The 121,896-nt window shown below is 50.8% G+C and overlaps 2 protein-coding genes across 2 annotated transcripts; one reads left to right on the plus strand and one right to left on the minus strand.

Moving 5' to 3' along the window:
• Positions 1–27,948: 27,948 nt before the first annotated feature.
• On the plus strand, positions 27,949–45,899 carry IGFBP5 (insulin like growth factor binding protein 5). Its single transcript, XM_032190671.1, has 4 exons — positions 27,949–28,565; positions 44,838–45,064; positions 45,177–45,296; positions 45,645–45,899. The coding sequence occupies exons 1-4, from the start codon at positions 28,235–28,237 to the stop codon at positions 45,774–45,776; spliced, it is 810 nt and encodes a 269-aa protein (XP_032046562.1). The 5' UTR covers positions 27,949–28,234; the 3' UTR covers positions 45,777–45,899.
• A 6,450-nt stretch (positions 45,900–52,349) lies between these two features.
• IGFBP2 (insulin like growth factor binding protein 2) lies at positions 52,350–103,873 on the minus strand. The gene is made up of 4 exons (XM_032190063.1): positions 103,453–103,873; positions 57,090–57,313; positions 55,836–55,976; positions 52,350–54,434 (listed from the first exon to the last, which is right to left on the minus strand). The coding sequence occupies exons 1-4, from the start codon at positions 103,871–103,873 to the stop codon at positions 54,267–54,269; spliced, it is 954 nt and encodes a 317-aa protein (XP_032045954.1). The 3' UTR covers positions 52,350–54,266.
• Between the last annotated feature and the right edge of the window lie 18,023 nt (positions 103,874–121,896).

Consider the following 121,896-nt stretch of genomic DNA (forward strand, 5'->3'; position numbering starts at 1 on the left):
TCTCTGTGAATATCTACAAAGTTACCATGTTATCTTCCTTGAAATTCATCCTTAACAGTTCCTTTTTTTATAACGTGGAAGGCAATCTCAGCCTATGTCTCTGATACCCTGAGATATGTGATCAATACGTTTCATTGCTCCCATTCTTCAGTATCTCAGTGCACATTATTTTGTACCCTCTCTTTTTGTTTATATAGCTCATGGGGCAATCTAGTGCTGGTTTATGAGGAATAAGATGGGGAAGACCAGGTGGGGGAATGGTTACAAGTGATTATATTTTCCCTGGAAATGACCTTTAAAAGGCATTAGTGTTGGCCCTGGAGCTACAGGTCAGTGAAAGGATACCTTTGGTCGCTCACATCACTGATCTTTTTGGTAGAGCTGTGTCACACGAATAAAGTATGAAGGAAAGTGAATTCTGAAGGGAAACTCTGAACTGTCCCCCTACTGTATAACTCCAGGCCTATTCTGTCCAGACTAATCAAAACCCATTGGATCTAACTGTTTCTCAGACCCAGATTCATTGGTTCAGTAATCAGAAAATACTGAGGGCTGTTTTGTGGTATTTACAGATGTCAGTGATTTCATGAGCTGTTGTAAACATCCCAGCCACTTAAAGTGCATGTAGCGTGTTGAGAATATATTGACCGTATACTTTCACGGTCAGTACCTTTTTAGCAGAAATGAAATTGTATTTAAGACCCTTTTGCTGGCTGTGATGAATTGGCTTCCATCATAAAAAGTGAAATACTTTAATGAGAGCTTTCTTTATGAGTCTAGCTGTTAGCCATGGGGGTGTCATCACACTGTAACTTTCCAGTTCTTTCCCTCTAAGATGAATCAAAGGTGGCTGGACACCTATAATAATAATTAATTACAAAGACAGCTGCTGGAGACAGCAGAGAAGAAGCAATTAAGAAAGAATGAGAAAGCAAGCAAGCAAGCAAGCAAGATAGAGAGGCTTAACTACAAGATACAATTTGCCTGGACTACAAATTATTTGCACACCAGATGTCTGTATGGTTCAGGGTGACAACACTGCAGAGGGTGGGAAATTCAACACTGCCCAGAGCCAAATAGAAGAGAAATAAATAAAACAAAAATAAGACTGACTTTGCTGTTTATTTCCTTTCACCCCGCTTCACCAGTAAAAATTGGGTCTTTCCAATGAACATACCATACACTAACACTTTCCCTTGCAAACATGTGTTTGGAGTCCTCTTCAGAATTTGGCCAGACTAACTAAAAAAAAAAAAGATTTTAATTCAGTAGGCTGAAGGAGTTGCAAAATGCATCTCTTTAATTCATTTATCAGTTTGAGAGTGAAAGATTTGAGTAAAGAAACATAATGATGTCAGTTCTATGATATTTGAACAGGCTTATTTATATTCCTCACCTTATATTTTTTTCTTGTTCCACCCATCTTCCTTTCTTCACCTCTCCCCCTTCCCCCAACCTTCCTTGTTTCTTTCTTGTTTCTTGCCAAGTCCATCACATACCTGGGGTCAACTAGACAGTTCTGCAGATGGGTTGACGGTACTGTGAAACAGTCATCATGAGATGTTCCTGTCTGGCCTACAGATGGGAGACTCATAAACACTTGATACACCCAGTCCCCAATTACTGGTTTAACAGCTTTTGTACTGGAAAGTCAAAAACTTCCCCAGGCAATGCAAGGAGTTGCCATATGTTCATGATACTAATAGCCCCTCCAAAAACTCATTTGTTTTTAGGCTAGAAGAAAAAGTGACATTCTTTTCTTCCTTCTATGTTTTTGGTGGTTGAGAAAGGATTCAACTATATGGGTTGTTCTGTGGGTATTGGCAGGCTTTGCCAATTGGATGTGTGCGAGTGTGAATGATGCTTTTTGTCTTAAGTCATACAGATTGGTTGCATTCAGAATATTTTACGTCAGTATCTTCTGTCCCTGATGGTACCTCATTACAGCTCCTCAGAGGCACCACCACTTAATCTGCCTGAGTCAGAGCACAGTGTTTTTGAAAGAGTTGTATATACATCCCTGTAAAAACTAAGTGGAGGAAAAAGGCTGGTCCACACCTCCAAAGCTTTCCTTAGCCCAGCAGAGCAATGGATCTCTTTGAAGGCTAACTGTCTTGAAGTCAGAGATAATTAAGAAACCCCTTTTCCCAGTGCAATTCCAAGTGTGAGCTTAGGACATCCTCCCCTGCCAGAAGAGAAAATTCCAGGGCAATTCCTCCATGTGTGAGGCCTAAAAGTGTTAAACTATCCCAACGGAAGAATAAGTCTTCCTGAATTCCTTTGGCTAACCAGAAACAGAGAGGGTCAAATATCTATCAGGTGCTGCAAGGAGCCAGGAGCATGATAAAGTAGGCTTTTATCTTTATTTCTTCATTAAATGCTAGGAACCAAACATCTTGACACTGTCTGATGGCACCCTAAAGTTGGAGGGCTTAATCAAAGACTACATCAGCCTGTGATGGTGGAGGATTCCAGCTTGCATTTCACAGGAAAAAGCCCATTATCTTTGGTTTTCTGGCTGAATTACTGCAGAGAAATTTTATTCTTGTTCCAGAGTCCTTTTTGTGGTTTGAGATTGACAGAGCATCATTCCTTGCGCACAAGGAGTACTTGAGTGGTGTTGTTGCATGCCACCTTCCATCCCAGCTATAGTCATATTTTTTTGTGTATTTTGTATTTAAATCCCTGAGGAAACTATAAAAAGTTTTGCAGACCTCAGTGAAAGCAAACAAGCTTCTCAGTGAGACAGAAATGAGGTGTGCTGAGAAGAGAACACCTCTAAAGAGAAATTCAAAGAGTTATTCCCTGAGATTTGTGCCAAATTACTTTGTAGCCTCAAGGTCTTGGTGACCAACAGAGACTACATCATTCTAATAGGAAAAGGCTAGAGAAAACGACTGAAAGTGCTAAAATGCCATTGTGTTCACAGTGTCACTCCCTGACCTCAAACATGGTTTGAATCACCAGCCTTCAGAAAATATAAAATATATTAAAAAAAAAAAAAAAAAACTACAGCCAAAACATGGAAAGGTGTCCAAATAGAAAAGACATAGAAATAAGCCCTCTGATGTAGGTTATAAACAAATAAAATATTAGAGAGGAATATAAAACTGTGTTTGAATCATGGCAGTCCCCCATGACCTCATCATATTCCCAGAATGAGGGACTTCAACCTCCTTCTGAAGCACATGCCTAGTTTGAAATATGTGAGCTGTTCCTGTAACATCTTCATGGGAATTCCTTGGATTACTCATTAGGTTTAAATCTTGGCACCTGCAATAGGATGTTGCTGATTCAATACTCAGGTTTGAAGAATAGCCAGTGGACAGGACTGCCCCACTCACTGCAGCAGGGCTCTGTGGACAGCAAAGCAGCACTTAGGATTTCCAGTCCCAAATCAGCAACTGACTCATCCCACCTTCTTTCTTGGAAGCCTTAGTATCTTCATACCAGTGCCTGGTTTTCCTTCAGATTAGTTAAATCTCTATGACATTGGATCCAGTATGTATAACCTGGGGGTGTCTGTCTCTGCCCTTTCCTGAAGAGCATTCTAGGCTCATGATTAAGTTTCTATCTAGCTGTGCCATATTAAGTAATCTAAAAGCCTGCAGATGCTCCAGACCCCACTGTGATCCCCATTATTAATATGAGGAATCTTTCTACAGAGAAACTATGTACTTGTATCCAGAAGAGCTTAATACATGCCGTAGAAAGTTACATAAAAGTTGGTTTTGATGAGAACTTTCCATATGCAAACTGACTTTAAAATCTTGGTTTCATAAAAGGCTGTGTCATCTCCAAAAAAATAAAAATGCTGAAACACTTGCATTAAAAAGACAGAATTCCTGGAAATCTGTTTCTTCTTCTGCTAGTTGCAAAGGAAAGAAGAAAATAGTCTGCTTTGGTAATTCTTTTGTCTTCAGTACAAGACAAAGGCCTTGGGGTCCTCTGCAGTCTTGTCAAGTACTTCTTATTGTTACTTGCATGGGGAAAACAACTTTTGTATCTTCCAAAATGTGGTGCAGGAGAAAATTTATGTAATAAATCAGATGCTAAGGCTGGAGGGACTCACTCTTACCTGCACTGAGGTTCATCTCACCAGCTTCAGCCAATTATAAATTAGGATCCTAAATCAAGCAACCGTCTAGATCCTTCAGTTAATGAAGAAAAAAATGCATTTCCAACCTGGAATACCCTCCACTTCTGCGACAGGTTAGGATAAATATGCCACAGAGATACAAATCTTTCTCCATTGCCTAAACTGGGGTCTATACATCTTGCAAATACCTGAATATTAGACAGTTTAAAACTAGATGAGTTCAATCCAATGTTCAGACCGAATTCCTGTGTAACATTATCCATAGAACTTTCTAGATGAATTCATTCATTTAAAACAGCTCTATATTTGCAATCCTTTCCCACATTTCCAAAGACAAGAACTACACATATGTTGTGAGAGAAAGAGGAAGAGAGGGAGGAAGGACCCGCTATGGCCTCTCTTAATCCTGCTTTATCAAGTATTATATGCCTGATTATATGAGATGCACAACACTTCTGCATCCTTATTAAAGTGCTCCTTTTCTGAATAGGCAGACCTCCTTGCCAAGTGTTACCAACGTTACTACTTCTTTTTTTCATGGTCTTGCTCTTCCCACTTTGATGAGACTAAATGATGGTTTCTCCTCCTTTTGGCTTACACCTTGCAAAAAAAATACTGACCGCTAAGTCAGTCCTTCTTAACCTTGGAAATCATAGGTGACTGACCCTGAACCAGCTCCTTTCTCACCATTTTATCCTGCTTCTTAGAACTGCTTCGTCACTCCCTGTCTGGTGAGACTGTGCTAGACTCCTGCAGGACAGCACAGCAATTCTACTGTTTCCTGATGTAGTATTTTTCCCCTCACAGCTTACCACCAGGTTGGTGGATTTCCTTGCTTCACGCTGCCACAACAGCAGCCTTCTTTCCTTCCTGCATCTGTCCCTGTTGCTCCTCTTGGGAGTTCTGGGGACTTTCCCATCCTGTTTCACTTCATTTGGTCACCAAACAACAACCCCTCCAAAGCTTCATTTACTAAATGTGTTATGTAAGATTCAGCCTTGTGGGTTTCCACTGGAGCAAGAAGAAAACAGAAGTCCTCTGTGGGAGCAGAAACACCAGCTTTTTCTCTCAGGGTGCCCTAGGAGGGGGCTTTGGCCTCCTCATTTCCAAGTGACTTCAGAGTTTAACCCTGCCTGGGTTTACAGAACAGGAGGAAGGTACTTTAAAATGTCATAAATTACTGACAGCATGAAAAAGAAATCATTTTGGTACTAATTGCCCAACTAACAGCCAGGGTATAGCTGGGGGTACTACCAGCAAATATCTCCTGGCTGCCACTCACCAATAATCTGACGCATGATCCTAAGGCATATACCAGGGAGCTGCAAGATTGTAAAAGGACATGAAAGCAGCTGTGCTGAGTCTAACCTCATGACCATCTAGCCCAGCAGACTGGGGAAAGTAAGAACAAGACAAATATATATGCTGTTTCCCCCAGGACTGTTTAAACATATAACTCTCTGCATATATATTAACCCTCAGTTAATTTCTTCTTCATGAACTCATCCAGTCTCCTTCGAAAGTTTGTCCTGCACCATGCACCCCCCAGCCTCCTTTGCCTGGTCCTGGCCTTGTCTCCCTGGCTCCATTTGCTGCTCACCTCATGGGTGCCCACCTCAGTCTCCTGGCACCCCCATGGGTGGCTCTGGGTCCCCTTTCACCCTCTGCCGTGCAGCAGCTGTGACCAGCGAGCAGGGACCTCTGCAGTGAAAGAGTTAAAGCTCAGCTCCTCGGCCAGCATACTCCAGTGCTCCAGCCCCACTTTTGCAGAGCTAATGCTCCACACATGTTCTGCACCAGACAGGTATGCAAGACAAGATAGCAATCAGCTGACGCATTTCAGAGCTGCAAACAGGCCAGGAGTGCTGTTCTCTGAGACCTCCTCACACACACGGGAGAGGAGCCGCCGAGCACGAAGGAAGGAGACGGCTCAGCGTGTTGGAACACGATGCCCGGTCCTGCTTCTGCTCCACACGAGTGGGGAGGAAATGAGAAAGCTTTCTTCAGGCTTTCCTAACTGAAAGTGTGTGAATAGCTGAGGTTGAGGAAGAAGTTGCCCCCTGCCAACACACACAATTGTTTCTCCTATCCGTATCTCCCTGGGGCAACTGAATTTCTGGTTAAGCCCAGTGCTGAGTCACTCAGGTATAAATTTAAACCAATATGAAAACCTTCCTCCTTGATAGCAATCCAAAAAAGCACAAATGAGCAAAAGAGATGGAAGAAAAAGAAGTTAGGAATGTGACAGGGCTGACATCCCTGGAGAAGGTCCTGCAGGAGGTATCTCAGCACCTTCTTTCTACAACAGCCTGCCCTGGCAAAATCAGAGCTGCTCCTTTCCTGACACCCCTGACATGCAACAACAAACCCAAAACAATTCATGCTTCTTCCTGCGAGATGTCAAGCAACCCTCCACTCCCACTTACATTAGGAGATTGCAGAGTCTTGCACCTGGCAGGATTAGGTCTTTTGGGTCTTGGAGGAAAGATCCAGTTTTATGGCTGGAGATGAATGACAGCCATCTGAGCCATTGTCACATGCTGTGATGGGTGGCAAGGCTGCTCTCTGAGCTGTTCTGGCCAATTTTTACAATGGTGCCATTATCCATCAGCCATCTGGCAGGCGAAGCCTCTATTTTTTCTGCACTAGCCCTGTGTTGGCAGATGTTAGGTGGATAGGGAGGTTGGCGGGGATAATGGAGATTTGACATCTCATCCCTTCTCCCTTTTGCTAACATTCCTTTGGCGTGTAAGTCTGACTAACCAGCAATGGGAGAAGACTGTGTTATCAGAAAAGTTCTTTGCAAGGACACTGGGTCATGTGTTTTTCATCCTTTTCTTTTAAGACTTCAATGGCAAAATGCAAGTGCATTTCCCAGGAGTCAGCAAGCCTGTTCAGTAAAGCAACTAGGGGAGATTCTGGGTTTGGTTTTGTTGTTTGTAGGAAGGTGGAAATGACGCATCCTCCAAAATATCCTTGGGGTTCACAGGTATTCTTGCTTATAAAAACTCTCATGAGCATCAAGGCAATGCAGAGAGTGTCATGCAAAGGGAAAGCAGATGGGGGATGAAGGCTTTCAACAGGTTATGGTTGCACAGGTTTCATATTCATGCTGCTGGTATGGAGCTGAGCTGCCCCACAGACCCATTTCCTAGAAGAAAAGGGTGCATCCCCCCACCAAATAGGGCCCACTGGCCTCAGCTGATGATGCTGATCACTGCTATTCATTATTTTAAAACTCAAAGCAGGGATTAGGGTCCCATTGTTCTCAGCACTGGATTAACAGCACAAGGATGAAACCAGCTCTGGTAACCAAAACCAGCACGAGAGGGGCTCCCTGACAGCCAGCCCCTCCGCTGGGTGGTCTCTCCTGGGGAGACAGGGCTGGAGCAGCCAGCGTTTCTCCAAGCATCCGAGTGCTAAAAGCAAAAGGAGAAACAAGCAAGCAGAGGAGCTGCCCAAGGCACTCGCCTGCACCGTGGAGGCTCTGGGCGCTGCAGAGCCGTGTTCCTCTCCAAGCGGGCTCGGTGGCTTTTGCCAAGGGCAGACTCATCGAGAAGCTTGTCCAAAGACAGCGTGTCTCACTCTCCGAGTTTAACGTGACGCCTTTTGGTCTCTGCAATTCCCCTAGCACCTCTCAAAGGCGCATGGATTTGATTTTGGCAGCCGTTCAGTAGGCCACATGTTCGGCTGATCTGGATGATGTGATTGTTTTTGGGAGGACTTTCCAGGAACATTAAAATTGCCTGGAGGATGTGTGTAGCTGGCTGGAGCAGGCTGGTCTGAAAGCAGAAACCCATCCAACTGTGACGAGTCCCGGTCCCAGGTGCAGCCCGTTGGTCGTATCGTTTCTTCAGCAGGGTGTGCCTGTGCGTCCCGCCAGGACAGACGGACACTTGACACAAACCCACCCCGGGAATGGCAGCTGAAAGGGGACGCTCTGGCCCTGCATGAGATGCATGAGTCCTGATTTTGTTCCATATTATCTGGCAAGAGAGGAAGAAGGGGAGGGAAGCCTGCAAGAACAGCCCAGAACCTGGATTTGTGGCCTGAGGGTAGGCCTGCAGTGGCATCTGTTGGCTTGCCTGCGGTGTGAGTATGGCAGTGCGGGGATGTTGGTCCTGGTACCTGTCCTCATTGCTGCCCTCCTGGTACCTGTCTACATTGCTGTCCTCCTCCAGCAGGGTTTCAGGCCTCAGAAACACGTCCCTGCCACAGCTGCTTCGGAGAGGTGGCACAGAGAGCTGGTGAGCTGCACACCGCAGCACTCACGAGAGCCCAGGGGGAAGAAAAATGAGGATTTTTTGGAATAAGCTGGGGGTGAGGACAATTAAATGATGGTCTTTGGATTGAGGTGCAGGGCTCTGTTCCAGCAGACGGAGCTTGTGCCTGAAGCTCAGCCCAAGGAGCTGTCATGAGCAGGAATGGTTAGCTCCTGGGGACAGTGCAATGGCCAGTGTCATACAGGCTATCGGTGACCAGAGGCACCAAGCCCACTGGTCTGGCAATGGCACACTCGGATCAGACTGCTCCTTGTAGCAGGGGGTGAAGGAGATAATGAAATACAGAGATTTCCACTGTCTCGCTTTGCTGATAAAACTCAGAAATAGGACTTAGTTTTAGGATAGTTTTTCTGTCCTCAGGAATAAGGAGAAAAAAAAATGAGCAGGGAGTACAGTGACAGCTTCTCTAGCTATGATGGAAAGACAGATGTTAAAACACTTGCTGTTGACTAGCAAATTTTAAAATGACCAGCAAGATGAGGGTTTCTAAGTAGGGCCACCAGAGTAAAATGCGCACAGTCCTTGCCCTGACTGCCTGAGCCTTCATCGCAGGGTCAGGCTTTTCTTCAAGTCTTCTCCTCAGCCAGCTCCCTCCTGGCCATCTCTCAGCAACTGTGGTCCTGTTTGACTGGCCACCTCCCGAAAGCCAAAAAAACAAACCTTTCAGCAAAGACATCCTGAGCTTGGACAGGGTTACCTTTTGCAGGAGTCTTTTGTAATGCAAACCTTTGCACACAAACACTCATGGCTCGCAAAACCTCCTTGGAGGCTCATCACATTTCTTCCTTATTTGTAATGGGCTTCAGCAAAACTCATTGTCCATCAAATCCATGTGTCCAAGATCATGTAGTAGGAATCCTGGATCGTATGTGAAAGCAATTGCATTTTGCTGTTGGAATGTTAGATAAAATGCAGATTAGCTGCCGCTCTTGTAACTTATGTGGTACCAAGCTTTACCGTGCTTTCATCTTTGCCCTTGTGTTATATACAAGCATGGCCTCTCCTTCGCATCTGGGGATGCTGAGAGCTCAGCCAGGCAGCAAGATTTGTCCGGGCCCTTCTGTTTATAATAGCTTACAAATCTCATCACTTAAAAACTATGAATCACACATGCGCACTGCTAAATCACTCGGCTCCACATGTTTGGGGGAACCCAGCAAGTCTAAGCACAGCACAGAAACCCAACAGAGAAATGGACATCAGAGTGAGATATGAAAAAAGGACCAACAGTCTTGGGGGAGTTAGCCCTTGTACAGATAGAAATCTGTTCAAAATTGTCTCAGGTAGGAGCTGCAGTCCATTTCCTTACAAGTCTTCTGTAGAGAGCTGTCAGCTTCCCTTTCTCTATATTATCTTGTGCTCTTTCTGGTGCCCCAGGCTCTGGCACCACCAAAAGCCAGCAGCACTTCAAGTCTCAAACACCAGTTCCTTCTCCAAAAGGCTGTCACAGCTGAGCTGTTTGCCTCTTGTATCAAGACCTGGTGGCTGGAAATTTTTTTTGTTGTTGTTGCTGCTGGTGGTGGCGGGTTTTTTTGTATTACTACCAATTACAGCAAAGCAAAATGAATTACTTGTCACAACTTTGGATTACAATAAAGTGGTTGATGCTGGGTCTCTCAAGAAAATTAATAGCTCAGCCTGGAGAACAACCTGACTGCGAGAGGTAGCAGCCAGCTGGAAGGCTGCAAACAGCCTAGTAAAATGGCAAGGTCAGCAGTCAGTACCTTTTCCCTGTGACTTGTGTATCTCGTACTAAAGAGAGGTGACAGCCTTTGGTCATTTTATGAGCTTTAATCACAAACAGTGCACTCAACATGAGAGCCCAGCCTCCCATAGCTTGGCATATTCTGCTACAGTCTCATAGAGAACCACACAGGAAAATAAAATAAAATAAAATAAAATAAAATAAAATAAAATAAAATAAAATAAAATAAAATAAAATAAAATAAAATAAAATAAAATAAAATAAAATAAAATAAAATAAAAATACAAAATAAAAATAAAAATAATAAAAATAATAAAAATCAGCACAAGTGTTTCTGTGCACAGCAGGACATCTGTCCCCAGGTTCAGCCACTTTCAGGTAGATCCAGCCCCTGAAAAACACAAGTGGATATTTGTACCCAGGTCTGAACATGACTTTGGGCAGGAGGAGATGTGGATGCTGGAAGGAAGGTTTTGGAGCAAGCACCAAGATCAGTGCAGTACACAAGATCAGTGTGTGTGCAGGTGGCTGCAATGAGCCTGAACTCCAGGCACTACTGGAATAAAAAAAGCATCCAAACCTGGTCTTGTCTCATGCAATCACCCAGCCCTCAGTACAGGAAACCATTATTTTCTATGGCTGCTCCCTTTCTGTTCCTCTTTCAAAGCGTGCTGCTGGTTGAGGAGCTCAGCTTTGCACCATTGGGGTCAAAGCCTGAGAGATAATGCAAGACAGAAACAACACACTGTGAACTGTCTACTAGGCACATCTGGATGCAGTGTAAACCTCACCTCTTCGTCAATATAATACTATGCATTTATTTCTCCCTCTGGGAAAAGCAAAAATAGTTCAGATCTGAGCAACAATAACAACAACAAAACCAGTGATTAGTGATGCAGAAATGATGTTATAAAAGGAGACCATGCAGAATGTGGATTGGTTTGGATAAAGCAGGTGAAACATGAAACTCTGCCTCAAACAGAAATCAAAGCCTCCTTGGATGAGGTTTTTTTCCAGAGATGATTCCTAGGGGAAGGAAAAGAGAAGCACTGAACTACAGGATTAATGCTCACAATGGAGGTTACCCCTCCTGAATATAACCCCAAAAGTCACTGTCTTCAGTTTCAATGAGCTTCCCAGCCCCCAGTCTCCTATCCTGGTCACCGGGATGTGGCAGATGCGACAGCTTCTCCTGTTCTCCTGTTCTGAGCAAATATTCCCTTCCACAGTCATGATCATACCAATATACCTTCCAATTTTCCCCACCACCTCCTTCCTCACCATCTTTCCTGCTTTGCCTGGCATGGCATTACCCTGGTAATTACATCTGGCTACCCTCGTCCAGCTGTAAGCATCCCATACATTTTTCCTGCTGCCCTGCCAACCGCAGTAGGTTTCACAAGAAGCTGACACCAGCTCCTCCTCTACTCCCAAGGTCCACATCTAGTGGATTATGTGTAAGCACAGATGGCTTTGCACCTTGTGCTAATTGGGGATTGTTCCTTTTTATCTGGTCACTGGGGCTTGTCCTGCACTTCTCTTTGATTTCAGAGGTTTTTGTGTGAAGCTGCCAGGCAGAACTGAAGGGCTGGTCAACAAGACTTTCATGAATGCCCTAAAGTGCATGACCTGCCGTGCGGTCTGTAGCTGCGCAAACATGCTTGTGGCTTTTCAAGGCTCTTACCCTATCTGTACAGGGCAGCAGGGTGTACAGAAATGTGACCCAAGGAGTCTCTGATCCCCAGGACAAGGAGAAAAGTGGATGTAGAGTACGGGGGACTATGTTGCTCCTACCAGTTCACCCCCTCTGACAAGTATCTGAGTATCAAGGGTGAGTAATCCCAGCATGTGCTACAGGTCACTGCACAATGAGACGGTTTTAAACACCCATTTCTCAGACCTATGTAACACTCATGCACCATTCTGCTTTGCTCTGCTGGGGGGAAAAGCACGGGAAGGCATCTGCTCAGAGTAGCTTACACCTCCCCTAAGTGTCTCTCCAGGGAGCAGGGAGAAGAAGATATCAAAGCTACGATGAGGTGCCCCAGCTGTGCAGGAGGATCAGCAACATCAGCCCCCTCACATGTCATACTTTTAGCAAGAAGCAGGCTTCACAAGCTCCGCTGTTCACCTGGCCATGCCCCATAATGAAGCGTGGTTCATCCCACCACCTCCGCTCCCCTCATGGACTCAATCTGCCAGCGGTTTGTAGGAGGGCTGAGCTGACAGCATGATTCTTTCCTACATTAGCTTTTATAGGGAAAGTAACCCTTTGCCATGACATCCAGCACCTAATAAAAAGCTGCCTCAAAGAGACTCCTGACAGTCTTCCCCAGGACCTCACATCGCAGTCACACGTGGGCACAAACCCTTCTGGTGGCAGGGGCAATGCTCAAGCAGGTGGAGCTGTGGGTGAACATTTCCCAGTGCGGGAACATCTCTGACAGAGAAATGAACGGTCTGGCCACAAAACGTCATGCAGGCATTCCTTGGATGGCTGCGACCAAACTTCCACCTACTTGGAATGAGTGAGGCAAGCGAGCAGACCTTTGCCTCGGCTGTCGAGTAGTATCTCAGCAGGGGAGCCCTCCTTCGCCCTCCCCACAAGCATCCAGGCATCATTAGCATCGCTGGTGTGTGGAAGTCCTCATCAAGGACATGACCTCATTGTTTCTGCGGCTGCACAAATGTAGCTAAAAGATGGTCTCTGCCCCCAAGGAGCCCATAATCATGTGTAAAAAGCTGCACGGGGAACACAGTCTGATTGAAAGAGAGTGTGGAGGAATAATAAGATAATACGGTAATATGTCCTTGGCCTGTATCCCTTTCCTTAGTGTGTTACTCTCTTGACCCTGATGATGTGATGTCTCATTTACAGTCCTGGAAATGCAGGCCATATATATCCCTGTAGCTAAGAGATCGGGGACCGTGCTTTGCAGTCTGACTGGCACAAGCCAGCTCAGCTTGGCTCACAGCTGAATTCCCTTCCCTTCCCTCCTCCATGCCGCAGTAGTCACCTTCACGATCCTTACAGGGAACAGTCCCTGGCACATGCTGTGCCCCAAGCCAAGCCCAGAAAACACAGGTGTGAGCTGGCCAAGTAAAAGTCAATGTCTATTATCCCCACCATATGAGGCTAAGAAGTTGAGACGCCTCGCCTGTGGCCACGGGGAAGGTCAGTGTTAGAGACCAGGCTGTCCTTTCCAAGGGTCAGACCAGGAGGGAAAGCCAAGCACTTTTCAGGTTAGGATCAGCCTTTATTGGATATCTGTTGCTTTTTTAGCACATCATTCAGAATTTGTTATCACCTAAAGTTCAACTTTGTAAGAGAGCCGAAGCACATAAATCCTCACTTGCAGAGCTGCGTGTGCTTGTGGGTCTGGCCAAGCTGCGAGGAATGCCAGCTGTGCGTGCAGACAGCCACTGCCGCACACCGGGAAGCCTTTTCTGCAAACAAAAATGCTTTCTCAACCAGGACATGGCTGGTGCTGCATGCAGTGCCCTGGCAAACAAGTTACAGCAGCGTTCAGCAGAGGCCATTTTGGCATGGGGTGCTTTAGGAGGCTCGAGCTAGCTCCAGCTGAGCCCCAGATGTTCAGCCACAGCTCCTGATCCTGCACTAACTACTGAGCTGGACAGCACTCATACCAAATCTTCACCAGCAGTGGCTTTGGCCACCCTCGAGCTCGAGGTTAGTGGTGCTTATCCCCAGCGCTGTGACTCGCACTATAGGGAATTTGGGCCTGGGAGCCCTGGATAGCACAGGGATCCCATGGATCATTTCTCCTTTGAATTAGGAGGCAGCATTTGTCACACTGCCTTTAGGCATTATAATTAGCAACTTAAAGCTACGAGATCCCTTTGCCTAGATGTGAGGCTTTACCATGTGCGGCTGCAATGGCAGAAATGTCACGCTGCCTGCTCGCGCTTCTGTCATTTCTTGCTGCTGGGGAATATCTGTAGGGAGAGAGAGGGGAAGGGATTTATTTTTTTGGGTGATATAAAGTGAGCGGGGAACAGTGAGAAGAGAACTGCTGATTTGACCTTGAGCGCTGGGAGAAAGCATAACACACAGCCTGTATGAAGTTTCCTCTTGAAGAAAAATAATAATAATAATAAAAATCTTTTTGTTCCTTTACCAGAGAAGACTATAAAAATCTGCTCCTGCAAAGCTGAAGTGGATTTCACAGCCAAAGCGAGGTCATGCAGAAACTGCTGCCAGGTCAAGTTTTCACTTTGAACATTTTCACAGTTAAAGGAGGATCCAGGACATGTAAGAAAACACAGCCCCAGACTTTCCACTTTAAACTGCTTCTTGCTTGAACTATAAGGTGCAAAGAAGAAATCAGGATGGGGGAGAGGGAATCGAAGTGGCAGGGTTTGGGTGATTTGTTTATCTAGAAAATCTCTGCATCTGCTCTTTTCAGTGAAGTTCCCATTGCTTTTTTTTTGCCTTTTTTTTTTTTTTTCTCCATTTTCCAGCTGTGTAGCACAAAGCACAGGCAGGTCAACAGTCTTGCTGAAGATCACAGAGTGAGTCAGTGGCTCTGGAGAGATCAGAGCCAGGACCCCACTGTGTGCCAGCTCTTTGTGCTTCCCTCTGGTTTTGAAATTCGTTTCAACCCCAGGTGCTAAAACAAGGTGAAGCAGGACAAATTCCAGACAGCGGCTTTGGCGGAGGCTTCTGAAGGATAAAATGCCACCACGACCCTGTGACACTCGGGAGTTGGGGCATTTCTGCATCTGCCACTCCATGCCTTTGCAATAGCTTCACAAGACGCTGGCGCATTGCAACCAAAACTGACAACACTGCGGGGTCCTCAGAGTTGTAACATTTCCACATGTTTCATGAAAACTGGTGACGAGGTAGAGGAGAGCACCTGAAATGAAGTACCCGCTGTAGGATGGAGGGACTCTGACACCAGCAAAGCCACCTGAGAAAGGGATGCTGCAAATCAGAGGCTGTGGCTGCAGTTGCACAAGCAAAATTAAACAGGACAGGGGCTCAAGCACCAGCACGTGCCTCCCCATGCTATTTAAGTGCTTAGCTCCCCCCTCACGGCTGTCATAATGTCTTCTAGTCCTTAGCGTGGGCACCACACCAGAAGGGGACATGTCCACGCATAAGGTGGGTGACAACCCCCTGGACTGGACAGCCACACAAGCCTTTATAGGGTCAGAGATATTTTTGGGTTTGTTTGTTTGTTTTTCCTGATTGGACGCGTAGCCTGTTAAAATTGATCTCTGTCTTTTCCCCCAAAATATGACGTCTTTGTGCTAATGTTAAGCAAAGTTCTGGCTATAAGTTTTAATTGAAGAAAAGAGTGGAAAAAAAATAAATAAAAAATAAATAAATAAATAAATAAATAAATAAATAATGATTTTATTTAGCTGTTTTGATGTTTTGGAAAAAAAAAAAAAAAAAAAGTAAAAAAGTTTGTATGTATATATATTTATATATACACGTGACTATTTTGCCAGTAGTGGATCTTGGTTTGTTATTGTAGGGTCCCTTGAAAACAAGGGCTGGCAAAGGTGAAAGTAATTTGCAATCCTTGAGCTACACTGATTAATTGTGGCCAATTTGTGCAGCGATAGTGGGGTCTTTTAACGGGAGGTCACCCAAGGGTACGAGGCTGAAGAGGATAGATTATTAGTGGAGGGCTGCTGGTTAACAGCAGCCATGGAGCTGTTCATGAGCAGGGGGCTCGGCTGCTATGAACAGGATATTCATGAAGGCTGCCCTACAAAATGGTTCGTTGTTGTGGTCATGCGCTCTGGGCTGCTAATATTCGTGGGTGCACTTGTGTGGGCATGTTCAGTTTATTTAGAAAATAAGGGCATTGAAGCACTTGTTTTCTGAAGGGGGGGGAAAAAAGCACAGAGCAAGAGTGATTCCAACTGTGCAAATATTGGAGAGAAAGAAAGGAGAAGGTCTCATTCTCCATTTCACAAGTTTTTAAATGACGAAGCGAAAGATGTGAAATGCTGGGCAGAACCACGCTTGCCATTGCCTGGGGTCTCCAGCACAGCAGAAGGCTGCTAAACCAATAATCTTGCTTCCCTGACCTTGCAGCTTTCTAACAAATCCTTTCTGCTTTAGCAGGATTTGTTTCAGAGAACTCGGCTGTGTAATCTGGTACTCTGGTAATGTCCTCATTTAACAGATTCAAGGCCAAATCCTGCTCGTAGCTCCACTGGCGTGGTCCCACTGCTTTTGGTGCGGCTGCTCTGGCTGAGAGCAGAGCGTGACATTTTTCCCATTAATCTCATTCCGCCTTCCTATTGTGTTTCATTTTACAGTGCCCTGGAAACCAGGAAACCTGTATGTCTTCGGCCATTTGATGTACTGGAAATATATTCGCTTAACTAATCTGTTCCCTCCACAGAGGGCTGTGTTTGTGTTTTCTGGTTGTTGTTTTCATTTTTTTTATATATTTTTTTTTGTTTCTTGAGCCTCACAGTGCTTATGGAAGCCGGTTATGGTAGAGGGGAAAAAGATTACTGTTGGTACTCGGCAGCCACATGTATCATACTCAGTTAAAACTGTCTCCAGGACGCTCCAGGAACAGAAGTCCTCATTCCAAACTTTGTCCACGGCCACTCTCCAGCTACCCTTTCAGCTACAAGAGCAGCCTTTCTGGCTCACCCTGGAAGCCAAGCAGCCCTTGGCCAAAAGGCTCATGAGCCTGCTGAAAAAGCCATGCAGTCCAAGGCACAAAAGGCGGACTGTTTTGGAGGAAGGACTGAAGGCTCTGAGAGCACTGGAGCAGCCACTATTCAGTCAAGTGTACTGGAAAGGGCAGCATTTCTCAGCATCCAACAAAAGTCCCAGATTCCTCACACCCGTCTTCTACCACGAAGAAGCGCAACGGGTACGTTCAGCCAGACAGCCAACTTTTAGGTACCTATGGGGAGCTGGGGTGGAGTCTCCAAGCATGGTTTTTCAGGGCATATGGGCTACAACACGGACTTGGAAGAGAGTGAATAAAGTCAAGGATGAGGTGGTGGAAGGATGGAGATGGGACCCCTCTGACATCCAGCACCACTGCACTTGAAATATGTTCAGATTTAGGAGGCTTCCTGTGGGCTGCAAGACATACGGTACAAGCCTGGAAAACTCTGCCCACTCTTTGAAAACCTGAGACTTTAAGAGGCAGACAAAGGGGGCTTAAAGGAAGAGATGGGAAATCAAGCAACATGTGCTATTCATGGCGGACCTCAGGAAAACATCAAGGATTTGGCAGCAAGTAGTGGCTTTGGGCAGAGCTAGAGCAGAGAGAATAGCTACAGGAGCCAGTCACCTGGGAAAGCAGCTACAGTAAAGTTTATATTGGATCAGGCTGTCCTGAGGGATTTCTGCAGGAAGATTGAGGAGGCTGCTGAAAACTCTGGAAAAAGCATGCAAATGGGCCATAAAAATGAAGGCAAGTGGGAGGCATGATTTTTTTTTCCTTTGGCTGAAATCTATTCGTTTTGTTCATAGATTAAGTTCTTGTCCTTCTGAGGAAGAATCTGTCATGCTGGTATATGAATGTCTGCAGCGTTGATGCCATTGCCAGGATGCTCATTTGCTGTGCAGCTTCCTAATGTGACATGTCAGCACCAGGAAAGAGCTCTCCAGCTCGCTCATGCTGCTGGAAAGGAAAACCCCCGCTCCTCTTCCTAACTCTTGCAACTTGTCTGCTTCTCATGGCGCTGTGCTCTTTTATGTCTACCTTCTTATGCTGCTGCTCATTCCTCTTGAGCCTATATCCCTCCTGATGCCTTCTTTGCACATACTTGTTCATCCCCGGGCTCTCATCTGAAATGCAAGTGAGCTGCCCTAGCGGAAGCCCAATGTCTAAGGGCATCATTCACACCAGACTCGTTCCAGACAGGCGGATGGTGACCAAAGGGCCGTGCATCCCAGCAGGTCATGAGACCCACTGCTATGGAGAAGCTCTCCTGGAATTTCCTATCATAGGAGGGCTCAGTTTCCTTGCCCTGTTCCCGTTATTGTCCTCTTGCCAAGCAGCCCACAGTTGGCTGGCATTTTCCCGAAACCATTGCGAGCAGTGCCTTCAAAGACGCGACGTCACATGTGCCGGAGCATGCCTCTGGTCTGAGTGAGTTCCTGTCAGCCTGACGCACGGGGGGAATACTCAATTGATTCCTGATGCGCTGACACGCATCACAACACGGAGATGTCGCCCACTGGCACGAGCGTGTTGAGTCACCGCATTTCCCCGGGCTGCAGAAGTGCAGGAATCGTAACCATTTCCCAGCACAGCCCCATGAGGGTGCTGGCTCCGGCCAAGGCACTTGTATTCTCTGCCCCCCCATCCTGATGGCTTTTCCGAGGAGTCAGCATCAACCCAATGCACAGGCGTCTGCCTTTCCCTCTCTCTCTCAGCCTAACGTAAAATATCTGTAAAAGAAAATATATATATACTTTATATACATATATAATGCACATATATGCCTTTTATATATATATATTAGTAAATATAATTTTATATATATGTTTCAGTACCACATTTTTAGTATTTCTTTTAATACTGAGTGAAACAATGATTTATGGGTTTTTGAACAAGGTTTTATGGGCCACTCTCAACACTTCAGGCCAGTGTGTCCCAGGGACCATTTGTCGGAGGGCACGCAGAGGCTGGGGAGGTGGCAGAGACTCTTGCTGGGTCATCCGTGAGCAATGCTCAGCTCCACCAGGAGGGCCAGAAGGGCAGAAACAGGAGTGGGGATGTTTCCTAGGGAAAACAAAGCGCAAGGCAAAGGACATCTTGTTCACAGGGTGAAAATGTCACCCTTCACCAACCAGGAGAGGGAGTGAAGGTAGCAGCCTGCTTGCAGATCCCACAGCTCTTGACCTCTGTGCTTTTGCTACTAGAGCAGAAGTGGGGCAACAGTTTGGGAGCACTGCTGCAAGCCATTTGTCAGGAGTGCAGGAGAAATCTGTCCTTGGCTTACGAACACCACACATGGCTCAGCACTTTGATGACTGCAGCTGCCTGCATTAAGGGAGCCGGCAACCGGAGAGTGGAAGAGGATGCTGGAAAAGGGGAGGCGGGAAGGCTGTTGGTCCTGGATGGACAGACAGACAGATAATTACTGCCTTCAGGATCCCAGGGGACGGGTAAATTGTAGGAGAAGCTGTAATATGCCATAAAATGAATATCTCTTGTTGAGGCCGTGATTTGTCACAGCCAGGAGAGTTATGAATTTTAGTTCAAGAGTCAGTATTATTTTAGCTTACCCTTGAGGATCAGCATTCACAGGCTGGAGATGAAGTGGATGTTGTATAAAAATGTTTCCCCACTGGTAAGTGGGTGTTTGTGCTCTTCACCGAGTGGTCTGTGTGATATGCAGTTTCTGGGAAGGCACTTGGTGTAAGGGATGAAATATATCACATTCCAGGTGAGAATATGTGGGATCCAAAGCTTTTGATGGGTCTGAAGTGGGACAGCTCTGAAAACACAGATAACTGGGTCACTGTCAAAACGTGTTATTTTAATGCCTTTGAGGTTCTGCTTCTGATGAGTATTTACATCCCCACACCTCTGTCTTGGGACAAGAGAGGGGGGTTTCAAGTAGGAACTGTCAAGCAGAGGCAAGGAGAGGAGATGATAACTTGCACTGTGCTGCAAGAGAGGGACTTGTCAGGGATCCCAGCGCTGCAGGAGACTGGGGAGGATGGTGGCCAAAGAAAGTCATCAAGAGAAGGGGCTCGTTGGAGGAGAGCTCTATGCTTTTTGACATCGCTGCTCTCTTCCCTAATCACTACACCCCTCCAGATAAACCAGCAATGGTCTATCACACCAGGGCTGCTCAAAATCTCTGTGGTTGAGCATTAGACCCACCCATGCAAGGGCAAATTCCTGGGAGACTTGAATGGAGGCAACCTCAACCCATGACCAGGTGATGGTGTCCCTTAATTCTTCTTTGCCTTGGACAAGAGCTTTAGACAGTTACCCCCAGCCCTGCATCCAGCCTCTTTCATGCTTGGGAGTGTCAGGGGAATGGGCCAACAAAACATTGCACTGAAATGTGGCCTCAGAGGAGAAGGTGAACTGGCAAGCTGAGCTGGGACCCATTCAGGGGAGCAAGCTTTGCCACTGAGTAGGTGAAACCATTCACCCTCATCATCCTCTCCAGCCCACGGGGGGTGGAGGTGTCCCAGCATCAGCTGCAAGCCTTGTTCTAGAGGAAAGGCAAAGACGAGATGCGCACACAGGTTCCCCTGCAAGAGCTGATCCTCCTGCATGTCAGCAGTGTAACCATCCGGAACAGTGTAATTATTGTAAACGTAATTAATAGTGATCTGGGAAGATTATAACTTTCTCTCTCTTCCACTTTTTTTTTTAAAAAAAAAACTTTTTTTTTCCCCAAAAAACTTTCTGGTTGTGCTTTTTTTGGCAACCCCAAAATAGTAATTCGATGCAAACGCTGGCCACAAATCCAATGGAGCTTGATAGGCTTTAAACGAGGGGAGGGGGACAGGCGGGGGTGATTGCTTTAATAACTGTTCTTGGAAAAAGGCCACTGATGTGTTTTCATTACTCAGAAGAAGAAGAAAGCCAGAAAGAAAACAAGTGGCAGGACAGCCATTAGAAAATAACTCTGAATAATTATAGAGTGGGGGCAAGGGGAAGTCCAGGGAATTACTTCAGGGATATAATCATGAGCCCACATCCAGGCCAGTTACTGGCGGCTAAGAAGAGGATGTATCCAAGCAGCGTTTGTGGGCCCCTCTGGTTTGGGTCCGTCTCCATCAAGTCTTGCATGAGCCTACATCCCCGTCACAGAAGCTGCTGTCCCCACTGTCACAGCAGGACCCCAGAAGACTACACGTATTCCTGACCTCACAGCACTCTGCAGACCTTTGGGGATGAGGCTCCGGGTGCGTTTCTGGGGTGGGATGGAGACAGGATATTTTTCTTTCACAAGAGGGAGGCTGGGGGCCTAAGCCTCAGCCTGGATTAAATTAGTGAGGATCTTACCTGCCCTTTGAGTGGCACAACTTTCATAAAGGAGGCTATACACGGACATCTATCTGATCACACAGCAGGAGGTTCTGCAAGAAATCGAGGTGTGCTAACCGAAGGGAGAAGAAAGAACAAAGTTTTCCCTAGTCACAAGGAATATGAAAAGGCACAGGCAGTTCTTCCCATCCCCAAAAGCCCAAGTATTTTGGATGTCCCCAGGGAACCTCTGCAGCACCTCAGCAGAAAAGGCAGCCTGGTTTCTGAGCTCTCCTCAGAGCCAGGCTGGAAAGGTCATGTCTCCTCACCATTAGGAAGTCCCCAAACCATCCATAGCCTTTCCTCTCAATGTGCAGCTAGATATCCACCCAGGGGGCTCTCTGTGAAAATTACACTTCTTCAGGAGTGAACAGACACAGCAGGCTTGGAGGGAGCTGATGGTCACAGCCAGGAGTCATCTCCTGCAGGTAAACCACCACTTACCACCAGTTCATGGGGCCAGGCAGCAGGTACATGATCACAAAGTGCCTCCCCACATCACACTGAGCACACCTGTAAGAAATCTCTCTTTGCTTGGTCAATCCCAAGCATGTTTGCTTGCCTAAACCCTTTTCCTAATGCTCCCAGCAAAACGTGCAAGGCCTCACAGGGGACAAAAGGAAAGCCCTTCACAGGACGCTTGCTCCTTCCAGGAGACGCCCCTCTCCCACCAGGGCAACAATCTGACTTATTTATGAGCCACCCATCACCGTGGCATCAGCAAGGTTTCTAAAGCTCCTTGCTCTATGCCAGAGAGACATGGCAACCCTCTGTATTTCACTGCATCACAAAGCAAATAATTAGACAATACCTCCAGAAGACAGCAGGCTGGGGCATCTGTTCGAGTTTCCCAGAGACCATCTGAATTTATACTTTTCCTTTTATTTATGCCATTTTTTTTTCTACTGGTTATTGATGATGTTTCTCATTTGTTTTTATTAGATGCAGGTGTTTTCTGCCCTTCAGCTGGGAGCACTTTCTCTTTTCAGCCAATTCCAGCTCTACTTTGTGCCTCGGTCACCTTTTGACTGTGATACTGGAGAGGCAGAGAATGGGAGAGGGAAAAAAAAAAGGAGAGCGGGAGAGATACCGATTTTTGCTGCCTCAGCAGATGTGTGTTAAAGTGTTTTAGTGATTCAGCCAGTGCGCCTGCCTGAGGCCAAAGGAGAGGCATTGTCTGAATCTAAAACAATTAATAACAAAAAAAGAATGTGGGCAGCACGGAGCGGGGGAAGGTGGAGGTGGAAAGCGAGCGAATCGCGGGGATATTTTGAGCTTGCCGAGCACCTCAACGAGAAGATTCCCCACTGCTTTCGAAGGCAGCCGTCTGAACCCACCCGGTTCCCTCTGCTATGCAGGATCCTCACCGGCCCTGTGGCAGACAGAGGAAGATGAAGCTGCTTTTGCAACTCCTCCCCAGCCCTCCCGAGCCTCTGGAACGAGGCCAGCCTCCTCCCCAGAGCCAAACTGCGCTGCCCTGACATCCCAAGCGAGCACAACCGCGTACGCAGGTCCATGCCCATGGGGCTGGGAGGGGGAAAATGGCCCCACGTGTGTGCCCAGGGGACACCGAGACACTTGCCCACGCGTGGGGACCCTGCTCAGGCCCTTTGAGCAAGGCAAAGGCCTCAGCTCTCTGCACCGGCCGGGAAGGCGCAAAGGGAAACCTCTGCTGTCTGCTCGTGATGAAACATCTGTCTTTTCCCCGTTAGCAAAAGAAACTAATTTCGCCTGTGCTCAGGCAAGAGGAATTTGTCCCCTGAGCAAGTTCTGCCTCTATCGTTTAAACATCCAGCACGGGCTTTAAGCTCTGGCCCTTGCGAAAGGGCCTTGCGATGCGCGGGAGCTGACGTCCCCCGCACCTTGCAAGGTGACTCGGGTGGCGATGGGGGAGATGGAGGCACCCCAGTCACCAGGCATCGCTGGAAATCTTGGCAGCCGAGCCTTGATAACATGAAACGGAGCCAACCCCGGCACGCAGAACACCCAGGCGCTGATCTGGTGAGGGGAGACTCCATTCCTACATGCGGTTTAAAATTGATACCCCCATGAGGCATGTTAGAAAGCAAAACATTGATGCTGTCTTCACTGGAAGCATCGGTTGCTTTGTTTTTTTAATGACACAGAAAGCTGCCTGCAAAGAGATAATTTCATTCAGCCTAGCCCTTGCTGGATGTGGAAGGAAGTCCTTGGAGGTGACTCCAACGAATCCAGTATGCCACCTAGCCCTCGCTAGCTCTACTACACCCACCGCTGCAGCACAGGCTGCTCGCGCCTGCTGGAAAGGGGCTCCCAGCATGAAGCTGTGAACACCTCTCGGGGTTAGCATCGCAGGGATGGAAGCACCACCCGAGAGAAGGACAAACATCTTGGGAAGGAATCCGAGTTCACTCCTGACTCTCAACCCAGCCTCCATTCAAAGCGAAGTAGCGTGTTGGTATCTGCACTGCCTGCTGTTGCCCATCTTCTCTTTTTGTGCTTCTCCCCCAAGGCTTGCCCCATCAGTTCCAGTTTTGTCACTTGTCATTTTGCCCTCTGGGATTTTTTACACCAAGGATGAAATATAGGCTGTTTTCGTAACGATGCTTCAGGCACCTGATTTCACAACCTGTTGGCGTTTTTTTAATACTTGCACATGAAAAAAAAAAAAAAAATCTCCTGTATAAGCATTATTTTCCTAACAAGTTTCAGATCTACACCAACTGGACAGTGGTTTTGGAGGGAGAAGAAAAAAAAAATCTCATTCATGTATCTGTGATTCAGCCCTTAATCTTTCTAGATTGCCTGAACTTGTTTGATGTTCTGAGTGCCTCCAAAACACACAGATTAGCCCAAACTGATTAAAGCACAAGTTTCATCTTCATTATCATGCCCAGGAAAGTCAGTGCTTTTGCACATTACAGAGAGTATCATAATGAAGCGTGACGTATCTGAGATATAAAGAATGGTAACTCTTTTCCAAATGACTACTTCTCTTTTTTTTTTTTCCTTTTTCTTTTTTTTTTTTCCCAAGAAGGAGCCATATGTAACAAATAGAGCCTATAACAATGAAGTATATTAGCAGACACTAACAGAAACCTTGGTTTCCTCTTGTTTATCCCCCCAAAATATGAAAGCATGCCTTTTAAACATAAAACATCATTGTGACCTCCCCTGGAAGAGAAAAGGCCAAGAGAAATGAGATCTTCATGATCTGTGGGCTCTGCTACAGCTCGTGACCAGCTGTACACTGCCCCATTGCTGTCTTTTATTCCCAGGGCTGTGGGTTTTTTGAAGCATCAGCACAAATGTCAAGAAGCCAGTCCTTGTGAGGAGCATGATGGCACACACCAAGCAGTCATCTGCAACTCCATCCCTGCTCCAGGGCTCAGCAGGATGGATCCTCACGGTTAAGGCCACTTCAATATTTGGGCAGAAAACCTGTTACCAGGGCACGTCTCGTGGCTAAAACTTTACCTTGCCCTGGTTGAGTATCTGACAGAGTTTCCAGGTGCACCGTGATGGATGAAGGTCCCGGCACAGCCTCGCAGCTCAGCGTAGGAGGGAAGCGAGGGTGGCCTCAGGACAACTTCACACCACTTGGATGTGGCCTGCTCTGAAAGCCCGGGAGACAGCTCCCAGGCAGCCCGAAATTAGGGCAGCTTCCCTGGGGCTGCCTCGCAGGATCCCTGCCCCGTAGCGATCCAGCCGTGCCCAATTCTCCTGTGCCAGGGCTTGCAGCTGGGCTGCACGGAGGCAGCTCCCTACACGCCTCGCCGCTTCGTGTCCTGCAGGCTGGAGTGGGAGGGAAACCTCCCCACCACCCCTCTCCATACCCTTGCTGTCTCCAAAGCAGAGATTATTTGGGACTCTCTGTTTCCTACAGGGTGGCAGAGAGGAAAAGGAAAAGCCAGTTCTCTCCTGCCCTTTCACAAAATGCTCCCAAATCTCCAGGTGAGAAGTGCTCCTCTGCCCGCTGCTATTTTCTGCAAGGCACCCAGTCAGACCAGCAGCAGAGCCTCATAAAAACCAGCAGCAGGATGCAATTAATATGCTGTAAAAGTCATAAGTGTCAACTGGAGAAACCGTTTAATAATGCTTCTAGATAAAATCCAAAGGGGTTGCTTTTCTTACCTTAGGGGTGCCTATTTGGTAGCAGTTAACTGGGATCTAAGCAGAGATTCAGGTGTGATCAAATAAAACCTCTGGAAAACCTGCTGGCTGAGAGAAAGAGGAAGAAAAAAAAAAAAAAAAAGCTCAGAAATGTGGCCTTCTTTTTGAAGGGAGGGGGGTCAAAAAAGGACGGCAGGGAGCTGATCCTTACTCCAGAGCTCCCATGGGGTAGGAAGGCAGTAAAACAAGGAACACCTGAGATGTGCAAAGAAAAAAATAATAAAAAAATAATTAAAAAAAAAAATCTTAAGCAGGGAAATTTTGGGGAAGAAAGAGTTAATGCTTTTAAGCAAGCACCCGTCCTCTTACCATAGATAAGGGTGCATTCTAGTGGCAAAATCCATGCAATGCAGCTGCATAGCTGCCTGATCTAAAAAGAAACCTGGGGAATATGAGGCTCTGGAGGAGTGTGTGCATGTGTGGAAGGAGGTGGGGGGGGGGGGGGTGACTTGAATTGCCCGTGAGCCTCGCCCAGAATTGCCTGATGCCTTCCTGGTAGATAACCCTGGGCTGGTGCTGGTGAGCGATCTCCCAGCCGCTCCTCCAGGTGTAACATCCCTGCACACAGCTGCCTGGGCTGGCCACGGGGCTGCACACGAGGCAATTTTGGAGATTCCCTTTGCCACGCTTCCAGCTTCCCCACTCCTAGCAATGAATGAGCACTGAGGGAGGCAAGTGCGAAGGACCAGGGCCCGGAGAGCTGTAACGCTGAGGAATGCAGCGGTGGAACAAAAGGCAGCAAACCGCAAGCTGTCCAGGACAGAGGATGAGCATTGCAAAGCCTTTTTTTTTTTTTTTTAATTTTATTTTTAAACTTCTCCCCCCCCCCCCCGCACACACACACACACATTTGTGCAGGGCAAGAGGCAGCAGAAGAATGAGCTAAAACGTGCAAATTGGACTTCGCATGGCAAAATTCCCCTTGTTTTCTGGCATGCCCTGAGCAACAGCGAACTTTTCCAAAGAGGAATCTAACACAGTTCTTACAAGCAGCCCAGCCCTCCCTCCTGCTCCCTGTCCGGCCGCCTTAACCCTTGCTGTTTGGGGGTGTCAGGGGCACAGCCTGGCATTGGGGGAAGCCCCCCCCTGCCTTTTCACCCCTTGCCCAGGCTGGGGTGGGTGGGAGAGGAGAGCTGGGCACACCGCACGCACAAAGGCACCTCCTGGGATTAGGGTGGGCGAGAGCAGCTCCCTGGCACCCACCCAGCCATCTCCCTGCCAATCTCACCTTTGGAGCTGATGGTGGGGCGCACGCACCCGCTCCCCCCTCGCCGAGGGTCCCCAGCCACCCGGGCAAGGGGCCGGGGGTCTCCACCCCAAGCGAGGCTGAGAGCAGCAGGATCAGGCCCTATTAACACACCTCCCCCTCTTCCCTCCCCAAACTCAGCACCCTGATCTCTCCCTCCCAGGCTCCCCGCAACCCCATTGCAACCACTTCTCTCCTTCTACCCTTTTTTTTTTTTTTTTTTAAACCGTGAAGATCTCAACTTTTTTTTTTCCTTCTTTTTTTTTTTTTTTCATCTTTCTCTTCCCCTGCCTTTCCCCTCCCCATCCTCGCCTTCCCCTTCCCCCCTCCTCCTCCTCCTCCTCCTCCTCCTCCTCCCCTTGTCTCTCCTCATAATATTATCCTTGATCACTGCCCGGGGTTTGAAGCCCAGAAGTCAGAAGCTGCGCACCCCACCCCCACCGGCTCGAGTGTGCACTGATAGGGCCCTGGCTGCTGGCACCCAGTCAAGCTGAGGTGTCATTGGGATCTCAAATTGCAGCTAGGGGCTGGCAGGCAGCCAGGGGCAGTCTATTTAAAAGACAGCCTGTTCTGCCGTATTCAGTCTCTTTAGAAACTTCTCCAGGGGAAAAGTGTTGGGAGATCTACAAAGTGGATTTTTTTTTATTTTTTTTTTTACCTCTTTTCTTATTTTTTTCCCCCCTTCCTTCCCCCCCGTTTTTACCGCTCCTCTGCAGACTTTGCAACCAACCACTCTTTAATTTTGCAGAAAACTTTTTTTTTTTTTCCCTTTTTTATTTTTTTTTTGCCTTTTTGGTGCGTGGGGGGGCTTTTTTCCCACTTTTATATTATTTTTTGATTTTTTATTTTTTTTTTGCCTTTGCAAATCTTGGAAGAGGAAAGCGGGAGGTTGAACAGAGCCGATCGAAACACAACTTTGCTTCATACCAAGCTTCCCAGCAGCTCGCTGCGTCGGGAGAGACTTTTTTCTCCTCCTGCAGAAGAAAAGGGGGGAGGGAAAGGGGAGCTTTGCATCCCCTCTTCCTTCTCCTGCGGGCTTTTTTTTTTTTTTTTCCTTTTTTTTTTTTTATTCTTTTTCTCCTGACTGCTTTGATGCAGTAAGAGCAGGACACTGGTTTGCAAGGAACTTTGCTCCCTTCCCAACCTGCCTCCTCCCAGCCCTTTGGGGAGAGTGTGCGTGTGCGTGTGAGTGAGTGCGTGAAGTCTCCGGCCCCCCCCCACCCCCCTTTTTTTGCTCCCCCCGCAACCTGTGGGCTGCAGCCCCCCGTGCAGCCCCCGCACGCTTCTCTCCCTTTCCCCCCCTCCCCTCCCTTTCCCTCCCCCCTCTCTTTTTTGCGCTGAGAATCCCCCCTTTTTCGAGGCGAGAAAAAAAAAAGAAAGAAAAAAAAAAAAAAAAGCCGGCAGGAGGAGAAAAAAAAAAAAAAAGCAAGAAAGACAAAAAGCCCCAAAGCAAACCTAGCCGCCCCCCCCCCCCCGCAGCCAAAAAAAAAAGCAAAGCGGGAGCCTCCCGCACCCCAATAACCCCCAGCCTGGGGCGCCGGCAAGCGGGGGCTGCGCTTTGCGCCCTTTTTCTTTTTTGAATCCGATTTTCTCCTTTCTCCCCGCACCCCCCCGAGCCCACAACACCCCCCTCCGAGCCCCCCGGAGGGGGCCAAGCGGGAAACGAGCTCCGCCCGCCCCCCCCTCACCCCCCCCGCCGCGCTCCCCATCCCGCAGCATCCTAACCCCGGCGCGATGCTGCTGCGGCTCCTGGTGCTGCTGGGCGCCTGCCCGGGGCTGTCGCGGTGCCTGGGCTCCTTCGTGCAGTGCGAGCCTTGCGACGGCAAAGCTCTGTCCCTCTGCCCTCCTCCTCCCTTGGGCTGTGAGCTGGTGAAGGAGCCGGGCTGCGGCTGCTGCCTCACCTGCGCCCTGCCCGCCGGGCAGCCCTGCGGCGTCTACACCGAGCGCTGCGCCCGGGGGCTCCGCTGCCTCCCCCGGCAGGGCGAGGAGAAGCCGCTGCACGCCCTGCTCCACGGCACCGCCGTCTGCCTGAGCGAGAAGAGCTACCGCGAGCAAGCCAAGGCCGGTGAGTGCCCCGCAGCCGGCTCCCTTTCCTCCTTTCCGTCTCTTTTTCCCTTTTTTTTTTTTTTTATCCCAATCCCGGAGTGCGTTTCCCTGCCTGCTTTTTTTTTTTTTTTTCCCACCCCGGCTCTCCGCTTGCTTTTCAGCTCCCCCCCACCCCTCCCCCGGCTCTTTTTATTTTTTTTTTTTATTTTTTTTTCCCTGCCCCCGCTCCCGCAGCTCGCCGCCTGCGTTTTGCAGCGGTCCAGGTGCCTCTTCCGCGCCCCCGCTTGCTTTTTTTCCGCCCCGCCGGCTGCTTTTCCATCCTTCGGCCCCGCTTTTCCGTCCCCGGCTGCTCTTCCGTTTCCCCTCCCCCTGTTGGCTTTTGCTGCCTTTCCGGCTGCTCTTCCATTCCCCTCCGCCACCGCCAGCTGCCCGTCCATCTCCCCAGCTGCTTTTTCCGTCTTTCCACCTGATTTCCACCCTCGCGCACACACCCACCCCGCCTGCCTTTCCGTCCCTTCCAGCTATTTCCCCCTTCCTTCCTCTCCCTGCCCCTCCACCCGCTGCTTTGCCAAGCCCCCATCTTTCCAGCTGCTTCTCCACCGCTTCCCCTGGCTGCTCTGCCATCCCCCTGTTGCTTTCCCACTTTTCCTGCTGCCCTTCCACCTGCCCGGCTGCTCTGCCATCCCCTCAGCTGCCCCCCACCGCTTCTCCACTCCTTCTTCCCATCCATGCCCCGCTTGAACCTCCTGTTGCATCATCTCGCATCCCCCCCATCCACCCCCTCTGGGTCGTCCCATCCCCAATGGAGAGGTTTTCTTCCCCCAAACTCCCAGAAACTCGCTCTTAGTCCCAGCTGCATCCCCGTCCTTCTCCAGTTGCACCCTTTACATCCCTCCCGCATCCCCATCCTCACCCTCTCCAGGACCCCCCTTTCTCTCCACTTCGCTCTGGGGCTCTGCACTCGAGATAAAAGGCTCCTTCTGGGCAGGGCACCTTCCCCATCCCCAAAACCCTCAGGTTTATCCCCCCCTGGGTTTATCGCTCAGCCTCCCGCCTTCTCGTGGCCGCGGCAACTCCTGGCTGCCTGCTGCTGGACCTCTTTGTTGGGCAACGGGTTTGAGCGCTGGGAGGTGAGGAGAGCAGGTGCACAAGGAGCAGGGAATCCGCGGGTGCAGAAGCGAGTGGCAGTGCCGCTAGCAGGCAGACAGAAGGCATAAAAACCAGCACGAGGGCTGGCGCGGCAGCAGCAGCGCAAAGCCAAGCTGCTGAACCGCTTGCACCTTGCACGTGACAAAAGCACGGCAGAAAGCGCTCCTTCGCTTGGGCGCCCGGTTAAACTCCTGGGTCCTGTGGCTGGGACAGGGACAGGGCCCCTCATGCTCCTCCAAAAGCTTCTGCCCTTCTGCCATGGCATGCAGGGGAGGAGGGGGGCAGGCGGGGGTCTGCGAGTCCAGGGGACCTAGGAAAGCACTTTGCAAAAAAGAAGAAAAAAAAACAGAATCAAGTCCCCCCCCCTCTTTTTTTTTCTTTTTTTTTTTTTTGTTCAGGAAAATGTCATTTTAGCTTGTTAGCAAGCTCCTGCTTATACCGGCGCAATGGGAATCCGTTTCTCCTTTCCAGCACCTAATAAATCCTGGTGCTTTTATTATTTTTCCCCTTTGCTGCTTGCAGGCAGCGGTGGTGCTGTTGCGCTCCATCCTGCAGGGCAAAACCAATTTCTGTGGGCACGTATATACATTGACGTGTGACTTTCCCCCCTCCAAAGGACCAAAACTCTCCGGCCTCTGCAAAAAGTGGCCAGAACCGGCAAAACAGAGCTGGGCCTTCTGCAAGGGAGCTTGCAGAGGGGGTGAGGGCCGGGTGGAGAGGTGCGTGGGGGGCAGAGGGGGGAGCCGGGAGCTGCTGCCCTGTGTGAGAGCCCAGGAAGCCGTGCACGAAGCTGCTGACGGCCGAGCTATGTGAAATATCCCCGAGCGCGTCATCCGCTGTGTTTATTTACCCTGCGCGTGTGCGTGTGTGTTCAGGAGGCAGGCGGTGCAGCCGGGAGGGGAAACCATGCAGGCAAAAGGCGGTGGCATCCGTGAGAGTGGGGCTGAGCCTTGCACCCCTACGCAGGGTGCCTGGTGTGAACCGAGGGCACCCCAAAAAGCTTTGTGTCTTGGCTGGCAGTTGAGTCTCCTTTCCTTCCGCCTGCCTCGCTCTGCCCAAGGAGCCTGGTCCTTTAGCAGGTGCTCTGTGTGCAAACTCTGGCTGGTCCCCTCATAACGTCGCTGCTTTGGGTTAGCTTGGGATGGGGAGCACCCTTTGAGCGAACAAGGAGAGGAATAGGGAAGAGGCTGCAGGTTTGTTGCAAAAGGGACCCCCGGCACCACCTGCAGCTGCCATTTGGACTCCCTGAGCGCCGCAGGGGGCTCCTTTCGGTGGGTTTGGTTTGCAGGTGGGAGATGAGCCCTGCTGGGGAAGGCTTCTGCAGGAAGCCGCAGCAGACCAGCAGGCTTCTCCCGAGCTTTGCACGATTGAAAAAAAAAAAAAAAAGAGAGAGAGAAAGAAAAAGAAATAAAAAATAAATCAGGAATTCCTGAGGATGGGAGAGGGAAAAAACGCTCTTGGCATTCAACTGGTAGTGTGTGAGAACAAAGTATATTTTCATAGGCGTGTTACTAAGCAACAGGGCAAGGAAAGAAATGAAGTTTGACTTGAACTTTCTGGCCTCTGCCAGTTTGGCCAGCAGCGCAGGGACTGTGTGCTGGGGAAGCTGGCCTGGCCCTCCGATCTATCAATGACCAAAATTGGCCCTGAGCTGCAAACCGCTGAGAAAGAATCAGCGAAATAAACTCTGGGACAGTGGCGAGGACTAGATCAAACTGCATTTCTATCTATTTCTGCACTTGCGCTGGCTGAGCTGAAAATCACAGATGCTTTCCTCCTTATAGCCGAGGTGGAAAGGCAGCAAGAATACTGCAGGAGCCCGGCGCTGGGAGGCCGGGCTTGGCTGTGCTGCAGACCAGATGTTTCGCGTGGGGACAGGATGCTCCTGGGCACCGTGCCTCAGTTTCCTCTTCTGTAAGCTGGGCACGGCAGCGCTGAGAAACGCTAGGGCTCCTGCGCAGGATGTGCTCCTGGCTGGCAAAGAGGTCGGAAATGAAAGCAAATATAGGATTAAAGGGCTTTGGTAAGGCTCGTTTTAAGTAGGCTGATGGGTAGGTAGTGACAGGATGGTCCCTGTAGTCCTTGCTGGCACAGCAGTCAGACACCGTCCTTTGCCGAAAGCCAAACACCGCTGCTGTAATTGACATTCCTGGTTAAAAAAAAAAAAAAAAAAAAAAAAATACATGAATGAGCTTCATTTATGGCACAAGCTTCAGGATTCTGGGTTTTCTCTGTTTTGTTTAAGTTTTGTTTGAAACACACCGCGTCTTTCCATTTTCGCCGCCCCGTGCTCCCGCCAGACTTCCTCCTGCTGACACAGCAAGGTCAGGCCGAGCGCCGGGGAGCGCGGGGCACAGATCGCAGCCCGCCGCCCTGAAACAGCTCGTGGAAAAACAAAGGTTGTCAAATATTTCCTTCTCCTCTCTCATTCCTTCTCTCTTTCTAGAAAGCGAGCGAGACTTGGCAAGTTTCCCCACGAAACCGTGCGCCAACGATAACCAGGAGGGGAAGGGAGGGGGGGGGGGTTGCGCAGAATTAGCGCTAAGAAAATCGTCTTTGCTGCGTCAGCTGGAAGCAGGCGGCGGAGGAGAGCTGTGGAGCCCAGGTTTCCTGCGGCTCCTGTTGGGTGCAGTCCTTCATCCCGCCCCAACACGTTCCCCCCACCCTGCTTCTCCTTCCAGTGCACTTCCCCTCCCCGCCCAGCGATGCAGGATGCGGGCACGGGGTTTTTGGGACACGCAGCAGCAGCTGTGGGCCTGGGGAAGGAGCCGTGCGGTGCTGAGCACCGGGTCCTTTGTGCAGAGCAGCAACGGAGCTGTCAAGGCAAAAGCTAGTATCAACAGGCCTGCAAAGCCTCCTATCCGAAACAGGAAAAACCCCATTTTTCTTTTGATCTGAAGTTTCAGCAACAATAACAATATATTAAAAAAAAAAAAAAGAGAGAGAAGGTGAAATCCATCAGGTGCCAGCAAGAAAGCTGGGTTTCTGCGGTGTGCGTGTACGGGGGAGGGAGGGATGGGGTGGTTCAAACAGGAAAGGAGGGGCCTTGGCTGGAAAGACTTTTCAGCAGCCTGGTTTCTAAGGAAGGAGCAAGAATATTAAGTAGTTGATCCAAATGAAATTCCTGCCTGGTGCCAGCAGAGTTCACCGGAGCAAAGACGTGGCTTTGTGCGTGCATGCGTGCGTGCGTGCGTGCGCGAGTGATGGAGCGGCTCCAAGCTCCCGCGCACGTCTGTCAGCCTGGACCCGCTCCCAGCGAGCCCGCCTGGAGCTGTACCACCGCCTGCAGCACTGGGGCTGGCCTTACATGGCAGCCTCCGCAGATACGAGGGATGCTGGAGGGAGGCCGCCTGCCTCCTCCCATCAGTGCTCCAGCACCAGCATCCTGTGCCCGGCACACGTTTGGCACACGCGTGTTGGTAGGGCAGGGAGGAGGAGGAGAGGCAGCGAGCGGCTGTGCCTGCGAGCACAGCACGGTGCTCTGCTTCCTCCTAACGTCGGCTGCGAGCTTTGCTCGCTGCACTCTGCAGCTTCGCCTGCTCCTCGGTTTGTGAGCGCCCATCCACGAGGCAAGGAGCAGCAGCAGGAGCGGATTTAGCAGTGGTGGCTCCCAGTGCTCCTCACCCAAACTGGGAAGCCTGAGAGCACTGGGAAGGGGCAGGACAAGCTGCTGAGAACTGCCGTAGCTCATTTCACCCGTGCTAACTCATAGGGCAGATAAAATGATCCACAGCATGGCAGATCCTGCCTGTGTTTTTTTTTTTTTTCCCAGCAAAGTAGTGCAAATTCAGGGGCAGACATAAATGAAAGTGGGATTTGGCTGGAGCACACCTGCCCCTCTACGTGGGCTGCTGAGCAGCAGGGTTGGTATGTGCCGGGAAGATATCCCTGTGAGCATACACACACATGTGCCCGTGTTCACACACCCACACATGCCTGCACAAACATTTAATGTGTGGAAACACACTTACAAAGCATTTTTGTCTCTGGGGGCAGAATGGTTTCCAGGCAGCACGCATAAATCGCTCTGGTTCTGCTTACGACTGGCACATGGGGTATTTGGCCATAAAGATCAGATATTGGTGTACAGAGAGCAGCCTACCCGTTCCTCCCACCGAGGGCTGAGAGATGAGATGCTGCAGGTGAGCATATCAAACAACGGGAGGTAAGGGAGGAGATAGAGGCCAGATAGTCCCCCCAGCCAGCTGCGTGGATATGAGCTCACACACCGTGTTTGTTCTGCAAGCTTCCCTTTGCCAAGGCAGCAGCACGTGGCCTTTGGGGAAGTGGGAAACAGGACCTGAGCTGAGAAAAGGTGGCATTTTGGTGATGTGGCGAGCTGAAGACAGCAGAAATAACCTGAGAAGGAGGAAGCAGCAGGCCCTGAAGACATGGTGCATGGAGAGGTCAGAGATGATCCAGAGGGTTTGGCCTGGGTGAACTCCTTGGCAGCCTTCATAATAACCACCTAGTCATTTGTAAGGAGTTTTGTTTTTTGTTTTTTAACAGGTGAAAAGGATTGGTATCGTGCATTTATCCTCAGTATAAGTGTAGCAAAAAGCATGAGGATGCTCTGCTGCAAGGAGGGGAGGGCAGGTAACCTGGCAGGTTGGAGAAAGCCTCCCAGCTGGGTGTCCCCAGGGCTGCTGCAGGTTGCAGAGCAGGGTGGCAGCTGTGGCATGCTCCCAGGCCCTAGGATGCCACTGGAGAAGGCCAGGCATGGGTTGTGCTCCGTGTGTCAGCCCGTCTGGGAAGGGTCGTGTCGCATCTGGTGATGAAGGAGTGAAATCCCCTGTCCTCTCCCCTCCACTCCCCCACCAGACGCTCTCTTTCTATTCCTTCAGCTGTGTAGCCAAGGCAACTCTCAGCAAGATGTTGTTTTTGAAGTGGCTCTTTGATGCTAGTGATCTAAGGGGACCCCTTAGTGTTTATGTCAATCCACCGGTTCGCAGTTAATCCCAGCAGGAGCCAGCGTAATGTGTTTGCAGAAATTTGGGACTCTCTGTGGTTTGATGTGGGCAAATTTGCTCTCAAGGAAGCCATTTCTCAGCATGTTCTGGTGGATCTGTTGTCTGCCTATGATGTTTCCAGGATAAGTGTGTGAACTGCCCATCAGTCCATGTCACAGAGCAGCCAGCTTCTGGCTGGGACACCAGGACACCACACCTGCCTCATGCTACAGCCTGAAGGAAGGTCCAAGCCTCCCTCGGCTGCACATCATTCCCTATTAACCAGGCAGGGCCTGATCCTGAAAGGTGCTGAGTGCCTTTTCTCCAGGGATTGAGACCCAGAGCACCATAGGCCTTCAGGCACCTAATCCCTTCCTTGGGGGCCAGCTAATTCAGTCCTCGAAGGACTGTGAGGCGGAAAGCCCAGAGATGCTGTTGGCTTCAGTAGGATTGGAAAGCACTTAGCAGCTGCCTGCCTTGAGGGCTGTTATTGCAGAGTTTGGTTTGTTTGCTTGTTGGATGGACACAGCTGGTTCACTGATGGAGATAATTGTTATGTTGATGGAGATTGCTGGTCTGGTTGCTATTTAAGGGCAAGAAGGTAATCCTGTCAGATACTTAAGGAAATGATCCCCCAGCTAAACAAGAGAGGGAATGTATCTTAAAGGTAACTTTAGGGGCAAAGTTGACTAATAGTCATATTTCTGTTTTGCAGAAAACCAATAGAAATATTTTCTTGTTCCAAATTCAGATGGGATTTGTCCTCTGAAAACAATTAAATCAACAGACCCTTTCATTATTCATGCTTAAGAAATCAGATGTTATGCATTGGACTAATGATGAAAATCTAGTAATTAAGACAGTGAACAACCATGGGACCTGGCTTTCACTTTTTAATTTAAAAGTGATGCAGGAAAAGAGGGAAGAAGTTTTACTAGAAAGTCTCATTACGGTGTACCAGTCATTAAAGACATATCTTTGGCTGTGTCAGTCACTTTCATTTGTGGCTCCTGCTTTCCTGAAGAAATGGCAGAAATGGGTGAAACTTTACTGCATCATTTCATAAGCATTTCAGTATTCAGTTATTTTGTTTTGTAGCAACAGGGACAGCTTGAGGTTGTGGAAAAAAACAGTGAAATGCAACAGGGAATTAATTCTGGAAAGGCTCGGGACCTGTTGCAAAGAGCAATCCATTGTTTTTCTTGGAGTTTCAGACCCCAAAATGGAGGTCTGTACATTTCGCTGCATAAAGGGACTGTTGATACTTTTTACCATTTAAAAGCATCTTTACATCCGGCCTGGACCAAAGGGAATCAGGCGGTGTATGCCCCAGTGCAGTGTAGGGGGGGGAAATGGCTAGGAGAGACTAGAGCCAGTGTTTCAGATCAGGCTTGGGCAAGTTTCTGCTTAGCAATATTGTCAGAGTGTGAACATCAAACTTCTGGTACTTTTATGTGGTACTGCTTAAGTGGACTGAGGGATTAAGGAATGGCTGGGCCTACTCAGGCCTACTCTACTTTCTGACAGAAGGAGCCACTGAGAAAGCAGAAGGGAGGCCTGAGGGCAGAGGTGGAAATCTCATCACTTCGAGCTTGTAAAAGTTAGGCTGGACAGTGCATGTGACGATGTGTCATCTGGTGCTGACACAGAGATGAGCAATGGATGATCTCACAGATCTTTTCCATCTGGTTTAAGGCAGAGCTGTGAAAGTCAGGCCGAAGGCCTAGAAATTAATCCAGGCTAGGCTGGAGGTTTGCAGTCACAGCTGTATGTGTGAAATATTTGTGGTGTTTGGGCAGTTCTCGTTCAGCACCTGACACAGGTGCATCTCCAGACTCCACCTGATGTGCTTTCATCTCTTTCTAGAGAGAAGCAGGTTTGGCTTTCGTGGATCTTTCAGATATTGGTTGCTGTTGGGTCTGACAGAGCCCATCATTACCATAAGCGGGGATGGATCCTGTGATGGAGACCTCTGTTCTCCAGTGCAACCAGCCTCTCCCAGGCTCAGTTCCCAGTTGTTAAGAGCTCTGCTCAGTATGAAACAATCAAATTCAAAACCCTGAGAAGAGGTGGCCTGAAAAAAAGGCTCACTGTGTCCTTAGGAAGTAAGGAGGTGTGATGGGTTGGAAGAAAACCCTAATAGCAGATGCTTTTTCAGGTCATCTCTTCTCAGCTGGTAGCCAGATGAGCAGTTCAGACCCTTTTGTTTTCATTCAGAAGACGTGAAAGCATGTTTGTTTTCCATGAGGGGCTTCCTTTCTTTTTGCCACAGCTAAATCTCACAGAGAAACTGTCAGTAAATGATTCAATAATGTTTGTCAGGAGCTACTCCAGATTTTCCTCACTTGTATCATCAGTTAGACAGAGACAGGCAATCTTCTTCCCTGGGTTTCCTTCTTTGTTCTTTTCTGCTCTTAGTTGGCGGCATGGAAGCTTTTTTGATGCCTTTATTAGAACCAATGGAATCTGCCACTAGGGTGGATTTGTTGGAAAACACGCAAGACTAAGAAAGACTGAATGATTTCATCCTTTCCAGGAAGGAAAAATATGTCTTGGTCACTATGATATTGAAAGTTGATTTATTTACATTTCTCTGAGTTGTTCTTCAGTTCAGCTCTCAGCTTCTTCTGCAGCTTCAGCATATGGAATGGGGAACATCTGTAGTCTCCAGATGATGTGAAGGAAATATGTTTTATCTTCCTATCATCAGTGCATCAGCTACAGAAGCTTCTTGATGTAAATCTAATCCTGAAATACTTCCTTCCTCTCCACTTGCCAGTTCAGTTCCCTGGAAAATAACTTTGTTCAGGAAATGTCAGGGTGATCCAAGCAGCTATCTAGAAGCAGAGTGCCTGCAATTTTGCAAGATGGGGCACATCATCATCATTTCATTGAGACGGATGGATATTCGTTCATTTTTAATACAAGGGAGAGACTCAAAAGTTTCCTAACCCTTTTACTGGTTAGGTATCTTGGGTTCCACCTCACCAGAAATGGTTGTTGCTGGGAACCCCAAGCCTCTGGTCACACTGCCTGGATTCTCACCCTGGCTTTGTGTGCCCTGTATACACATTGCAAACTCTCAAGCCTGTGTTGAGAACTAACCTCGTACAGATTTGGGAGCTATCTGGAGAGAAACAACCAAGTCAAAGACACCACCTCTTTGTCAGCCCCAGTCCTTGCTTGTACATCCCAAGTCACAAACAGCCGAACTCACCAGTAGATGCCAAAGCCTGGCTCCTCCAGCACAGCATGGACGCTTGGAGCCTGATGAACTAACAGCTGGCAGCAATTAGGGAAGGAGATTTTGTCGTGGTGCTACCCATATCTAAACCTGATTTTCTCTTTGTTCTGGAGAGTTGCTCCGAGGTAGTTTTATTTTGCGGCTGCAGTAAGGAACGCCAGCTTAGGAAAGTATCATTTGGCACACAGCTATGCTTCCAGCTCCCATAACTTTACCTCTCCCACCTCCACAGCATTTGCTGGCAGTGCGGAGAAGTGGTGCTGACCCAGAGATTCATTCCTACAGATAGGCCATGTGCTTCCGCAGCAGACCTAAACATGAGTTGGTTCCCTTGAGAGCTCCTTCCCACATGCTGAGCTGCATTTCTCCCCCATCCAGCTTTGTGTGAAGACGCAAGGTCATCAGGACAATGATCTCCCTTTCTTATGCATCGTATGTGAACCTGGGGGCAGCCCAAGCACCTGATATTCACGCTCTGCAGGTGAGCCCTGGCTGATGCAGCAGAATCTGCATCCACAGGTTTCTGCTGAGGAGACATTAATCTCCTGAGAAAGAGCTGGTCTTCCAGACTACTTCAGCAAAGTCCAAGCTCTAACTTAAGAGACGAAGGCCTCAGCACAGAACATCCTTTTGCCATCTGTCTTCACTCTCCATGGTTCTTTGGGTGTTCCTGAGCAGCTCCTAAGCACCCTGCTAGGTTTCAGCTTGATAAAATGGTGATAAGTCTTAGCCTAGGGTTGAGCACTTCTAGCTCTTTGGCTGCTTTTCCATCTCTTCCCTGAGCTTGGTCCCATCAGTCCATGGCCTTCTCTTCAAAATTGTCTCTGTGGGACAAGAGAGTGAGGTTGCAGAAACATTGACCCTGCTGTCATAGGGATTTAAGGTACTGGGGTATCCCAGAAGTCTTTTTCCAAAAGCTCCTGTGGCTTTTGGGCTGCGGTCTGTGGATTGTTTGGACTCTTTTCTTTATCCTGAGTAGGGGACTGGGCATGGTGGGGCAGAATGAATTTTTTTTTGTGGGCACTTCACAGTGCTTTAGCTCTTAAAGACTTCTTGCAGCAGCCTGCAAATCGCAAAGGTAATTTGCTTATTGTGACAACTGTTGGGCAAATTCCCAGTGAAGGAAACAGGGTCTGGGTTTTCTTACCAGTGCACCTGTGTATGTAGGACAGTTTGGCACAGCTTCCCATGAGAGCTACCCCACAGGCTGCAGGGAGACCAGTCCAGAAGAGGTGGTGGGATTTACATTTCTTAGCTTCAGCCTATGTGAAACCATAGGAGTCACAAGAAAAGAGACTGGGGTCTCCAGAGATAAGTCCTTCCACCCTGAAATCAGTATCTAAGCCAAATGACAGGGCTGGCTGCCGTTTGGAGGGTGCAGCATCTCCACAATGACCTAGACATGGAGTTTAGCCACCCCAAATCCTCCGCGTTCGGTCCATCGTCAATGCCTGTTGCGCATGTTGGGGATTTGGGGGAGGCGAGGTGGCCATCAGCAGAGGTTGTCCCTTCCAAGCAGGGCTGCTGCTTTCCAGCCCATCTCAGTGTGTGGTGCCTCCTCCCAGTCTCTCATCGCCTGCGAGCATCGCCAGCGCACGCGCTGCCGCGCCGGCCCACCGCTGAATCCCCACCAAAGCACAAAAGTTCGTCGAAAGTCCAAGGCGCCTTGCAGCTGGCTCTCCCGTAGCCAACGCCCCGGGGCTAGCAGAGGGACCGGCTGCAGCCTGAGTCCCTGGCCTTGGCTGCTGCTCCTCCTGAGGCTGGCCGGCCGCCGCGGATGCCTGACATCAGCGCCTGACTTCACCGGGGCGGTGGTCCGCGGCACTGACCCCAGTCCCGGGCATCACGCCGCAGCCGGCTCTGTGCCCACTCCAGCAGGGCTGGGGGGGGTCATTTGCTGTCACGCTGGGGGTTTGTGCCTGCCCTGGGAATGGAAGCGAGCTTTTCTTTGTTAGGGCAGTGAACGGGCTGATCCCCGCAGCCCCTGGGGAGCTCAGGAATGCTTTTGCTCAGTCGTGCTCTCCAGCTGCCAAAGGGCGCGAGCTGAGCTGACCCTCCCGGTCCCTGCCTGCCTGGCAGGAGTGCAAACACTCTCCCCGTGTGCTGACCAGCAGGGAGGGAGTTTTACTTTCCCGACATGGTCACAGGTGCAAGTGCAGGCTGGGGAGGAACTTGCCTGCCTGTTCCAGGAGGTTTTGGTGCGGGTCAGGCATGTTCCGTCCTCTGGAGTAGGAACAAGAGGGGGAAATGCACCAAGATTTATTTATTTTTTTCCTAGGCAGAGACCTAAGCCCAGACTTGCTGAAGAAAAATAGGTACATCCCTAACATGACCTGCAAGTGCTAAAGCTGTTTTCAGGGGCAGCACTGATGTTCCTCCTCTCCCAGCCACGGGCAGCTGCTTCATGCTGCCCAGCAAGAACCAGCAGCAAAAAAGGATGGGGAGGGAAAAGAAAGGCGCTCTGGCAGGTGCAGGGCAGGAGAAGGCAGACACTGACTTCAGCAATCACTGCGTGTGCGTGCAAAGTCCAGCAGGAAGATGTAAGGCACCAACGTGGGGCTTCATCAGGTTGTGGAGGTGCAATAGGGAGGAGGCTGCAGCTGTCTGTGCCAGGGAGATGTTATGGGTGAAGCCAGCAGGGAGTGTCTGGATCTGGTCCTGATTAGTGCTTTGTGGTTCCTATCAATGGGAACTGCAGAAAAAGCCCTCCCTCTGTCCCCCAGCCTTTCCCCATGCATTTTCCCTTTTCTAGCTCCAGCATTGCCTGTGTAGATGCCCGATCCCAGAGTGCTGTCCAGAAAGAAAGGCCAGGGTGTCAAAGATCACCCAGCCAAATTCAGAAAACGCTACGTTGTTGTATGCAGTGATGGGACAGAAACCAGGATGCTCAAAAGACAGCTGCCACTAGGGACCAAAATCCCAGGAGGAAAGCAGGGTGTGGGGCCATGCATGATGAAGTCCTCCCCTTCGTGGCAACACTGGGTGGTGGCACTCCGTCCTGGGGGTAAATCCTCTGCGGTGTAAGAAGCCCTGGGTAATGCAAGCCTTAATTATTCCCATCCCACAATGAGCCCCTCAGAGGGCCCGGTCTGGAGGCAGAAGGACTGAGCGACTTCCCAAGTGACATTTGCTGTCATCCCCTTGCTAGAGGTTTAACTCAGGTCCCCGTTATGTCTTTCTCTAACACCTTCCTGCTCAAGCGGTGTATTATGTTAGCGCTCGTGCTGTAAATAATAATAATCGTGATAATCATCAAGCAGGCTGTTGAGCAAGATCAGAGGCAGTGGTTGTGCTTGTTCTCCTGAGGTGCACATGGCTTTTTTTTTTTTTTTTTTTTTTTTTTTTTTTCCCCCCGGTTTTTGAACAGGACGGCAAGTCCTGCAGCAGCGGGCTGTGGATGTAACGAGCACGGATCATTAGCAGCAGCAAATAGGTACTTTCCCTCCCTTCCTGCCAGAAAGCGATGGAAACTTGTTGCGAAAATTCGAGCCTCCCAGTCATTTTGGAAAACGCTTCCCGCAACGCGAGCGAGCGGGGAGGAGGCGGCGTTCCCACACACCCACGTGCACACGCGATCACCCTGTGCGGTGCCCAAAAGCCTCCGGAGGACGAAAGCACGTGGGCTGGCTTTGGGGCCAGGTGCAGGGAGGTGCACAGGCTGTTCTGCACCGTGCCTGTCGAGGACAGCGGGCGAGCTTTGTGGTTTCCCTGTCACGGGTGTTTTGCTTTCTACTGGCAGGGTGGAAATGGCTCCTGGAGGGAAGGAGCTGCTCAGGAGCTCATCCCAGCCAGCTCCAGCATTAAGCCCTAATCCACTGGGGCAGGGGACAGCCCGCACCCAGCTCAGGGTATTTTCTGCCTCCCAGGGCTGATGGGAGCCTGCAGAAATTAGGACAGCAGCTGGTGTTGGGGACCTGCAAGCTGGTCTCCAGGAGCTCTCCAGTCTTTCCCTGGGTCCCCCACGGACACCACGGTGCCAGGACCAGCAACAAAGTCATGGGGTGGCTCTGAATTAAATTCAATCTCCTGCCTTGGCCATAGGGTCTCCAGCCCCTTGAGATTCCTACAACCCGAGTGCCACCTCCCGGCTAGCCAGCGTCCTCAGCGTGGCCACCAATGTCACTCTTCGATGTGGCCATGGGGTCTGGGACATCTGCGGAGAAGCTGACATCTCCCCGGTGGTGGGGAGAAGGGATGGCGACGCGAGGCTCACCCACCTCCTGCTGCCCTGTGCCCGGGACTGGGATTGGGAGATTTCGGCTGCTCTGCCTCCGCAAACGGCCGCCTGCCTGAAACCCAAGCACCAGGTTGGCGAGGCGGATGGGAGTTGGCTCCGGCTGTAGGCGGGAATGGGCTGTGCATCGGGCCAGATCCTGACAGCGAGGGAGGAGATGCTCCAGCCTCCTTCCTGAGTCTCAGACAGGCACAATTAGGGCTCATTCGGGGAAATTGGGCGTTCCTCCCGCCAGTGTCTCCTTGGGAGCAGACACGCAGCGGTGCCAGTGCTGCCTGCCACAAGCCAGCCGGGGGTGGCAGATGGAGGCTGAGGGATGGGCGTGGGGGCTTTGGAGATGCTGACACGGTCCCGTTTGGTGTGGGTGAGATGGCTGGGGGAGAAGGTGAGGATTTGGGGCAGCTGGTGCTGCTGCTGTGGCTCTGCCTGGCCCCTTGCCTTGGTACCACGATGGTCTCTCACCACCTGCCCAGAGCTCGTCAGTCGTTTGTATGTCGGAGCCCTCTGCCCTTCCCTTTGTCTAAATTAGCTCGTTAGAGTCAAATTGGGGAACAGGTGCATGAGCTTTGGCCTCCTTGCTGTAGGAAATCAGGCTAAAAATCACCAGAGGGTGGAGGAAAGGGATCCACGGAGTTCTCACCAGAAGATAAAGACCTAAACCAGAGCCTGTGGCTGGCTGGGCATCGCAATACAACAGCCAGGACAAGGTTGTGTAGCCCCAACCCTTCCTCCTCCTGCACCAGCCGGCCCCTTGGCTCACCCCGAGGTGTCCCACCGCAGCCAGCCCTCCGTGCATCGCTGCTGAGCATGCCAGGGAGGGCGAAAGCAGCTCCTCCAAGCGCTCCTTCAGCTCTGCAGGAAGAGCTGGACCCGGGCAGGAGCTGGGCAGCTTTCAGCACGCACCATTCCCCGGCTCCCTCGTGCTCCTGTGCTTCCCACCTGCCCTTGCCGAAAGGGCTCCACGTTAGTCCCTGGCTCGCAGCCCGCCCCGGCTTGCTGGCAGGAAGCAGAGGAACAAGGTGTTTGCACAGGCTCGAGTTGCTGCCCATATGAGCGGACTGAGCCTGCTGCAAACACCCCCTGCACCACGAGCCCAGGAGACTGGACGCGCTGTGCTGTTTTTCTGAATCCTCGCTGCCGTGGCCCCTTGGTTTGTTGATTTTTTTTTTTTTTTAGGGCTGCCCAGGGAGCTGCGCCCCTCTCAGGTGGTGTTTCATAGGTGATGAGCTGCATGATGTTGTGTAAGGGCATGCTGTGAATCCTCCCCTCCCGTAGCTACTCGGGGGCAGCCCAGGGAGATGCCCCAGCACTCGGTGCCAGAGGGGGCTCAAAGGACAGAGGTGGCAGCAGTGTCGGGGCCGTGGAAGGACTCGTTCACTGCAGTTGTCTCTGGTCTGCTTTCAGACCTTGGAGTGCAGCAGCATCTTGTGGCAAAGCAGGAACTTCTGCACCCCCTACGTTCCCGATGTAATCAATCTCTTCCCTATCCCGTGTCCATCGTCGTCTTATAATAGAGGAGTGACTGTGAATCCAGCAGCAAGGCGAAAATACAGGCACATGAGTGTCACAGGGCAAAATGGCAAGAGGATCCCGTCCTGGAGAGACGTGCAAATCCCAGGGAGGATGGATGGAGCCATTTATGTGGCTTCTGGGTGCAGAGTCTGGGATGCTGATCCAGCTCTGCTCTCATGGAAGAAGAAAAAAAAAAAAAAAAAAGAAAAAGGGGGTCAGGGGGGTGGAGAGAGGAGAGTTTAAATCAATAATTGTCCACGGAAAACTTAGCAGCTTTTGAAAGTGGGGACCTAGTGACCAGCCTGTCCCCTGTGCTACTTCTAGGGCCACCCACTGCGTGTGCCAGGCTGGTGCTGCCATCAACCCCAAGTGGGTGTCCCCTGCTGGGTGTCTGGGTGTCCCCTTGTGCACCACTCTGTAACCTGGTGGGGCAAAGCCGTCTGCAGGGACGCTCCTGTCTGCCTTGTTTCAGCCCCCTGGTATTTGTCCTGCTGCTCTGGTGGCTTCTCCCGTGCCTGCCCTGGCAGCATCAGCACCGGTCCCCCGGGAAGCAGGGGCTGGGAGACCAGCAACCTCAGGAGCTAAACCGTATTCAAATTTAGTCCAGAAATAGCCCTTTTTCACTCCGGTGGCTGCACTAAAAGGTCACAAGTCAGCTAAGTTTAGCCTGTCACCAGCTCTCCTATATATAACCGTGCAGGGCTCCTGACTGCATCCTGCCTGGGCAGGTCACGCTGGGGCGATGCGAGGCGGTGCACGGGGCCACGGGCAGAGCCTAAATGTGCTCCTCGGTGCCACTGGTGGCAGCTATGGCCGGGCAGCACTGCTGTGAGGCGTTGCCACAGGCTTTGCCAGGGGATCAGGGCATGCGGTGGCTTTGCTGTGTGACAGTCCCGGGCCTTGGCGTCGTCTCGTCTTTGAGCGTACCTGGCTTGTGCTCTTGCATCTGCAAGGCGGGGTGGGATGGGAGTTGGTGGCTGTGTGAGGGTTGGTTTGTAGCTCTGCTAAAGCCTCTTCTTCCTGCTGGCCCCTTGAGGGTTACACCAGGAGCGAGACCTGGGGCTTTCCCAGAAGGGACCCGGAGGACAGATGCGTTTCCATGGGCCTTCTTCGGTCCTGGTGCAAAGATGTCCTCTGGGGTCAAACCAGCAATCCCCAGTCAGCCGCTGGAGACCTGATGGTCTGCTGTCCTTTCCCCTCCAGAACGGGAGTCCCGTGAACACGAGGAGCCGACCACGTCGGAGATGACAGAGGAGACCTACCCGCCCAAGGCCTACCGGCCCAAGCACGGCCGCCTCTCCGAGCTCAAAGCCGAGGCCCTGAAGAAGGACCGCAGGAAGAAGCTGACCCTGGCCAAATTTGTGGGCATGGCGGAGAACACGGCACATCCCCGCGTCGTCATCCCCGAGCTCCGGCAAGAGTTTGAGCTGGTGGGTGCCGTCCCTTTTTCTGCGGGAGGGCTTGGTGGCCGTGAGAATAGGGACCTGGGGACATTCACTGCAAGGTGCTCCCCACCTGACAAACCCCATTTTCCCCTCGCAGGGCCCTTGCCGCAGGCACATGGAGGCCTCCCTGCAGGAGCTGAAGAGCAGCCAGCGGATGGTGCCCCGCGCCGTCCACCTCCCCAACTGCGACCGAAAGGGCTTCTACAAGAGGAAGCAGGTGAGAGCCCTGTGAAGGCAGGGATGCCTCTCACCCTGGAGGTTTTGCTCAGCTGCCGTCCCGGCTGGAACAGATGGAGGATTTTCCTCCATCAGGATGGTGGGGAAGTTGCTGGGAGCCTCTCCAGGCACGGTTGGTGCTCAGTGGTCTTGTTGGAGGCTCTGAGCGTGGTCCAGCCTGAGATGAGCATCCTGAAGCAGCTGGGAGGGGAGAAGGAAAAGGAGAGCTCGGGGCTGGGGATGGAGGTGCTGGGGTAAAAGTGGCCAAGCTCAGGGCTGAGCCAGCACGAGGGAGGCAGCGGGGGCTGGTGACAAGCTCCTGATCTTTGCCCTTCGGTGTCTTCCCCAGTGCAAGCCCTCCCGAGGCCGAAAGCGTGGGCTGTGTTGGTGCGTGGACAAATACGGCATGAAGCTGCCGGGGACTGACTACCTGAGCGGAGACCTGCAGTGTCACGCGTTTGACAGCAGCAACGTGGAGTGAAGTCGCATCCCCTCCCTCCGCCCCATCACCACCCACCCAGGCTCCCTCCCACCCTCCCCTCCACACCTCCCCGCACCCCGGGACTCCGATTCCTTTCATCTCATGTAAGAAGAAAAAAAAAAAGAGAGGAAAAGAAAAAAGAAGAAAGAAAGGCACCGAAAACAAAAAAAAATATAAATAAGGGATAAGGAAAAGGAGAGTGAAAAGAAAAAAGAGAAGTTAAGAAAGGACAAGGAAAAAGAAAAGCAGAAAAAAAAAAAGAAGAAAAAGAGGAGAAAAGAAAAGAAAAGAAAAGAGGAGAAAAGAAAAGAAAAGAAAAGAAAAGAAAAGAAAAGAAAAGAAAAGAAAAGAAAAGAAAAGAAAAGAAGGAAAAGGAAAAGAAAACAAAAATGGAAAAGAAAGAAAAGGAAAAGAAAACGAAAATGGAAAAGAAAAGAAAGAAGACAAGAAAGAAGGAAAGAGAAAACCAAACCCTGAAGAAACTGAGGACTCGGAATCTACAGCAGCGTTTTGACAGCAAGGACTCAGCAAGGAAAGGACAGAGCCAGAGACAAGCCAGCTTCGGCCGCTCCGCCATCCCGCACCTCTCCCTGCACCACCCGCGCCCCCCTGCTGCCGAGCAGAGCCCACGCCAATGTAGGAAGCTCTCCGAGTTGGTGATTTTCTAATTGGGGTTGTGGGCGGGGTGAATTTTTCTGTTTTTTTTTTTGTTTTTTTTTTTTTTTGTTTTTTTTTTTTTTTTAATTCTTTCTGGATTAGCTAGTCATTTTCTAAAGGGTCTGGAGAGAAAAACCTTGCGGCCACCAGCGTCTCCACTCCTTGCTCCGTTCTTCTGGAGTTTCCTCCCTGCATCGCCGGGATGCACTCGAGTCAATCTGATCTCCGTCCCAAACGACCGCCCCGATCCAGGCAGATCTGAACCATGCTGGGAGGAAGAGGAGGAGGAGGAGGAAGAAGAGGAGGAGCGGGACTGCTGCGCACCTGGAGATGTACCGGGGAGGGACACACAAGCTCCTGCAACGGCACGAATATCCCCCGCAATATTCGTGGACTTCAAAAAGAAACACTCCAGAAGGGAGATGTCCCCTTCTCAGTGCAGTTCCTCTTGACCGGGAGGTCAGAAATCCGAGTTTTGGACGAGTGAGACTCCAAACGTCACCCAGCCGTGTGTGTGGAAGCATTTGTCGTGTGCGTGCACACAGACGTGACTTCTCCTTGCAAAAAAAAACGTGCCTGGAAACCTGCAATTTGAAGGCTTCACTGTAAGCAAGGGGAGAGCTGCTGGACCGAACAGGGAGCAGAGCTACGGAGGTGCCCCGAGGCCCCACCAACACCGAGGGCTGCGTCCAAGCTGGCTCTGCAGATGCTCCACCGCTCCCCAGCGTGAAGCAGGCATACGTGGGGACGGGGGACCGGGGACAAAAACCCTTCACCACCCTTTGCTGCCACAGCGAAGACCAACTATGGAGATTTTTTTTTTAATTATTTTTTTTTATTATTATTATTTTTGTTTTCACAGCCAAAAAAAAAAAAAAAAAATAGTTTGCTCCAGGGGGGAAAAAAAAAAGACTTTTATTTCGTCTTGGGTTTTTGTTAAGGCTGGTTTGTAGCCTTTCCCAGGGTTAGGAAAACACCAGTCTCCATCCTTTCACACTGAGGACACTGCTCATGTCTGCCACGTCTGACTCCCTCCACCACCTCCCCATCCTGCCGTGAGATCCTGCAGCAGGTCCTCACGCTTCACCCAGGAACCATGTCCTCGATCAGTGACAGAGGCCACCACGAAACGGAGACCCACTGCCTCAGGCATGCTTGGACAGCTGTCAGCTGCCTTCCTGACCTTTGTTGTGTTATTTTTGTTTTGTTTTTTGTTTTGTTTTGTTTTAATTTTCCACATTGGATTTTGGGACTCATTTCCCCACGACAAGGGTCTCCGCGACTGCTGCGCTGGGAAATCCTGCAGCAAAGGGAAGGAGGAGAAGGAGCTGTCGGGGGCTGGGCGTTGCAGCCCCGGCACTCAAAACACGCACCTGGAGCCATCCGAAGGATGCGGCCGGTCTTTGGGGGAGGATGCAGCCAATGCATCCCCCAAAGAGGGTCTGAGACTCTTGGGGCTGGACAGGGAGGAAGAAGGGGGCCCAAGCACCGGTGGGGCCAGGATGGGAGGGACTCAGCACCAGCTCTGGTGAAGGCTCCTCTCCATCACTGGTTGGGTGCCTTCGTAGCGTCCCAGGGGACGGCATCCCCCCCACCACCACAACCAGGCATCCTGCAAGGATGCTTTGCCCTCGTGGGGGCAGGACTGGATGGCCCCCAAGGGTTTTTTTTTTTTGCCAATAGACTTCCACGGAGACCCAACGGGGCACGTTTGGAGCTGGGGGTGGAATGCCTTCCTTTGCTGAAAGGAAGCGAGGAACGAGGAGGGGGTGAGGAGGGGCACCAAATGCAGATCTCTTGCCCTCCGTGAAAGAAAAAAAAAAAAAAAAACAAAAGCAGGAGTTGAGGCAACCCCCGTGGGGCTGGGGGGGAGCTGGGGCTGGGGAGGGGACCCCTTGGCTCTGTGGGGCTGATGGAGCAGGGTTGGATTGAGCAGGATGGGGGGTGAACAGGATGGTGAAGGGGGGGTGGAGGGACAGCAGGATGGAGAGGGAGCCCGTGCCAACCCCCAGGGCCACAGGCACCGTCACCGCTGTCTCCCATCTCCTCCACTTGCCTGTCCCCGTGCAAAACCTCCTGACTGTTATAGGCCAGTACCACCTTCCCCAGCGCCCCTCTCCCTCCTTTCCTCCTCCCTCTCGTTCTTGCTTTTTTTTTTGTTGTTTTTTTTTTTGTTCATTTTGTTTGTTTTGTTGTTTGATTTCCCAAAACTTGAAAGCCTTTGGCTGCAGAGAAAGGAGCCGTGCTGCCCGGGGACAGGCGGGATGGGAGCGGGCAGAGGGATGGCAGCTCCCCATGGGACGTTTATTTCGGATAACTCAGCTCCCAGGGGACACAGACCAGCCTGGTGGTGGCCTTAACGATGCAGCCACTACCTTGACACTGGGAGGGGGACATAGGAGGGACTCCCTGTCCTCCCCATACAAAGTGGGTCCCAGCTGTGGCCCCACGAGCTCCAAAACCCATCGGGCGGTGACCAAGCGCTGCCGTTCCCAGCGGGCAGGTGGAGGGACCCGCTTTGCCTTTGGGGTGGGAAAACCAGAAGGGGTGGACGCGGCACGGGGACCGAGGCGCACGGGGAGGTTGCCGGCCATTTCACGCACCAGCGGCCGCCGGGTGAGAGGAAAAGGCTGGAGCAGGGGTGAGGACAGCCCTTGGACCACATCTCCCAGGGGAGATGTTCAGCAGCTGGGTTACCCCTTGTCTGTACTGCAGTGGCCTTCGAAAACCACTAGTACAAGAGCATTTTGCACTATTTCTCTGCTCCCTCTCTCTCTTCCTCCTTCTCTTTTTCTCCCCTTTCCACGTGAAAACTTCTTTTTGTTGGTGTTGTTTTTTATTTTTTTCTTTTTTTCTTTTTTTTGTGTTGTTGTTTTTACTGATTTTTTTTTTTTCCCAAACGGAGCATTGTATATTTAACAACCGACAGCTCACCTCGCTTCCAGACCGCTGTCCTGGCCCTGGCGAGGAGCCCTGCGCACCGTGCCCTGTCCCCAGCCCCGCCAGCCGCCCGCCACTGCCACTGGGACAGACGTCACCGCGCACGTCGCCCACCGTCACCCACACTAGTTCACACACACCAGATTCCGAGTTTCCTGCCTGGTCTTTTTTTTTTTTTTTTTTTTTTTTTTTTTAAATCTTTAAGCAATACTCACTACACATTTTACGGTAGCTTTTTATAGCTTTACATACATACGGTAGCTCTGTTGTTTCGTTTCGTTTTGTTTTCGTTGATTTTTTTTTTTTTTCCAGTAAACAAGAAATACTCATAATCTTACTGGTGGGAAAAAAAAAAAAAAAAAAAAGCAGTTTGTGAAAAACTGACAATGGAAGAAGAGCTTAATGCTCTGTTTAGCATTTTGTACTTAAAAAAAAAAAAAATCTCACATTTTATTAAAAAGTGAAGATTGCTGTATACTATTTATTCAACTTATAATTTATGTTACTCTTTGATCTTTGTCTTTTCTCATGACAAAGCATTTATTTAATAAAGTTATGCATTCAGTTAGCTTGTGCCTGACCCTCGTGGAGCGTCTGTGTGCCGGCCCTGCCCTCAGCACACTGTGCCCGGGGAGGCTCAGCCAGCCCCGCAGGGTGCTGCGGGAGGACCAGGGCAGGGCTGGTGTGGTGGCAAGGTTTTAGGAGAGCTTTAGACTCCGGAGCAATCTGCTAAGGCGGCAGGAAAATTGCACGGTTGAGCTTACAGCAGGTTCTGCCAGGTTATTTGGGGAGAGAGATTGGTGCCAGTGATGCTGAGCTCCCAGCTGCTACCCCAAACAGATTCACAGTTTGGGTCACAATGTTTGAGCCTCAAAACACCACAGGCAAGGGGAAGTCCTGCCCCAACGCCCCAGGAGCATCCCCAATCCACCCCTGCAGGGCAGCCCAGCCAGGCCGTGGTCCTCAGAGACCTCAGGGTAGCTCTCAGTGCCCCTTCCCACTACCCCTGTCCTTCCCCATGCCAGATCCAGCCTCCCCTCCACCCACACCACCCTTCGTCTTCCCACACACCCACCTCCTGCCCTCCATCCACCCCAGCTGCCAGCATCACCCCGTGCACCCAGAGCAAGGCAGGACACAAAACCACCCCCTTCCTCCCCAAATGAGGACTGTAGGTCGCCAGGAGCGTGCCAAAACACGTCCCCCCATCCCCATCTACACCACGCGGGGCTGGCTCTGCCTCCCGCTCACCCCACAGCCCACTGACTGGGGGCCAAACCAGGCTGTGGGGTCACCCCACAAGGCTGGGCACCCCACAGCGCAGGAGCTGGCCGGCAGCAGGCGGCGCGCTGAGCCTGCCTGCGCTGCTCCTGCTGCCTGAGCTGCTCGTGCTGCTGGGCAGGGAGGCGCTGCTGCTGCAGCTGTCAGGCGTGCAAGGCACTGAAAGCAGGCTTTCCACCCCAAAAGCGAGGGTATTACCCCCCCAAGCTCACAGGACAGTGATTCATAGCCCTACCACCATGCTATGGCTACAGGCAGGTGTAGAGAGTAGCTGTAGCTGCACATACTGTCTCATTATGTTGTTTATATTAAATATTATTTGCATTATCCTAGTGTATAATGTATGCTGTACTAGAAGTGCAGTTTGCCAGTGCACACCAGACCCCACAGGGCTTTCCCTGATACCCAAGTGCTGCTGGCTGGGTCCCTGCACCCTGACCTCCCACCCCATCACCCAAAACACACAAAGCTGGGCAAGAAGAAAGCCCAAAGACCAGCCCCAAGCTGTGACACCCAGCAGAAACGTGCGTGCACACACGCACACCCTTGAGGACATGTCACAAGGCTGGGGCAATCTAACCAGAAGCTCTTTGCCCCCCTTGCCCTACAGTAGACCCTACTGTAACCCAGGCATGGCCAGGCTCTGGGCTCCTTTGCCACCCCCAGCCCTCTTTGGGCAGGGTGCTCTGCCTGCCCCCCACCCCATGCCTTTTCTGGGTGCCCCCCCTGAGCTGCAGAGCTAAATACAGGATTTGGGTGCCCAAATCCCTCTGGGGACAAAGCCTGGCCTTCCCTCGGCCATGCAGCCCAGGCCCAGCAGGGGCAAGGCCCAGCAGGCCCATCCACAGCACGTTCCTCACAAGGCCCTTGGTTAACCCCAGCCACACGGGGCCTTGGCCTCAAAGCCGCGATTTTAACCGAATATAGCATAGTTTGTTGTTATTCTTTGTTTTGTGGTGGTGTGTCCCAAGCGCTGTGCTTCAGCCAGTGGACTTTTCTCCAAGCAGCACTCTGCCCAGCCCAGAAACTCCTCACACAGAGGGCAGAGGAGACCAAAACCATCAAGACCTGGCTGAGCCATGGAGAACAGGTCCATCTGCTGGCTAACCAACAGCATGGTCAGGCACAAGCACCAACTAAAACACTGCGGCTGGGAAAGCTGGGAGGAGCAGAGCTCCCTCACCCTTAGTCTTTGGCCAAATATCTGCCACGACCCCAAAAAGCAGCGCCCACACCGGGCAGAGGGACCCTTCCTCGGAGCTCTGCGAGCACGAGGCTGGTCAGGGTGCTCACGCTATCCCCTCCCCACCAAACCAAGTGTGACAAAACCACCCACCCTTTTCCACCAAACCTGGCTGCCATCAGGCAGGGAAACGGTCTCCGCACACATGTGCTGGCCAGATGCTGACTTGAGAGGACTCGAAGGCACGGTTGCATTTTGCAGAACCACAAAAAAACACCGCATGCAGCATGGCCCAGAGGGGGGATGGGGGTGACACCAGCTCCTCTCCGCTCGTACAACTGGGACCAGTGAGGATGAAAGCCAAACTCCCAGTGTCACTTGTTGGGCCCGGCATTTTACAACACCCCCAGGGCAAAAGCTAAACAGGCCCAAATTTGTGTGTGATGCAGCAGGCAAGAAAACATGCTCTATTAATAGAGGGGAGTGGGGAAGGGGGGGGGGGAAGATGACAGTTTTCTGGCATCCCATTTAATTTATTCCAACTTTATGCAGCTCAGCTTTTCCAAAAGAGAAAAGAAAAACAAAAGAAAACTTCCTGACTCCTAAACAAAACAAAAAGTACAAACTGCAGCTGAGAGCCAGCATGCACAAGGTTTACATGAAAAAGCAGAACACCCTTGGCTGTTAACAGAAAACAGGTAGCATCATTTTTACAGTTACTTGGCTTTGCATGCAGGTGCGTTCCTCCCCTCATACGTTCTTGCTCCCTCTCACACATCTCCATCGCCTTCCCACCACAGCCCCGAGGTCTTTTCCTTTTCTCCTCCACTGATACTTCCAAACTCCCGCAAGGACACAAGGGGTTTAATAGACACAGACCATCCATGCTCTTTCCACTTCAGATGTGAAACATAGGGACAGGAAGGAAGAAAAAAATAGCAACAAATCCCAGTGCTCCCTTTCCTGCAAAGTCTGGGGCTTTTTGCTTTTTGCTTTTCCTTACCCAGCTTCAAGCCCCCAGATGAGGGATATCAGCAGGAGGACTCCACTGTGGTGTTTCTCCAGAAGCTCCAAGGACAGCACAGTGACAGCACCAGCCCCTCAACCCCTCTGTTAGCGATGCCCACCCCCAGCCCTGCCCAAAGTCCTGCAAAAAGCTCTAAGACAATTTGCTTGCTTTTAATGTAAGGAGAAGGATGTTTGCAATTGCTTTGCAGAGGGTAGCCATATTAAAAAGGGGAGAAAAAATAAAATAAAATCTCCTTGCTTAGGCGACGGGGAAGTTATTTATTCTCAGCGTCGGTGTGTTCTGTACAGAAAGAAATCAACAGGTGAAGTAATGGCAGAGACACATCGGTCCTCAGAGCGGCATGTCCAGTGCAAAACCTCTCAGAGTGCCTGCAATTGCTTGGCTTTAACCTATACAAACGTGCACGTGGGCAGACGGGTGCGTGTGTGTCCGGGCCTTTACAAAGCATGATATATACTGTACTTACAAAAAAAAAAAAAAAAAAAAAGTGTGTGCTGAATAGCAAATGCTCACTCCTGTCCCAAGCGAAAATGGAGGGACAAGAGCAGCTGCTGGGAGTGCAGGTTTTAGATGAGTTTTTCCTATCTAGAAAGAAAGAAAGAGAGAAAGAGAGACACTCCCTGGCTGGTTATCCTAAATCTACACAGGCATCCTTCCACCCAGCCCCGGCAAGTTCACTTTAGCTCCCTCAGCTTAAGCCGATCCTAAGAAATCCTGGGCAGCAGCCCTCCAAACCCCTCGGAAAACCAAGCGTTCAGCTCCGCAGTCACCCAGAGGCCCCATCCTCCTGGACCAGCAGGGCTGGCTGCAGCCAGGGGTGGTTTTTTGGGGGGGGGCTGTCTTGTTTCTATCCCCTGGCGATGCCCCCTTGGGGGACGCATCCCCATTGCGCTGGCATGTTCCAGCTGGGAAGGGGGGCTCTCCTCCTTCCCTCCCTCCCACACCGCATCCCGCGCCAGGACCAACAGGACACGAGAAGCAGTATTTACAGTCTTTGGTCTCGGGGGAGGGAGGGATGGAGGGGGGGAAGTGGGATATTTTTGTTGGTTTTTATTTTATTTTTTATTTTTCCCCCCTCCCCTCTCCATGGCAAAGGGTTTTTGCCTGCGGAAGGTGCCGCAAAGCAGCAGGGAGGGCAGGGCCACGGGGCGAGGAGCAAAAAAAGACCGGTTCTCTGGCTGACGTTGGGCAAAAGACTATAGGAAAGCAGTCCCTTCTCCTTGCAACCCCCCCCCCCCACCGCCCTTCCCCTCCCCTCATCCCTTCCCTCCCCAGGAGCCGGGCAGCAGGAGGGCAGAACGTGGGACCCAACCCTGGTCTCTTCCAGAGCCTAAAGAGACACGCTGAAACCCATGTACAAATCCAGCACCAGGGCCACGGCGAGCAGGATCACGTCCGTCTACTGGCTCCGCAGGGCGTGTGCTCCCCGGTCCTCCTGCTCGTGGGCTGTGTAGAAGAGGTGGCACTCGGGGTCCCCACGGATGGTGGGCGCACCCTGGATCACCTTCCCGTGGATGGGGTCCACGCACCAGCACTCGCCACGCTGCCCGTTCACCGACATCTTGCACTGCAGGGAGAGGGATGGGGCAGAGGTCAGCGGAGGAGATACGTGGAGAAGACCACCCCCGTCACACCCCTGTGTGGTTTCTCTGGAGATTCAGCGCAGATGGTTTGGATTTAAAAGCAAGATTTAGGGGTGATGTGCGAAAAGAGGGATTAAATATGCTGACAGAGGGCCTCCATAAGCTTCATTTTGCCTGCAATTGGGCTAAACGTAACAGCTAGGCCCCATGGAAGCACTCAACCGTGTTTGGGAACAGGGTCCCACCCTGTCCCCATACAGAGACAGGGACCACAGTGTGCCTGGACCTCAACTCTGTCCCCCAAAGCCTGCTCTAAGCAGAGCAGGCTTTGGTTTAGAGCAAAATTTCTTGCCCTAACTCCTATCACCCACCCCTTACAGGACTGCGGGCACCTTGTACCCAGTGCTCATCCCTCCAACCCCAAGGGACACGTCCCTGAACAAGGCACAGCAGGAACCAGCCCCCACAGCAGAGGTGAATCCAGCAGGCCAGGCTCTGCATGCGCTCTGCAAAGCTGAATTCCAGCCATTTTCTGCAGCTGGACTGAGGTCAAAACACGGCCTTGTTCACAGGGATAAAAAGCAGGAAAAGAGGTAGAAAAAGCAGCCCCAGCATGAGTGCGCACCCAGGCACCCTCCATCTCATTCTAGCCCACAGGAGGTGGGAGCAGCCAGGAATGCTTTTGTTGGCATCCAATTTCCAGCAAAGAAAGAGGAGCCAACACTCAGCTCTAGAAACTAGATGGAGAAAAAACTAGGAACAGCCTCATGCTTGCCCTGTTTGCCCTCAACCAGACCAGGAGGAGAAACAGCATTTTTGTCCCTTCTTTTTTCTGCAGCTATGGTCAATGTGTAACATCTGCATGCTGCAGAAAGAGAAGGGACAGAGAAAGATTATTTCAAAGCATCCTGCTCTTTTTTAATACTAAAAAAAAAAAAAGTGTTCCTGATCAAGGGTTGAAAGTAGTCCTTAAAAGAAAGGCTTAGCTGTGAAAGCAGCAGGCCACCTGATCCCTCCAAGGGATCAGCTCCACATAGCCAGAAGGGGTGCTTGCATACAGGTATCTTTGATGCAGGTCAGCCCTGGACCAGCTGGTGTTTTGCTGCCAAAGAGAGCTTTCTCCTGTCTGCAGACTCTCCTGCAGCACATGATGCTCTCCTAGAGTCTGTGACTGTTCCTCACACTGCAGACATCAAACACCTGGCTCCGAATCAGGCCCCCAGAGGCTTTGTGGCACCACAGCATCTTACAGAGCTGCCCCAGCCCATCTTCCAGGGCCCCTGGGACCTGCTCCCTGCCCCAGGAGCAGAGGAGGATTTCTATGCTGTGCTGAGCAGAGGGATGCCATTAGGAGCACAGCTTGGGCTCCAGCTCATCCCACTTGCCTGCTTGAGATTGTACAAGCCATGCTTGTCGCAGTTGGGGATGTGGAGGGAATAGAGGTGCTCCAGGGGACCTCGCTCATCCGGCAGCCGCATGGTGGAGATGCGTTCCAGGACCTGATCCAGCTCCTGCTGACAAGGGGTCTGAAAAGAGCCGAGAAAACAGAAAGACAAACAACCCATGTAATCCCAAATCCGTGTAACGAGACCGTTCACAGCATCATATCCCCAAATTGTCACGTGGCCAAGAGCCAACCCAACACCTGATTGCAGGCCTTGAAGGCACAATGGAAAAGCCTCGGAGATGCTTCCACTGCAGCCCTGAGCCTGGGCTCCCAGCTGAGGCAGCTCTGCCTGCTTCTGCTTTATGTTGGGTCTGCCCCTGTCCCCCCCAGCAGCAGTAACAGCATGGAGACTCTCTCAAATGATGATATCCCCATCACCACACCATGGAGCCACGTCTGTACCACAGAAATCAGCCAGTTAAGCTAAATTTGACCCAAGGGCTGCAGGAAGGAGTAAGCTCTATCTGGGGTAGCACAGGAAGTGCACACTGGGGAGACTGGGCCATGAACATGCCTTTTCCTTGGAGATAAAGGCTCTCAAAAGCTCCTGTCTGCCCCTGTACTCCCCACACATAAATGCCTTGTGTTTATAGAGAAGTATTACAGACCTTTTGGGGTGGCTTTCCAGCCCTATGCCACCTAGTTGCCTTGACCAAGCTGCCCACTAGAGGGAAACCATGGCCAAGAACCAGAGGGCAGCAGGACAGGGACAGCACACCGGGCACTGTCCTGCTGCATGACAGCCCCACAACACTCTTCAGGGCCCCCCTCAACCCACGCTGGGGCTGTCCTGCTGCAGGCAAAACCCCCCGCCATAAATCCCTGGGGGCTGCTTAGGGAAAAAGGGCGTGCAAAAGCCAGGCTGCAGGCAAAGGGCATGCTCACGCCCCTGCAGGGGCTGGTGCTGAGCCAGCAGGACCCCCCTTCTCCAGCCCTGCTGTCAGAGGGTGAAGCTGCAATGAAAATAACGCCTCCTCGCCAGCACATCAAAGTTCATCAGATGGCGTGTTCAACCCCAGCTTCAGGCCAAAACAAACGTTTGCTTTTCTTTTTTTTTTTTTTTCCCTCTCTTTTTCTCTCCCTTTCTTTAAAAGGCAGCTGCAAATGTCACTTCTGCATTCAGCATCTCCCCCTGAGAGCCCGTGAGGTCCCCGTGCCCCCACCACCCCCCTCACACGCTCCCTCCTCTCACCCTGCCCGTCGGCATCCGCGACTTCTTCGAGTCCTCGTGGTTGTGATGGGGCTTGCCCACTTTGCCCATCTGCCGCTGCTGCTCATTCACCTTCTCCCTCATAACCGCCAGCTCCTTCATGCCCGTTTTCATGGGTTTCCTGCCCCCAGCTCCGCTCAGGATCCCTGGGGTGCCATCCACGTGATTCTCAGCAAGGATGCTCTCGGACCGGTCATCGCCATTGTCTGCAAGAGAGAGGGCAGAGAAGGAAAGGGTCAAGCTCAGCCAGGCAGTCTCTCACATGTTCGTCCCATCCTGGATCGCTTTCAAGCATGGACAGCTACCAAGCCATAAAATCTTTGCATGCAAAAATTTTAAATTGCATTAGCCCTTTCATCTGGAAGGTGAGAATAGATCCTTTCATTCTGGAGTTATTACCACACGAAAAGACAGTTTAGAGATCAGGGGAAATCGCTGCTGCTGGAGAAGTTCTTTCTGGTTTTTCTTTGACCTTCTAAATTACTTCCCGAAGAATGTAATTTTCCCATCAGAAGTCCAGTTGAGTTAGTGATGCCAAGTGTGCTTCAGCTCCAAAACTTAAAAACCACAGTGATTAGTAACAATACCTTGAGTCCATCTATCATCCCCCAGAGTATCTCCAGGAATACTTGCTCAATATTAATGTGCTAAAATAAATTCTCAGGACTGCTTTCAAAAATACCTTTCCTTTTTTTTTTTTTTTTTTTTTATGGCCACCCTAATTTCCCTCAAAGATCCTGCCATTTCAGTGATTGTCCTTGCCGTATCCTCTTTCACATTGTCATATGGTGCATTACTCACCCAGCTGCGAGCACGCAGCCTACCTACTTCTGCGTTTGGCCACTTCCCACTGTGGAACAACCCCACACGTCCTGGGCCTGACTCTGCCACTGCTGCAAGCCACAAGACCCCTACCTAATTCAGCCATTTCAAATCTCTTAGCAGAAAAGCTGGATAAACGCCAGGCTTTTCCCACCTTCTCCGTTCCCTGCTTTGTGCATTTTCCCAGTTTGCTGGGCGCTGTTTCTGTAGGCCATCCTTGCCAAAGCAGGACACAACAATGGCAGTGCTGCAGTCCCTTTGGACTTCGCAGTGGAGGCAGATCTCAAATCCTCCCATTTGCTCCAGAAGGTGACAGCTCGGTCTCCTCCTTGGTGCCTGGCAGCACTCGTGGTCTGACCTGGCTGAGATACGGAGAAACCTGAGCAACCACATCTAACACTGAAGCTGGATTTAACACTTGAGCTAGCCCTGCTCTGAGCAGGGGCTGGGACCAAGACTTCCAGAGGTCCTTTCCAGCCCAAATTACGATTCAACATATGCATGTACAACACCCTTCTCATTACAACCCAAGCTAATGTGTCTACACATAGCTCTTCAGCAGCTCAATTGGTACGATGGCAGTGACAGACCAGGCCCTTCTGGTCCTACAGTGGTGACAAGCATGAAGTTTCATAGCATACCAAGGAGAACTGTAGCACCCAGCCTCCAAGCATCAGCAACACAGTCCAGACTGTCTCTGACACCTCAGACACTTGTACAAAGTCACATTAAACTGTGAATGACAGGGCACACAATACTGTAGTTCACGTAACAAGGCTTAATTTATGGTCCTGCCCTGCTTTTTGGAAGACCAAGCAGGCAGAGCACTTAAAAAGTTTAACATTTCCTTCCTTTTAGAAGCTGCATCATGTTTTGACAGGACATAACTGTACCATCTCGACACAGAGTTGAAAATCATAATAGGAAGTGTTTTATTTCTGCCACAGCTTCCCAAGCTCTTTTCTGCAGGTGTTATGACCCCAGGGTCCCACAGGGGAAATTGCAAGGAGAGTTTTGTCTGCAATTACTCAGTAAACGTGCAGCTGCCTACAGACTGATGGCAGAAGAACAGCCCAGGAAGGCTGGATGACAGACCAACCCCAACGTCCCATCCACAACAGACCACCAGAAGCTGCTTGGGGACAAGTGTCAGAAGGACTATTCCCAATCTGTGCTGGAGAGCAGCAGCAACAGCCCTTCTGTGCTGGAGCCTGCATCTGATCCACAGGATTTAAAAGCCACCAGTGGACCCATCCTCCACGGATTTGTCCAATATCCTTTTGAACTTCCTCCCAGTTTTGGCCCCAGATCTCCCAGTACTGGGATCGTCTCACTTCCCAGAAATACTAAATGTGTTTGGTTTGCAGGTTTTTAGCTGCTTAGGTAGTGACTGAAAAGCAAACATGGGGCAAAACCAATCTGGCAAAGTCCACGACTTTCCTCAATACCGGTTCCAGACAAGAATTTGGATGAGGCTTGATAGCCAGATGGGCGAGCTCAAAGTCTGGGCTGCTGCCTGGCGATTGCTGCCTTGGCTATCATCCGAGGAGCTGGGCAAGGAACATTTTGAGCAAGAATCTTCTGTTTATCCACCAGTCTCCCCATTAATTAGAAACACATAGCGAGAAGAGAAGGCCATGAGGCCGCCCTTCAGACAGGATCAAATGAAAAAGCACCGTGCAGAAGATGGGCAAGGCCTGCCAGGCGCTGACTCGCAACCAGCTGCTTAGGAGGTTTTCAGCCTCTCAATGTCTTTTGTCCTCTCCTGGGTGACCCCACAAAGTGACCAACACCACGAGGAGAGCAGCAGCAAGGCAGTGTTTTGGACACATTGCAGTCCCCTGCTCCATTCAGAAAACTGCTGGTGCACAGTGACCGAGGAGCAGCGTGCTGAACGCAGTGCCTTCCCTGATCAGCTCTCGCTCCTTCCTCCCTCCAACTAAAATATATAGACATCTGCCCAAATAAGCACTGCTCTAGTAAATCAAGGCAAGCTGGTAAGCCTCTTGTCGGCTGATTCATTCACAAAACCTGCTTCTGATAATATTTTCGCTCATTTTTCTCACTTTCCAATGCTAACAAATGTCAGCCCAAAGAAAACCCCTGATGGGAGCAGAGCGTGCAAGCCCATGTGCACGAACACACCCAGGGACGGGAGAGGTTGGTCTTGGCTCCTCGGGCACCCTCACAGGAACAAACCTGGAGCCGAGGCCAGAAAGGTCCAGCTGCTATCAACTGCAAGTTTTCCTCCACGCCGCTGAGACGGCTTGATCCACCTTGGGCAGACTCCAGAGCCCCAGCACAGCTTTTCCCCTCTCTCAAAGCCTGCGCTGCTCCTTAAGAGGAGTCCTCCTGGGCTGAGGCTTTCAGAGATGGCACTTTTTGATTTTGATTTAGCCTCCGTTTTGTCCTCCCCGTTAGTTCAACTTCACACAAGCCAACAACCAGGACATCCCCCCTTCCCAGCAGCTGGGGAAGGGGACAGGACAGGAGGCTGGGCCCACCATTACTTCATGAAACAAGACCTAGCTTGGGTAGACATTTGGTAGGCCTCATTTCAAAGCACTAAGAGGGGCCTGGCAGCCATGGCAAGAGCAGAGACACTGAGCCTCGAGGTTGGGAGAACAAAGAGCCAAACAATGCTTTTTACAGCCAAATAGCCGAGAGGAGCGAGTTGTACATGTCTGCTTATGACTATCTATGAACCAATTCAGCCACCCACCAACCCCACCGGCATGGGATGGGCAGGCATGAGATCGCCTAAGATACACAGGCCTAATCCATTTGTCATCCTGGCAGCCGCCCTTTCGCTGACCAATTTCAATTTGCGCTAAATATATCCGTGAACAGAGCGGTGCCGAACTCCAAAACAATTATGTTTTATAGCTCTTCCATTTTCCTGTGGCATGTGGAAAACATCTCCTGTGCTATTTTGGATCAAAAGGTAGAGCACGCCACGCAGGGCGGGAGCGGCGAGGCAGGAATCAAAGCAGATAGCCCAAGTTCTCCTGAACGCCGATGCGGAGCCCATGAAACACCTCTCTCCATGCCAAGGAAATGATTTCCTTATGGCCTTTTTCAAGGAAAATTCCCATTGGCTTCAATGGGGTGAGGACTTGGCTGAGGAAGTTTATCCCAAAGGCCATCAGCTAATGTCTGTAGCAAGCCACGCAGTCTCGCCAACATTTTCAGAAGCGGCTACTAATTTCCAGCACTAAAGTTTTCAGGAATCTGGTTCAAGACCTTCAGGTACCCCCACCGAGACGGTGGAGAAACAGAGGGGCTTAAAAAGGACCTGATGGCTCCTGAGAAGAAAGGAGAAAGAAGCCCCATGCACAGAGAGGCAGCTGCTTGCTTGCTCAGAAATTTCACATGCATTTGCTTATCCATCCAGGGTGTTTACACAGCATCCAAGTGCCGATTGTGGTCTCAAATCCACAAAAAGTTTTGACCAAGTGGCCTTCAACACCCTGCTCACAGCCCCCTCAGCTTCATGGCCTGGATGCTCCCCGGGCTCGCATCTCCCTGCCGCAGCCATCCCTCCTCATCTGAAGACAAAGAGGTTTACGGTCCATTAATGACCCCAGAGAGGGAAGTGTTCTTCCTGGGACACAGACAGACAGACTTTAAGGAGCTCTGCTTCCCATCCCAGCTGCCAGGAGCCCAGCCCTTGTCCTGCACAGCCTGAGAGCAGACAGAGCCTGTAAGCCTGACCCTTACCACGCACCACAGCCAGGGAATGAGTCGCAGGAAGGTGGGGAAGGAGCAGACAAACCCTGACTGCAGCCTCGGTGACCTCTGCTTCATCCCTCTGCAAAGCATTTCTAGGAGAGCTCTGGGCAAAGGTTCCTGTGCAATAGCTCTGGTGTGGGTGTTGTTGACCTGGAGCTCGGATACCTCAGGAAACGTTTGCCAGCAGGGATTATATCGGCGTTGCAATTTCCTTGCGGCAGGGGCTGCCAAGAACAAAGTCCCCCCCAGGCCTCTGGCCCACCCTAACCCAAAAAGGACCCAGGTCTGTCACTATTGCTGCCAGAATAAGAAGCGCCGCAGTGGCACAGCGTCCAGCAGGGCTCAGCTGACAGCAGAGGGGGGGACTTTGGGGGCACCGGTGCATGGCCCAGGCCCACACGTAACTGAGCCAGGTTGGACATGACTCTCCAGAGGCAGAATAAACCAAGGCAGTCACTCAAGTTTCACTCTTTGCGCTCAAAAAAAAAAAAAAATCAAAAAAAAAAAAAGGACTGGAAAATGCCACAGAGGGAGTGCAAGTAATGGGCACTGTAGGAGAAGGGAGGCAGAAGGGATGGAGGGCAGAAAAGAAGCCCTCCCACCAGACACATCCAAACCAGGTTTAACAGCCATCAGACCAAGATGGGAGGAATCCCGTTTCGGGTTTGAGGAAATTCCCACTTTGTTCTACAATAGATGGCTTTACCTCCACTATAAGCTCTCCACAAAGCACCCAGAGCTCCCCTGGGGCTCTCCAAACTGCCTTTATTTTTTTTTTTTTTTTTGCCATCCGATCTTTTCAGTCCATCTCTCGCTGAAGGGAACGCTATGTCCTGTCCAGGGCTTGCTTCACAAGCTCCTGTCCCTGCCCCAAGCCGCTGGCACCGAGGGGTGATCCAAGGGGCACCCAGTGCCTTCCTTTGGCTCAGCTGTCTCGCAGGAAATGCTTTATGCTCCTGCAAAGTGCCAGGACATTGACTCAGGGCAGCGCAGCCTCCAGCAGTCACTTAACTCTTTTCTCTGCTAGTTCTTGGTGGCTACAAGGAGCATCCTTCCCTCCTCCATCCCTCTGGGTCCAAAGCTGGAAAAAAAAACCCACACCTAGTGCAGAGTGCCCTGCAGCACTGCATCATGCCCAGACTCCTCCAGCACACCAGAGCAAGCACTGAAGCGATGCTGAGACAGAACTGATCGCAGATGAAGAAGGAAGAGGGACTGAAATGTCCCTTCCCCTGGGCTTTATTTCAAATTGCCTTTTTTTTTTTTTTAAATCATGTTTGTAGACTGATTTCCCAAGGATACAGGACTTGTGCAATAACACAGCCTGCCCCTATGTGTTTCTGCATGTGCACGCGTTTGCATGACTGCCTATTAGTCCTCCTCCACCTCCCAATATATCTACAAACACGTCAGCAAATGCCAACTAAATCTCAAACAGGAACCCGAATTCTTAAAAATAGTAAGTTTCCACCATTTCATGGAAATGTGCAGCCAGGCTGGAGAGATGAAATAGCAAGGTTTGTTTTGTTAAGCTTTCTTTCCAACTGATTCAGCTGATGGGCTACGGAGCACATCACCAGCCCACTCTGTGTGGGCCCAGCAGAGCACAAACCACCGCTGGGGAAGGTCTGCTCCGGCCCTCCTCCTGCCAAAAGCCAGCCCACAAGTGTTGTTTGTGACATCCTGCTCCCTTCCATGCCAGTCCTTTGCTTTGTGCTAAGAACGATAAGGGAAAACGCTGCTTGGGTGACTCAAAAAATGCTTTTCCAGTCCTCTCATTCACCCCACGTCCACTCGCAATCCCATTTTTCTCTCCTCCACTTCTTCCCCCGAGCATTGAACGGCAGAGCTGCAATCATCATCCTCGAAGGTGCTTACAGCAGAGATGCCCGGGACTCCTAAATGCCAAGGCTGAAGAACCAGAGGGTCTCAGGTCACGGCCAATGACAGTGGCTTTGTCCCTACCTTTGCCACACAGTGAGACACCTCGGGCGAGCTGACTTGCCCATCTCCACCTCCATCCTGCGGTACAGGGGGAATTCACTCACTGTTTTCCCAGGATGCTGCTAAGACACCAGTCCCAAAAGTGGCAAATACCACGTTTTGATGTTTTCCAAGGCTCCTGTTCAGCAGCACATGCACAATTTCAACACGTGTGAAGGCAGCTGGCTAAGGGGAAGAAACGTTAACATGTTTGAAAGGTTTTGCTGAGTGAGGCTCTCCGAGCTCCCTGCCACCATAAAAGCATTCCCCCTTGTTAACGAGCCGTATCTCAGCCCTTTCAACACACTTCTCTGATTAGCCCTCTGCAAAGCTGCAATCTTCCCAGCAGAACCGAGTGAATTAACTCAAAAACACTTTAAGCTTCAATTAATTGCACTGCAGCTTCCCTGTTTGACCTTGACCTCGCCTGTAAAATCCCTAGGGTAGCTACTTCTTAGTCATTAGGGGCTTCTGCCTGAATGAACCGAGCTGTTAACATCACCAGGCCACCTCTCTGCCTTCCATCCTCGATCACTCACAGGTATCCCTGTGGTCTTCAGTGCCTCGGCCACCCTAAAAAGCCTGCACCAACTCCTGTTATAAGCTCAGCCCCTAAATCCTCAGTTTCTATGAATTTCCAAAATGAAATAAGACCACAAAACCACCTCATTGACTTCCTACAGGCTTCACTGCTGCGTTCAAATTTCTTTTGTTTTCCCAGTTTGTTAGGAAACACAGCATCAGCTGAGCCCAGTGAGGCTTTTGCTTCACATAGTCTGGACAATGTGAGCGCTCCTCTCTGCAGCCTACATGATGGTGCCCCCAAGTTAATTATTATCTAAAGTGACCTCGGTTTGGCAGCAGGATGCTGCACCTCTCTTTACTGCAGGAGAAGAGCTGCTGGCAGTCACAGAAGCTTCAAGTCCTAACGAGGACAATTCCCAGGTATGAAGCTCTGCAGCTTGGCCAGAAGGAAGAAGAGATGCTCTGGGGATTTGGGAGGGAATGATGGAGTAATGATCTGGTGGACACACAATCGTGTACAACCCAAACTCACTCTGAACTTCTCTGTCTCCCTCACGTTTTTGGAGAAAATGTAACATACAGGACTCTGACTTGTCCCATTTCGAGATGTTGCTGCCTGAACCTGGAAAGGCAATCAAGTAGGCACCAGTTAGTTGGAGACAGGCACCAAGGAAAGGCATGCTACCAGAGCAATTGCTCAGATCTACCCACCAGGGTCTTCCAACACATGGAGCACGCCTCTTGGATAGGGTGCTTTAACCAAATACAAGGCATCCTCTTCCAAACGGAGGTGGCCAAGGGAATATTTGGGGTCCTTCTCATCGAAGTTTGGGAGATGGTCACAAAAGCACTCCCTCTGCAGGCAAGCAGTGCCCTCCACCCATTCCAGCTCCTCAGGGATGGCTCAGTTCAACAGAAAGGTGTCTTCTGACCCTGTAAACCCACCTGTGCCCTTTGGTGCCCAACTACAACCCCCACCAAGACCAATGGCTAGTGCAGAAGCAGCCGTGGACAGCGTGCAACCAGAGGAACCTACAACGGCGTTCCCCTGTGCCTCTTGGAAAGGCTACACGCAGGGGTGCCAGAAATCTGACCTTCCGCTCTGCAGAAAGGTAGAAAAGCTTGAAAATCAGGAAGAAAAACAAGTGAGAAAAAAAATACAAACCTCAAAAGGTCAGAGCAGTGCCCCACCCTGCCTGCCAGAGCCATCTCTCGTCTATCTCCGGTGTGGCTCCACTCCCTTCTCAGCCACATTGGCTTCTCTAGTTATTATGACTATTGCATGCAAATGGAATGAACTTCAGCCATTTGTATTACTAGTTTTTAAATAACATCTCACTTTTCCACAGTCAGTTTTCCAGACAGCAGCCCGGTCCAGGGCTCCCCTCACCACCCACCCAAATCTCATTGCGCATTTCCTCAAAGTCTGCCTTTTCAAAACACGCTATTATTATGGTAATTCCTTTCTACCTTCTCCTCAGAAACCCTGCCAGACCCCAGCTGCAATTACCACCAGTGTCACCTCCAGGTCTGCCGGACTTACTGTCCCCGTGCAACCCCCTGGCTGAACACACCAGCTCTCAAAGCCAACCCTCGGTCGGATTTTTCCCCAGGAACCTGCATTCCCCAGAGGCAAAGCACAACTGCCTCCAAATAAAATTGGAGCACTGAACTGTAGGTGGAAAGGCAGCATCTGTCATATTTTAGTTGCAAGTCTCCTCTGCCCACCAGCAGCTCCCAGCTGTCTCAGGCACTCTCAGACGTGATCCTCCCCTCCTCGTGGGGGCCACCACGGGCTTGTCAGACCCCACATTTAAGCCCCAGGTTGAGGTGTTCACAGATCGTGTGGCTTTTCCCTCATTTGATGACCAAACACAACAACTTTGCAATTATTTCAGGTCATGTCAAAACACTTTGTTCATCTCCGATGGAGTTCCTGGAACAATATTTCACTCTGGCAGTCACTTCGCTTGATTTCCTTAACCCTTGTTTTATCCTTCTCCCAGGTAGGAACGGAGCTAAATTTCACCCTCACGGCGAAGACCACCACAAGGAGGATTGACCCTGGTCTTGATCATGCATTTACCATTCACAGAAACCAGGCAATGAAGTCCTCGCTGATGGGGAGCCACTGTTCAAACAAACAGGAGCTCTGCCAAAATCAAGAGCCGCCGATTTGTCCCACTGCTGAACGACACCCGGCGACACGCAGGAATGTGACGAAGGGCTCAGACTCACCGATATGCTACCAGAAGGCAGCAATTTACAGCAGATCAACTGATCTGGAATAGCAGCTGATGGCATACAACAGCCACGCTTGTTGCCGTTACGCTCCTTCATTGACTTCAAAGCCTACAGCGCGCGCAGATCAATGGCATTTGGCTTTCAGAAGGGGAAGTTTCCTCCCACACAGGTGGGAGGAATAAGCACAAGGCAGCCCTGCCACATCGCTCTGCTGTGTCACTGCTCTGGTCTCCTGCCGTTGTAAGTAAGGGAAGGGGGCTGGATCTCGCTGCGTTTCCAAACGATGCCGTATTTTGGGCCACCCATGAAGCTGCCCAAGCTCCAACCTCAGGAGTACGCAGACTCCCACCGAGCAAGAGGCAGGAAGAGAGAGAGTCATAAAATTGCGGTCAAGGAAGGAAGAAAAGAAAGAGGAAGATCAGTCGGCTGCGTTCACCAGGAGGAGGGAGGCATCCCGACGCCTAAAACGCAGACCACCACAAAACAGCGATGGAGACAAATGTGATAAAGCAGCTGGACCACCGAAAGGGAAGCTCTGACGTGCAGCAGTCAGCGTGCTGCTCACAGAGCCCCGGGCGTTATCCTGCGTGCATCCAGCCAGCGTGCTCAGCACCAAGCGCCCTGGCACGTTTGCTGTGCACCTGATCCTGGCAGCACCCCTCACACCGCAATCCTGCTCAGCTCCAGCCCAGCCTTCCCATCAGGTGATGCTGAAAAGATCTGGCTACTGCCTGCAGGACAAGTATTCGTGGAAGAATTCCACAAGAAAATGCCAGGCGATCCTCTGGCTTCAAGACAGACGGGCATTCTCCATTTACCCCAGAACACCAGACAGCTTTGGCTAGCTTCTGCCACCGTGATGTTTAATGCCCTGTCCAAACCAACCTCGCACATGGTCTAAGCACAGACCAGATGAGTCGCTTCCCCCCCACACAAACACCCCAAACCCCAGAGGGCTGCTCAGCAGTGGGTGCTGCTCACTGCTTTGCCTTGCAGGAATTACACAGCACCTGAACAAGCCCTACCTGCCCCTCATTCACCTCCTTACTGCTTAAAGCACCCTCTTACTTCCTGCTCCATCCCCATCCCCACCAAGGGCTTTCAGCAGCTCCAAAAACGAAATCACCGCGCTGCTCCCCATCAGAAAGCACGGGCGCACACATCCGCCTCCACCGCACTCAGTCCATAAAGCTCCGCTTCATCGGAGCCACTGTTGCCACATCTGGGAGCGCTTGAGAGCGCGTACATCTGGTTCGACTGAGCACTTGACTTTATTGCTGCTTTATCTCCGTTTTCGGAACAGGCCTTGAGGAGAGTGCTTGGGACACTTGTTTTCTGTTCTTACTCTTTCAAATTTTTCTCCCCATAGAAATCCCACCTGAAACAGGAACAAAAAGCCCCGTTGCAGACACTCGCGTGCTTTTCGTGACGCCTCCCCCCAGCACAATGAACCCCATCCCGAATTATCCTGCTGTACATACTTCAACACCACGGAGCCTTGATGCAATCTCCCCATAGCATTCCTCTGCCCTGGAAAAAAAAAAAACAAAACCTGGCGGGAGGTGTCACGGTACAAGCCAGGGAGAAAAAGAAAGAAAAGAAAAAGGTCTCGCTGCCCCTGCCATCTCCAAAACTTTGCCTCTGCCAAGTTACAACAAACAGGAAAAGCAGAAATCAAAACACAGCCCCCACATCCCTCTCCTTCCATGCAGCTCAGGCTGCACTGCTGCCAGCTACCGCTCACAAACAATTACGCTGTGAGCCTCCTCAGGCACATCCTTCCAGGTGGCCTGAACAGCAGAAAAGCCCAGCTCAGGAAGCCTGCATCCAACACACGGGGTGCTTGAAATCCTTTCCAGGAAGCACAGAGGTCCTTCGTGCCCCTTTGCCAGCTCCTGTGCTGGAAGACGCTGGCTTCTGCCGCTGAGGAGCAGCAGCCAGGCACGCAGGGGCTGGGAACAGAGATGAGTACTGGCTGCAAAGTTGGCAATTTTCCCACTAAGCCACCCCAGATGCTTCCCAGGAGAAGAGCACGGCGGGGCCCTCCTGCAGGAAGGAATCGGGGCACCACCGCTGGGCGCTGGCATCCTCCCAGGGACCTGTGCCCAGCATCTTTCCACATTTTTCTGGCCACCGTGTGTCTGGCACGGGCAGGTACCAACCACATCTCTGAACCCTGGTTTTGACACTGCCCCTGTCATATCCCCCAGCGCATCCCTCCAACCATCATCACCCACCCACACAGAGCCCTGCTCAGCCAGCACCGCTCTGATCCCTCCTTGCAAACTCCAGCTTTCAGCTCCCCTGATGGAAGCAGGCATCCGCGTCCTCCTGCCTGCTCCCCTTCCTACCAGAGTAAGATATTAAAAGCCCTGCCAGCCTTCCCCATGCCACGTTCCAGTTTGATTTCATGCTGCGGTCCTGAGTTCAATCCTCTTTCATCCCTGCTGCCTGGTATCTTTTCTTCCATGTCTAAGCACAAAAGCCACCCCTGAAGCAAGCAAAAAGCAAAAAAGCAAGCAAAAAAGGCACACCAGCAGCAGCTGAACGAGCTCCTCTGGTCCTTCCTGCCCCAGCCCAACAAAATTTCAGGCCCAGGAGAATAAAAAACTGAACAGGAGAGGTAAAGGGGGGTCACGGTGTAATTAAGCTCTGCACTTGCTGTCCCGGTTGGGTGTTGCTGTGTGCTTGAGAGTTACTTGGATGCGCTGGAGCGTAAAACAGACCCATCTTCTGGAGTTCTTCTGGGCTCCTTGGGAGGAAGCTACAAGCAAATTACAACTTCTAAACCTCTCCCATCCCCTTCCCCGCATCCAGCAAGGCTCACGCGGACAAAGCGAGGACACCTTTCTCATCAGAAAATCCCTCTTTTCCTTTCCAAGTGAATCCTGCTGAGCACTACCCACCACGGAAAGACCAAACCAAGCCATCCCCACAAGGATACCCAGTCTTCTAAAGAAGAACGATCTTTTCCATGCCCGATCTTTTCCGTGGGATGCTCGATGAAACAAAAGCAGTGACCTCCTTGTTCCTCCCACTATTCACCGCCTCACAGCACGCTCTCGGCCCACGAGAACAAGCCAAGAGAAAGACCCAAACACCCAGGGCCAGGTCTTCACGTTGCTGAAGGGGACTCTGAAGACCCTTTAATCGGGAGGTGACCTTCAGAAAGCAACGGGCACCTGCTGCATGTCACACAGGTCTCTCTCGCACCTCCAAAATCAGCCGTAGCCCTCCCCAAGGGGCTGGGAGCCAGGACACCTCTTCTTTAAAGAGCAAGAAAAATGCCCGGCCTTTTCACAAGTACAGAAGGCTTTGGCACAAGCCAAGGGCACAGGAACAAAGCCAAAGCACATGGAAAACAGCAGCAGCAGCAGTTCTTGCCGCTGCCTAATTTGAGAGCTGGGACACCGCCCCGGAGCGAGCTCACGAGGGATTTATCGCAAGCTCCCGATGATCTCTGCAGGACAGAGCCCAACATTTCAGGACACCCTTCCAGGGCCATCCCATCACCGCCCTGACAGCCCCAACCCATCAGCACCCATCCTTGTCACGGGCTGCTCTTTCTCAAAAGCCTGCAAAGCGCCTTGGCTGGGCCCCAACGAAAGCACCTTCTAGTGGGATTTTTCAGGTTTCAAGGATATCAGTGTCTGGCACAGGCTGAAGTAATTAAGACAACATCCAACAGACGATCTGGCATTAATTAACTAGCTATTTACCACTGCGAACATTACAAATCCCACTTTCCAGCTCTGCACCAAAACACTTTTTCCCCCCAACTGCTTTCTCCCCTGCCCCATCCCTGACTTCCCCCAACGTCCCAACGCACAGCCGTGGCCTCTCTGCCAATTCTCCTCTGCCAGGGCCATGCTTTGCCTCACCAAATAAACAGCGATGATCACAGCCAGGCCGAAGCTGGAAGCTGAGGGTTAAAGGGAAAAACGTGTTGCTCTTGGCAAACAGAGAAACCCGGTTTTCACTGAACAGACCTCAAGATGGCCAGCCTCAGCCATATGCGCTTGCAAGCATCATGCTTGCGTTTTGGACCCTTCCTCTTGAGTACAGGGCAAGAAAAATCCTCAGGATGACCTCATTTTTTTACCAGCTTCACTGAGTCGGTCCCTCTGCAGGTACAGGTCTGTTCAACATCAAGTTCCTCCTACCCAGAGACACCCCAAAGCTGTGACAGCCGAGGGGGAGCTCCCTCCCTCATCGCTGTATCTCCCTCCTGCTTCGGAAACGTGCCTGGAGGAGCAGCAAGCAGGCAGCCCGAGGGAAGGTTTTGCAGCGGTCATGCAAATTCTGCTGTTGTAATGGAGCACCACTGATAAAAGCAGGATAAATTGGTCAGAGGATAGAAAGGCAACCAGGGAAGATTTTAGTTCACCTATAATTAAGTATATAAAGACTAGAAAGGAATCAATGACTCTTGCAAATACACAACTGTTACGGAGATGAAAACTATTTACTGGATGAGACATACCTGGACAATACAGCTAATTAGTCACTGGCACTGTTTTCAGGAGGGCTGTGATGCCTCTCCTGTTGTCATTGACTTCCAAGTTCTCAAGATTTTCAAGGACATCTTTCTTCAAGCCTTAAGGCTGTGGAAAATGAACCCGAGAGCACCCGAGCTGGATGCATCCACAATAAAGACCTGATGTTGTATGGGCTGAACTGAGTAACTCCATGGAAGAGAAGGACGGTGCTCAGATCAGACCTGCTACCGTGGAGCAGAGCATGGGATGGAGGTCTCCAGATGCAGATTCCTCACAAAAGTGGCCTTGATCCACTGCCACGACTGATGAGGTTAGCCTAAATCCTTAAATCAGACAGGAAACGAGGCAGTGTCAATGCAACACGACAGCCCCAGGAACAGACAAAGGAACAAACTCTTAATAGAGCATCAGGTGGTGGAAAGTGTGAGAAGTCAGAGAAGTCATGCAGACAAATTAACTGGAAAATGGCAGAAGGCTGATGAATATTTGGCTCCAAAACAGCCATCAGCTTCCCTGGGATGTTCCCAGAATGAAACTGTAGAATGAGCCATAAATAGTCTGAAGTGCATCTTGCTCCTTTACCCCAAAGGCAGAAGAGCCACACTGGGGGAGCTCAGAGGTAGGGAAAAGCAAATGCCTAAAATCCAACCCTCCCTGAGTCACAGGAATAAACCATTCCAAAGCAATCTACACGGGACTGCCATAAGCTGGGGAAGAGCCTTCAGGAGGCCTTCGAGGCATGTGACACGTCTCAATTTCTTTCCTGCCAGCTTTTATTTCATTTGCAGTTCAAGTACCAGAGATGCCAGCTATCCTTTCCCCTGCTGGGGGCTTGGGACCTCCAAGGATGTACCCAATAACTCCTCTCGAGCAACTAATTCACTATCAAGGCTTCCTAAACCTTACCATATCTAGTTATTGGCATTGTACAAGAGCTTTGCTTCAAAAAATCTTCCCTCCTTTCCCCACTGCAAATATTCGCTTTCTGAGCACTTGCAATTTCTCCATTCCCTAAGTCCCGTTTCTTTGAAAGTTTAAGGTCACAAAGGACAGATTTCCTCACTTCTATCTCCCCCAAAGCTGGAGTGATTTGGGTTTGCTACAGGGCAAACTCTAGAGCCTAGAAAAATAAACACATAGTACACTTCTGTTATCCTGAAATGCTGAGCAATAAAACCTCAGTAAATAAATACATACATGGAAACTTGCTTTAGGTCAGACTATGTCACACTGCTTGGTTTGCTAAAATTAGAAAAAAAAATCTTTTTTAAAAAAGAAAATAGGAGTCCTGCACCCAGAAAACAGCATTGACAAAGGCAGAAAAAGCCTCTGCATTTCCATTTCCTTTCAAAACTCAGTAGAGCAACTGCTTGCAAAACAGGAACATTGCTTTAGTGTAGATCCAACTGCACTTTGAACCAGACCCTAAATTCTGCGAGCGATTTTATTTTGCATTTGGTGGATAAATATTGATCTTTATCAACCCCCTGCCCCCTGACAAAAGCTCCTTTTGCCAAGCTGGAGGAGCGTTAGCATGGCAAGGTCACCGCTCCGTTTCCCTGTGCACTGCAAAACTAAGGAGAACGCAAGAGAACAAAAATAACTAGGTATTGTTTCAGGGAAAAAAAATCCTCCCTAGCACTGGTGCAGAGGTGTCCCAAGGCACTGGGGACCTGCCTGTGCCATCAGCCACATGGTACCACCCAACGTGGGAACAGGAAAGCTGCTGCCCTGCCCTTGAGGTGCCAGCTGGAGAAGATGTCCTAGAAGGAGCGCGCTCCAGCCAGCAGAAGTTTGAGATGGGATGTCATTAGGGCCGAGTTCTGGCATGCTGTCCTCATGCCAGCACTCCTCTCTAGCTTGCTGTGCTCTTTTTCTCTCCCTGTCTTTGTTTTCCTCCCATCTCACGAGGGAGCAGCCAAGCCCTCCCCATTGCACACGCTCTGGCTCCCCTGGAGCTCTTCCGTGCACCTGCGCCGGCCCTCAGCCATTCTTTTTTCAAGCTCGTGACTGCAGCCAAGGGCTCGCCAGCTGCCTTCAGAGGGGTTAACACTTCCCTCGCCCCACAGAAGGCTTCTCTACAGATTTGGGTGAGACTGGGTTTTGCAAAGCAGGACCCGAGTGAGTGTTCACCCTCACCCTGGAATCGATGAAAATGCTCTGGTCTTATCTATTGATGGATCCTACTAACGTGTGTCCTGTTCATCAGTCTCTGGTCTGGTCTTTTACTGCACCCCATGCGATTGCATTTTATCCCATTTTGGACCTTGTCACCCCTCCAGATCACTTACCCTGAGAAGTTTTCCTGAACTTTCTCTTTCCGTAACAATCCCAATTCAGTGCAATCAACCAGTGAAGCCCTTCACACCTACTGTTTGCACCAGGGCCATCACTGCAAACCCACTGCCAGCTCCACTTGAAGTCCTATCCCTGGGGTCCCCTACAGCCAGCAGCCCTGCAGCCAAACCCCACCATCCCCTCACAAGCTTCTGTCACCCCCTCACCCACCATTTCCCAAACTGACTCCCCCTGGCTCCATTTTAAGGACTATCTCATGCACGTTTGTACCTACTACTCTCCCAGAGATCACTCAGACCTGACACATGGCAATGCTTTTTTAATTTTTAAATGAAAAAAAAATCATTTACTGAAGTATTGGCTCAGCCTGGCACGATCTGCCTCTGCTTAGCTCCCAGGGCACTCCATCTGCTCAGCACTTACCTTCAAGTCCTTCATTACTCCTCCTTCCAGATCTGTTACAAGATCAGTCATCCATTAATCTGTCCGATTTACAGCTCTATATTTGTTTGACTCACTCCCCCACCTTCGGGGAGCCTAAATACTGGGTCCTTGGCTGCTATTTACACCATGACCTACAAATCCCTACTCATGACACAGCGATTTTTTGGTATCTGTCCTTTTATAAAGTTCCTGGCCTCTGCTCTCCTACCAATTTCAATTTTGATTTCTGTTTTTCCCATCAGTTTTCAAGGTTTCCATGTCCTCATCCCCTCCGACTGTACTGAAAACTGAGGCAATGGTTGGTTCGTGTTGGAGCCATACCTAGATCATCTTTAATCTCCAGTTGGTCTTCACCGCACAGCGGATTCAAGTCTTTTTATTTATATAGCTGAGAAACCTGTTGCTATTTGTTTTAATTTCCTTTGCCAGGCCTAACGCAGCTTGACTTTTGGCAATTCTCATTTCATCCCTACCCCTCCTGACCTCTAAGACATCGCTTTTTTGCCGATTAGTCTTTTTTTTCCATTCCTTGCAGAGACTCTGCTCGGTCCCAACTACCCTTTTTAAGGTGGCTACTCGCTAGCCTCAGCCTGGAGCCCTTTCCTACCAAGTTCTCCCCTTTTCCTTGGGATCCCTGGTCCAGAGAGTTTCCACACCTTTGAACTACAGGAAGGCTTTGCATCCTCCACACTCAAGTTCCCGTGCTTCCCTGCCCGGATGACTTCACCAGCCAGATTTTCATTTTTCAAAGTTTGCCCTTTCAAAGACAAGTATCCTAGCTCCAGGCCTACTTTTGTTTAGGCTTCCATTTAATTTAAAAAGGAATCCATTTTATGAGCACTAAGTCCAAGATTCCTCTGTACAACAAGGCCCTTCTGTAACATCAACACCAGTTACCAAAACAAAACCTAAAATAGCACCTCCATTTGCTGGTGCTGTTACTATTTAATGAAAAAATCCAGGCTATTCCATCCAGGAATATCTGTTTTACCTTATTAATACAATGCGTTTGCCAATGTGTATTCCTAGATATAAAGATACATACCTAAGCTCCCACAGCAGTATTATTTTGGAAACATTTATCTTTCTAGTAACGTTACAGAGGTCTATCCATACCAACTCTGCTACGCCTCATTTCACAGGCTGCAGCTCTTTATCTGTCCTCCCATGGCTATTTCCCAAGGTGCTTAAATGATCTGCCACCTCCCTAGGTATTTCGTGAATACCTCCAAGCGGTCCTATCACCAGGATGTTCCTCCAAAAAGTCAGGCTGTCATGGCCCTTCGCTGAAAATCGTTAGATAATTTATACCTTCACTACTTTTGCTCGAACAGATTGAAGACAGGGACACAAGTCAGGCAAATTGTGAGGGGCTGTGAATGGATTTGTCATGGAAGTCACAAGCTTTGGCGTGTTTCTTCATCAAAACTAGCGTTACACAAAAAAAGGCAAAATGCAAATGAAAGGATGAATTAGACTAAGACAAAAATGAATTCTGGTAGACAAGAGATTCCCAGTGCCCACTTTGTTACTGATGACAAGACCAAAGAGATTTGCTTTCAGTACTGCCTTTGTTTCTGCTCCCATTCCATTTTTTTTTTGTGTGTGTGCTGTGTTTCACAGTAAAGTCCTTGGAAGCAGCTAACACGGCTCCAGCCACAGTCTGCTTAAGGTAGTTTACACTGATGCAATATAGCTGACTTCAGGGGAGTCAATCCTGACATCATGAAGGTCCCATAAATAGTTTTGGGGCCAAGTTCACAAGCTGGGAGTCAAGAGAACTGGATTCAAGCCCTCCTATCTTGTTCCCCCCCTCCCCCCGAAATGAGACCTTGAGGAAGTCACTTTATCCCACAGTATAAAAAACGATCATAAAGTTCCCATCCTTGACAGAATGGCTGCTAAGATCAAGCCAGCAGATACAAGGAAGTCCTTGTAACTCTGGCAAGGACAGCCACATAGCCACACCAGATATTTCGCTTCAAGTCCCTTGCTCTGATACTGTGCTTTTTAGTACCACATAAATAATTCCTTTTTTTTCTTTGGCCTCTTATCTCCAAGCATACAGGTTGGATAAAAAGGAGAAAAAAAAAAAAAGAAAAAAAAAAAGGTTTCTTTCTCTCATCAGCCTCCTGCAAAGGCTGGAGCTGCTTTGTGAAACCTGAGAGGAAAAGATCTGTGGCAATTACCTCACATGCCTCACTCTGAGGATTGCCTCTTCACAAGAAGCCTCACGCACTGCAGCTGCCCAAACCGAGACAACCCCAGGCAGTAACACTGAGCTGCGTGTCTGACTTGCTTTTTATCTCAGGCGATGCATATTAAGCAAAGCTGACCCCATGCAAAACCCCAGGAGAGGCAGCTGCCTCTGCCCACCTGCAGCACCAAACACACCTCACGGTATCGCCTCATTACCCGCTGAAAAAATTGTTCTTGCTTGGCACCAGGCGCTGTGATTATTGAAGGTGGCTGAGGTTAGACACTCCTCAAACTCAGGACTTTCAGGAAAAATTTGGGTGCGCCTCTTCCTCCCATGCAAGAAGATTCAGCAATTTTGCAAAAAAGTCATTTGCATTTTCCCAACCCAGTCGTTTCTCATATCAAAGAGGTGTACGTGCCAAAATGTACGTGAGCCTAGGCACATTAACAGGTAACAGTAGTCTCCGGCTTGCCCTTAAGAAAAGTCAGGCAATAATCAGCTCTTTACTCTCATGGGGAGAAAGTTGCTCCCAGGTGGTGAGCAGCTTCAGAGACTGAGGTTTGGTCCTGCAGGAACCTTTAAGACCCTAGGAGTGAAGGCCAGACTCCACCTCCTAGAAGCAATAAATCTCATTCTACCTCTGAGTCAGGTGAGCCAGTCAAATGCTGTTATCATCACTGAAGATGACCACTTTGACCTGAGGTCCCCTCAGGACAACGGGGTCCCAGCGTATAATTTGCTGAACAAACCCATTTAGAGATAATCTTGTCTCCCAAAGCCTTCTTCATCAAAGAAGAAAAACAGCCAGGCCTCTAGGGATACACAGCTCTTATCTCATTGCCTCGTGGCTGGATTAGCTAATAAGGATCTTCAGGTTCAGGTCCTGAAACCGGCCTCCTCGAGTCCACCTGCTCCTGCCAAACCCCCAGGGGCCCGGCTGACTGCAGGGCCGCGTTATGGAGAAGGCCTCCACGCAGCCCAGAGCCTTCGCTCTCCTCGAATGCACCAAGATTTCAAAGCACTCGGGGAAAACAACAACTCTGCTGTCTCGGTGCTTACAATAGAGCAGACAGGCAAGCTGGATCAACCGAGGGTCATCTGTTCAAGATCATGCAGGCGTCGGTGGCTGCGCGAGGAATCGAGCCCCGTGCTCCCGACTCCAGCCCTTGTTTTTTCCACAATGGATAGCGTAATCCCAGGGTGAGGCAACTCCACTTGCACAAGCCCCGACTGGCTGCTCCTCTCACCATAAGGAATGCTCTTGCCTGCTCTCCATTGTACGGTCTCGATGGCCACGGGTTTGGAAGGAGGACAAGGCAGAGGCGAAGGAACAATACAGCGGTATAGAAAGGCAGCCTGACTGCTCGTGTTGCCCTATCTCCTCAGCTGGTTACAATCTCTTCCACAAAATGGAATAACAAGATGACTAATGACTGGAAGACGAGTGCCTTGCTGAAGCAATGCAGCAGGGCCAAGGAGTCTCGCCAAGGGCCATGGAGAACCTTATTTCATTGCTTCCATGAAGATAGCAGCCATCCACCTACCTCACTAGCTCCATCATGCCTTCGAGAGGCCACTGCAATGAAAAATAACCCTTCGCTTCCACTGAAGGCACTGATTAATGCCCCCAGATCACCTCAGTTGCTCTGAACTCCTTTAATGAGCTCGGCTAGGTCTATGCTATTCCACCACAGCTGTTCACAAGCACCTATCAGAGATCTCAAGCGCCCAGGGAAAAGAGCATGAGCAGGATCAGCCAGGAAATCCCCAGATGGCCTACGGGGAGGGAAAAAAAAGGTTGCAACCACATGATGCAATCCCTTGAACTTAAGTAAACCTGTCCTAACCAGTTCTCATCCAGCCTAATTTCTTCCCAGGGCAAATGAATTTCTTCCTGGGACAGCTGTTTGTTCACGTACAGATGTCCAGAGGTGGCTACCTCTATGTTTCTGTTGCCTTGTCTCCACCACTTCAGCTGCAACTTCAATTATATCTAAAACTTATTTCACTCCCTGGTTTGAGCAACAGCAGCTCTCATTTCGGAGAAGGACACTCTTTCCCCCCTCTTCCCTGTTTTCTTTGATTTTCCCCACGTTTCCACATCTGGGAGCAAGCCTTCACGTTCCCTTTCCCTGGAACAAGGTTAATTCGTGACCCTGTCCTTCCTTCTGCTCTTGTGGCAAATAAGCACCAGCCCAAACCCACTGCATGCTGATGATTCCCACCTGGAAGACCCTCCAGGAGCTGGAGAAGTTTCTTTCACACCTTACTCTGAAGATGAGGGTTTTGCTGAGCTGCACGATCAACAAGTGCCTAAAGAAAGGGAACCGGACTCAGGCAGCAGCAGCAGCTCTCAGTAGAGGAGAGAAAAGGTTTGAGGAGGCAGAAAGGCACAATTGCATTAAAATGCCCAAATCTTTCCCAGAATACTCACAGGGGGGTAAAAAAAGAAAAAAAAAGAAAAAAACAAAGCCAGTTTTGGCAGCTCCCAAGCCCAAAATGACAATGTACTGGTGTGTCCTCCAGAGAGCAGAACCAAGGAGGCCAGCAGTCCAGGGGGCTGGCACAGAGGAATGCTTCCCATGCAGCCCTTTGACGTCAAATTCAAAGTATTAAAAGGGTCTCCTCTCTGCCAATTTTCACAAAATGAACAACAAATAGTTCAACTGGCTTCAAAGATTATTACACCGGGCATGCAATGGAATGACTGAAACATGGGGAATGTCACCACTTGTTTGTTTAAAGACCAGGCTGAAAAAACACAGCTATTTTTGTTTTTTTTTTTTAGGAGACCTGACTCCCACAGTCGGTCTAGAAAGACCGATAAGGAACTATACATCAACTTACCATCAAATCTTTCATTACTGAGCATTATCCAACCTGGCACAGAGCAGCTCAGAGCCAAGGTGGGGCTGGAAAAACTCCTGTTCCTGAGCTGCATCCATGTGCCACCGTGGCTGGCCAAGGCAGAGAAATCAAAACCATTTTCCAGGTCCCACCGAGTGTGAGACAAGCCAGTGAGTCTCCAACGAAGGTCTCCCATCTAAGAGACCTAACACCCACAGGAAATGGGATTGGTGTTATCCCATTTGTGTTACTTGTGGTCCACACAACACCACTTCCAATCCCCCGCTTCGGCTCCTCACTCTCACCGCTGAGAGGGTGACCTTCAGGAGGGGAGCAGAGATGGTGCTCACCCAGGAACGAGCTCCAGAGAGCCCTGAAGGCAGACGGCCCTGCAACAGGAGCCTCAGCAAGTCATCTCTCACAGTTAGAAACGCTGACTAATTAGAAACATCTTTAAATCCCCAACTGGGGAGATGCCTGAAAAAAGCCAAAACATAATAATAATACTGATGATATTTGTAACTGCTGTTACTTGTTATCTTCCCAAGATGTTGACAGCAGCTCTTAGCAAGCATACACCAGTGAATAGCTTACATGCACTAATTCTCTCTTAAAAAGCACATATTTAACCCTCAAAGAGCACTTTTCCATCCCACGTGAGACCTTAGCAATTGCCAAAATGATTTAAAATCTCAGCAAACAAGAGCTCTTGGAGGTGATAATCAAACCCCTCTTGCCCACATGTGACTCATAAGGTCTATGTTTCTCATGCTCTACAGTTTCCAGCTGGGACCCATCAGCAAGCTATCGATGGCCCCTTATATACAGATGAACAGGTAATTAGTAAAAATGACCTAATTAATATTAATGCACCAGAGTGACAGATCTAACAGAGCTTGACTTTTTAGGGTTTTCTGATTTGTTTTTCCTCGTGTAGCTCTTTCCTGAGACTGTGCTCAGGGGACTGTTGGTTCTCCGATATCTGATACCGGAGAAGTTTTGGCTACAACCCATCAGGAGACACGTACGAGGTGCAGTCCCACCACCCACCAACTGTTTTCACAAAAGCTGTAGGAAACCAGCACCTTAGAGCTCGATCCCCCCCAGTGAATGTTCTGGTTCAAAAGTTTTCAGGGTAGCCATAGAGACAAGGATAATCCACACGTGCCCGCACACAAGGCTCGTTTGGAAGAGAGCCAGGCTCGAAATGGGACAGCCAGTACACGGCTTTAAAACAAGAAATAGAAGTCTCTGCTGAGCACAAGAGCCAAACAATGATCACGTTTGCACTTCATTGCTCAGATGCCCTCCTTATAGATTTAAAATGGCATGGCAGAGCAGAGACATTCAGAGGGGAGGATTTGTAATCAGACACTGAGTGCTCAGGATGCACGCAGCGTGCGCGCACGTGACGGCGAGCAGAGAGCAGGGGATCAGAAAAACATGAAACCTGGGGATTTTAAGGGGTGGGGGAGAGGCAAAGAACAGGCACGGTGCACCCAGCTCTGCAAAACTCATGCACACACAAGCAGGGCAACTGCAAGCACTGCCCTGGGGAAGCAGAAAGGCAGCTGCTCACCTCACAAAGCCTGGGGACAAGGCTTGCTCACAGCCACAGCGATAGCAAGATGTTGCCCCAGCACAGGCAAAAGTGATGGGGCAGCATCCTGGGGAAGGGGCAGAGATCAACAGCCCAGCAGCACACAGGATTTTTATTTTTTTTTTTTTTTTTTACCCCAAACACGATCCAGGGGCTGTTCCCACCTCTCACGTGCGGGAAGTCCAGGGACAAGGCTGGCTCGAGCAAGTTGAATTAAGGTTGAACTGACTTTAGGACCCAAATTAAATACAGCAGGTCAGTGAGACCCTGCCACTGGCTGGGGTATGGGCTAGCTCAGCACAAAGGAGGAATTCAGGTGCACCTTCTGCAGGTGAGACACCGCCTGACTCCAACTAACCTTGTTTGCCAGGAGCAGTATTTGCCCCCGTGATGTGTCACCCAGGAGACCAAACTAGTTCACAACTCAAGTACTCTCGCAAGATTTGCTCTCCTCGGGTCAGAACAACTTCAGGAACAGTGTCAAGGCTTACATACCGAAGAAAAACACATCCCATCCCCAGCCCAAACCCCTCGAAAACGAGCAAGAAAGGAAAAAGCTGCGTCAGGCTGGAGGACACAGCACAGGGATGCAGGCACCAGCACGTCCACAGCCCCAGGGAGGGGCAGGGACTGAACCACAGCCCAGGGCTGCTGCTCAGCAGCTGGGGCTCGAGCACTTGTTGCAGCAGGAGGAATTAGTAAGAGGCATGGGGAAAGGTGGGGGTGTCGTATTCAAGGCCCGAGCTGCTCCAAAGAGCAGCAAAAGCAGCCTGAGGTAAGGGTTAGTTGGTTTTCTTCTGTTTTCTTTCTTTGCGTTCAGACTCCTGAGCACAGCCCCAGGAAGGGTGCACCCATCCGAGGTCTCCATGTGCATCTCCAAAGACGGAACACCCTGAAAACAAGAAGGACAAGCCAAATTTTATTATTTTCCCCCTCCTTGAGCTTTGAGGGAGCCAGAAGAAAATACTTCCATGAACGGCAGCAGCTAGCTTTAACATCTACCATTCCCTCTGCCGATCCTTGCAAAGCACTGAATGGGAGGAGCAGGACAAAAAAAATCCCTGTTGCCCCATCCCCTGGCAGTTCAGCTGTTTGCATCACCACCATGAATCAGCCTGCGTGCGTGTGGGCACTGCCCACGCTGCCGGGCATCGCCTGCAGCTCAGACCCTGCTCTCCTCTTGGAGGAGAGCGAGGAGGGACGATGGCCATCAGGTGCTCCCGCAGCAGCGCAGCGTGGCCAGGGGGAAAAAATCATTTTTTCCAGGATAACGCTGCAGCAGTGCAAGCAAATCACCCCACCCGGAGCCTGAAACTGAGTTAAGATAAAACACCAAGCTCAGCCCTCGCCCATCGGAGCCGGTATTGCTGCAGCAAAGGTCCTGAGCTTTCCCCCAGTATCTTTGCTCCTCAGCCACGTTCAGGTTACGAGCCCCAAGGACCACAGACCTCAGCCTCTGAGGTTTCCTCCTGCAAGGAATGCAAACAGCTGAGAAATGCTCGCGGCTTTCCCACACGGATCCACAGAGGGAAGCCGAGACACCAGGCAACCGCAGCCTTTCAGGAAAGAATTCGGGCTGAAAAATGATGGCTCTCCCTCCTGGCGGGGGTAACCTTACACGGGGAGGGACTCTCGACCTGCATCCGCACCGCAGGCACTTGCTCCAAGCAGAGATCCCAAGATCCCAGTGCACGAGGGCTGCCGGATCGGGACCGTACATACGTGTTAGGGCTTTTTCCTAACGCACATCAGTCAGTGGAGGGACCCAGCAGGAGCCTGGTCGGGCCGGTGGACAGAGTGGGGGTAGGGGAAAAACTGTGACAAATTGAAAATTCAGCATGGATTGCGTAAGCGCCTGAATAATTCCTTTCAAGCCAAAAGGGATTCCTGTAAAAGAGGTAGTTTGCTGCAGTCCCTCGGCTCTGCTTAATGAAAGGACCCCCAGACAGGTCTGGTTGGATTTTTTTTTTTTATTTCTCCTTAAAAAAAAGGACCTCCTTATAGCCCTGTTGCAATCTGGAGGATGCAACTGAGCTTCCATACTTCGGTTCCCACAGCTCTCCCCTGCCAAACGGGTGACACTGGAGACAGATTTCCCCACACTGGCTGGGCGAGGAATTTGTTCAAAACGGCAAAGACGCTCATTCCCTTCAGCTGGAGACAAATTAATGAAAAACAATGCAAGATATTCATAGGGGAGGAGGGAAAATCTGCTGACAAATATTTTCTCTAAAACATTAAGCGAGATTTATTAGAATGTGGGATCATCTCCCAGCAAGAAAGAAAAAATTGGTGAAATGAAGGGAAAAGCAGGGGAAAGAGTCACAGCAGCAGGACTGACAATCACCAAACCAGCCTGAAGCTATAGGAAGGAAACGTGGAGCAGCAGTGCACAGGAGGGTCTCAACACCACACGGTACCAACAGCCACCCCAAACCCTGACAAAATGACAGCAAAATGACAAAAAAAACCCTGACAGCATCCTCCCAGTGACAGACCGAAAAAGCCTTCCTCAAGGGCAGCAAATCCCCAGGGGGGACCAGGGGGAGCCTGAGCATCTCACCTGCTTGGAAAAGGAAATCAGGAGGTGTGAAAGAAAGGGGTTGGAGGCCATCCCCAAACTTTTTTTTGGTGCAGTGTGTTGTTTCCTAAGAGGATAGCTGGCCACAGCAGAAATAGTGCAGCTCACCTTGGTCACCTCGGCACCCATGTGGATGTTCTGGTGTCTCATATGGTGGTTGAGCCCAGAACTCCAACCCCACAGCTGCTTATTTTCTACCTCCACTCCTGCCCCAGTTCCCCTTCCTCCCTTTTCTTGCCTCCCACATGAGCCCTAACTCCCCTCCTGGCCAACCTCCGACCCCATCTGGTTCGGGAGGGCACAGATGTCTACCCTGAGCTCCACGAATAGATGTGAGGACCAGAAGACGGGATGGGATGGCAGCTCAGACAGTTTGGAAACTACTGCCCATGGGGAAGGTGGGAGAGCTCCAAACTCATTGTCCCTGCTTGGGTGTCCCTTCTCCTAAACAGGGCCACAAATGCAGCTCAGGACCATCTCCTTCCCACAGCCCAATCCCCAGCACAAGCGCTGACTCAGGCGTGAGCAACACCCGCGCGATGGCATTGCCTGCCCTGGGCACCCAGACAGCCCTCAGCATCAGCCGAGAACGTGCTCTGCCCCAGTGAATCACACACCAGCCCCAGCAAGTCCTTTCATGACCCATCAGTCACCAGAGGGGAAAAAAATTACAGGCACACAAAGTAATTAGAGGTGTAACCCTCTCCCCTCCCTCTGTGCAGGCTTAATGCTCCCTTTGTCCAGGCATGTTTGCCTTGCTAAGTCGTGCCTCGGGACAGCTTTCTTGACAGAAAACAAAGGTTAATTAAAAAAAAAAAAAAAAAAAGCAGCACAAAGAAATCCCTCATTAAAATGGCCACCCTCTCGGCATGGCTCTCGACCCAGCCTGGTCCTTCCTGGAAGCTGAGCACTGACCCCCGGCCATCACCCCTGCAAGGAAGCCAAATTACACGCAGCCAGCTCGGGGCTGACTCCAGCAATGGAAATCAGGCAGGGGAGCAGACCTGAGGTGCAGCAAGGTGCAAGGTGGTTACCTGCCCCTCTGACTGACCATTTTTCCCCTCTAATTAAAACCTCGGTGGCACACATCACCTGTGACCCACTGCAACCCTGCCACCGACAGCTCTTGGGACGAGCCAGGGCGCTGCTCCCATCCTGCCGCACCTAAGCAGCCGAAACCACAGCAAACCTGGCTTCCAAGTGCTTCCCCTCCACGATGGAGGTCTGTTACAGCACAGGCTTGTCGAACACAGGTAAAGCCTGCTTCAGACCTGCTGTCTGCAAGTGCACAAACACCTCTCCCACGTACTCATCCCATTTACCTGGGACGCACACCAGCGCCTCTGAGCCTGCGAGCTCGAAGTGGTGAAAGCACACGCACGTGTATGCACACCAGCCAGCTCATTAAAGCTAATTAAACAGTCTTCCACGGGGAGTTTTGAAATGCATATGCAGCAATTTCTGCACATTGCTTTCTTCAGCCCTCTGGATGTGTGAACATGATTACTCACACCACATGAAAAATACAGCTAATATGAAACTTCAGGGAGCTGCCACGCTTGCACATTAATGGAGGTGTGCTGTGATTTAATCAGATCCTTCCTGCTCGGAGACAAACATGGTGGCAGCAGCAGAGGGGATGAACATCCAATGCTCAGACTTCTGTCCAAGCCCGAATCAAAGGGATTGATCATTCGGAATTGCAGGGTTTTTTTGGTAAATTCTGCAAACCAAAATGTCATCAGGGTAAGGCGCAGAGCCAACACACACGTAAGCAGCATTATCAGCACCAAGATGACCACTGAGCAAAAGTACAAAGGGTTGAATTGATGGGCTCAAGCAAAGAGAAAATAAAGACAAAAAAAAATTACACCTTCATGAGCTTCCAGTATAGAAAAATTGTGGCCTCAGACCTGATAAATGATGCAAAGGAAACCTGAGCAGGGCCACTGGCACCCTGGCCACACTCAAGGAGCAGCTCCATTTGACAGGAACCACAGAGCCATCAGCCCCAGGAGCTCATGGAGCCAATGCTAAGGCACCAGCCCTCCTGCAAGGGCACAATTTGGGACCCAAACCCAGCCACATCAATACAGGGAGACATTTCAGTTGGCATGTGTCTGTCTGTATATGTGATCTCACTAACTTCATGACATACACTCCAAAAAACAGGAACACATACATTAAAGCCATGTACCATGACTGCATAATGAGGAAACTTCCCTAATTTTTCCACAGATACACTTTGGGTCAAATTCAGCTGCAGACAGATGATGGAAAGGCTTCCATTGACCTTTTGGGAGCTGGTCATCATGTAAATGCACTCAGGGTACAGCTAGTTAACCATAAGGCCAGCATGTTCAGTGAAATCTGCAAGCTTGGCTAGTGAAGCCAAAGGGCTTGCAGTTTCCATCAATCAAGCTACTTCCAGATTTGATTTATTTATTTATTTTTTTACCATTGCTCTTTCAGGTCTCAAAGAAAAACATACACTAAGCTCCTACACTGAAACAGAAAATAATGAAATACAAGGGACTACAACAACCATCATTCATATGGATGACACCTGCAGCATTTTATTCTTTTTTTTTTTTTTTTCTAATTGTCTAACCTATATTCCTACAGTTCACAGTAATAAGGAGGTCAAAATATGCAGGACAAGTATCCAGCCACAGTTAGTGCACACAGCTGCACTGACCAAGCCCTTCAAGTTTCATGATTACTCCAGTGATACAGTTTTGACAAACACTATACTCTCAATTTAAAAGGCACCAGAAATTAACTGCGAACCACAGCATATAAAGCTAGAGAATAGCTTAGCTGTCAAAACAAGACAGGAGAAGCCATTTTCATCAATAAGATCTTTCAAGAGAAGATCAAGATTTCAGCAAAACGATACACAATAAGTGTAGTTAAAGGAAACCATAGTTGAACAAAACTGAAAACAGCTTTCCACACTATTTTGTTGACCCTACATTAGATGACTTTCCTGTGTGGCTCATTACCAGAGCCAATAATGACATTTTCAACTTTTTCCCCAATTTGGTCTGAAAGCTTTGGGTTACAGCAAAAAATTCAGGAGAATCTGTAAAGCTTGAGAAACAACACAACCAAAGACTTTGCTTTATTACAGAGCTGGCTTTGCAGAAGTGTTGCTTCATCCAGAAAACTTAATAAAGATTTAAAAAGGTATTCATTCTGACTACTGGAAAATACAGATGTTAGTCCTAGATTATATCCTGTGAGAAACAAAAGCTTTGGGAGGGGAAAAATTTAAAGCACTGGAGTCACAACAGCTTTTTCACAGAGACAGCGAGAAGCAACTTGAATATAAATAAGTGTCCAAAATAGGTCAGCACTCTTTTCTTGGCCACTGAAGTTTGATACTTTTCACTCAGAGTTAGCCTGGATGGTGGAGGCACACACACAGCACTGGGAGATCCGTGGGGACACAGGGGGGGCCCATCAGCAACTGGCAGCATTGGGCAAGACCTAGGCCTGCAACAAATCCCACGGGGATGGGTTGGGGCTCCCCATACATCGGGCTAGGAGGTGCAGAGGAAAAAAAAAATGAATCATTTCTAGAGCACGGAGCAGCAGCAAGTCTGCAGGTCAAGCCCCAGCAGCACCCCTGCCTCACACAGCTTGTTTACCACCAATAAAAAGCCCATTAATTGCACAATGCACCTGTTAAAAATAACCCCAAAAAGTCATTACTGGTAAATTAGTAAGGCATCAGGAGATGCAGACGCCTCCACATGGTGTTATGGAAACCACAGAGGAGGCAGGCTTCCCTCAGGAGCTTTCCCTGAGGAAGACAGGGACGGGGATTTCTCTCCCTTTGAGAGGGCACAGCTAATTTGAAGGGCTCAGGCCCAAAATACAGCCTCCCCAACAAGCCCAGGGTTTCTGGGTTCAACAGAAACCTTCAATAAACTTCAACAAGTGCTGGGGCAGCGTTGTTCCCCCCCCAGGCTGCCCACAGGCCCAGCTGAGGAAGGAGCCCACCAGGGCACACAGCTCAGGCCTTGCACATGCTGCCTCTTGGGTTGCTGCCCCCAGACTCGTGCAGCTGAAGAGCTGCCCCAAAAACTGACCTGGAGTCACTGCCCAAGCCCCACTGACTAGAACAGGGCCAGGATCCCTTCTGGTTCACAAGGTGCTAAGAGGGGACCTCGAAAGCCTTCCCTCCCCATACCCTCACTCAAAAGCACGTCCATTTTTCAGACATGCTCCAGGCCTGTAAGAATGGACGTGGGGCCATGCAAACAGGTGAGCGAGTGCTGTGCTATATCCCAGCAAATAAAAAACAAAAACCCCCAGACTTCAGAAATGAAACCGTTCATCAGCACAGAGCCCACAACACCTGCATTGCTGCTGCTACAAAGAAACCTCCCCCAGAGCCCCAAACACTGAAAATCCCCAGACCTGAGGGTGACAGGCGGTAAAACACACCCAGTGGACTTGCACGTGGAAAGAAGGGAGGAAGAGCTCCCCTACAGCCTCCACACCACAAAGAAGAAACAAGCTGACCCGCACTGACCCCCCTATTTAACTCTTAAATTCAGGTGGGACTTGATGGAGACAACAGAGGGATAAAAACTAGGCCCAAATTAGCAGCTGGTGCTTGTGCCTGGATGGTGAGGATGCTCAGCTGCTTCAGCCGAGATTGTCTCCAGCTGGAAAGGGGTGAGGGCAGCTTCCCTGGTGAGGTCTCTATTTTGGGAACTGCCACTGCTGTTTTAAAGCCGCCCTCAGGGACAGCTGTCCCCTTGCAGGCAGCTTGTTCCACAACGAGTCACCTGCAGCACCAGCGAGGTTACGCCAAGGAAAAGTTTCGTCTGTTGAGGTCCTTACCAGATTTGTGCTTTACCAAATAGCCAAAGGGCTGCTCCCAAGGGAGCCACGGAAAGGCAGCGTGCTGGGGCTCCATCTCGGCAAGCTGCAGCAGAGCTGTGCTGGACCACTCGCTGCAGGGAGACCAGGAGCTGGACTCAATGATCCTTGTGGGTCCCTTCCAACTCAGGATATTCTCCGATTCTGTATATTCTATGATTTTCCTCGCCCATGCGAGGTGGCAGGGACAGCTCACACCAGAACACCACCACCTCCAGCCCCACTGCAGCTGCATTTGCCCACCCCAATTCAACCACGTAGCGCGTTGAGAAACCCAACCTAACCCAACTCCAGCTTGAGGATGCTTAAATCAAAGCCTGGCGGGATGCTGACCCGCTCTGGTCTCGCCCCTGCTACATCTACAGCGCCCAAAACATTTTTGGGGGCGGAGGGCGGGGGGGGACGACTCCGCTCCAGCAGATTTCAGGCTGGATCGGGTGTCGTGCTGCCCGCACCGCTGTAACGCGACGCCGGCGTAGGGCAGCCCGCCAGCATAAACACCGTATCGGGTGCTCTGGCTGCGCCGACAGCAATGCAACCGTGTCCTGGGGCCGGATCCAGCCCCGGCAGACACGTGCACCTCCGGTGCCGGTGGCTGCTGAGATGGAGCTCGGGTCTGCCCGCGGCGGTGGGCATGGGGCAGACAGAGCGGAGCAAGCCCCACGGAGGAGATCTGCGTGGCTGGCGAGTGCCTGAGCTCCTGGGAACGGCCCTTTTACTGGGCTCCAGATGCTGTGGAGTGATTGCTTATATGAAGGCGGGGGAGGCCTCTTTACTGTTTCTCATTTCCTCCTTTTTTTTTTTTTTTTTTGCTTTTTTTTTCTCCCTCCCCCCCCCCCCCCTTCTGATTTCCTGGTTTTGTTCAGAAGCACAAGAGAGTCATTCATCATTTTTCTTCGAGCACAAGGAGCGCTCTCACCTCCCCCTCACCCCGAAATCCCTCCCCACCAGAACAGGGCAGGCGTTCGCCAGCCAAAAAGGCTCGCAGCGGGGAAGGCAAAGCTCCCCGGTTCCTCCAAAGAGCTCGGCACAAAGGGCCACTTTCTCAGCCGGGTTCAGTGGGTGCCAGCCCCGAAAGGGTGAAGGCCAAAACTCAACGACAGCAGAAACGCTAGGTCAGAAAACGGATATCGGCAGCAGAGGAAAGCAATTTGCACCGGTTTGAATTACAGGAGATGCAAAGCAGAGGGTAATTTGCATGCTGAGGAGACAGACAGTGCCCCAGGTAACAGGAATAAAGAGCGAGGAGATGCAGGGCCGCTGCCTCGGCAGCCCTCCTGCCAACCCAAACCGGGGCAGTTCCTGTGCAGGGCTGCCCCAAAGCCTCTGGAAGGGGATGGGCAACAGTGCAAGAGCAGCCCGGGTGCAGGATTTGCACATGGTGCCAAGCCACCCGCCCCAGCTTTGGGATGGGCTTTCAGGAATCCCTCAGATAGTTGGTAAGAGGGAGAGGAAGGAGATGACTACAGGTGTACACATCCAGAGGGTCAACAACAGCCCCAGGAAAGCCTTCTCATACAGCTTGAACATGCCAAGTTCAAGCCCCTCTGGTGTTCACCATCGTGCTGCCCTCTCCGTAGCTTCTGATGGCTTTCTCCTTGCCCTGCTCTTGGAGGGGGAGAGCCAGGACTAAAACATCTCATCTCAGTACAGCTGCAACAAAAGGAGACGCTCTCTCCAAATGCAAGTAGAAAAAAATAATCAGGGTAGTTAAAATGCTTGCACACGTTTTTATAAAGCAACTCTGAGTTTGCACAGAAAGCAGGACTGTGCAAAGATGTGGCAGCTGTATGGGGTCTTTTGGCTTGGCTGATGACCTGGAGGAAAGGAAAGTGGTAATAAAACTGGACTTACAGAAAATGTTCTGGGCTTTTGTTTTGTTGGGTAGGTCAAAAAGGTCTGCTTATGGTCAAACACGAGGCTCCTTTTTGGTGTTTTTAGAAGGAAAAGAAATTGAAGACCATGGTCAGTAACAGGGCTGGTGGGATGGAGGGAGCCTAAGTACCAGCAGTTCCATCGAGGAGGTACGCTTGTGGCACAATTTCAGCAAAAACTGGAAAAACAATCCAAATAAAAGCAACCAAATGGCTACAGCATTCAGGGGCATGGTCTGGAGACTGGATTTGGTGGACTTCCATGAGCTCAAGTATCATCATTTGGAAAGACCACACAGAGTTTGAACGGGGGACCTAAGACAGACAGCGTTTACATCTCAGGCAAAGGAAAAGCTGGACCCCGCCGGCTGCTCTCTGTGCTCTCTGCAGGTCTGAGCAGGTCTCCACCGAGCCAGACGGGTCCAAATGAGGCTGCCAGCACCTGGGTGAAAATATGCAAAGTGAACCCGAGAGTGGGCGCAGGGGGAGAAGGCGAGGCTGGCAGAAACGCAGCAAGAGGAAGAAAGCGGAAAAGAGGGAGTACTTTATAGCAGAAAGAAAATAATAAACCAAAAAAAAGATGCAATGGGAAGAATGTACAAGGCTGTAAGGACAGGAACAGCAGCTACCAAAGGCAAAGGGGGACTGGGGTGAACACATTGCTCAGCATGGGTATAACGGTGTGTTTCCCTCTTGGCACCAAGGAGATCCCCAAGGGCTCCCAGAAGCCTTCTGCGAACAGGGACCAAGTTCTTGGCTCACCCACCAGGCTCCCACCCCGCAGAGGACCAGGTTTCTGCTGCTGGAAAGAGTATCAAAAAGAATTCCAAAAAAATCCCCGGGGATTTTGCATTGGAGGTTTTCAGAGGTTTCTTCACCCCGGCATGTTCCAACTAGGCAGCACATGCCGTGTGTGGCACCGTCGTGGTTTCTGCAGCGTTCAGCAGCGGAGCACCTCGCAGGCTGTTTTAGTCTAAGAAACGTGGATGCAGAAGGGGATGAGAGCAGCCCAAAACTGAGACGAGCTCCAGAACGAGGCCGCCGTCCCCTGTTCCAGCTACAGCCCTGCACTAGGAGCAGCGAAAGCCCGGCACGTTTTTTTTTTTTTTTTTTTTTTTTTTTTTTCAGAAAGAAGCCAGGCAGTGAAAAGCCCGCAGCGGGAGCATTTTCCTTTCAGGCTGACCCGAGCCGTCCTGCATACCCGCAGCGAGGGCACGGCCACGGGCAGCCAGCTTGGGGGGAAAGGGGAAGTTGATTTTCGCCGTCAAAAGAAAATAGGGAGTTCTGTTCCGACGGCAGGAACGCAGCCGTGACATTTAGTCACTTGCTATTTCTGCTTCCCGGGTGCGTCCCTCTACACAAGAGGGGCAGGAGTCCTCCAGGCGGCCCCACAAAATGTGTTTGCCCAAACTTCGGTGCCTAAACCCGCACCGAGGTCCCTGCATGAGGGCAGGGTTTTTGGGGGGAAGGTCAGGCTCCTCTGCTCGGTGCCCGGGTAGAGCAGGCTGCCTCTCTGAACAGATGCATGGAAAAAGGGCGAACCTGCAGCTCTGGCCTAAGGCTGCCCGGGGTCTGACTCACCAGCCCAAAACAGCAAACCCAGCCACGCCACAAGCCGGGGCACGACAGCAGCACTGCACCACGTTAGTGCAGGTTCAGCGATGAGGGGACCAACGCCACATCTCCTGCTCCGAAGTGCAGCCGCTCACCACCGCTGCCATGGGAAAACCCACATTTGCTCCGTTTTTGGCAGCGACAGCCCAGGATCCTACTTCCCATGCTCTCGTGGCAATGCTCCTGCAACAAAACCAGCACCCCCGGCCCAAATTCCAGCTCCCCGATCAGCACAGCACCTCGTCCCTGATGTCCCCATCCCTCTTGCCCTGCCCGGAGGCACGGGCTGTGGCTGTTTGCCCTCCAGGCACCGTGCATGCCTGCAGGGTTGGAGAGAAAAAAGGTGCAACCGGCTCGAGGTAACTCCCGTGCAGGGCAAACTGCAAGCTCCGAGCCTTGCACAACAAGCCCAGGTCCCGGCGTCAGCCCAACCCAGCCCTGCCCCGCTCCTGCTGCTGACACTGCTCAGCCCACGGCTGCAGGGATTTCCAAAGCACAGCCCAGTCTGCTGCCCGCTCACAGGGACACCTTCCTCGCCCCGCTGATTTCCACCAGGCAGATCATTAACAGCTTTTTCATGGAGAAATCTGGGGGAATTCCTCCCATTAAAAAATATCTCCTCAATCTGCTGGCATCCACCATGGACTGCTTCGAGAGAAAAGCTGCAAGAGCTTACAGCCGAAAATGTAATTTTTTATGGCAGTGGACAGTCCAGAGTGGATTGTAAATACTCCCAGAGGAGCATTCACACACTCAACACGTAGCTCAACGTCAAGCTTGAACATGGGTAGTGATGACGGGCGACAAGCAAGACGCATTATTCAGCTGCCTAAAATGCAGCCTCATCATGGGATGCCATGAACGGGTTATGCATTCAGGCAACTAACCCCACATGGGCAGGGGAAAAAGAAAGAAAGGAACTGGGGAAAAAAAATAAAAAAAAAAGGCAGGTACAGTTAAATATTTATAGGGGGCCTCTGCATTTCAGAGGGGAGCAGGTTTGATGTCAGCTGGAACATTTTGGCTCTGCCTGGGCAGATCACTGTCAGGGGAAAGGACACCTCCTGGATGGGACCTCCCTTCTCACCGCGGCTGCTGCTCCCAGACACATGAAGCGATGAGAGATGCCAGCAGGCAGCAAATGGGGTTTGTAAGAGCAACTCCAGCTTGGTCTTATGCGTGGAGATCTTCCTGCCCAACGCCTCAAGACACAGCACTCACGTACACGGCTGAGGGTTTGCTTCCCCGGCACTTGAAGCCCCACTGCTAGAAGTCAGGAGGGCAGCTGAAGGCAAGGCTCACCCCATACTCACCCTTTTCCAGGAATGCCCAATTTACTGGCCACCACCTAAGGCAGGATTATGGGCCTGATGGACCTTTGGCCAGCTTGGTGTGCTGCCAAGTCATATCCGCACTGCCCAAGCATTTTCAGCACAGCCTGAATTCATAAAGGTCTGTTTCAGGACACGAAGGGCAGCCCAATGGCCAGGGGTTAAGGTAACAAATCCTTGAAATCAAACTGATAAAAAGACAGAATAAACACAAAACGGGGGTAAGCAAGGACTGAAATCAATAACAATCATTACTAGAAAGTCGGAAGCTGTCCAACCAGCTGAGATTAGAAGAAAGCTCTCTGCATTATTTTTTTTTTTCTTTTCTTTTTTTTTTTTCTAACAGGCATATTTTGTTTAAGCTGAAAGATTTGTGATTAATCCGTTGTCAGCTCAGCTGGCCTTAGTCCTTGTAGGATGACAGTCATAGTTCCCAAGAGGCCCGAGCACAAACCAAGCCATTTTCAGTGTGGTGGGACCTGCAGGAACCTGATCACCTCCCTGGTCAGTTTTGCCACGTTCAGCTCCAAAACAGGAGAAAAAAAAAAAAAAAGCAAGCCAGTCACACCCTGATCCACAAAGGTGGAGCTGCTCAGATTCACACGGAGAACCCCCTGTCCATACACAGGTCTCTGAAGCAATGTTCATAAAGCAAACACTGGGATGACCAGCAAGCAGGGCTCACTTTGCACACCTGCCCCTTACCAACAGGCAAATCTCAGGACATCGGTGCTTCTAAAAAGGAGATTCAAATAAAACTGAGCACACTGAGTCCACTGAGCACATTTGTTTAAAAAGCTACGTGAAAGACGGTAAGTATTTACAGACAGACTCCCCACAAACGTAAGCAGGGGAAAGTTATCAGCTCTGGGCTCCCAAAATATTTACTTAGTCCACAGTTATTCTGGCTACTCTTGAGTAGCTCTTTGCAAAGTCGCATGCTGTCATTTTGATGGCATTCCCTTGACCAAAACTCAACTGCAGAAGACCCTTTCCCATGGGTGTTTCCAAGCACTTTCCTACCGCAGATACAAATAGGGTCCTTGCAAGGCAGGAGCAGCACTATGGAAACTCATCACAGAGGTGGGAGACAGCTGAAGGTGCACGGCCTCCGCCATAAAACATCAAAGGGTCAGATGTGAATGCTACATTAAACTGAAATTGCAGGATTAATTAAAAAGCCTAGAGGAATGGTGTAAGCTGAGCAGGGGCCAAGAGGCTGAGAGAAGACACCCTTGTAGAGCAGGCTGGGGCATTTTAGTGGCTGCAATTGATCTAAAACTTGGGTTCAGATCTCATCTGGCCAAAAGCCACAGCTTCGGAAGCACGTCTGGTGGAGGATGTCGGTGTACTCTGCACATTTCCTGACAAAGGCTTGGGATACCAGTTCTTATTTTTAGTACTATTTTCATTTCTTCAAGTAATGAGTTCAGTGTTTCAGGCAGCCCTGGAGGAGCAGGAAGGACATGTCCTGTAATAAAACTAATTAATTCATGTGGAATTTCTAGCCATTATTATGAAAGTGGCCAAATTCCTCACTCCTGAAAAGCTGCCAAAATAGCCATTAATCTGGCTGTGGTCACGAGCAGGATTCCTGTGGCCTCCTTCAACACTCGACTGGCCCCCAGGACAGAGACTGCAGAAACCCAAGCGGATGTTGTGATTTCCTCGCACCGACTCCCACAGCCCGAGCTTTACTAAATAGGACCATTGCCTTACAGGGCTCCGTGCCAAATTCCTCCCGGTGCCCCCAGACCAGACATGCCCCAGTCATGTGCACAAAGGTCGAGACCTGCCAGACCTCCAAAATCAAGCAGTTTGACGGCATTCAAAGCCCTGCAGACCAACCACTTCCACCCACACAGCCCTGGTCACTCTCTCAATGACAGGTGCCCTGAAAGGAGCAGGGTACCGAATATCTCCTAGACACGCTAAAAAATGTATTCCTACAGCTCCACCGGGCCTGCTAGGAGCCTGAGGTTTTTGGGTCCCATCTGCAGTCAGTGGGAAGCCAGGCTCCTCCACAGAGAAATTTCAGGCAAGAATCCCATCGACCGAAATCCCTCAATAATGCACAAGAATTAATGGAATCTGTCTTGCTCCCTGTGAGCTGGGGGTGACAGGGTCTGTGGGGTCTGGCAAGGAAAAAAAGCATGGAATAAACTTATTTCAGTCACTAAAATCAACAACAACAACAAAATGACTCAGAATACCCACAGGGAGCCAATCTATTGTGTAAGAAGGCACCATTTTGCCATAGTCTCTTTTTTTTCTCCCCCAAAAATTTTGGACTGCTCTTTAAATTTAGTGATGGGTTAGAGGGTTAGCCTCAAATAATACCTCTGCTGCTGTCCCACCATCCAGTCCCAAGAATGGTCAGGCTCCCTGAACACCACCAGGAACCCAGATTTTCTGCCTCAAATGTCCTGTATAACAGGATTTCTAACAGTTTAAACAAAATCCTCCCCAATCCACCTCTGCACAAGATATGGAGGCAGGATTGTTCACCACGGATAAAGGAGAAGGTCCCCTACCATGTCCATGCATTGCTTCAGGCCTCCTGATCCCAGTGTCCATCATGGCAGATGATTTAACATTCACACCACAGTTGGATCAAGATGGTACAGCACTGATTTCCCTGCCATTTCGTCAATCGGGTTCATATTGTGTTCAGATGAAGGGAAAGGACCCTCTACACATCAAGGATTGCATCAAGCTTGGTCAGTGGTAAGTACTGTGCCAGAAAGAAAAGGCTCTTGGAGCTCAATAGTGTAGAAAGGGAGATGGTTCTACCACAGGCCCGTTGTCCTTGACCAGTCTGACTATGAGGTGCCTTGCCAGAGCCTCGGATGGATGCTGGAGGAGTTGTTCCGACCTTCAGAAAGCAGTGGTGAGACTCGTTGCAATGTTATCGCTCGGCATTTTCATTAGCTCAACTGCAAGCCTAGAAGAGCAAAGCTGTGCAGAAGGTGAATTGCAGCACCCCCGATGAGTGTCCCCAAAAAAACAAGACGTGATTCACCCAGGTAACTGGAATTTGCCTGTGGCAAAAGCTCGACAAGGCGACTGAGGAGGACAAGAAGGAACAGAAAAGCACCGTGGAAAGCCACAAAGCTGTTGGGTTAGCCTCACCGCCAACAGAAATGCCACTGTGGCCAACCACCCTGACCTTACAACCCACACGGCCTTACCCTTCTGGTGGCCGAGACCCAGAGGACACAAACCGAGGCACTTCAGGGAGCTCCCAACCCAGCCACCGAGGTTCATCTCCCAGCTGCCAAGCTGAATTGTCCACAATACCACCAGCTCCACAGCCCGGCCGTAGATACGGGCCACAGCCCCACCACGACCCCAGAAACGCAGGAGGACGAGGGCCTCACTCCGGCCGCCCCTCCTGCTCCTGCTCCTCCTCCTCCTCCTCCTCATGCGAAACCTGCGTTCCTCTCCCTGTTTCTGCTTGCTTTTGAAGTGCCAGATGAAACGGCAGCAGATGGGGGCGAGCAGCCCGCTCGCCGAACGCGCCGAGAGCCGAGCGTTTCCACATGGGCTGCGTGGGAGGCCTGCCATTGCTCTGGCTGCAAAGCCCGCGCCGCCCTCCAGCTCCGCTCGCAGCTGAACCGCGCACCTCGCCCCCGGCGCCGCAGGCAAACCCTCACGAATTCAAACAGAAAATAATCGCCCCCGAGCAATTTTCCAGACGGGGGGGAAAAAAAAAAAAAAAAAAAAAGTCAAATTCCAGCCAGTTTTTTTTTTCTGCTTTTGCTCTTCTGCCTTCGCTGGGACCACTTAGGGTCTGTACTGCTCCCCTTCAGAATAAAATTTGGGAATTCTGACATACAGGAGACAGGCCACGCTGGAGGACACACACGTCCTCGCTGGAGGCACCAAAAACCACAAAAATGCTTTCTGCAACTCACTTCACCCACCAGTCCCCCCAAGACCGAAAAGCAAACATTCCTGGGACACAGCTATCAGATGCCCACCCCTTCCTAGTTTTAAAACAATATGGGAAGGTTATCAGAAAACCTGATCACCAAGCCAAGAGAAGCCCACTGGCATGGGCCGGGTCTTTTAGTACGAACCAGAAGAGCTGAGAACATGCTGCCCGGAATGAAGGCTGAAAACCAAGATCTTCCAGGGAAATTTGCTGTGGTCTCGATCAGAAGTACTGGGCATTGCTTAATGAATTTTCCCTGCACTGTAGGGCTTTGGGGCTCTCCCACAGAAGATGTCATGCGAGTGATTGCAACAGCTCTTCACTGCTGTAGGTACGCTGCATTACCTGGCTACAAGGGCAAGATGCGAGGAGGCACAGAAACTCCTCTCAAAAATCGCCTCCAGACAGTAGGGTGGTGGAGACATTATTAATTTCAAGGGCAGAGCATTAAAAATCCCCTCATCCCACCTGAGCTGTTCTATCTGCAGGAAATTGTAAGGAAAAGCACGGATTTCAACACAGTCCAATTCCCACCAGCGCTTTGTGTCACTCTCAATTACAGCCCAGAATGAAATACCAAGAAATCGTTCCTCGCGGCCGGCAGAATTAATGGGATCTTTGACTACAGAGAGCACCAGGCAGTGAACTTGTTCCCTTACCAGCCAAGAGGCACAGTGCGGCTTTCTTCAGAATAAAAGCTGCAATGTCAAAAGATAGATTAAGGCTTATAAAAGTGACCTGATGTTTTTCTGTATCCCAGCCCATAAGAAAGGCATGTGATTACTGACCCTTTCCTTTCTCAAACAATTTCTCTCTATCACAAGCTGACGCAGCACGAGATTTTTATCTTCCCACTGCTATCTCGCTAAATACGTGTAGGGCAGAACACCAACTACAACACAGCTCTGCAGTGAGAACAACGGAGCCCAGGCTGTCAAACGCTGAGCTGCTGTAAGGCTGCCATGAGCACGCTCTAACCCTTTTTTCTCTTCAGCCTTCGCCCCGGATAAGCACCGCGCCACGTTCGCGTGTAATGAGATGTCAGCTCGCGTGTTTAATGAGGGCACACTCGGCCAGCTCATGAATGTCCAACGCCTCCCAGCTTGCTGGCGGCGGCTGCCGAAGGTGGGCAGAGATGTCTCAGCCAGAGGTTCAGTCTGCTGAAGGCAGATTTTCTGTGTGGCTCCCCCTTTTCCTGTACCCTTGGGCCTGACCTTGGGCTCCTAGCATGTCCCTTCCATCAGTACAAAGTTGATCCCATGCAGAAAAGATTCAGGGAGCTAAACCAGCAGAATAATCAGCCAGAAAAGTGAAGATTTTGTTGGTTAATGCTTTATCATGGCCCGCCCAGGGAGCAGACAAGGACCAAGACCAACACAACAGAGCACAGGGATGTGCACTGGGACAGGGAGGGAGTGGGGCATGACTGCCGTGAGAGCAGCTCTGTGGAGATGAAAAGCAGCCAAAAAAAATCTGCACGGCATGCCAGGACCCAAATCCCGGGTTTCTCTTCTCTCCTAGGTGCACTCCCAGAACATGCACCATTTTTAGCCTCCAAATCCCCCGGCCCACTCTGCACACGTGAGCCATCGTGGTGCTGCATGGCACATAGCAAGGGAACAGGCACGGGGGACTAAAGTGGCTTTCTCAGCGAGACTAATGCCATCTGGTAAAGCCTCAGTCTTCCACTGAGGACACACATGCCTCTCTGGCAGATGCAAACAGTCAGCAACACCATGATGGAAAGCAGAGCCCGATGTGTTCAATATGTGCTGTTAAAGGACACCCTCCAAAGCGGCTACACGCACGCTGATTTGCGCAGCACCTTCCCAAAGAAGAGGGAGGAACATCTGGAAACTCAGTACACGCCTGAGCTCGGTCCTCCTCGTGTGACAGAAATGCTTTAAAAGCATCTTCACGTGCTACCTCGCCCTTCATCTTACTCTGCTGGCCTCAAACAAAAGACCTTCCCCGAAGGAATCGCAGCCCCAGGAGGGAGCTGGGCTGTAACCATGCCCAGAAAGCTGGAGTAGCCCAATCCAAGCAGAAATGCACACAGGCCTCAGGACAACTGCTGCTCCTCGTAGCCCCTTCACGATGAACACTTGCCCTGGAAGAACAGGCACAGAAGTGCTGCCGGCCACCGGACGAAACCCTGTCCTCCGAAACCTGGTTGTGTCTGTGGGCAATGATGCCAACAGCTCATCGGTCGGACACAGCAGCCCCAGCTGATGCTGCAGCCAGGTCTAGCCCAGAGCCAAACACAAACACACCTCTCGCATTCCAGTTTTTTGCTGCTTTGCCTCCTGAATTGTTTATCTCGGCTCAATTCCTGGATGTGGATAAAACAAACGCCATGGACTTTCTCACAGACGGGGCTTCTCGCTCTTCCCTTGACAAATACCACGCTCAGCGAGCATGAGCCTGAAACCCAGAGGAAAGGAAACAACTGCAAAGGGCAAGAAGGAAACAGATCATTTGCCAAGGGACAGCATGAAAACACATTTCTCCTTTTGGGCCAGAGCCTTGAAATCCTCCCAAACTCCCCCTTCCCTCCAGCCCATTTTCACACCGCTATCACCCCCACCACAGCAAAGCCAGTGGGCCTGGGCCTGGAGGAGCATTATTGTCAAGAAGCTGCTCCACAAGGTGTTATTTATTATCTTCCTACTTAAAGATGACAACCGGCCCAGGACCTGATGGGTTTAGTCCTTGACCAGACACAGCTGCTGCAGAAGAGCTTGGAAACCTGGTCCATCTACTGGCAAAGCCCCAGAGGCAACAAGGACAGACGAGCCGTATGCTTTTTCATTCACGTATCACCCTCAGAGCTGTTATTAATTGCATTTCACTTCTAATAACTTCTGCCACAACAAAGAGCTCTGCAGCCCTTCAGTATAGCCGGGGGAGAGCTACAGCAGCGGCTGCAGGGGTATTAACACAGCAGGCTGGCTTCTTGCAGCTCTTTTCTCTGATGTCCTGTAACGCCCGAGCTTGCACAAGCCAGGCTGAAGACCTGGTTGCAGCACTCATCGTGAACTTCTCCCATGCCCGTGCGCTTCCACCCCAAAAGGTGCCTGGCACGGAGCAAAAGGGGATGCTCCCAGAAGGGCTCTCCTCTGCATCTCACCCGCTTTCAGCAAGGCAGCAAATTCACAGCCTCCGAGGCTCTGTCAGACCTGGTCACACCGACCGAAGGGGCAGAAGCCGTGGGGGCAGAAGGACAGAGACACACACACACACACACACAGGCACGTGCGGATGACAACAAATGCTTCGTTTCCCTAGAAAAGCTGGAGAGAAGCAGAAGTCTTCCTGGCAATTCAGTGGATGTGAAAAATGTAGTCATAGCATTGCTGGCATGGTTTTCAAGTTGCTGTTAAAATTCCACTTCTATTATGCTACCTCCAGCCTCAGAGTCTTCTGTGTTTCGGAGCAATACATTAAACTGTCTTTTAGCAGCTGCCTGCCAAGGGGAAATGGAGGTTTTGACATCTGACCCGTAAGGAAGGATGTGTGGCATTTGGGGCTACCCAAATAAGGATTTTAGCTGCATGTTAAAAGGAGCTGCTCTTCTAACAGTTAACTATTTTGACGCTGTTTTTGTTCCATGGCAGCCCCTGACCAGGTGAAGGGGACAGCCCCAGCCTTGCACGTTCAAGTTTGCCTGAGGCCACGGTCTTTGCCCAGCTCTCCTTCCATTTGGGAAGGTTGCCCTGAGTAGCATGGGCTGCAGAACACATTTCCTTTGCTCAAAAAGTGGGATTCTGAAGCAGAACTCAGCAGCCAGCAGTGGGTTCAGAGGGGCACCTCACTCCATTAGCACAAATATCCCAACAACACAGTAAAACGGTACTACAAACCCACCTGAGCTGCACTGCCAACGGGGAAAAAAGTCCCTTAACTGGTCACTTTTGCAAAACTCTTTGAGAGACGAGCTTTAATCCCAGGGTAGTGTCTCCATGAGGAGAAAACAGATGTTCTTCAGCTATCCTCTAACTCAGGCAAGACGCTTTGGGCCATCTGCTGACGCTGCAAAGCTCTGCCCTGCTCCACCTCCCAGCACGGCTCCCGCTGTTTGCCCTGGAGCAGCACCAGCACCCCGCTGAGCCCTCAGCCAGGTCAGGTCGCTGATCCGACAGAAAAACCCACTGCCTGGTTTCTTGGGGCTGGCTCTCTGCAGGGCTGAGTCTGGGTATCCCGTGGTACCCGAAACGCCTCTCAAAGCTGGCTCGGAGTCCAGCTCCTCTTGGGTTTTGGGCCACCCCGGACCTGCTTAGCCAGAAGATGGCTATCGGGGACAGGGACACGAGTGCTAACATGACACAAATGCCATCCTTGCTCTGCTCCACGTGCCCAGCCCGTTACTCAGCCTTAAAATGGTGCGCAGACCTCCCGGCCGTGCCGCAGGAATAAATAAATACTCGGGAGACTGGCATGAGAGCTTTGCGCACAATAACAACCCTCTGTCCCGTGTGCAGGCGGCTTCCGTCAGCAGCATGTAAAGTTTGTTACACGATGACCTGAAATAAACTGGAAAACAGTGTGGTCCAGTGGCATCGAAACTATTTCAGAGGCCCTGATCCCTGGAGGTGCTGAGCCTCCATCTCGCTGCCTCCATCAGCGGGAGTTCGTGCCCCCAGCTCCCCGAGGAGGTAGAGGTTCTCAGCCTGATTTCCACAGACTGCTGCTATTTTGTTCCAACATTCCCAACATCTTCAAAATACCCAAAGCCTCTTGTGCAATGAGCAACATCCCCTGCTTCCTAGCTACATGGTGGTTTATGTTACTTTCCGCCTACAACCATTTCAGGATTGGCTTTACAGACCTAAGTGGAAGACTAAACAATGCTGGAGCCACAGCAGGAGAATTTGCAGAGTTTTATTCCTTGTTTCATTTGGGCAATCCTTCTGCCTCTCATCAGGGACAAAAAAACTTGCCAACCTCTTAATTTAGGAATAGCACGAGCTCTGCATTCCAGTCCTCAATCAGCCAAAGGAGCCTTTTCAAGCTGGAAAGGGGAAAAAGGGCAAATACCTTTAAGCACATTTGAAAAAAAAAAAAAAAAAAAAGGCTCAACACCTGCCTTTTGCAGGCAAAAACCTGCTCTCGGGGCACTGGTGAAACAAGCTTGACATCAGCATTTGAAAGGGAATTCCAATCCCTGCGCTTCGGGTGCCAGACTGCTTTCCCTGTCACTGCTTTGAACGAAAAGCAAACTCTCCCTGGTATATATTTTGCAGGCATGCTGCAGATGGAAGCAGAGATGTGAGCCTGAACAGAATAGCATCAAGTGAAGCTGGCCGATCGGGCTTTTGTTTTTATTGTGGGTTGTTTTCTTTTTTTTTTTTTTCTTTTTCTTTTTCTTTTTTTTTTAAATTTTTTTAATGGCTACAGCAACCTGTTAAAAGTTTTGTAATCTGAAGAGAGCGAACCCTTTTCTGGATGTCCAGGCTCCTCTGCCAAGACGTGCTCGACTGTGAATATTCCAGCTGCATGTTTCACATCACGCTGGTTAAAGATGTGCCAGTATTTTTATTATTCACCCCCTATGGACATTACAGAGCACCACATACATTGAAGTGTTCTTAAACTGCGCTATTTATATAGGAGTGTGTGCGTGTTACATACACACAGAGATATGGTCAAATAAATCACATGCACTGTGAAGGAGTAAGGGTAGTAAAATCAAGCAAAACACTCAGTGAAGTAATGTAAAAATTCTGAAAAAAAAAAAAAAAAAAAAGGATAAAATCAAAATCAAAAAAGCAGCATTAACTCAGAAAATCACCTCTTAACCCATCTCTGCAGCCTTCCCCACTCCCCCCCCCACCAAAAAGCACAAGCTTTTTTTTCTTCCAAAAGCACAAGCCTGAAGTCAGCGCCAGATTCCTTAAATCTAAATGCCCTTGGCTTCTTCTGGCGAGTGTAAAACTCACTCCCTTGACACCCGTATGCTGTGGCCGAGCAGGATTTCCCATCCTCGTGTCCTCCGCAGCCGGGCAGAGGAGGGGGACGGCAGCGGGGCCCGCAGCGGCCGCAGTGACTGCAGCGAAGCAGCAGCTTGCGGCGTGCAAAGTTCCCTGCACCTCCGTTTTTTTCTTTCTTTCTCCTTCTCTCCTTCTGCTTCTCCCTCTCGATCGGGCGAGAGCCCAGGCGCTCGCAAACCATCGGCATCCCCGGGAGAGCTGCCTCCCGCAGCAACAGGTCGGGAGCCTGTAGCGCCCCGTCCTTCGGGCTGAGTGCTCCGGGATGCTCCCGTTGCTCCCCAGCACCCAGTGCCCGGGCTGGCGAGGAGGGCAGAGAGGGTCCCAACCTCTGCGGTGGGCTCCGTTGGGGTCATGGGGTTTGGGGTCCCCGCATCGCAGCTCCCCAGCCAGCCCAGCGGGCAGCGCACGGTGCGGGACTTTTAGGGCATCGGTCACTTTTTGGGGTGCCTTCAGCCCCCCTCCGAGCCCTGCTGTGCACCTCCACCTCCCCTTGCTCCCCGCAGGGCTCCCCCTCGGCTGCATCTCCCCACGCTTCCCCCCTAAACCCCCCCACTGGGGCTTTTTTTTTCCCCGTAACACCCCAACCTCCACCTTAACCCCTGTGCATCCCCACAACCCTCGCTCCCAGCGGGGTCCCCCGCTTTCCCACCCCACACCCCCGGGCTCCCCGTACAGCAGCACCCCCCAGGATCACCCCGGGGGTGAGGAACCCCAAACCCCCCTTTCCAAGGGGATGCTCCGAGAGATCACCCCGGGGGTGCACAACCCCAAACCCCCCCTTCCAAGGGGATGCTCCCCGGCATCACCCCGGGGGGTGCACAACCCCAAACCCCCCTTCCAAGGGGATGCTCCCCCTGCTCCCCTCTCCCCGGTAGGGTCCCCCCTTTTCCCCCCCGGTGCTCCAGCAGCTCCCGGGGGGGGGTCTCACCTGCGGGTCGCTCGGCGCTGGCCCCGTACTCGGCGGCATCCCTGCGGCGGGCGCAGGTGCCCTGCCCTTGCACCAGGGCTTGCAGGGGCAGCTCGGCTCCGGGATCGGGGTAGCAGCGCAAACCGGCGGCGCAGCGCGGGGTGTAAACGCCGCAAGCTTCGGCCTCCAAACGAGCGCAAACCGGGCAACAACCGCAGCCCGGTTCCCTCACCAGCTCCGGGCAAGGCGGGCGGGAAGCCGGGGGGCAAGCGGCCAAACGCTCGGCCGTGCAAGGAGGGCAGCGGAACAGCACCTCGGGCAGCGCCGGCCCCGCCAGCGCCAGCGCCAGCAGCAGCCGCGGCCACGGGGCCCGAGCCGCGGCGCCGCCGCCGCCGCCGCCGCCGCCGCCACCGCCGCCAGCACCGAGCCCGCCGAGCGCCATGGCGGGACTGAGGGCGCGGCGGGGCCGGCAGGTGGATGGACGCGAGGCGCTCGGCCCCCCCCGGCGGCGCGGCTCGGCACGGCTCGGAGAGAAACGGGAGGGAAAGGGGAGAGAGAAAGGGGAGAGAGGGAGGGAGAGGGAGGGAGAGGGAGAGAGGGAGAGGGGAGAGAGCCCGAGCAGCGCTGTGCGGAGCGGGGCCGGGCGCCCGCCTGCAGGGGACGCGCTGGGTCCTAGAGCCGGCCCGCGGCGAGGAGCGGGGGGATGAGGGGATGAGGGGATGAGGGGGGGAATGGGGGGGGAAGGGGGGGAGGTGATGGGGGGTGTTGGTACTAGATTGGGGTGGTGGCACCCAAATTGGGGTGCTGGCCCATAAATTGGGGTGCTGGCCCACAGGTTGGGATGATGGATCCCAGAGGGGGATGCTGGTCTCCAGACTGGGATGCTCGCCCCCAAACTGGGATGCTGGCCCCCAGAGTGGGGTGCCCACCCCCAGACTGGGATGATGGCCCCCTGACTGGCATGCTCACCCCCAAACTGGGATGCTGGCCCCAGACTGGGATGCTCTCCCCCAGACTGGGATGTTCAATCCCAAACTGGGATGCTTATCCCCAGACTGGGATGCTGACCCCATGCTGAGATGCTCACCCCCAAACTGGGATGCTGACCCTCAGATTGGGATGCTCCAGGCCTCCAGAGTGGGGTGCTCCCCCCCAATCTGGGATGATGGCCCCCAGACTGGCATGTTCAACCCCAAACTGGGATGCTGACCCCCAGAGTGGGGTGCTCACCCCCAAACTGGGATGCTGGCTCCCAGAGTGGGATGCTGGCCCCCAGACTGGGATGATCAACCCCAGACTTGGATACTGACCCCCAGACTGGGATGATGGCCCCCAGACTGGGATGCTCACCACCAAACTGGGATGCTCAATCCCAAACTGCGATACTGACCACCAGACTGGGATGCTCAGCCCCAGACTGGGATGATGGCCCCCAGACTGGGATGCTCAACCCCAAACTGGGATGATGACCCCCTGACTGGGATGCTTGCCCCCAAAATGGGATGCTGGCTCCCAGACTGGGATGCTGGTCCCCAGTCTGGAATACTGACCCCCAGACTGGGATGATGGCCCCCAGACTGGGATGCTCGCCCCCAAACTGGGATGCTCAACCCCAAACTGCGATACTGACCCCCAGACTGGGGTGCTGACCCCCAGACTGGGATGCTCACCCCCAGACTTGGATGCTGGCTCCCAGACTGGGATGTTCAATCCCAAACTGGGATGCTTATCCCCAGACTGGGATGCTGACCCCCTGCGGAGATGCTCACCCCCAAACTGGGATGCTGACCCTCAGATTGGGATGCTAAACCCCAAACTGAGGTGCTCACTCCCAGACTGGAACGCCAACCCCCAGAGTGGGATGCTCACCCCGAAACTGGGATGCTCACCCTGAGACTGGGATGCTGGCCCTCAGACTGGGATGCAGACCCTCAATCATCACACGGATGTGACTGACTTCTTCATTAGTTAAAAATGTTAATAGCAAAGCCAAGGGAATGCAGGCAGGCTAATGAAGCTGGAAATCCCTGTTAACATCGTTTTGGGATGATACAGTTAAAGCCAGGCGCTGAGAGCTGGAGCTCCCTCACCCGCGGGGATGCCGGCTCTGTGGCACTCAGCGTTAGCATTTTCTGCTGCAGGTTTGCTGGTGTTTGGGTTTTTCTTCTCAAATTAAGGCAAACGCAAAGTGCAGCTGCTTATGCCTCTCATGCAACATGACGTTCGGCACGGGATTACTCATGGCCTTGGAGTTTTATAACACATTTGTTTGCGGGAGCCATGAGCCCAGAGAGGAACGGCGGTCTGTGGAATCTGGCACGCTGCAAAACCCACAGTGTGCGTCCCGGCACCTAGCACACGTTCCCATCCCACCCCCCAAGAAATAACTCAGGTTTTTACAAGGGTTTAATCAGGCAGGGTCCCTTTCTCCGACCACCCATCACGCTTCTGCTATGTTGTTATGAAAGAGCTGCCAGCTCGCTTTATTTGTGAAATCCTACAGCCGCATCTTTGCACCTCGTGGTGATTTTAGCCATCCTGGTGTCACTTCTGGAGGAACCTGGTCGCTTTTGGGGTCCCTGCGGCAGCGGCATCTGGTTGCAGCACTCCCTGCTCGGAATGCAAGGGACTCCAAAACTCCAAGCCAACAAAAACATTGCCCTGAAATTAGAAGCAAATAATGAAGATATTTTTGTTTTGCTTCATCACTTCGTGTTACAAAATCGCCTTTTGCATGACAGAACCAGAATTTTAGCCTGAGTGACCTAAGAAAGTCCCTTTCAAAGCCAAGAAAGAAAGAAAGAAAGAAAGAAAGAAAGAAAGAAAGAAAGAAAAGGAGAAGGAGAAGGAGAAGGAGAAGGAGAAGGAGAAGGAGAAGGAGAAGGAGAAGAGAAGAGAAGAGAAGAGAAGAGAAGAGAAGAGAAGAGAAGAGAAGAGAAGAGAAGAGAAGAGAAGAGAAGAGAAGAGAAGAGAAGAGAAGAGAAGAGAAGAAAAGAAAAGAAAAGAAAAGAAAAGAAAAGAAAAGAAAAGAAAAGAAAAGAAAAGAAAAGAAAAGAAAAGAAAAGAAAAGAAAAGAAAAGAAAAGACTTTGCATTTGTTGCTCCTACAAATCTCGGGGTGGGAAAATGGGACGCACAACACACAGCAGCCCCTCAAAGCCTCCCTTTAGCACGGATTTGCGAGCAGATGTTCCATAGACAAGGGAGCGAGTTATTCTCGCTGCACACTCACGACTTTTCGGGGGGGGGGGGGGGAGGCTCTCCGTACCTTTTTTATGATCTGCCGTTGACTTCACTAATGACTCACATTTGGTTCCAATGAGATATTTTCATATGACTAATGAATCTATATTTGGAGGCGTAAGAGGGTTTGGCTAATTATCTGTTGCAGTCAGTTAAATATTCCAAGTATTCCAAGTAGGTTTTCTTCCAGTGGCAAGCGCTGTGCCCTCGTGCTCTCCGTGCTGCTGGGGCTGTAAAAGCAGCCCGGCACTTTGACTCGTACCAGGCTGACATCTGGGTTTCTGCGTGTGTAAGCACAAGAGATGGCCTGAACTTAATTACGAAGTGAAGCGATCCTGCATTTTTTAGGTGGCCGGCAGGTCATTCCCCAAGGGAGGATTGAAACCCGTTTCTTCAGCAGGCGCTTGATGCTTGCGAGGCCCGTTGTGCTGGGGCGCTTGCTGGCGTGCCATTAATAACTCCTGGCAGGGGCAGATGCCCGATAAGCACCCTGCTGTCGGCTGCTGGTGCACAAATGGGTTTTCCCCTGGGAGAGCTTGGAGCCGGCGAGGGAAGGGCAGGGAGAGAGCCGAGGGGGAGGGAAGGGGCTTCTTCCCGAATTGCAGCAGGACCTTGCACGTAAGGACCCTGCGGGGAAAGAAATGTGCAGCTCCGATGAGGGAACCAGCCGGCTTTTCCTCTTCGGAGCCTCCATCAGAGGTGCCGAGGCTGCCCCGTGGTTTTTTTATCACCACCACTTTCTTGGTGCAAGCGCGGCGGGGCAGATGCTGCCCGTTGTTCTCCCACCAGAGCCCTCGCTGCCGAGCTCCTCGGCCAGAGAAGAACAATAAAGAAGATTTTACAGCTGTTGTGCTTGTGGGGGGAGGCGAGGAGAAAACAGCTTGAGTGCCCATGGCCGGCTATAATTTCTCCAGTGGGTCTTTGCTGACAGTTTTAGGATTAACAAGTGAGCTCTGTTCCCAGGCATTTACCCCTCTGCATAAGCTGGCCTGTTTGTTCTCAAGGGTTTATTTTACCCTACAAAATATGGCATTGCCAAACAGATGTAGGCTTGTTCCTAGAAAGGCAAGTTATAACTGAAGCCGCATCTCACAGAGGCTTTAGCCCTCGGGATTGTTTGTAAATGCTACAGTATTCCTCCGACCCTTTTCAGGGCAGTTTTTTCCCACAGACGTGCTGGTCGGGTCTTTTATGGCTCTGTCCTTTGTCAAGGATGAATTAAGAAAAATAAACTCGCAAACACAAAGTGGAGGCCCAGCCCGGAGATCCTCTTGCTCCCAACCATTAAGAAGTATTTTACAGCGCTGGGTGGGGGAAAAAGAAAACAATGTGTCCTCCTGCATTTTTCTCTCCCTCAGTTTTAGCTCTAGGGGTAAGGAAAAAAAAATAAGAAGAGGAAAATAAATAGAAAAAAAAAAAAGAGCCTTGGTATTTTTGGAGGCCTCCCGTTCAAGAGGCTGACACAAAGCACTTTCTGTCGAGTGCTGCAAAAAGCCTCCCGCCTCCCAGGGCTGCCCAGGAGAGGAGCAGGTGATGAGGAAGGGAAGGCGGTGAGGAGGAAGGCTGTGGGGATGTGCTCGGTGGTCAGCTTCTCGCTTTCTCCCCAGAGATTTGGCAAACAGACCGCGAGCGAAGGGGGAGAGGTGTGCAGAGCGCCGTGCACTGGGGTTCACCACACACCCGCAGCAAAGCGCAGCCCATCTGCGTCCCGTCGCCCCCACAGCCCCTCCTTCCCCAAACTGCTCTTCCCCCAAACCGGGCAGAGTTCAGATGTCAGCAGAAGGGTCAATTATAGGCCTTTAGATGGAGCCTACCTAAGATGGCTTTAGAGCAGCCCTAAACTCATTATCTGTGAGCCTGAGCCGGTAATTATGAATGCTTTGGCCTGGGGTCGTTTGTTTAGGTTTCTGTAGCACTGATTAGAGTTAAGCCAGGCTTAAAGTTCGTGGGAGGGCATGGAGCCATGGTGGTGGCTCCAAGCCGTGGTGTTCCCCGGTAGCCAAACCTCTCGCTCATCCCTAAGCATCCCTCCAAGACGCCAGCATTAGTCTCAAGTGTAAAAAGCAGCTTGAAATCAAGCAGCTGGCCAGGAGGAGGTGATGCAGAAAGGATTAAATACTGACCTAGGGCAGTCAGGCACCGTGACTCGAGTTACAGGGACAATAAAACAAGAGCAGAAAGGATTTGTGTGGGCAATGTCCCCAACTTCAGCCGGTACTGGGTTAATTGCTGTTAAAAAGGACCTGGTGAGGATGAAGGAGATGAAGCTGAGGGAGGGGAAGGAAGATCTCTCAGCTCAGTGAGAGGTAGCAGCACATCTTTGCAGAAATATTCCGACTTTAATCAAATCTCCATCTAAAGTGGGTGGCTAAAGGGCCCTGTGGTGGTGTGAGAGCCACCACATTGCTCACACCTGCCAGCCACAGAGCCTCCCGGCCTGTTCCTTCTCCTCCATGAGGATTTAGGTCAAATCTGACGAATCTGAGAATCCAAAGATCCCTTTACATTTCTGTCGACAGGCTTTCCCCTGTGTCTGGTACCCCTTGAGCAGAGCAGTGGGGTGAAAGCATTTCAAAGCACACGTAGATGCTCAAGAATTTTATTAGCAGCATCAGCCAACATTTCCACTTGCTTTTGTATTTGCTGTTGGAAAAGTAATAACAACTCTGGAGAATCTACTCAGGAGAGAAAACAGCTCTTTCCTAGGCACCATGCTGCGATGCTGCTTTGTGTAACAACACAGCACGCGGGAGCGGAGCAGAAAGGGGCTGCAGCCCCGTGAGGAGCCAGGATTGCTGACACAAGCCCACAGAAAGTGCTCCAGTGGAACAGGATGAAGGCAAAGGAAAGAGTGGTGCGAGTACGTAGCAAGAAAAGACTCCAGCTGCTGGTCTCTATCTGCCTGTGTCAAAGCCTCCTAGGGGAAGTAATTTTATTTGCCTCATGGGACGAATAAAACAAGCACTGGAAAAAATACAGGGAACAGTCTCATATTGGCAGGGGACAAGACAGACCATTCAGATCTCAACCCGGAGCACAGAGCTCTCCCAGGGCAAGGGAAATATTTGAAGGTGCACCAAAATTTACCCCGAACACAAAGGAAACCCCACGCCCTTGCAGTCTGCTGGCTGTTGGGAAGCAGCAGCTGTTCCTGGACCAGGGAACACGCGGGGCCACGCTGCCTTTGGCCCCCTGTTTCTAAAGCAGGGACTTCCCCAGTGCCCTGGTTGTACGCTCACACCTCTCTCAGGTCTGAATCTCTTCTGGAGACGGGGCTGGCACACGGGGAGACGCAGCCAGGAGCAGGGGACACAGCACTTGCAGGTCCCCAGCTCCCGCAGCCTCAAGCAGGCCCTGTCCCACCTCTGCTCAGGGATTTGGGCAGCTCCTACTCGTGGGGCACTGCAGAGCAGCGCCAGCTCTGCCCTTCTGCCTCCAGACACAGCCCTGGCCCTCCTCAGCAGCAGCACAGCAGAAAGGCAGGGACCAGGCCTGGGTGAAAGCACTTTTCTTAGCTGCCTGGTAGCTCCTCAGGAAGGGTGAACGTGCCCTGCTGAGCATCGCAGCCACTCGACTGATAACAGTGCTCAGCTAAGAACATGGCACGAAGACACAGGACCTCAGCGGAGGGGATTTGATGGTGGGCTTCAAAGCACAGCACCTGTGGGAGGAGGTGGGCTGGATGGCCTCACACTGAGGTGAAGCTGTGAGACCTCCTGTGCTGGTGCGGCCCAGCTGGGGGGTTCCCCCAGCAGGACACTCCTGTGGCAGCCGGTCTCTGCCTTTCTTTGGCAAGTTTATACATTTCTACACAAGCCCACAGGCAGGACCACTGCTGGGATCTTCTGCCCAAGCACCACTGCTCGTTCCTGGCTTGTAGCTCTGAACCTTGCTGGTTCCTCTTACACAGATGGAGCCGGGCTAACGAGCTCTCCTCTTCCTTGCCAGCCTGCCAAAGAAAACGCAGGACAGAAATAACAAGGGTGGGTCCCCTCTGCCCAAGGCTGTGGATTCCTTCCACACCAAGGAGAAGTCCCCTGGTGACCCTGCAACCAGCACCTCCTGAGGCCTCCCACCACAACCAAGCAGGTGCTGTACAACGTAGAGGGCTGCCCTGGAGACCACCAGAGGTTCCCTTCAGAGCTGGAAAATGTTGCCCCACAGCCTTGTCCAGTCCAGTTTTGGCCATTTTTGGAGATCCCACAGCCTCTGTGGGATTAACCAGTCTTCCTGGGAATTATGCCCTTTATACCTAGTCAGAACTTCCCTTGCAGCAGCCCATGTCTGTTGCTCCTCATCCTTTCTTGGTGCCTCTCCGAGAAGAAACCTGCTCCATCCCCTCTGAACCCTCCCTTGAGAGACTCAAGCACAGCAGTCAGCTCTGGCTCTGCCTTCTTCAGGTTGAACAAAACCAGCCCTCAGCCTCACCTCATCACTTGCTGTCACATGTTAGTAATTAACTGAAAAAATTGTATCCTTTTATTTAAGATTCTGGTGTCTCACCCCACAGTAGAGCACAATTTGGGGTTTATAGCTCTGTGTTTATTTCCAAGGAAATTTTACTAGCCTGATGTACAAAAGCTACTTAAACCTTCAAATGAAGTCATCTCTGCTGCAGAATACAGCTCACTAATTAACCCTTCACTAAAACATCTCAACTTAGGTCTTAAAGGATGAACAGTGGTGTAGCCCAGTGCAAGGGCAAAGGGCTCTTGAGGAGATACCGGGAAGGATCCTGAGCGTGCGTTTGCATGGACATCAGAAACTGCCTGAGCCAAATTCCATCACGTTGCTTTGAAAGCGATTGGACATTAAAAACGAGGCTGCTCCCACTCAAATAAACTAAATTTGGATTTTAAGTGCAGCCCCGCTCTGCAAAGCAGCTCTATAAAAATGTCATTGCGGGACTTCCTGTTTATTGTCTCTCGCAGACTCCGAATGAAACCCGTTCCACTAAAAAGAGGCCTTTTCTACAGAACCATTTGCAAATGCAGGTTCTCCTCCTTCACCCACAGCTCTGAAACAAAGGCTCCAAGTCCGCCTCCCCAAACCCTGTGCGATACCCTGGCTTTTGGGATACCCACCTAGCCAGAATCAGCTAATCAGCTTTCTTGCTCTGTGCTCAATCCATCCTCCTCCAGTGTCCATCTGTCCCGTGGGTCAGTCTGTCCCTGTGGCACTCTGCTGGGGCTGCACAGGGCGATGGGAACAGCCAAGAGCAAATGCAGCCTTTAGCTTAAGCCATAGATGGGTTACTCTCTTTGCACCTACTAGAGCAGCTGTGAGATGGAGTAAAACCTACTTATTTTCATTGCAGGCATTGGGATTTTGCAGAAAACCCAAAGAAAGCCAGAAGCCTGGACATGACAGGCGTGAGTACAAGGTTTCCTCTGGCATTGTCGACTCTCCCAGCCTGCAGCACGTACAGCCCAATTCTGACCCGTTAAAGGAAGCAAATGCATAACAACTGGTGCTCTTCTCCCACAGCACCTTTTGAGAGTTGAACCACGCTTTAAATCACTTTGATGATGCACACCAGTAATTTGTCCTGAGAACAAAGAGAGACCACTCCCCTCCCCCAAAGCCAGAAATATCTGCTTTATCTCAAACTCGAAGGTTTTTGTTGTTGTTTTTGTTTTAATTTGCTAGTTAAATCTGATGAATCCCCACAGCCAGGTATGAGAGCGAGCACTGCACATCCCCAGAAAGCAGGGAACAGAGTTAGGCTCCTGTCCTGCAGCACATAGGACCATATGCCTGCCAGCTGGAGCAGTAACAGGTAACAGTTGCATGTAGGGATGCACTACAGCTATAAAAGAGCAGCAGGAACAGTTTGAGCAATCTTTATGCACACCTTGGGTGGATCTGCTCCTTCTTGCAGCCGGCAGACTGGGGAAACTGCAGCTTTTCCAGGGAAGCTGCTGTCAAGATCCAAGCCTTTGTGCTCCAAAGTGGACCAAAGAAAGGAGGAGATGCTTTATCAGAAAGAAAAATAACACAAAAGCATCCTGTTGCATCTAACCACACTTGTAAGGGTGGATAATAGCTAAAGTTTGAATAGAAGACTGTGCCAGTACAGCAATATAGCAAAGAATAAATGCTGGTGTTACCGGGCAGGAGAAATGACAAGATGCAGCTGGGTAGAGAGGGGGAAAAAAAAGAGTTAGAATAAGCAGATCTCATCTGCTGGAAGCCCAAAACAGTCCCAAAGGATGTTTCCCGGCAGTTTGCTGGGTTTGCTGGTGTGGGCCTGATGCGAGCAGCGCCGGAGGGACTGCGGGGACGGGATTGCTCTCTTAGCTCGCTTGCCCTCTGCCGGATGCCAGGGGCTCGGCGAGCCGGGTCCAACACGCAGAGCACCCGGGTTAAAGTCGGCTCCTGCACCGTGCAGCACCACATTTCTGCAGGGCTGCATGCACTGGTAGCTGCAGGGAGAGGGTGTAGGGAAAAATTGAACACATCAGGTATGGCAGAGCTAGAAACTGCAATGGATATAGAAAGCTGTGGAGGGTAAGTTAAAAAAAAAAAAAAACTTTGTCTTTCCACTTGTAACCCTCTGAATTGCACAGCATCAAAATGAGACAAGATTTTTCTAGTTAAGGTTCTCAAGATTTGGAGATCTATGCTCCTAAAGGAGTTGAGGGCTGCTTTCTAATGCCATGTAAGCCAGGCAATGCCAGCAGAGAGAGGCTCAGTGGAAGGGGCACAAAAGTGCCATCTCAGCAAAGCCCAGCCATGGACTCCCTGCTTCCTCCTGCAATGCTCAGCAAGAAGCCAGCCTTCCAGCAGCTTGGGCAGTGTTCACACCAGAATAACCAGGAGGTGCCAGAGAGAATGGGAAGCCCAGCACCAGTATGGGGCCAGTGGAGCTCCCAGTCACGGTGGGTTTTACCGGAGCAGCACTACTGAGGGCAGTGGCTCAATACAGTGTCACAGGGAGAGATGGGCAGCAGCTGTCTGCTAGCTTTTGCCTTCATGAGGGTGTTTGCCCATGCCCAGGTGCCTGTCCCATGCTACACCAAGCTCTGGGGACATGCCTCTCTGCTGAGGGAGTCAAACAGAGGAGCAACAAGGGCACAGCTGATGAGATGGGAAGATAATGCAGCTTTCAAACTCTTCCAGCCACTTAGCCACTGCAGAAACAACCCCCATCCCAATGGCTTTTTGTGGGCCAGCCCTACCCAGAAAAACACGGACACAAAGGATCTCCTAGGAATAGCTTCTGCGTCTCTTAATTTCACGGGACAGGTCAGGGCACGGAGCTGCACAGAAGCCAGCAAGGATTCCTGTGCACAGACAACAGCAGCAGCCTGCACGAGGGCTCCAATGAGATTTAAATGATGGCCTGTGGGAAAACATCAGCTTCTCCAGACACAGCAAAACCAGCAGTGATGAGAAGCACCTGGAGAGGTTTGATAGCAAGATCCACGTGGCACTGTGACACCTGCTCTTTCACCTGCACCCTCCCAGGCAGGTGGAGCTTTTCTCTTTCTCAGGACACCTCGCAGATCCCCCACTGCTGGGAATTCGTTGGAAAACCCACCCTGGAGTGGCTGAGAAAGGACATGACTGTGTGGCTTCCTATACCCAACATTGCTGCTTGCCAAATTGCCACAGTTACCCCCTACACCCACTTTTCTCCCTTGAAAAGCAAGTAGATGCCCCCCTTCCAGTGTGACAGTAACCTCTCACATGAGGACAAAGGGTGCCATAACACACATTTTGCCAACAGACACAGTAAGCAATGACTCCAAAAAGGGCAAAAGCGCAGTGAATGTCATGAAGCGCTATGTTAGTCAGGCATGAACACATGCCCTGCATGAAGTCTGGAGCCCTGCAGCTCAAATACAAGGCTTGCTTCCCATGCTCTGGGTGGGTCCAAGGCACTGCTCCGGTGCTGGACAGACAGCCAGAGCCTGAGCTCCTTGGCAGGTCCTTTGAACCAGAGCAGGTCCAAGCTCTGGGTATCTCAGCCAGTTTTCAAACCCACTCTTAAACAAGCAGTGCGGATGTCACAGCTAGCCTGGTGTTGCTACAGCCTAGTGTGAGCTCAGGAAGCCTCTCAGGGCTGTGCTGCACACTGGGACAGTAAACCCACCGTCCCTGTGACCGCATTAAACTGTCCCCAGAGCAGTACAGCTCTGCTGGTGTAAGTGCACTGGGGACTTCAGTGAGCCCAGCTAGAGCCACTCAGAAATCACATCACCCCCCACCCCTGACCCACATAGCTCTGCGGGTAAAAGTCTGTAGCACTGCTCTGGCCAGAGATATTAGACATAACAAATGTATTTTTAAAACAAGGGGGAGGAACATTTTTCAGGCCTAGGGGGTAGAGGATGTTGGCTTGAACTGCAGGAGAAAGTTCAAGGTCAAATCCTCCTGCATGCAAACCAGCTCCTGCGGCAATGCTTTGCAGCAGTGCCAAGTATCAGCCCCTAGTCTAACATCTTCCACACAAGTATCGCTCTGCTCTGGGCACACAAATGCTTCTAAAGAAATCAGGCTGTAAATCAGCTCTGCTCTTGGCTAATAAAGTCCTCGAGGCAAGGACGGTCTGTAAATATTACCTGAAAGCCAGGCGACAGAAAGCCAGGTGGTGCTGCCTTTCTCACACCATGTGGGTGCCGCTGCCCCGTGCTTCTCAGTCAGGGTCCCAGGGACTCATAATTCTTATCACCACCTCTCTTCCAAGACTGAGACAGATGGATGGACAAGCAGATCGTGCATCAGGAAAATGGATCACATGTAGAGTATCTCTGGCTTCAACAAGGTCTTCCTCCCACTGGGAAGGCAACCTTAAAGAGCCTGGACCATTCTCAAGGGACACGTATCCCAAACCCCTTTCCCCAGCAGAGACTACCTGAAGCCTTAGTGTTTTTAGCAAGTGTCCTAAAGAACTAAGGGGATACTTTGTCAGCTTGAGCTCCAGTCAGTTGACAAAAACAAGAGCTAAAAACAGACTCTGGTCCTATCTGGGGCCTCACTGCAAACAGATGTAATTTTACAAGCTGTTTTTCTTGTTTTCTAAGCATTTTGCTCTCCTCCTTGTTGGAAGAGAGGCAAGTGGTTGACAGTAGGGAAGGGAGCAATGAAGCCCACCCCATTCACGATGTTTGCTTGACCTCACTCATGTCCCCCAGCCTGAGCCACAGCAGGTCCCTGGTACAGCAGATTAATGTCCTTGCGTGCAGCAGATTTATCACTGTCCCCCCGGGCAAGGTGTTCCTTCACTTTCATTACAGCAAACTGTTTTCGGAAGAAATGCTGCATCAGGAAATCAGCTATGCCACAGATGCTAAAAAATGTGGCTTGTGTCGCTTAAAGCTCTCAGCGTGGCCATTTTTCTTCCCTGCTCCTTTTCAGTTCCTTGTTACCCTTAAAATACATCGAGAAAGGGACGTGATTAAGGCCCTGCAACTTTGTCCTGAGGTCTTTACCTCAGCCAAATCCTCAGCAGAATATTTGTCACGTGCCTGCCCCGAGGGCCATTTCGGAGTTCACCCAGCCACCTGTGACTGCCAAGTGCTCTCCCTAACCGCAGTCCTGCCTGTGCTCCTCGCCATGCCGGGGTCTTGTGTGCTTCCCAAAGGGTCGGGGAGCGTGGCCAGGCTGCGTGGCAGCCCTATGGCAGGGCTGAGCAGAGCCCCGAGCCGCCGGCTGCGGGGGGAGGCTCCGCGCATCCAGCTGGAAGAGGCCGTCAGGGCCGCGGCCTGCCAGAGTCAACACTCGCCCTGACCTTCAGCTGCGAGCGAGAAAATCCCGTAACGCACGCCTTGCCACGAACAGCTGTGCCTGCGCCGTGGCCAGGTGAAATTACTGTAACGGGCTGCTAATTGGCCTCTTGCTGAAACCAGGCCAGAGGCAGCAATGCTGGGGAAGATGCAGTGCAGTGGGGGGAGCATTGGTTGTCCTCCCTGGCACACCCTCCATCAGGAGACCACTTGCGAACCATCTGGGCTTGCAGTGGGTCACCTCCAGGCCTCCCAGCTCAGCTGGGGTCATCCCATCTCCAGAGAGTCCTTCACCCCAGCACTGCTTGGAGGAGAAACAACAGCCTGAGCTGCCCTGTCCTTCACATAGGGCCTTGTTCTTGCCACCTGGCTGCCCGCAGAGACCCTCCTGGCTGGCTTTCAGGAGCAGATCCTTCCCTTCGTGGCTCACCTCGCCCCACAGCCACGGATGTCCTTCTGCTGGTGCCCAGTGGTTAGAGAACTTCGCCTGGTGCCAGGTTCTCCTCCGCTGCCTGGCTGTACTCTGGGACATGTTGGCTTTGCGTCCAGATTTTTCAAATATTTTGCTTTGTGGTTTTTCATGCAGTGCTCGAGATATTTTGCAAAAGGCACCTTATAAATTGACTCAATGAATACACATAAAACACCAGGTTTAATCCTTCCTTTCACATTCTTCCTCTCATTACTAAAATGTCCCCAACATACCAACCCCCTCCCCACCTTGTGTTTAGGCCAGACCAGGCCAACTTAAAATACTTTTGGCTTCTACAGGAAGACTGGAAAATGATTATTTTATTTCAAGGAAGCTTGTTTTGGACTAAAATCAGGGCTTGTAAACGATTGAAGCGAAGAACGGCTGTAAGGACTATCACATCAGGTGCACTAAATAACAACAGCGTATTGTTGTTTTCATGCCAAGCAGTCCAGCACCAGGTGAGGCCTCCTCTCACCAGCTCTTCTTCACTGGGGCAACCTGAATGGGAAAAAGGAGATATTTTTTTTAAAATTATAATAAATAAATAAATAAATAAATAAATAAATAAATAAATAAATAAATAAATAAAGAGCAATTACTCAGGGACAGAAAGGCTAAAGGAGCCCCAGCCCTGGCTTGAGCAGTGTGGGTGCAGCCTCAGGGGCAGACAGGACCTTCCCACACCAAGAATGGGACTGTCTCCCCTGTATGGGTCAAAAAAGCGCAAGACTTAATTGAGTTACTCCTAAAAGCTGGGTTCAGCTCTCCAAAAAGCAGGCCAGATGGGCACTAGTTTGGAATTAACTTTAGAGGAAGATCCATCAAACCTGTTTTAGTTTTCTCACCACCATGGTGTTTGTATCGTAGCCGAAACCAGAGGTGCTCAGCCATTCAACAACTGTCTGCACTCACCATCCTCCAGCTCCCATCTTCTCCTTGCAGCCCAGCTTTGCTCAGCACCAACGGGTCATTTCCATGGCTGCTGAACACTAGAGAAATAATGGAAAAGCACCAAGGAAAAGCAGTGCAGGTGAAACATGGTGGTGGTATTTCAGCCTGTGCTGGCCCATGCTCTGCATGCATGGATTTCCTCCAGCTGCTGAGAGATGGGGAGAGACGGGAGTATTGGAAGACATTTTGTACGTCACCAGCTTATATCTGAGCATTCAGGATCCTCTCTGCCACTGGATGACAGAGTCTCATCTGAAAAAAAATAAATAAAAATAAAGAGAGAACCATGCTTTGGTACCTCCGTCACATCCATAGGGTACAGTGAGAGACTCATGCAGTCCACAGGGACCGGGGGGCACCTACATCTGACAGGCCTCAGAGTGGCCCCTGGTGATAAATCCCAGAGGATAATAAACAGCACAAGGCTCATAATGGGGTCTCATCAGCCAAGAGGTCAGAGCAGCCAAGAAACCACATTAGCTCAGATTTTGTTCCTAGATCCCTAATCCTGCAGTGTAACTTTAAAATATTCCTTTAAGGATCACAATGTTCTGGGCAAAGAGACCTTTGGGACCTCTTGGGTAAACGTGGGCATTTCTTGTATTCATTACCAGCCTCTGGCTGCATTAATACCTTAGCTATTTCATCACAGGCCTCTCATGCTTTTTAATATGTCTTTTGGACTCATTTCAGCCCGCAAGCCTCCCAGTTCCACAGTTTTGCTGAGCAGCTTTGTCCTTTTTCAGAAGGAGCTGAGCGCTGTGGTCTGGAGGTTAAAGCCCTGGAGACCTGTGCATGTGACAGCCTGGCCTCCGTCCCTGGCTCAGTGCAGCCCGGGCACCCCTTTTACCCTTTCCATCCCTCTGAGCCCCGTGGAGAACACCCACCAGCAGCAGGGTGACCTGGCCCCAGTGTCTGTGGGATGAGGAATTACATGTGAACGGATGCATTTGTGTTCATCTGACCTTCTCACTCCTTCGCTGGCAGCCCAAAACACCGTCACAGCAGTGAGGCCAGGCACAACGCGGGCTCGGCCTGCCCTGTCTGACACCTGTGAAGCTTCAGGGTAAGGCTCTGAAGGCAGAGAGATTGGGCTGCTTTGTCCATTAAAACAAACTAACAAAAATGATAAACCCTGCTTTTGACACAATCTTAACCATTTGACGATGACTGTAGGCTCAAATGGAGTTTTGTCCTCAAGGTCAGGAAGGGGAAAAGACATAGAGGTGCTTGTCATGGGATTTGTTTACATTTTTTTACTGGGAATAGTTCACTCCACGGGTCAGGGAGAACCTGCAAGCAAAGCCAGCAGCAGTGAACCCAAGCCCACGTGCCTGGGGAAAACCAGGCCCTGAGAGGTGTGTCCAGGGGTTACCCTTGATGCCCTTTGGGGGAGGAAGATGCACACAGCAGATGAGGACCAGAGTCCAGTGCTTGCTCCACGTGCTCCTGGCAGCTTCCCTGCCTGTCTCCCAGGACAGCCCTCCCCAAACTCCTTTCCCTTAGAGGTCTGGAAGGACCAAGACCTTTGCACAAACTGGGGTCACACACGGTGCAATGGAATCCATCAGGGCCCAAAACCCCAAGACTCAATCACAGGAGTGTGCAGCTAAAGGAGTCAGGCTGGCCAGCTCGGCTGTGGCACCATCACCCAGCTGTACAAGTGGGACCTTCCAAGCAGCTGGCTTTGGTGCCACCTAAGCACAGAGATTTTGTTCCTCTCTAGGGCTTTTAACAGTGGTTTAATGAGCAATTAGCCAAGCTGGCTGGGAAGAATGATTATTAAAACGTTGTTGCTCTTCCTGATAAAACAAATGTTGTTTTCATTGGCCTACTTTGAATGTTTCTCAGGTTTAGGATGAAGAAACAAAGCATCCACAGTTTTTCAGCAAAGACCTATAAATTTATCTTAAAAAAATAATAATAACCCTGGGTTGTTTTTTTGTTTTGTTTTGTTTTGTTTTGTTTTGTTTTTTGTCATTCTCCCATGAAAAATCTAGGAAAAAAAAATCATCAGAAAGAGATGTGCCTTGCTAAAATGCTCAATTTCACAAAAAGGACTGGTTTTCATCTTAGATAAACAATTCCTGTGAGAAATTTAGAAGCATGTCAGTTGAGATAGTTCATATGGGTTCAGTTCCACAGGAGCTATTGGATCTGAAATTCTTACCCTGTCACACTCTGAAACTGTCAGTAACGGAACCTGCATCCTCCAACCAGGTAACTAAACAAGATTGACACGTCTTTGCTCTTTTCATTATAGTCAGGGGTTTGTTGCTGCTGTTGAAGGCCTTAATTTGCAGAATTCAACAGCTTTACAATTCCCCCACGCCTTCTGTTCACTAATTGCATCAATGAAAGGAATGCGTTTGATTTATATCTAGCTGCATCGAATGATTGACACTCTTTAATAGGAACAATATCGTCAGCAATAAGCGAAATGTCACAGTGCTTCCCAGGATAACAATAAACTGGTAGATCTCAGAGATTTTAAAAGAGGACTAGGTAAATTAATTCAGATTGTTCCTCCTGGTGTCAAGCCTGAAGCTGATGCTTTACCAAATCTACCTTAGAAGTGAAAAATGGTGAGGAAATAAAAGATATGAACTTGTCACTTATCTTTTTTTTGCTTCGGACTGGATCTCAGACCACCTTCTGAAACACAGCTGGCTCCTTGGCATACACAAACCACCCTGAAAGAAAGCCTTGAAGCAAATCTTCCCCCATGGCCCTTCTTTCCTCTGCTCCCTTCAAGGGAGCAAGTACAGGTCTCTCCTCACTGAATTGCAGATGGTGACTTCAACGTCCTTGACTTTAGGAAGGGAAGCATGAAAAGGAGGAACTGCGGAGGGTATTGCCACTTCCGAAGGCCCAGTGACACCTCTCATGAGGCCAGAACTTTGCAAAACCTCAGATAATGTTGATGCAGGTAAAGTGGTTTATTGGCACCCAACGTACTCATCAGCCTTCTTGCCCCCACAATTAAGGGAAGGGCCAGAGGTGGCATTAAGCAGACAATGGCTAGTTCAGATGAGCTGTCTGACCCTGTTTTTACACAGGCGAGCCCACAAAACACCTGGATTTTCTTGCCTTTCTTTCCATAGATGTCGTCATGCTGGTCTGGCCACTGCAAACATTTCCACACTGATGGCTCTAGAAGCTTAATTCATTTGTGCTCAGAGGCGAAGCTGAGTAGCTGAGTCAGCACAAGCTCCAGTCCAGCCAGGAATGGGGAAAGGGGAGCCTGGCTTTTATCAGTGCCCTTTGCAGACACGTTTGTGGGGCTGAGTTTTGGAACTGGTGCTGGAGTGTACAGGAAATCAAATGAGTGAGAACAAAAGACGGAGGGAGGACAGGTTCAGAGTTGTAACTTCAAGTCTCAGGGTGTTTGGGAGACTTTCAGCCTGTCAGTGACACAACCCCAGGGTCACTTGGCTGAGGCTGTGTATGTTTGTGAAGAAGAGAAGTGGTAACAACAGGGAGATCTTGAGCCTTCCAGAGAGAGACACAATGCAGTCCCTGGTATAGCAGCTGAAAATGGCCAAATTCAGCCTAGAAATCAGCTTAGCAGGAGGAATCACCTGTCAGCACAGCTCACCAGCTGATGTGCTGGCTTCTCCTTCAGTGGTGGTTAAGAACAGCGGATGGGCATTCCCCTGTGAGACCTGCTCTTGCTCTCCTGAAAACTCTTAGCACCAGCACTGTTCAGGAGACCAAATGATCAGTGTCTATGTCACCTTACCTGAGCCACCCCTCAGCTAGCAGCTGTGGACAACTTGAGGTGATCAAGACCTTGGCCTCAAAATGAGGCCTACATTTCAGTGAAGGACTGCTCCAGCACTGCTTCCCGACCAGTGCAGCCCGCTGGCCAGATATTTCTCTCCCTCAGCCTAACCCCACAGCTCAGAAACCAGCCAGAAGAGACCAAAATGATCGTTCAGGCTGAACTCTTGCACAAAACAGACCACAGAGCCCGCCCCAGTAATGCCTGCATGGATACACTGCAGTCCTCCAGAGCCACTGGGAATACAGGGCTGGAAACAATAGCTTTGAAAAAGCAAATCAA

The sequence above is a fragment of the Aythya fuligula genome, chromosome 6 (assembly GCF_009819795.1).
Source record: "Aythya fuligula isolate bAytFul2 chromosome 6, bAytFul2.pri, whole genome shotgun sequence".
In the NCBI taxonomy this organism is placed as follows: Eukaryota; Metazoa; Chordata; class Aves; order Anseriformes; family Anatidae; genus Aythya; species Aythya fuligula.

Excerpts from the sequence above, each read along its gene's own strand:
- IGFBP2 (XM_032190063.1), bottom strand. The coding sequence starts at position 103,873 with ATGGCGCTCGGCGGGCTCGGTGCTGGCGGCGGTGGCGGCGGCGGCGGC. Across the intron at positions 57,314-103,452 it reads CAGCGCCGAGCGACCCGCAG|ACAATGGCGATGACCGGTCC; the intron begins GTGAGACCCCCC and ends TCTCTCTTGCAG. Across the intron at positions 55,977-57,089 it reads CGCGGATGCCGACGGGCAGG|ACCCCTTGTCAGCAGGAGCT; the intron begins GTGAGAGGAGGG and ends GGCTCTTTTCAG.
- IGFBP5 (XM_032190671.1), top strand. The coding sequence starts at position 28,235 with ATGCTGCTGCGGCTCCTGGTGCTGCTGGGCGCCTGCCCGGGGCTGTCG. Across the intron at positions 28,566-44,837 it reads CCGCGAGCAAGCCAAGGCCG|AACGGGAGTCCCGTGAACAC; the intron begins GTGAGTGCCCCG and ends TTTCCCCTCCAG. Across the intron at positions 45,297-45,644 it reads GCTTCTACAAGAGGAAGCAG|TGCAAGCCCTCCCGAGGCCG; the intron begins GTGAGAGCCCTG and ends TGTCTTCCCCAG.